At 42.7% G+C, this 136,554-nt stretch overlaps 6 protein-coding genes across 6 annotated transcripts; 4 read left to right on the forward strand and 2 right to left on the reverse strand.

Moving 5' to 3' along the window:
* Nucleotides 1–3,363: 3,363 nt before the first annotated feature.
* Nucleotides 3,364–14,144, forward strand: LOC139914185 (matrilin-2-like). Its single transcript, XM_071902426.2, has 12 exons — nucleotides 3,364–3,490; nucleotides 3,705–4,277; nucleotides 4,403–4,525; nucleotides 5,088–5,210; nucleotides 6,140–6,262; nucleotides 7,333–7,455; nucleotides 8,139–8,261; nucleotides 9,080–9,202; nucleotides 9,554–9,964; nucleotides 10,160–10,312; nucleotides 11,202–11,294; nucleotides 13,869–14,144. The coding sequence occupies exons 1-12, from the start codon at nucleotides 3,364–3,366 to the stop codon at nucleotides 13,922–13,924; spliced, it is 2,151 nt and encodes a 716-aa protein (XP_071758527.2). The 3' UTR covers nucleotides 13,925–14,144.
* Nucleotides 14,145–14,827: 683 nt separating this feature from the next.
* Nucleotides 14,828–25,331, forward strand: LOC139914226 (uncharacterized). The gene is made up of 4 exons (XM_078287432.1): nucleotides 14,828–15,132; nucleotides 19,164–20,393; nucleotides 23,570–23,644; nucleotides 23,889–25,331. The coding sequence occupies exons 1-3, from the start codon at nucleotides 15,045–15,047 to the stop codon at nucleotides 23,638–23,640; spliced, it is 1,389 nt and encodes a 462-aa protein (XP_078143558.1). The 5' UTR covers nucleotides 14,828–15,044; the 3' UTR covers nucleotides 23,641–23,644; nucleotides 23,889–25,331.
* A 1,826-nt stretch (nucleotides 25,332–27,157) lies between these two features.
* Nucleotides 27,158–31,339, reverse strand: LOC139914190 (2-iminobutanoate/2-iminopropanoate deaminase-like). The gene is made up of 6 exons (XM_071902437.2): nucleotides 31,266–31,339; nucleotides 30,319–30,424; nucleotides 29,781–29,835; nucleotides 29,606–29,674; nucleotides 28,027–28,082; nucleotides 27,158–27,859 (listed from the first exon to the last, which is right to left on the reverse strand). The coding sequence occupies exons 1-6, from the start codon at nucleotides 31,328–31,330 to the stop codon at nucleotides 27,800–27,802; spliced, it is 411 nt and encodes a 136-aa protein (XP_071758538.2). The 5' UTR covers nucleotides 31,331–31,339; the 3' UTR covers nucleotides 27,158–27,799.
* Nucleotides 31,340–31,677: 338 nt separating this feature from the next.
* pop1 (POP1 homolog, ribonuclease P/MRP subunit) lies at nucleotides 31,678–42,818 on the forward strand. The gene is made up of 16 exons (XM_078287222.1): nucleotides 31,678–31,761; nucleotides 32,002–32,138; nucleotides 32,877–33,016; nucleotides 33,326–33,501; nucleotides 33,720–33,980; nucleotides 34,190–34,277; nucleotides 34,632–34,810; nucleotides 35,043–35,317; nucleotides 35,452–35,545; nucleotides 35,634–35,742; nucleotides 35,886–36,005; nucleotides 37,663–37,784; nucleotides 38,374–38,565; nucleotides 39,324–39,478; nucleotides 40,363–40,599; nucleotides 41,314–42,818. Exons 2-16 carry the CDS (start codon nucleotides 32,005–32,007, stop codon nucleotides 42,077–42,079), a joined length of 3,048 nt encoding a protein of 1,015 aa, XP_078143348.1. The 5' UTR covers nucleotides 31,678–31,761; nucleotides 32,002–32,004; the 3' UTR covers nucleotides 42,080–42,818.
* Nucleotides 42,819–43,571: 753 nt separating this feature from the next.
* On the reverse strand, nucleotides 43,572–68,134 carry nipal2 (NIPA like domain containing 2). The gene is made up of 11 exons (XM_071902393.2): nucleotides 67,868–68,134; nucleotides 58,608–58,676; nucleotides 57,285–57,453; nucleotides 51,149–51,208; nucleotides 50,369–50,490; nucleotides 47,632–47,728; nucleotides 46,657–46,792; nucleotides 46,277–46,365; nucleotides 44,578–44,641; nucleotides 44,393–44,490; nucleotides 43,572–44,187 (listed from the first exon to the last, which is right to left on the reverse strand). Exons 1-11 carry the CDS (start codon nucleotides 67,949–67,951, stop codon nucleotides 44,081–44,083), a joined length of 1,095 nt encoding a protein of 364 aa, XP_071758494.1. The 5' UTR covers nucleotides 67,952–68,134; the 3' UTR covers nucleotides 43,572–44,080.
* An 8,656-nt stretch (nucleotides 68,135–76,790) lies between these two features.
* Nucleotides 76,791–78,230, forward strand: kcns2 (potassium voltage-gated channel modifier subfamily S member 2). The gene has a single exon (XM_071902480.1). The coding sequence runs from the start codon at nucleotides 76,791–76,793 to the stop codon at nucleotides 78,228–78,230; it is 1,440 nt and encodes a 479-aa protein (XP_071758581.1).
* The last annotated feature ends 58,324 nt before the right edge of the window (nucleotides 78,231–136,554 follow it).

The following is a 136,554-nucleotide window of genomic DNA, read 5'->3' on the forward strand; positions in this document are numbered from 1 at the left end:
TTAACACATGATACTGTGGCTAATTATCAATGACCCAGGGACTCAGGGAGAAAATGTCCCTGATTGTTTCTGCTGTTGGCGCTGACTCTGCCATCTCTGTGTCCTCAGCCTGAACGGCGGATATGCCCCTGGAAACTATTTGGTCACTGAGGTAAACGGGTTACTGTGTATAAACGTCTTCATTGTGCGGCAGGCAGGTACTTTGAGTCTGACTGGAGTTGTGATGGCTGCTTACGAGCTCTTTCCATAAACTGTTCCTTGACTGGGGATGTGGAGAGTTCATCCAACCATCACTCATAAAATTACAATACACCTCTTTCACAGTAGCTAAGACCCACTAGACTCATCTGAGATGATTGCAGGACAATACAGATGAACAGTATAGCTGTATATTTCTCTTTGAAATAAGACTATAGAAATGATGAAAGCCCATATGACATCTTAGGCTATGTGTAAGGAAAACATGGGTCATATCAGTTAGATTAGTGGTCACCTATTCTATAAAATTGGCAAATACACTGATATACATAATTCAGTATTATCACAAAGTTGCCTGTGGCTCAGTCAGTGAATGGATGTGGGTATAAATCCCTGAATGTGACTTAAAAAACACAGGAGGTTACTGTTTTACCAACAGACTGAGCTGAACAAGAGGCGTCTCCCAGGTTGGAGGGGAACAGGGGGAGTAAATAGAGAAACAGAGTGTGGATGGAGGAGTGAGGGGCAGAGCAATGCAAGTGCCTAGACAGAGAGCTGAGAGGTATCCGTGTTCACACTGAGAGGCTGTAGCTGCTTCATGGACTGATCTTTACAGCTGGAACTCCTGTGTTGACGCTCTGCTGGGATTTATTGAGATATTTTGTTTGCTTGAGTTGAAGAATTGCAATTTTTTGATAACAAGGTAAGTGATTTGTGAATTTTTTCCCCTAATAACCTGTGCCTTTTTACCCTGGATCACCACAGGTTCTACTTGGATTTAGTCTTCATTAAATTCATCAATAACTGAATAATGAATTGCTGTTATAGAACTAATAATCTTTCTTTAGCTTCTTTTTAAAAATGATAGAAAATGGGGAATCAACAGCCATCACCTGTTTTGTTTCCCAGTGTATTTACATCAGAGCAAGTTTTGGCATCGTCTTACAGTCTCCTTCATGTGCATCATGAAAAGCCATCAAAGATACAGAATGTGCAAAACAGAGATCAGACGCCATAAAACATTGTACAAGCTGTTTTTTTTTTGTTATGTGGTAAACACATAGCCCAGGTTTATACTCATGTCGATACGTGGGGGGGTTTGATGGAATCCCACCATCGCACACACACACACACACACACACACACACACACACACACACACACACACACACACAATTTAAGAAATACATCACTCTTATTAACTATATTTTAAGTAAACTGTGAGGGATAATAGCAAATTTTCCTGCCCACTTTGCCCTTGTTAAATTTGAACAAACCATTGTTCATCATAATCACTTTTCATCAGAGACTTAAGGTAAGAAAATGTATTTTCCAAGTGTTTTTTATATTACGTGAATCATCTGTTGACACATGCTGGTGAAGGAAGAAAGTGTGGAAATGCAGAGCAGAGGGGAAGATTTAGGCTGCTGTGTCCAGGTATTACAGCATGGACGTCTATGGCATTTAAATAGATTGCACAATTGTCGTGCTGATTAACAGTTGTTGTTGATGAGGAAAACACTGAGTCAGTCTTTGTAGAAGAGAGACATCAAACAGATGTGAGGGCAGAGGTCGACAAGGTTGTGTGGGATGCAACATGTGTGTGTGACCCCTGCAGGTCTCAGGTCAGCAGTAACTGTATGCATGTCTGTTCTGTACTGCTGCTGCTCCCAGACCTGCGAACACACTGAGCACTAACTCAGTGTCATCACCCAGAAAGAAAGACGCTCCAGACTCTGTTTAGAAACCCTGAGACTGTAGCAACTTGCAGGCTGCTTTAGAACTACGATTCCTCCTATATGACCGGAGCCACTTCAGGTCTATTTTTGCATACCAATATATTTGCTATGAATTTGGTTTCTACAGTTCTTCAGCCAGGTTTCAGACGGCTTTGGACCCCGCAGTCTGAATATGGCAGGTAATGAATGGCTCTCCCAGGGACTGGATAGGGAAACAGTCTGTGGTACATTTCAGCCGGCCCTAAATCACTTTAAACCACCTATGCAGCAAAACATCTAAAAACTCACTTCATATGGAGTTTTGCCGACTACATATAATGACATACAGCAAAACAGCTTGCCTGATTCTCCAGTATCGTCTGTACTCTTTCAGAAAGGTGAAATTCTGCCAAAAAATATGTTAAATCGTGTCTTTGCATTTTTGTTTTCCCCAAATCATGAACAGATCCTGTTGATATCTTAAATTTGATCTATCCTGTGGCTCTGCAAGTGCTATGCAATGCTGTGTATATTGTGGTATGACAACGATGCTGGGTTAAAAATGTGAAATCTGAAGCTGGGCAGGTCGAGTAGGCAGGAGGTGAAAGTGCTCCCTATTTATAATCCCCCTTTACTAGCAGGTATCACTTCACTAGTCGCCTCACTGACACTGACTCAGTATTTTTGTCTTTAATGTGATGCCCACCCAAGGGGACTTAGTGCTATCTGTGGTGGTATACTGCTGTTATTGGGTTTTTTTCTACCTCTTTATTATTATATACTGCAAAAAAATATCTGTCTTAACAAGTCACTCAGTCCAGCCTAAAAATCTGGTTTTCTTGAAAATCAGTGAAAGAATCTGTCAATGGGGTGAGATCATTTCACTTGTTTCCAATGTAATTTCACTTGTCAAGAATTTTCTTGAATCAAGTGACATATTTTGGAGTAATCTGCCTTATTTTAAGATATTGACACTTTCTAGAAAATTGTCAATATTTTTAAATAATGCATGATCACTCCATTATGTCACTTGATTGGAGAAACACGTTGATTTGTACTCAAGACTAGACTAAATGACTTGTTAAGGTGGATATTTTTTGCAGTGTGTCATGTATGCAATTTGAAATGTAGATTGGTTGATTTGTAGATTGTTTCTGTGAAACTTAAATGACACTGAGTTAATTTCTATTCTTTTTTGGATACTACAGTAACAGCCAAGATAAGAAGCCCTTTTTCTTCCCACTTTATCCAAATTTTGGCTTACTACAGAGACTTTGCCTTTGCCTTCCTGTCTCTCTGTGTCTGTCTAGTTCTCTCCCTCTCTCTGTCTCACACACACTCTTGTGCTCTGCTTGCATTGAACTGTAGGAGTGTTACCATCATCTCTTGTTCTTGTGGCTTGGTCTCCTCTCTGTATAAAGGCTTCCAGTAGTCATCTGTGGTCAGAATGAGGTCCCTGGCCCTCGGCCTCTTCTGCCTGTTGTGCTGTGACGCAGTTCTCATGGACCGCCGGCGTCCCAGGCCCATCGCATCCAGAGGGCGAAATGTGTCCACTGTCCAAACCAGCACAGTGGGTGAGTGTGTATGTCTGTTTTTCCATCTGACTGTCTCTCTTTCTGCCTGCACCAATATACATACAGATAAAGGACAGATGCAAATACACTTGAAGAAGCTCTGGGGTGAATTTCCTCCAGTACTTTAGACTACGTTCAGCTCTAAATTGAGCTCTAAATTTACACTCTTTGGCATTCAGATCACAAACTACCTTCATATTGTCTTTGATCATAGAAAACCCCTGCAAAGGCGTCCCGCTGGACTTCTTCTTCGTCATCGACAGCTCCCGCAGCATCCGCCCCAACGACTACGAGAAGGTCAAGACCTTCATCGTTAACCTGCTGCAGTTCCTGGAGGTGGGTCCTGATGCGACGCGGGTCGGCCTGCTGCAGTACGGCAGCGTGGTCCAGAGCGAGTTCTCCCTCAGCACCTACAGCACCAAGGCCGAGGTGGAGCAGGCGGTGAGGAACATGGAGCACCTGGCCACAGGGACCATGACCGGCCTGGCCATCGAGTACACCATGGAGACGGCCTTCACCGAGGCAGAGGGAGCGCGGCCGGCCAAGCTGCACATCCCGCGCATCGCTATGATCGTGACGGACGGCCGGCCTCAGGACACGGTGGAGGAGATCGCGGCTCAGGCGAGGCAGGCGGGCATCCAGATCTTCGCTATTGGAGTGGGCAGGGTGGATATGAACACGCTGAAGGCCATAGGGAGCGAGCCGCACTCTGAGCATGTGTACCTGGTGGCCAACTTCAGCCAGATAGAGACCCTCATCTCGGTGTTCCAGTCCAAACTGTGTGGAGGTGAGTGGAAGCAGTGAGAAGGAATGATGAATCTTTCCTTTGACATTATGCTGACCACATCTCTCTTTCCCATTTGCTCTTCTTTCTATTTCTATTCCAATACTGTGTGTGTGTGCATGCATTAGGTTCAGACATGTGCGAGGTGGCGGACCATCAGTGCCAGCATATCTGTGTGAGCACCCCGGCCTCCTACAGGTGCAAGTGTAGGAAAGGCTTCACCCTCAACCCTGATGGCAAGACATGTAAAGGTGAAGGAACTCCTTTTCTCTGATCCACTGTTTTTTGAAACATTTATTTATCCAGGGAAAGTTGACTCAGCAGCTCTTCACACACATTCACACTGGGAGCTGCCCAGTACAACCACAGTCTTCTACTGTCGGCCTACTGAGCAGCTCCACTCCACTCAAATATCAAAATCACTGAAAAATGTTGAGAATACAGAAGAAACATACAAAACTCCTGAATGAGATTTTAAAATATGTTTTTACTCCTTGCACCATTAATTCTCTGTGCTAAACTTCTTGCATCTGTTTTGCCACTGGCATCATTAGGTTGCAATGAGTATTAGTAAACCTCATAGACAAGCAGGCCTGGTCGTACAGATGGTGTGATGCGGGTGTAGCATCAGGGGCATTAGGGGGGTCTCAAACCCAGATTACACTAGATTTGTATCCCTGTTCTAAAGCAACAGAGTGCACCCTCTGTCATTCAGATCCCCTGCCAGTGATTTAATTCTGCAAAGTCCATTGTAGATAGCAACATTTTTAGATTGGATTTCTATGGTTAAACACTCTCCATGTTACTCTGTAGCTGAGGATATGTGTGCTGTGGTGGACCACGGCTGTGCCCACATCTGTGCCAACCTGCCTGATGGCTACGAGTGTCGCTGCCGCCCAGGGTACCAGCTCAACACAGACCTGCAGACATGCAGCAGTAATAACACCTCTCTTACTTCACTATGCCTTCGTCTCCCCCACATTTTTCCCTTCCCTCAACCCAACCTTCCTCTTCTCTCTTTAATTTTACTGCATTCTGTATTTCCACATATTTGACAGTCAAACACTAAACAAAAATATCAGTCACATACATGCATGGATATTTTCTTATACAGCTCCATCCTCTTTTAGTGTAAGATTGCTTCATGGATAAATTGGGATCTAATCCCCTGAACCAGTCCAAATGAGATACAGCATTTGGCCAATCTTGGCCAATCTTGTGACCAGTGATGCCCCTCCTGGAAAATGTGTCTCCTGCTCCTCTGGTGAATGTTAGCAGAGAGTAAAGTGGGGGAGATTTCCTGAAGGAAGTGTGCTTTTGCAATCATCCTAGCAGCTGTTGAAATGCGGAGGTGTATCCAGGGTGTCATAGTACCGCCGAATCAAAACAAGACTGAGGTGGTTTGATCTTTCCCGCCTTTGGTTCACAGCTCTGCACCTCTACACCACCGCTATTGGATTAAAGGAACAATATAAATCATTTTATTCTTTCTCAAATTACAGGAGTCTTTGCGAGATTTTGGCTGAATGATGCAGTCTATAAAGTCCATGAACAGAGATTTGTTTTATTTTCAACTCTTTGTTTCATTTTCAACTCTCAACTTTTCAAATAACCTTAGAATTATTACTCATTCCACTCTTGCACTCTTGGACTCTTGGACTCTTTTTGTCCAATACATTTTCTTTCTTTTTATTTTAAAGTATATGTGTTGTGGGATCCAGTCAGTGATCTTAGATTAGCTTCTTACAGGCCTTATGCATACAGACAACTGCAGTAGTAGTAGGAGTAGTAGTAGTAGCAGCAGTACTAGTAGTAGTACTAGTAGCAGCAGCAGTACTGCACTAATATGAAATTCACCCCCTCAGGAATAGACTACTGTGACCTGGGGAACCATGGCTGTGAGCATGACTGTGTCAGCACTCCACAGTCCTACATCTGCAGGTGTAAGAAGGGCTACGTTCTCAATCTGGATGGCAAGACCTGCAGCAGTAAGTTCTTTTATCCTTTTTAATCAGGTGAAATGACTGAAAAACACATTCTTTTATACCACAGCCAAGCAAAGAGTTGCAGGTTGAGGGAAGGTTACACGCATTTGCACGCACTCACAACCGGGAGCTACTGAGTACAGAAGAATATAAAATTAGACAAGGCAGACACTGAGAACAGCAAAATCTTTTGCTTAAGCAAACATGTTTTAAACCAGCACAGCACTGCATGTTCAGACCTTACGTCATCTTTAGAGGAGAGGTGTGAGCTACCCAATATGACTACATTTTTATTGTCTACTACACACTTGTTTCTGTACATCTCTTCACCTTATAATATCTGCTACACCTCTTCATGAACATGTAATGGAACAACAAATCCAAATCTAGCTATGTTCAGGATCTGTGACATTTAAAACAGTTTAATTGATTATAAAACCAAACATAGGCTTCAGCTAAACTTGGTTTTATGTTTGTTTGGCTGCTGGTTTATTGCAAACACTCTGTAATCTTGTTAAAATTACTATAATGCAGGTATAACCTAATGAGAAGGCTCAAATGTAAAGAGAATATATATCTCCATTTTATCCACTATCCATCAGTCATATAATTTACCTCCTGTTGACATCTGAATAGAGATAGAGATAGAGATATTATAGCCGTGTTTGTTAGCAGTTCTTTCATTGGTGATGTGTGATACATTAAGACTTTGATTGAGTCCTTTTGATCAATGAAGCATTGTCAAAAACTTAAGGGAAAAAATCTGTTTAAATTCTGTTCCTTGTTTATGAATTCAGCTAAATTTCAAATCATACTCAACATTCTCACACATATCAGTACTTTCCTTATGCACAATGACTAACATGGATACATACTTTAATCACATTCTTGATGTTTATGCTTGGAGTTGCTGTTCTATTTATGCTGAATAATACAGTTCTTGGCATCAAGATATTACCCTGAAATATCATTATGTAGCTCATACCCTGAAGTGTTTAAACTCAGTGTAAACTCTGTTTTTTTCTATATGTTTTGTCTGTACCCTGTACTCTTTTTCAACTAATGCCTTACAGAGGTTGACCACTGTGCTGATGGGAAACACGGCTGTGAGCAGGAGTTCATGAACACAGCAGACTCCTGTGTGTGTAAATGCAGAAAAGGTTACACACTCAGACCTGATGGGAAAACATGCAAGAGTAAGTCTCAACTGCTTTTGAATAATTTAATCAAGGTGCAAAAGCGATTCATTTATTTCACTATTGTTGGTGGTAAACCCTTCTATGGTTCAGAGTGGCCAGCAGTTAATAGTACTTTGATGGTTTCTTTGACAAGTTGCATTATGGTCTAAACATCATTTATTCGTCCAGGAGAGATTAAACATGTTACCAGGAAACTGGACTATTATAAGCAAATGATATAAGCTTGTTGACCAGCGTAAACTCATTGTTCAATGACTTTAACCAATTTCAACAAAGGCAGGGGAGCAGCTTATTATGTGTAACAGTAATCTTTTTAGAAAAAACAAGAGACTGAAATCCCATTACAATTATTGAAAAATAGCCCCCAGAGTCCATATTAAAGATATGATTACCTGGTGATAGATGATTACTCAGAAAACAATCACAGCTGTAGATAATGGAATTCAAATTACAGCTTGTAAATTAGAATACATCTGTTTAACTCCACATTTGACATGTTTTGGAGATGAGTTGATCCAAAAGGAAAGAACTGAAAAATTTGATTACATTACAGACTCAGGGTAATCCATTGGATTGCGTTACCGATCACAATTTTAAGCAATCAGTTATCTTTAACAGCTTATATTTCCAAGTAATGCTTACTGTAACTGCTCTGACTAACTGACTATTATTCCCTGCAGAGGTTGACCACTGTGCTGATGGGAAACACGGCTGTGAGCAGGAGTTTATGAACACAGCAAACTCCTGTGTGTGTAAATGCAGAAAAGGTTACACACTCAGACCTGATGGGAAAACATGCAAGAGTAAGTCTCAACTGATAAATCATGATAAATCTTTAGTAAAGTGCAATTGAAGGATATGATGTGGATATTCAACTGCTGAATGTTTTGAAGAGATAGAGTTTTGCTTCTTTTTGCTGTTGTCATTGATTCAATGTGGAGGCAAAAAAAAAACACATAATCAAAAGTTTGTTTTGATCTTATTTCTGATATTCATCTTTTAAAATCCATATTATACTGAAGAGGAGTGAAGAAACAAGATTAACAGCCACACTTTTGACGGCATAAAAATGTCAGATTTGCTATTCATATGAAGCAAAGTGACCTAAGTTCAGAGTATAATCTTTCATCAGCATGTTCTCAAATGTTTCTGTGACATCCTCGTATTTACATGTTACATAATTTTGAATGAATTTTGACCTTGTTATGAGGTCAGTGTTAATCCCAATGCTCACTAGAAATTCTATTTTTTTCCGCCAACAGGATTAAAGGGAATATTCTGTGTTTATATTCACCATGATAGTTATTTGGGTTTGTTCTGCACATGTATACCCTTTTCTCATTAAATAAGCAGCACTTGTTGTTTATAATGTTGATGAACATGACAGAGAACTGTTACAATAGCTTGCACTTGAGAATACAAATATCCATTATTTAAGATTGTCAAACAATTGTTTCAACCGGAACTGAACATATTCCCTGTTTATCCCTCTATGCCAAACAGGAATGTCATTTTGACATCTCTCTTTCATAAAACTCTCACCTCAAATAGGATAAATAAGCCATCTGAACACCATTTAACTACATAATACTCATCCTTGTCCCAACAACTAAACTCACAGGTCTGGATCTCTGCCAGACAGTGGACCATGGCTGTGAGCACCAGTGTGTCAGCACCGCTGACTCCTACATCTGCAGGTGTTTTGAAGGATTCATGCTGGATGAGGATGGCAAGAGATGCAAAAGTATGATCTCCACCTTCTTTTGATGTAGGCTCTTTCTCTGCTCTCTGCTCAACATCACTCAGCTGATCTGAACTGATATCAAGTCTTATTCTAGACTGAGAAGTATCAATCTGATTAAAAGAACAACTTTAATTTCAAAACTAACCGTAAAGTGTGTCAGCTCAGCTGTACCTGGGAACTTTTTTTTTTTAATTGTGCAGATGTAATACAGTATGCTCCATAGAAACAGTATACAGTAGAACACATAAAGACATAAAGACAAAACTTTTTTGATTGGAAATTGGGTTGTTGCAGCATCAAAAGTAATAGGATAGAATGGATTTCTGTATAATGTGTCCATGTTTGTGACAGAGCCAGAGTGTGGGGATGGAGTCATGGATCTGTTTTTTGTGATCGACGGCTCTAAGAGTCTCGGCTCTGCCAACTTTGAGCTGGTCAAGCAGTTTGTCAGCGGCATTGTGGACTCGCTGGACATCTCCAGAACAGGCACACACGTTGGACTCCTTCAGTACTCCACCAAAGTCCGCACGGAGTTCACCCTGGGCCAGTACACCACAGCTCAGCACATCAAGCAGGCTGTGGCCCGGATGCAGTACATGGGGAGAGGCTCCATGACCGGGTCGGCCCTCCGCCACATGTTTGAGTTCAGCTTTTCAGCCAAGGAAGGCGCCAGGGCAAACATCCCACGTGTGAGCATTGTGTTCACTGACGGACGATCGCAGGATGACGTTTCTGAATGGGCCAACAAGGCAAAGAATGCTGGTACAGTTGGTTCATTTCATATTTGGCACTGTCCAAACTCTCTTATCATGTGTTTCCTTTTTATTCCTAATCACAAGGTTGTTATTGTGTTGCTATCACATAGAAGGATGACAATTTGCTGTACAGAATTGAATCAAAGTCCGTTTACTTCTTTCTAATGATGGTTTCTCCTCATATGTTTTCCGTCACTTTCAGGAGTCACAATATACGCCTTGGGCGTTGGCAAAGCTATTGAACAGGAGCTGAGGGAAATAGCTTCGGAGCCTGATGATAAACACCTGTATTATGCTGAGGATTTTGAGAAAATGGGAGAAATTGCAAACAGGCTGAAGTCAAGGATATGTAGAGGTACTCCATGCATGACTGAATTAAGTTTGTCAAGCAAACACAAAGAAGCTCCAACACACCAATCAGTGACGTCTCCATTACATGACAATCTGAAACAAAATTGCACTAATTAATTACAAATATATGAATCTAACTATTCTATTAAAGGAAAATGTATCTGTTATTGTCACTGAACATAGTGCAGGCTGAAAGAAACACAGAGGAAAACACTCATCTTTCAACTGTTCTTCTCTGTGTGTCAGAATTATTTTCTCCTATGCCTGAATGTCAGCAAATGTCTCTTGATGGACCGCCTGGTAAGTATTTTAGTGATATAGTGATGAGAGGATGTTATGTATCAAGAGAAAATATCCACTGTTTCCCATAGAATTGTACTGCAAGAGGTTTAAAGTGCTCTCTTTCACTTGAACCCAAGGAGAATTTGATTACTGCTGATGAAACAGAAGGCATGTCACATTACTGATAGACCTGTTGGTGCTGTTCCTGGTAAAAGTCATTATCCTGCAGCACCACCCGGTTCATCTGTAATCACACTACAGGTCAAATCATCTCACCAATCACACTGCTCATACAGTTGAAGTGTACAGTGAAACACTCCAGTAAAGTGATGCATTACTGCCCCCTGCTGCTGCTGTGATGCACAGTGATCTGATCAGGACACTGGGATCTATTTGATGTTAGCAGTGATTGCTTCAGCTGCTCTGCAATCATGCCCACTTCTAACACAGGGACTGCATCTCAGTAATGTACATTAAATTACCTGCAGGGAGGGGTGGAAAGGAGAACCTATAGGGAAGGTCATCTCAATTCCTCTTCACTGAGAGGAGATGAGAAAGAAACAGATCCAAGGACAGGAAGGCATTTCATCTCATTCTTTCTCTCCCCACAGATAAGCCATCTGATGGAGAGATGTGCCAGTGCGAGAATGTGATCATGTTTCAGAACCAAGTCACAGACAAGCTGAAGAAATTGACACAGAATAATATCCTTTCATGAAGGGCCTAATCCACCCTAAAATTACATTATAATTCAAGATAAGATTCCAGTAATCTTGGGCAGATCAGTTTCTGCCAAAGCATTCTTCAAACATGATAACTTGCGTGACAAAAGACTGGAGCTGCTCCGTTGCAGCTCATTGACTAGCTGCATTAAACCAGATAATGTTTCTGATTTTTGCTCATGTTCCCAAGTATACTGTATATTTAGCTGTTCAAGATCAAAAGAAAAACATATGTGAAGATGTGATTACAGTTTCGGTGTGGATTTTTGCTTTTCCAGAGCAGGACTGCTGTGCTGTGCTTGTGAAGCTACCAGCAGTGCTGATAAGCCCAAAAATTATTCATGTGTTGACTGGCCTCTGTGTTGTCCTTTTTACCCTTGAACCACTCTGGAAAATAACACAGGATGTAACCATAAATGGATTATTAGGTCCTATAAAATGTAGAGAAATTTCAAGTGATATTTCACTTAAGAAACAACATTTTCATCTTTTAGAGTTCATCAGCAGGCAATTACTGATAATTCTGACTCTGGGCATCAGTAGTGATGTGACTCACTTGTTTTGATTTTGAATCAGAATCAGAATCAGAAACTTTTATTCGCCAAGTACAATGTACAAGGAATTTCTCTTGGTGCAGGTGTCAACATAAAGACAAATAAGAATAATAAAAGAAAAATAGAGAAATGTAAAAAATAGAAAAATGTACATTTTCATTATATGATCAGTGATGAAACAGTTAAAGTGCAAGAGGGCAACTGGACAGAGGGGGGAGGAAGGAGGGGTCTTTATTTGTAAGGATTATGGCCTGGGGGAAGAAGCTGTTCAGGTGACAGTTAGTCCGAGTCTTAAGAGATCTGAGTCTCGCTCTCTGCTGACAGGGGAAGCGCTGGAAGAGAGAGTGTCCGGGGTGTGAGGGGTCTGCCATGATTTTCCCTGTCCTCTTCCTCATCCTGGACTAGTACAGTTCTGTGAGGGGGGGGGGGGGGAATGGGCAGCCAATGATTTTCTCTGCACATCGCACAATGCGCTGTAGTTTTCGCTCAGAGTGCGATGATGCAGAGCCGAACCAGACTGAGATGGAGGATGTGATCACTGATTCTATTATGGCTGTGTAGAACTGGACCAGCAGCTCCAGGTTGTTGGCTCCACACCATGACACCAGTCGACTTGTTTCCTCCCTGTATGTGGACTTGTCACCCTCTGAGATGAGACCAATCAGGGTGGTGTCGTCCGCAAACTTAAGAAGTTTAACGGATTTGCTGTTGGAAGTGCAGCCATTGATGTAAAGTGAGTAGAGCAAGGGAGAGAGCACACAGCCCTGTGGAGCGCCAGTGCTGAGGAAGAGGGGGTCTGAGATGTGGTCTCCCACCCTGACATACTGTCTCCTGTTGGTGAGGAAGTCGTGGATCCGATGACAGACAAAGGGGGAGGGGGACATTGAGCTGCCTCAATTTATCCAGGAGTAGGTCAGGGAGAGCTAAAGTCTACAAACAAGATACAGGTGTAGGTGTGAGGGCCTTCCAGGTGCTGCAGTGTGTGGTGTAGAGCCAAGTTGATGTCATCACCTACAGACTTGTTAGCTCTATATGCAAACTGCAGGGGGTCCTGGAGGGCATCAGTCATGGTTTTGAGGTAGTGCAGGATGAGTCTCTCAAAGCACTTCATGACAACAGAGGTTAGGGCGACCGGTCTGTAGTCATTCAGGCAAGAGATCCTCTGTTTTTTGGGCACCTGGATGATGACAGATGTTTTGAGGCCAGCAGGCACAGCACACTGGACCAGGGACTGAAGAGATCAGCAGGGATGGGAGAAAGCTGCTCAGCACAGTGCCTGAGTGTTGCTGGTGAGATCCGATCTGGGCCTGCTGCCTTTCTGATCTTTTGTTTCCTGAGTATCCGGCTGACTTGATGGTTGGTGATGGTGATAGGAGGAGGTGGGGGGGAAGGGGTTGTAGGTGCAGTGGAGGTGAGAACTGTGAGGGGTGAGGGGGCAGGGGGGGGCAGGCAGAATGGCTGTGTCTGGGCTGGGGGAGGGGGGGGGGGGGGGTGGAGTGGAAGTCCTTTGTTTTTCAAATCTTGAGTAAAAGGTGTTAAGCCGGTTTGGAAGTATGGGGTCTGCTATAGCATCTGAGACCACGTGGGGCACGGATGGTTGCCTGGTATGCATCCTTGATGGTGCTGTAGCAGTGGTCCAGGATTTTGCCTTCTCTGGTGGGGCATTTAATCAGCTGTTTGTACTTTGGGAGTTCAAAACATATTCCAGAAAGAAAATATGAATTGGATGTGTGTAATGTGTGTAATGTGACCATGATAATACATTTTACTCTCTTTTGTTTGACTTACTTTTCAAGAAAGGGGAAAGCGCCTCCCATAGATAATAGTGTCAAAATTTGACTATTCATGAACTCATATCAAGGTGTGCCTGTTCAAAATGTAAATTCTCTACTAACATAAAATATCGCTTTAAGATAAGACAGGCCTTTGCAAAGAAATCCCAGTGCTTGGTGTGTTACGGTGTGTTTATTTGGATTTCTGAGACTTTCTTTAACATGCCTACTTGAAGCTATGTCCAAGAAGCTGGAGACACTCGAGAATCAACTCGTGCACAAATGAAGAACAGACTCGACCTTCTCTCTTCTGTGTCTCCTCTAACCTGCAGCTTAGCCTTCGAGGGCTTCCTCTAATCCAGCTACACTGAAACATATGCAATGCTTTCTACTGAAACTGCTGTTTATACAGTATTGTATACATCACATTGTCTTTTTGTATAAATGGAAAGAGATATTAAAATTGTATCTTTGCCAAATGGAGGTATTAAAACAGAACATTTATATGGCAGGTCACTGCAAAGCTACTTTGTTATGTAATGACAAATCAAAGTAATAACACTTTGTACATTGAAAAATAAAGTTTTCATACTTCCAGTTTACAGAATGGAATGTTTTTATTAGGCTTTATGATGATTGCAGCAAAGTTCATCTCCAAATGAAAACTGTTCAGTCAAAGAGCATACTCTACTCATACTTTTTATCTAAGTTATTAAGTTAAGTCCAACACTCTAAAGGGAAATGTACAATGTTGTGTTAGTAGTGCAAGGCTTTAATTTGTCAACATATCAAATCTGAGACCACATCAGCAAGTATGACACATCAATATCTGACACTTTTCACCTTTGAAAAACGTTCTTGCTCTGTTCAGACTAAAGTAACAACCAAAAGGTTTTCTGGGACTAGCAGCTGCTACAACACAAACAAGACTTATCATCAAAAATGATCCAGCATTTATTTGATCATTTTACCTCTCATTTTATGAAAACTAAATCATGGAAATGCATGATGATTACATGCACTACCCCACATATTACCACAAGGTGGTGGATCGTTTCCAGTGGGGGAGGAGGACACACACAGACACACTTGCCTCCTCCTCCTGAATGTGTAGAGTGAGTGGGAGGCGGTCAGAGAACATTCACCAGTAGTGCCTGCACTGCTTAGCTGCTCACAGCAGAGCGTTGTCTGGGGCAAGAGGGCAGCAGGCCATGCACAGACACATAGGCAGACAAGGGGAGATAATGGTGCCCAGCTACTCTTAGGAACCGAAGAGCTGTCCATGTTTTCACCACCAGCCAGTCTCTGTCTTTTCTAACAGAGAGCACCGGGACATTGATTCACTCCTATAATAGTTTCAAAGTTTTCCAACTATCTGCATCTTCTGAAATCAACTCTTTTTTAAAATGGGGTGCTCCTCATCCAGTGCACAGACTGTTGACCAGGAGAAAAGACCAGGTACAAAGCCAGAGGAGAGCAATGGAGAAACACTGGGTAAGTATTGATAGGGAAGTATGACCACCAGCTTAACATAACAGTTTAAAAGTTAAATAGTATCCTTTACCTCTCTGTCTCTGTTTGCTGTTAGTTACTGGTGAGCATGGAGTATGATCTATACATTTCCACTGGGTATAATTGCTTTAAGACTGTGCCATTTTCCTTCAGTCAAGTCTTGCAGAGGGAGGCGTGACTGCTGCCGGTCGTTCTGGTACACTGTGTGCTTTCTCACTGTGCTCTGCTGAACTGACTGCTACCTCCTGCAGAGTATTACAAAGTTTTTATCATGTTTATTCATTACTCACTGATCTCAATAACTGGGTGTCATTGATCTTTAGTCAGTCATTTCAAGCCTAATATCCACTGCCAGTGTTTGACAAAAACTGAAAACTGCACTGCATGACTTATTGATGAAATGAGACGTGAGAAGTGATCTGACTTGTATGATCATGTTTAATTCTCTACCTCTCCCCATTCCATAAAGCTAATTGGGCATTATAGTTGAACCTAAGTTGGCATACCTTAGCTAGGCCGGCATGCAGCTCATACAGCAGCACTCTGTGAAAGCCAGTAGGGAGTGTTTAGCTCTCCTTCTACAGCCTAAGGCAAGAGTTCTGACCCAACCTGTTTGCTGCGATTCAAGACGGCACAGCTTTGCTTTTACCATTTTCTTGTTTCTTGCTGTTCACTGAAATCTGAGCCAGGACTTTAAAGATTATTTTCACAGTCACAGAAGGGTTTCTTTTCTACAGTTGGTCAACTGGGATATTTAACCCAGAAGATGATACGATGAGCAATATGTTTCCAAAGTTTGTTTGCAAAGGGTTACGCAAAAAGTCTGTGTGAGTTAGACTTATGGCCTCTGCCAAGTACACATGCATGTGTGCCCCATAAACCACAGCACAAACGTGTTTTCAAATTGTTCTGGACATTTACGGCTCTCACAAACAATGGATGTAGGGTTGCAAAGGTGGATGAGGAGAGGCGAGAACAAGATTGATGCCCTCTTGGAAAGAACCCAAAGCCTCTAGCGCTACACCAGCATTCCACTGCATGGGACAGCAAAGCCTGGCTCTTTCCTTTGTGAAGCAGTTTTGCATGTAAATGTGTAGTCGTGTTCTGTTTGAAGGAGGGGAGCTGGAAAATTGCTTTGGTTTGTCTGGCTTTGCATATAGACTCTATGGTCTAAGCCTGTATAGCTGCCCAAGATGCCTGACACAGACCATGATTGTCCATTCATGAGTCAGTCTGACATGCCGCCACATGGCTGTTTCATGCCAGGCACAGCTGAGAGGGATTATGCAATTGCTTCATGTGCAGCGTGTGCTGCCCAGTGTGCTCACTGCGTTACTCTGTGCCTCACCACATACACAGTTTGTCTTAAGTTGGCTTTGAATACACTTGAGTAGGCGATTTTGAATAGACAATCAATGCCCTTGTTAGAAAGTATTCCTCTTTGAATGTGATATTTATGCTTAAGTGAAGGTGACACTTTGATTTGAATAGGGAAAGGATTTAGCCTGGAATTTTTGAGTGAGTGACCAAGACTTAACCAAGTATTGTTTAGTTATCCCCTCATCCCCCCATGTCATCAAAAACATACAGTACTGACAAGCAGCAGGATCATACTGTACTTCCTCTGTAACCATGTGTAGTGCTTCCAACTTTGCACTATGTCATTTTGCGTTGTTTGTGTCAGGGCATTGTGTCTCCAGCTCAGCCAGCCACGGTCACCTGGAGAAGCTCTGTCCCTTTCCAGGCTCTTACATCACTCTTAATAAGACCGCTTATTGTACTCTTTGCCCAGGCAGGATTCTGTAATGTTGGTGAATAGCTGGAGGTTTAAATTATACAGTATACAGCCTGTCTCTTCACCAGCTGTATGCCATCCAAGCCACCAGTGGTCCCATCCCCTGTTCGGGCCCCCTGCCCCCCCCCTGTCCTGCCCTCGCCAGCCATGCCACTGTTTTGACTGCGATCTCTGTCATCTTTGGCTGCTAAATCATGTTGACACACGAGTCATCCATGCCTAGAGAGGCTGTCTCTGTCTCGGCCCCAACACACACACACCCACACACACGCACACACACGCACACACACACACACACACACACACACACACACACACGCACACACACACACACACTTTTCACCACCAGCTCCAGCCAACCATGCAGACAACAGCTTTTCATTCTCTGTGATAGATGGGGAGAGATAGCAAATGTAGATTGTTGCTTGAAGAACCGGAGTAGGAAATGTCAGAAATCTTTACAAGGAGAGTGTGTTTTAAAATAGGAAATCATTGTAAGGTATTCCATGGTGTGGACTGTTGATTTGAACACAGAGGCAAAAAAACCTTTGGTAATAGTAATCTCAGCTTTTGCAGGACTACATGAGAGCAGTGTAACTTGATCCAGATGGGCCCTGTTAACTGTCACCCCTCACTCCACCCTTCTGCACCTCCTCCCATAAGTTACACCAAACCAGCATTTTTCGCTCTTTCTCCACAGGCCTATAAAATTACATAACAACCATAAGACTGAAATGCTGCAGAATAACATAATTTAAGAAAACACTCAACAATTCTACACTCTGGAGCTTGACTCAAATCTGGGCTGTTGAGAAATATTTCGCTGCACCTAATGCCTTTTCTTTGTTGGTTGTTCTTCCATTGGCTCAGTTTCATGCAGGGTGCCAGGCCGTCACATTCCCTTCCACCCATCACTCCCTGTGCTTTTTACCGCTTCTGACAGACAAATAAAATCAGGAAGCCGCAGCGTCCGAACTATCCACCCATTCAGCTAGCTGAATCCTCCTGGTTTGTCTCATTTGTGAACAATGTGCACCCAGTGTTTGTGTGAGGAAGTTAGCCGTGAAATACTATTGAGATAACAAAGAACATTGTGATATAAGGGACATCCAAAGCTTCTGTGAGGCTATTATGAGTCCTATAATGGATATCCCGAAGGTGTGCATTGCAGTACCTGACATTTGAGTTGAAGTATCCAAGTACACTATATTGTCCCTCATATGTTATGGTTTCATACCCAAGGGCCGATGGCTTATTCACACCTAGAATTATAGTGAGTGTAGGAATAGGGGTCTAAGAATAGGAATAAAGCAGGAGTTTCTGTCCAAACATGAGGAGCAGCGAAGTCATCCTCACATGTATTTTATTTCCTCTGTGTGAGCCTTGCTTGCCCTCAGGGCCTGAGACAAAATACAGCTTTCAATAAATCATATTTTCAACTGCGGAAATGAAAGGATGCTTTCTCTAGCATGCATTCTCGTGCGTGCCTTATTGGTTATCGTTTCTCCTGTTTTCCATGTTGAGTTAAACTTCATTTTTGCTGAACCAGTTTTATGTATTTAGTGCATCGGTAGTGTTAATGCCACATCTATATAATATTTTCCACAGTCACATGAGGGAAGAATGTATTATTTATGAAGACACTTATGTAATACTTCACTCTCTTGATCTATGACTGAAATAGATCAGTTTTCAATGGATTCATATTTGTAATCAGCCAAGTATACTGTAGAGAAATGTATGTAATGGTTTCACGTGCTCCATGATTCCCTTCATGAATTTTCGAGTATGCATGTTTTTTTATATTATTTATACGAATGGGTCATAGTTTAGGTGCATTGTGTGTATGTTGATAAAAGTGTTGTCATGACAAATTTCGTAACATATTAACAAAACCACTCGACTCATAGATTAGCTCAAAGACAGTTTCAGACCCCCCACCAAGTTTGAGGAGCCTTCCTGAATGTTTCTACCTGTTGCCCAGTGTTGTCTTGTAGTCAGTGTTACAGATTAACAGAACATCATTAGCTGAAGAGACTAATGGTAGATTTTCTACTGCCAATTAATCTTTAAATCATTTCTTCTTTTTGTCCATCATTCTCAGTGGTAAGCCAGATGGAGAAAAGACTCCTCTAATAATACTATAGGCTTGCTTAACCAGCTACAACTAGGTTATCTTTAATTAACCTTTTCTTCTTACTCCTCTCTCTAATAACAGCGGTCAGAAATGGCTTCATCGCCGAAGATGCAGAAACCATCGAAGACCAGATGCAGCTGCCTGTGCAGACCGCCTTACCAGACGACCTCCAGCCGGGAGCCGATGACGAGGCGGAGGCTGTGCTGGTGGCCCTAGAGGCCCAGGAGGATCTGGGCTCCGGGGAGGACCTCCTGGCTGCTCCTGAACCACAACCAGAGCCAGAGCCAGGGCCGGAACCTGTTGCCCCCAAAGAGCCAGCTCTAGAGGCTCCTGTTGCCCCAGCAGAAACCACTGCGACCGCTGTAGCAGTGGTGGAAGCGATGCCCACTGTGGAGGAAGTTGCTCCCATAGAAACTGTAGTGGCTGAGGCCCCTCCTGAGGTTGAAGCCGTTGTTGAGGCTGCTGTTGAACCTGTTGTAGCTGTGCAGGCAGAGGCCCCTGTTGTTGTGGGAGAGGCAGCCGCTGTGCCAGTTGAGGCCCCACCTGAAGTTGCTACCCCTGTCGTTGAACCTGTTACAGCAGCGCCGGCAGAACCCCCAACAGTTGTGGAAGAGGCAGCGGCTGTGGCAGCTGAGGCCCCTGCTGAAGTTGCTGCCCCCCCAGTTGAAAATGCTGCACCAGCTGAAGCACCAGTACCGACTGAAGCCTCAGTACTGGCTGAAGCACCAGTACCGACTGAAGCCTCAGTACCGGCTGAAGCACCAGTACCGACTGAAGCCACAGTAACGGCTGAAGCACCAGTACCTGAAGCACCAGTAGCAGCTGAAGCCTCAGTAGCAGCTGAAGCACCAGTAACAGCTGAAGCACCAGTACCGGCTGAAGCCTCAGTACCAGCTGAAGCACCAGTAACAGCTGAAGCACCAGTAACAGCTGAAGCACCAGTACCGGCTGAAGCACCAGTACCATCTGAAGCACCAGTACCAGCTGAAGCACCAGTACCAGCTGAAGCACCAGCACCAGCTGAAGCACCAGCACCAGTGGAGGCTGCTGCATCTGTAATAGATGCACAGATTGCTGCAGCGACCGTTCCAGTGATCCCACCTGTAGCTGCAGTCGCAGTAGAGACCCCAGCCGAGCCTCAGCCAGCTGTTGAAGAGACCAAAGAATCCCCTGTGGCCCCTGCTGAGACCGCCCCACCAGCAGAAGTACCCAGCACCACAGAGGCAGCTGCGGCTCCAGCTCCAGCTGACCCTGGAGCAGCCCCAGCACCGGCCCCTGCTGCCAACCCAGCCCCCGAACCCACACCTGAAGGTATGCAACAGCATGACTAACACCTCAATATTACTCCCACTCCTACCCTGTCAGGACTTTCACATTGTTTCTTTTCATATTATAATAAAGAAACAACTCCCTGCCCGTTTCTATTCATCTTTCTAGTAGAATTATAGCAGTAAAAAAGTAAAGTAAAAAAGATTCCCAGAACAGATACTATATTTAGCTATTTACAGCAATTAGTCATTTATATTCTACTTGTGACAAAGATGCACTGCAATGTGGTATGGTCACATTTCTTCCGTGTATTCATAAACTATTAACGGCTGCAGGGTGATGATGTTAGGGTTCCAGATGAGCAGCAGCTACCATTGTCAACGTGAGTCTCCAGAGAGTTTATGACAGGTTTTCTAGCTCAGTGATTTACCAGATTGAACTCATTGAATGGTTTCTTGAAAAACCTGTCATGCTAATTTTGACTTTAAATAGAGGCTCTACCCATGCTTGATGGTGCATGAAAGAATGAGAAAGAGCATGGCAGATCAATAGACAGCTTGGAAGACAGATCGTTTTTTGGGTGGGGGTCAGGCAGTCCAGCACTGCCACTGACTGAAATAGCTGAGACATCTATGCAAACATGCCTTAGGTGCATCAAGGAGGCACTGAGCATGTCCAAACAAGCAGAAAGAAGTGAACGATTGACGAGAACAGACTCAGCAATGTGCAAATAGATAAGATCTTGTTTACATTCTGGGGAGCAATAAATGATCATTCACAAGTCAGAACACCTAGAATCACCACCTTCTTGTCACTCAGATGGCTGAAGTAAGATATTTAGCTGGAGTCCTTTAGAAAGACAGCATTTCACAAGGTTGCCCCTGTCGTGGCTCCTGTGATCGGAAATGGAACCAAAGTCCCTCCTGCCGCTCCTGCCGTAAAGAGGCGGGGTTGAATCTCACGGAGAACAAATGGCTCTGCAGTGGGACTTATCCTTTAACTCAAAGGACAAGTTGATCAACAGAGGATTTATGGACCCTGAAATGGTCTAGGACAATCCTGCAGATTTTATGGCCCTTGGGTCTGTAACAGGATGCATTGGAGTTCATCCTAAGTTCGTCCTGACTTCTACCCTATGGAGGATGGACCAGTATAAAGTTTTGGGTATTCTGTAAAGAACATCAGCCTGGAGGTCCGAGAAGGGTTCAGCCTAGCCTCACCCCTGTGGGGGGTAAAACAGAATGGTTTACCCCCCACAGAAAACAGAACGGTTTACCCCCCACAGAGGGTAACCCTGTTAAGGACCCTGTTAAGAACATTATCAAGACAGAAGATGTTACCCTGTACCACCTTCCCATGGGGGCTGGGCAGTGAATTGCCCTCTTCAACAACTTAAGCAAATGTAAACAGCAAGAGGGATGTAGACAGCTGGTGTTGTGGTGTTGTGGGTGGGTTGGTTTGGCAGTGAGAATATAACTTGTAAGCGTTTGGTTAGGTTCATATTTACCAGCCGTAATGATGACCTCTCAAGAACAGTTAAACCGATGGGAGGAACCAGAGAGTGAAAAGGGCCTAAGTTTTCTCTGGTTTGTTAACGGTGTCTAATTCCATATTAGATATTCTCAATTCCGCACCACACCCCCTCAAAGGCATTGCCATTGGTTACTAAGGGAGTATCCAACACACGTGGCTAGCAACGACAAACTCTCAGTGAACCATTCAATTATTCTTATAATGAACAATCCTTCATATAGATTCCTCTCGCAAACTGCTGCTGTGATTGGTTCGAGTCGACAGGATGAACAGGATGGATATTGTTGGGCCGTGATGCTGAACAGATGATGCAGTGTGAGGGACAGTGAAAGCAGCCACACACACTCAAACTGAGAAGTGAAGGCTCTTCTTGAGTGTGTCGGTTATAGCTAGAGCATGTTGTCAGCACAACAGCCCCAGTCATGCAGCTCTCACTTATTGTGCTCTGTTGTGAATGGCCTAGATAATAATTATGCCCTGTTGTTTCGAATTACATAACACAATGTAACTTCTCTACAAGCCTGACTGGCCTCCACTCACCATGCAAATGCATGTGGTAAACTAAAATGCACATCATTGGTTATGTAGGATGCATGTCTGCATATCTGCATATCTTGCTATTCTGTCCTGTGGGATGCCTGCCAGATCCTCATACATTTTTACACTCACAGTAGCATCTATTCTATCTCATTCGTAACATGTTGTAACAATGCAATGTATGTATGCACTTTTCCCACAATACTGAAACCAGGCCTAATGTGAAAATATAGTAGTATTTTACATGTATGTCCACAATATGTGGAATTCTACAATTACAAAATACATTAGATCTCTTGTTCAGGGCTAAATTTGATGAGGTACCCGAAGTGTACACTGTGTATGTTTGACTGTTGACTTTACTGAGAGAGAAAACCTGCTCGAACCAAGGAACTCCCACTCTGCTGATTGCGCTCTATTGGATTATGGGAACAGTTTAATGATATATCAAACCCTTACAAGACAGTGAATTCTGCTCTAATCACAAATGCTCCAGTGTTGGTTTGAGAATGACACTTGTGAAACTTTATTCTTGAGAACAACTTTGATGTGCTCATTTTTATAATTGATCAGCCAGGTAATTAGACATCCAGCAGTCAGTTGCCTGCTGTAAGGCCAGAGACCATTAATTCCAATACAGTCTGCACCCCATTCCTGACATTCAAAGAACATGCTGTACTTTTAGGGCAGAGACGCCCCTCCAGGCAGCATGTGCATAATACTGGTCTGGTCAGGAAGAAGCATTGCATAACTCTCTTAGACTCTCTCGCTCTTTCTGGAGGCTATATGCTGTTTGCAGGGCAGACCGTATACTGTGTGTGTGTGTGTGTGTGTGTGTGTGCGTGTGTGTGTGTGTTCAGAGGTCTATTCACTAGTAAACTGTAAACCGGTTCAGCAGAACCAGATGTCCTGGTAGTTAAAAAGGAATGTTGACTCTTGACTTTCCCTCTGTGGGGCGTTGTGGCGGTTGTTGAAGTTTGGTGACGGTAAAGTCATCATTAACGTGTCACATGAGATCAGAGCCTCCTCAGCATGGATGACTAGAATATAACATGTTGTTTTGAATGGGAATGCCATGCATTGATTCCCTGTGTGTGTGTGTGTGTGTGTGTGTGTGTGTGTGTGTGTGTGTGTGTGTGCGTGCGCAGCAGAGACAGTGGTGTCAGCAGCAGAGGCCTCTCAGGAAGCGGAGAGTGAGCAAGCCAAAAAGGAGGATTGAACTGGTAAGAACAGAACAAGATGCCGGCTGGACACAATCACTCACCATACTCACTTTATTTGCTGCAGTCACGATTTTGTGATGGAAATTGAAAAAGGCTTTAAGGTCAATTATTTGATGTTTGCTAACTCTGACAAAGCTAATCTAATACTGATTAACAAGGTACCAAAAAAGATTTGACTAGTGTAATTTTATCACACATGTGGATTGTCTTATTCTGTTCTTCCTCTTTTGTTATTTTCTTTCAGAGAATGGATTTGCTGGGAATTTGGGACCTTTTGCAGAATCGATCTACCAAAATAATGAAAAAAACCCAAAGATGCAAGTGTGAAGGCTACTGGAGAACAACAAGACAAAGCAACAAAACAAACACCACACACACATTAATATGTCTGGCTAGTCTCACACACCATGGTGCCTTAATACCTTGTTATTCAGGAAAGATCATGATTTTTCCTACATTTGTAAATACATTTGCTCCTATTTCCTGATATAATTTTTTACTGAGAAATTAAGTGCCTGGAGACACATACATGTATGTACTGTATGTGCTATGAACACACTTAAGATAGGTTAGGTTAGGATGCAATACTGTGAATTGCAGAGATTGTATTGTCAATTCTCTCATCAATGAGCTTTGTGTAAAGAAGGCTGCCTGCAACAAATCCACAACTACTTATATTATGAGGAATTCAAGCCAAACACATAAAAACTGTGAATGAAATGATGCAAAGAGCTCGGTAATAGTAACACCCAACTGGAAGAGTAAAGAAGACGTTGGCTAAATTCACACCGCCAGCTAAAATCTGATGTTTTTCACCTAAATGCGACAGAAGAATATCACATTTTTCTGACATAGATGGAAATTTTAGATTTGTTGGAGTGTAAATTCTGTCATAATCCCACATTTTTGTTTTGTGTTTACACATGACATTTTAATTACAGCCTTGCTAATGAGGTTTATTTAATCAATAGGAATGACAGTACTAAGGGTTGAGTAATAGCGATGGAGTGTACAGTGCAATGTTGATAAGAGCTATTGTAAGTCGCATGCATGTTTTTTAAAAACTTCTTTCCTCTTTTTTTCCCTTATAACCTTGTTGCGCTACATGGAGGAACCATGAATAAAATAGATTTGTGTTTTGAAGATTTGTGTAAGGAAGAAGAAATGTACCATGTGTAGAAGGTTAATAATGACACATGTTGAACCTTTGAGAGGTTGAGGATGCAGGTTTATTTATTGACATGTCATCTTGCTGTTGAAGCCATTTTGCTGCAGCTGTAGCTGGCAGAATTTTACAAGATTTCTTTTTCCTGTTCATAAGGGAGTTTCCACCAGTGAACTCAAAGGCATCACAGAGCCTGGCAATGCTGATGTCATATGCACATTGGAAATGGTTTAAGTGCATTACATACAACATGCACAGCAGAATAGCAGAGAAAAAGTGAACATAATATTTAACTTACCATTCTACATTCTATGTTACAAAAGTGTAAAGTTCTTAGAAGATTTTAGCTTAACTGTGAGATGTGATGAAAGTTGTTGGGTCAAATGTCTGTTTTGATGTCTGATATCTCTTTTTATCTATGCAAGTCCTTGCAAGTGATTATTCTTCTGTAATATATTCATCCTCTGAGCTCTGTCTATGATGCCGCTAACCTTTTAGTGTACAGAATAAAGTTTTACCTATTAACACATGCACTGTTTTTGTGTTGTAAACTAATGTGGGGACCACACAGGGGTTCTGCAACCATTGTGTTGCAAAATTTGTGGTTAAAAGAAAACACCAATACCAATACACACATTTTTGGGAGATTGGCCCATGGTCAGCTTTCCTGTTACAGTATAGTACAGCATCATCCATGTGTGCCCGATAGATCTTTGGCTGTGGTGCGCCATGCTAACTCTTTAGCATACATTATGTTGAGGATCTCATAGCACACACAAGAACAGCCCTGTGCAAACAACCTACCCGTCAAGTCTTACACATGTGCACATAAACACACACACGAACGGATGGGCACACACTAGAGAGTGTTTTGCAATACATTACATGACAACAGAAGGTTTTGCACTACAAAACCCATATATAAATCAAACGCTGAATATTGTGGCAACTGAACAAGCCTATCATCATCTAAAATACCAGAAAAGAAAACAAAACCGACCATAACTTCAGTTCAACAGATAATAATTATCCGCACAATGAGTCGCATCGGTAGTTAGCTAGCTAACAGATATTCATCCACTGCACAGCCATTTACAGTGTCCTACCTCACCACCTTCACTTCCTATGGAAACAGGGGAAGTTCAAAATAGTAATGAGTAAGGTTAGCTAATGATATGCTAGCATTGGCTAATGTTAGTTAGCTACCAGGTAACTGAAAAACACCAACTGTATCTTTTTTTTTTTTTTATAGCTGATGCGATGCTCAGCTAGTGCAAAATCGGTCAAATAACCTCATTCCAGTAACGTTACTTAAATACCACAAGGTAATAACGTTACATACTGTTAAAATTTGTAGGGCAGCAGAAGATCTGGACGTTCGTAAATTACCAGCAGAGAGTGGGACTCAGTGTGGCATTTAGCCTATAGACTCAACATAGTTGAGCATGAGCGCCGGAGCCAATGATTTACCGGGGGCACATGTTACGAACACAGGAGGGACCCAAATGCAGGACACGGAGAGGGTGGTGTTGGTAAGAAAAAGGTTTTATTGTAAAGGAGGATCTGGATGAGGGGCTGATGGCAGGGAATGGGAATCCGGTGGCAACAGGGGTGAGTGATGGTAAGGAGGAGCGGGGCTTGGCGTGAGCGTGGGATGAGGGGAAGCGTGGCAGGCAGGGGTAGCTTGGAGGTTGCTAGCAGGCAGGCAGAGAGACAAGCAGGAAGACATGGAGGCGGGTGGTGATCCTGGGACACAAGAGAGGCTGGTTAGTAACATGAAACACGAAGAGACAAAATCACTAGGAGTTCAAACTAAATTGGCCTTGAAGCATATCTACCACTGAGGTTGAAACAACAATCTGGCCAAGAATGGTTGAAGAGCCGGGGTAGATATACTGCAGGCAGATGAGCTCATGAGTGGCAGGTGAGCAGACTGGGAGAGGTGATGAGCCGATTGCAGACAGGTGTGCAGGATGAGCAGAGCCGGGAGCCAGGAGAGCGAGGAAGGGAGACCACGCCCACGCCAATACACACACAAACAAAACATAGACAGAGAGAGACAGACAGGGGAGCACTGGGAACACAGGGGAGGGGAAACACAAGGAAACACTAGGGAATCTTCTGGGGGTACGGCCACAGCCGTAACAGCACATGGATGATTTTGGTTCTCATTACTTAACAGGCATACCGACACACGACAACCTCCCAAAAACTTTTGTTTGTTCCTTTAATGTAAAGATTTCATAAAACCTGGTACATCCAAGGTTTAGGTTACAAATGTTTTCTAGACAATGTTTTCTGTTGATTGTAATTTTTATACCAAATGATTGGAATAACATCTTTTATGAAATCGCTACGCTAATAGTAAATGTCAAAAAACATTAGAACTGTGGTTAGGGCAGGACCAGGATAATCCATTTAATTTTTTTATGATGGGAAACACATTCGAGAAGTGGGATCAAGTACAAATAAAAACAGCATTAAAGTGAATTAAAACATTTATTATTGATTTACTATTTACCATCTATTATCTCACATAATGAGAGTAGGACAGACTGCCACAGATATGATTGGTGACAACACAGGCTGGCAGTGTAACTCAATACAACAAACAAAGAGTAGGTACTTTTCAGCCATTGTATCTGAAATGTGAGCAGTGGGAATATAAAACGCAGTGTTGCAGTTCAGAGACGGGTTCCAAAACCTCCTCATCAATGTTAATGAGAGAGGAGAAAGTGAACTAGTCTGTTGTTAGAAAACTACAGCGAAGAAAGGTGAACCTCATCACATGAAGTTGACCCTCCAGGGTTAAATCACTTAAAGCCTTACAAAAGATAATACATCTGTGACAAAATCAATCAGTTCTATACAGGAAATTTGTTTATTCAATTTACACTAAATAACATGATCTATAGGGATACTGTAAAAAAGGCATGTATCCCAGTGGTTCTCCAATTTTTCTATCCTGTATCTTTTTATGGATGTTTTCATCAGGAGGCATCGGTGAGGTGGCCCAACACGGCAACTGCTTCAATCTCTACCAGTCCACCCTAGAGAGAGAGAGAGAGAGAGAGAGAGAGAGAGAGAGAGAGAGAGAGAGAGAGAGAGAGAGAGAGAGCAACACAGTAAGACATGGTGGTTACTTTGATTTGCCTGTAGCTGGTTCAAGTCACCAGAGAATCAACAGAGAAGGCCAAACGTCTTCTCAGGTACTCACTCTGGGAAGAGCAGCAACCTGGTAGGCAGCTCTGGCTGGGAAGTTGGAGCTGAAGACTAGAGAGGGCAGCACATTAAACAACATAAGGTCAACAACACACTCACACAAACATACACTGAAAGACACATACACACACACACAGATAAGCCACTGGCAAGTCAGACAAGTGGTCTGTCTACAAACACTCTCGGTGAAAAAACTACATTTTGACATAGCTAGAGACAGTGGCTGAGCTCATGATTTGTGATTAAGAAAGGTGCGTTGCAGTTAGTCCGATATATGGGGCCGATCATGGCCTTTTAATAAAAATTGGCCAGTCAGTGTCATCCACCTCCGATATGTTAGATAGGATGCACCTTAATAATCTGCAACATTTTCATATAAATAAATGTCTGTTTTGTTACTCACTATCTTCTCTTTATATTGATTGATATAACACAACAGCGATTCAACCTATACCCAGTACATGAAAGCTTTTACATTTACTGTTCTAAACAGTGCCTAGTAGGTCTTTACCAGGAAAAATCCTCTGGTGCACAGGAAGTGATGCGGTTTGTTTGGAATATATGAAGAAGAACTGGGTAGTTAGCATGAGCAGTGATAGCCACCATGACTGAACAGAAAGAAGAAAAGAGCTCCACCTACAGAAACTCAAACTTTATCAACAGAAAATCCAAGGAGAAAGACGTCACAGTACTGGACACACTAAACTGAATTACAAAGTCAAATCAAAACAAAAGTAGAAATAAAAACTAAATTGAAAACATGAATTTCTACCTTGGTGCACACTGCTCAATGTCACATTCTGTCCATATTTGATCTTTATGCGTTCCCATGAGGATTTAGACTTCTAATTAGAGAGTTATAGGATTTCCATGGCTTACACCTACAGCCTTTTCTCTGCATAGAGCCCATTAGACATCAGATGTGGCTTGTTTCCTGCTGTGGAGTTTAAGGCTCAATTCGTTGGCAGCAGCAGCTCAGGTTTCACCCTGCATAGTGACTCAGCACTTCCAACAGGGGTCTCTGTACCAGTATACTGACAAAGTCAATGGTTCTCTTTTGGAACAAAGTTTTTCATAATTCTGACTCTGTACTTGGCTTTGCACACTTACAATATGAAGCATCCTAAATATGGCAAATTCAAGTATGAGAATTATCTGAATGTAGGATGTATCCTGAAAAATAACGTGCGCATACTCTGATTTATACATCTATAAAATGTAAAGGTACATACGGCTGATGGAAAACGAAGTAGGTAGCCATAGATGAGCACACACAAACAAACAATCTGTGATTGTGCTCTGGTCAGCTTTGGGTAAGAATGAGGCCAGTTTTGATCAGACAGCTTCTATGTACATACAGGTGAAATGTCACCTATGCAACAACCAATATCTACCTTGTTAATGCAGGCTCTCTGGACTGTGCTGACATCCAATGGACAACATTTGTATTGCAGAATGGAAGTGATGAACCATTGACCAATCACAATTAAACCCATCACAATGAACACTTTATGTTGATTGAAAAGTGTTGAGATATCACTTAATCATTATATTAATAAGGCCACTGTACTTACATTGCTTGTAAACATCATTGACATTGGTGAAGTCATTCATGTCGGCCAACAGCACTGTGGTTTTGACAACTGCAGGAAACAACGACAAAATGCAGGATTAGGCCTGAAAGACGACAGTCGGCCATCATGTGAACTTGCAATGCAAATGCATTCATTTTCAGATAGTGTCTCTCACCGTTCTCATAACCGCACCCAGCAGCTTTAAGGATTTCACCCATATTCACAAGAGCCTGTTGGAGATTTTAGAAGAGTTTGGGAGCATAACACAGACAGGACCTGTTTTTATCTGTTCTTATTATTTTTTAATTTGCAATGTGTTGACAGAAACAGAAGACCAGATGAGGCTCTATCAAGCAGGGCTGAGGTCAATTCCCTTTCAATATAATCAATTAAAAATACAAATAGAAACTGCATTTCATTTGCTTAGGATGAAACATTCAATCTCAGTTCTTAATGAGTTGGATAATAGAAAAAAAAAATTGAAGATAATAGAAGATAATAGAGGATAATAGAGTGAACTGAAGGTGAACTGAAAACAGCCCTTCCATCAAGCAACTACATTCAACTTGTCATTGCAGGAAGAGACTCGATCAGAAACAACTCATAGCAGTTTCCTGTATTTTAGTAAGTGCAATTCCCCTGGTTTCATTTCTAATAATTCCGTTTCTAATTTCTTATTTGGAGTCCCAGAAGTGGGGTGTCTGAGGGGTCACCTGTCTGGTCTGGGCCTGAACCCCCCCGTCCACCAGCTGTCCGCTGGCAGGGTCCATCCCCAGCTGTCCTGAGACATACATGGTGCGATCGACCACCACCGCCTGGCTGGGAAAGACACAGACACAGAGACACAGGATCAGCTATGATGGATTAAAGATTGATTTTCTTCTTTAATGTAGGGTGGGAAGTCTGCTCATGTAGTTTTGTTTACTGATACAGAAGGAGGGCAGAGGGCTACAGAGTGAAAAATGAATGCAGAAAATAAAATGAGATGAAAAAGATGTGGAACAACACATTGTTAAAAAGTGGGCAAAATCAAAAACAATTGTATGAAAGCAAGTCTTATCTGATTTGTCTTTAGCACGTGTTTATATGTCTGTGTGTGTTTTAAGAAGTGATTTAGAATACAAATACATCATCATGACATTATCCTTTAAGGCTAACACCCTGAGGGCAAAATAAATGATCTACTGCCAACCAGTGGTCAAACAGTACAACAATACTAAGGCAAAACACATGGTCCAAAAGTTCAGTGTGAGATAAATGTCAAAATGTGGTATCCAGAACAGTTCAAATACAAAAAACTAAGCATATTTCCCTGCTGGATTTAATACGAGTTTAAAGTGCAATCCAAAATCCTGTACTTTGCCCCTTTTTTCGCTTCTCATTTACAGTGAATGTTGCTCCACCTCCAACCACAACTATTGGACAAAACGGTGCACACCCCAGTGCAATGGAAAAGTGTTATTAAACATGTAGGCTAAATGTGTTATTAAACATGTTCACATTGACAAAAATAGCAATATTGATTGTAGTAACTCTTTGAATTAGCCTACAGGATCTCTAACTGTGAATGTTATTTTGACTGCGTATAAAAAAAAAACCTAACTATATTACTTAACGTGAAGAAGTGAGGTTTCACTTCATGATGCAAATCTCCTCTCACCTGTACGGGCCGATAGCTGCAGGAGCTTTCGTCGTATTGATTATCCTCCTGATGATTGCAGCCATTATATTGAGACTTAATCAAAGTGTGAATGAAACAAGTGCTACAGTATGCTGCAAGGAGAGACCAGAAAAGGACTGGATAAATTAGATGGACCACCGCGTCAGAGCTGCTTTACCGTAAATGACCTTGTAGACGTACAGAACATGCTTTTTATGTTGCGTTATTCTCTCAATGCAGGTATATAGAACGGTTAAATAGCCTCATAAACAGGACATAATAACAAACGAAAAATATATTTCATAAAAGACGTTGGTAGTGTACTGGAAGTTTGCGTTGCGCCGATACACTACATATCCCATGAACACCGTATACCCGGAAGCAAACAACACGTCAATGTGCATGCGGAAAACTCACATGTTAGCTGGGAAATGTGAGTTCGCTTTAAATTTGGGGCATAGTTTCTGACCTACAGCCGTTATTGTGGAATCTTAAGGTGAATATACGACATGTAATTCTTTTGTGTTTATTATTTAGGAAGGTTTTGTATGTGTGTTTTTGTTAATCAAACTAGAACCCCAACTTTAGCGCTATGAACGTAGCTATGTGGCAAAGTGGCAATGCATGCCAAGGCATTGAAGTTGTTTGGGATGTCAGAGTCACAGGTCCAGTAAAACATTCAGCAAGCCTGGCAGCTGGAAGTAAAAAAAAAAATGTCTTTCTTTTTTTTCCTCAGAAAATGTCTGCAGCTAAACATAAGATGCGGGAGAAGAAGCTGAGAAATCAGCCGGCTAGTGTGCAGTATTCGTCTTCTCCCGTCAATGTGAAGAGCAGCCCACAGAATGGAGGAGACACCCCGGTCTCCGGTACCCCGCCTTCTTGTTTATCTGTTATGGTCTATTATTTATCTGCATCTGTTTCTCTTGTGCTCTTCTATCTGCCCCCACATCCTTGTATATGGCCTCTCTCCTCTCTCTCTCTCTGCATGCACAACGTTTCAGAGGGATCAGCACATTTCAACCTGTGCATCCTGCCCTTTGTCAGAGTCAGTGTCAGTTTTCCCTGTCTCTTTCCTCTGGACCCATATTGTGTGATTTGATTACATTTACCAGAGGGGTGTTTAAAAAGCTGAAAGCTAAAATTCTCCAAAATATCTACAGAAAACCATACCACACAGGTATTATAGGAAACTATACCCAAGTAGCACAGGAAAGCCAAAATTCCCATGGTGAATTCTCCTAAAAACACACAAAACAGCTCAAGTATCATAGAAATGCAATGATTGCAATGATTTCCTCTGGTAAAGTAGCAGAACCTGTGGTACCAGTTCTTCAGGAACATGTGGTGCTTTACACAGGATTGTTTTTGTTGTCTGGTTTCCCTACAATCCATTGTTAACAAGGCAAGTGCATATGAATATGATAACAACGACAATGCCAGCTTTTTTCATCTCCCCCTCTGAGAGTCGTTAGGTGGAATTGTGAGCTAGACAGCAGGGTGACCTCTGACCTCTCCACAGAAGGGGGGGAAAGCAAGAAGAGCATTTCCTTACAGGGAATAATATAGTACCACATTCTTATTATTAGACATGATGGGCCTGGAATGACAAAGTAATGATCTTCCTAAAGGTCGCAGTGGTGACGGTCCATCTACACCGAGGCAGAGGAACCCTCACCATCAGGGTGGATGGGTCCGCGGACACCAGAAAGACGGTGGAGGCTACGCCAAGGAGATGCCCAAGTACATCACTGGTAAAGGCACACTCTTACTCATACACATGCATACATCACTGTAGTTTAATGACTTTTGTATTGATTGATTACATAAATGAATGCACTACGCCCTGTGTGATTACCCAATAAGAAATCATGATAGCTTGGGATATTTGTTTCACCCTTCAAGTAAACAATCAGTGTAATTCAATTGAGGATGCAATAAGGCATGAGTGGAAGCAACCCATTATCAAATTGCTTATCAGAGACAAATGCAATGTCACTGTCAGATTAGACAATTAAAATTCAGTCCCACTACCTCCCTTCCCCACCCCCGACCCGACCCAGCCGGAGCGTTTGCCAGGGCCAGGGCAGCGGAGGTGAGTGCCATGCTGAAAGCCGTCACCAAGACCACGGGCAGCTGCCATGTGTTCGGAGCCCTGCCCAAACACATGAGGAGGAGGGCCATGAGCCACAACACCAAGAGGCTGCCCTGCAGGCTGAGGGACGTGGCCAACAGGATGGTAAACATCAGGATGCATGCATGAATGAATACACACTCGCACACCTTTTCTCTCACATGTGTCTTTCAGAAATGGTCTCCTCTTATATTTTTTATTATTTTTTTGTCACTTATTTCTCTTGTTCCATACACACACTCTACCTTCCTCTTCACATTATCTCCCATTACACCCCCAGTGACATTTCTGTTGTCCTCCTCTTCCTCCTCCTCCTCCTCCAGCGGGAGAAGAGCCTGAAGGCCGGCCAGAAGAAGAAGAAGGAACAGGCCAAGAACAAGAGCCGCAAGGCCCGCCGCCGGCATGGGAATCTGCTGCTGGAGTTCAACCGGCGCCAGAGGAAGAACATGTGGCTGGAGACGCACATTTGGCACGCCAAGCGCTTCCACATGCTGAAAAAGTGGGGCTACTGCCTCGGGGACAGACCCACCTACAAATGCTACCGCCCCTGTTACAGGGCCATGAGCAGCCACTGCCTGCTGCAGGTAAAGGATGGGACTGTATGGAAAGGGAGTGTATTTGTGTGTGTGTTTCATGAAGCATTGTATGCATTCAGTGGTGTAAACATTCATAAAGTTGCAGATGGGATATGTAAGTGACATTACATTATTACATTTACTTTATGAATTTAGGATTGTAATTTAAGCCATCTGCCATTGAAATCAGCTTAACCTTTTTGTTTGTCTCCATACAGGACCTTTCTTACTACTGCTGCATAGAGCTACAGGGGGAGGAAGACAAGCTGCTAGCTTCTCTGTCACAGCTGACCAGCAAGGAGGCGGGTGAGAAAATGCCCCAATCCAACCACAGATACTTGGGGTTCCTCTTTCTTTACTATCCCCTCAAAAATACTGGACCAGTATTTTACTATTTTAGAACTATTTTGTCCCTGATTCCCATGTATCCTATATTTTTAACTTTCAGAATTTGAGTGCTTAGGTGGGACTAGTTTTTATTTATCTGTTCAAAGTCATTCAACCGGACCAGACATCCTTAAATCAGCACATCCATTCTCAGAAACTTGACTCTATACTCTGAGAAAATACAGTCCAGGTTTAGTTTCAGTAGTAATAGTAATGGTTTATGAGTGTAGTTTGAATAGTAAGAGTCGTAAGCATAGCGGTGTGTATTTCCAGGTCCTACGTTTGCTGCAGCGCTGTCCCTGGCAGGGCGAAGGCAGGGCAGTGTGGTGGTGTACAGAGCAGGACAGTACCCCTCCCAGCCCCTGGGCCCTGTCACTTTCCTCTGGAGACCCCGCACACAGGCCTCAGCCCATAGACAGCTGTGGATCTGGGCTCATCCCACTCTCAAACAGGTACGGCACGTTTTTAAAGCTTCAGTCTGCAGCTGAAATTGAAAATGCTCGGAATGTAGTATTCTGCTTGACAATACTATGTTTTTTTGACTATCCAGAAGTTGATTGTAAATTAATTTTGGGGTGAAAGTTGAATTTTTAAAGTCATTTCAAGTTAGCACAGTTGATATTGATAATCATTAGAAACACAAGGTCAGCAGTACTCTAACTCCAGAAACTGTGCTTCTTCCAGGACCTTCTCCTTGAGTTGCAAAGTGTGTGCCAGTGTTGTGAGGCTGTTCTCCCACCAGTTGCTCCGGTGGCCACGCCTGCAGAGCTCGTTCCCTCTGTAGAGCCAGAACTAAAGCCTGAAAACCCCCCTGAGGCCAAACAGACGCCTGGGACCAAGAGGAAGCGGAGCTGTAAGGATGCCGATGGACCCCCAGCCAAGAAGATCCTGGGTGACGGAACCAGATCTCCCACCACCCCTGTTACCTGGAAGTCCAGCTCAACTGGAATAGTTATAAAGTTAGTCAAGTGTCTGAATTTGATTTGGATGCCAACTGAGCCAACTTTGGCCTGAGTTAATACTTTCCATTGCATATATTGCACTAAAAACTTTTATTTGCAAGTTGTGTATTTCGTTCCTGGTTCTTTTGCAGTGATCTCACGATGGAGATTGTACGCTATCGTCTGATTGGACCACAGTCCCATTCTGTTCTGACAGAAACTTTGGAAGCCGCCACAGACTGTGATGTAAGAATTACAGTTATCAACATGGAAAGCAGAGAGCCACTGAAAATATACATCTAACACTGACAGACTGTTTTCTGTGTGATATCAGGCAATGAGCAAATCCCAGCCATCCTCCCTTTGGTGGCCTGAGCACTGCAAAGACGAGAGCAAGATGAGCCTCCATCGACAACAAGCTGATGCTTTTCACATACTGAAAGGTTGGTTGCTTATTCTTTATTCCTCAGCTCGAGTCAAAGCATTATGATTTAAATTATTTTTTTGTCTCATAATGTTTCTTTTTTCCTGTATGCATGTACAGTACATGCTTGTCTATCTAACCATGACTGTGTCTTCTCTCCAGGCATCTATTCCACAGGAGAGGTGGCCTCAGGCACAGTGCTGGGTCTGACAGTAGATGATCCCAGGCTGACTCTACCAAAAAAGAAGGGCAAAGCGTTGCCCAACGTTAAGCAGGCACAAGGTAAAATCTGACCTAGCAGACAGTGGGGAGATATAAAGGGACAGAAAAATCATAGATCATCTTCTCAGAAGTTTGTCACTCAACAATTATCTTTTCATATCATATTTTCAATGTTTCCCAAAGTTTCATTCTGTGCTCTCCCCCTCAAGCACATCGGTCATCATAGTCATATAGTGTGCAATCTTAGCTAATTTAACATGCAGTGCTTGATATGTGTCTGGGGAAACCTGGCCATTAAATAAGAAAACAAATGTGTTTTAGTTGAACACAGAATCGGTGTGTTGTTTCTGGTCCTGAGGCTGTTTGAATGAGTACTCATCTGGTTCTGTGCTCCAGGGGAGCCTCTGCCTGGCCATGCAGATGTCCCAGGTTCGAATCCTGGTAGGACCCTGTACTCAAAACACACCTTCAGTGACGGACAACACTGCTGATTATGAGGAGGAGACGTTTAAAGATCATTCCAGTTATTTTCAACCTGGGCCTTGTTTTTCTAGATTTTGCCATCTGTATTTATGAATTTAAAATCAACCATGAACAAACTACAGCAGATTTTCCTTGCTTTTCATAAGTAGTTGGATCAGAATCGATCGGCATTATAGCAAAACCTAGGAAAATAAGGCCCAGGTTGAATTATCCTTATAAATTGTGTCTGAATTGGGATTACAACACATGCAGAGTCGGTGACATCTAATTCACAAGACACTGAATAACTCTCACTTGTACCACTTGGGTCATACTCCCAATGCTCTGACAAAGCTGTCTCCTCCTCACTCTTTCTCCGGGGATTTTCCTAAGTAGGAGAACAGAGGGAGGTGTCACTGGTTTCATGGGAAATATCCACAGTTGGATTTTTTTAAACTGAGCTGCTTAATGGTTGACCTACATAGGGTTAAAAGCATGTAGTTGCACAATTGTACCTCCAAGGTCTGAATCACTTTACAACCAGACACGGGCCGATAGTATTTGCAAAGTACTCATTGTGTTTATTTTAATTTTCTACACGGGTGGAGTTCAGGATGTCGTGGAGGGTAAACATACCTAAACTCTGTTTTCATTTTATTTGCAGAATCATGTTTACCCACCTTTCTAGGCTATAGTAAATAGTATCAACTGTAGCAGGTTATATGACAATAGAGTCTTTTTTTAAGGGAACAAAAATGCTTTATTGAAAATATAAATGATTTTTCTTTTGTTTATATTGGTGGCTGTTAGCTTTATAATGATGATAAACTCAGGTCATGGTGTATTCACCTTTTTATTTACCACTACATCACTGGTGGGCTTTACTGACAATTTGGATAGTGTCAGGTAAACTTTAAATCACAGAAAAGGATATAACAGTAAATTGACTCAAAAGTATAGTTAATTGATTTTCAAATACTTTCCTCAGATTGTCAAACCTCTCTGGCACTTATTGTATTATCCTATGTAGTGAACCCCACCCTCCAAGCTACTAAGTATGGTAAAACAAAACAGAAGGTATTTGAAAATACTCTCTGTTACACCAAGCAGTTCTCTAGTTTGCATTTTGCTTCTCCTCTCCTTCCCCTCTTCAAGCAGTAGTCTTCCTCCTCACTCGTACGTCTTAGTGGCTCAAGCCCGACACTGAGGCTAGTCATACAGGAGCGTGCCATGTGTGCTGTGTGTCTCTTTCCAGAGGTGGATGAGGAGAAGAGGAAGGAGTTGGTGTTGTACGGGGCGCCAGAACACTGTTGTCAGAGTTTCCTGTGGGAGCAGTCTGTCCGGGACAACGTCACCCACAACAAGATATCAGAGCAGGTGCCTCATCATGTCTTTACTACCAGAATGTCACACATTATCCATGATAATAACATCTGTCTAAGGATTAGATCGGTAGGGGTTTTTTAAAGGCTGATACTGATATTTTTGTACTGAAGCTGTCACTGGATGATATTTTGTGCTGATATTCAATATCTTAAAATTTCTCCATTTACACTGAAAATGGCACTGAAATACTCCACTGAAACCCAGAGTAATCAAATTGTTTGCAGCGCCTTACTGCAGGGTGACCCACCCCACCTATTCAGAGATACAGGAATCTCTTGAATACATTAGGGCTTTAAATAAAGAATGAATTCACCAACAAACTGTTACTGAACAAATAAATGAATAAATAAAATGTGCAAAGAAAATAACATTTCACTGCAGGTTTTACGGACTGTTTTCATGTAGCTGTGGTCAGGGAGGTGAACCATCATCATTTCATCGGTGAATGACACTGACACACCAATATCCAGTTTTTGATAAAAGGCCAATATCAACAACCCTATATATCAGTTTATCCCTAATCTATACCCTTGTATGTCTGAAAGCACAGTCGTCCTTAGATGTGGTCTTGCCTTTACAGGAGTTGAACCGTATGAGGAACGAGGTACTGGTGCCGGGCTCCAGGCTGAGCCCCACTCCTCTGCAGGGCCGAGTCCCCCTCCTGCTGGTTCACCAGCCTGGGAAGCAGGTGGGACAGGAGATGAGCTCCTGGGGCGCTGGATGGGACCTGCTGCTCCCCAAGGGCTGGGGCATGGCCTTCTGGGTCCCACTGGTAGGTAGCATGGACAGCCTGTTGTCTGGTGGCATTTTATTATCTTTTCATTTCCTCCAGGAATTAGCAATTTTGGAATCGCCACAATGTTTTGGGTTTTTCTTTGGCAAATTTCCCTGCAATAATCACAGAAACTTTTATAAAATTGCAAAGGGACTGTCTTTCAGGATTTCTCTGCTTGTCTGGAAATGTATGGAAAGTGAATTTGATCATTTACAGCTTTTCAAAAGTTGGGAATTCCACAAAAGTCTGGAAAACATACTGATGCTAAGGCCTAATACACATACTGTATAACTTCCCATTTCATGTAGTGGTGTCGCCATTATCATTTCCCACATTGTGATATTTGCTCTTATGGACAGTAATAATCAGCTTTAGAGTGATATGGCCTGGTATATATTGCCCAGTATACATCACACTGAACACCAAGCAAAATCTTGAAACCAGTCAGAAAATTAAGGTCTGGAGAAATTATGGCATTATAAAATGAAAAAAAATAGCTAGGAATCCTGGTCTTTTAGGTCTTTTAGCCATTTGTATTATTCAGCTGCATTGTCCACATTTTAGTGCAGTTCCATTTTGTTTGATCAAGCGTTGTGAAAATGCTAATTGTACCTAAAGGCAGAATCACTTGAAACTTGTAGGCGGACTGGATGCCCTCAGGTTTGCTTTAATTGTTATAGTCACTTGACTTCCAATGTGTTTTTATGTTTGATCCTCATGTTTACCCCTCTGTGCCTTATTTCTCCCTCTGCTAGGTATACAGAGGCGTTCGTATCGGTGGGCTGAAGATGAGTCTGAAACACTCCCAGAACAAAGGAGCCCCCAACTTCCCCCACGATTACCCAGACTGCCCTGCAGGCGTTCAGTTCCAGGAGGAGCAGGAGGCAGAACTCCTGGACAAGTTCAAAAGGTCAGCTGAACACTGAACGGGACCGGGGCCAAAACATGCTCGGAGCCTCCAAAGTGGTGATGTTGTGTGTGAATGTAAAAGCCCTGCTCACATTATTTCAGATATTAGAAATATATTTGACTACTCTTGTTAAGGACTGTTGACAGTGGGGCCATCCACTGCAGTCCTGAGTGTTTGCATGTCATGTTAGATTATTTGGGAATATGACTGGTATGTCATATGGAATTCATCTTGACTTGCTGATGGAAAATGGTCTCTTCAGATCCTGCTCAAAATATTGGTCCATTTTACTGATAGACCTGTTTCTAACAATACATTACAATACAAAACAAACCACTGGCAAACTTCAGAATACACTTTAAACTTAGGTTTTGCTGTTACGTGCTGTCAGTTTTTGTATCAACAGCCTTTTTCTGAGTGGGAAAAAAAGTCTTTAGTGAAATAAAGAAAGCTGATAATAGGACCATCTTGGCAATATAGGGGACGTTTTATTCAAGTTTCAGAATGGACTTTTAAGTGTTAACTTCATGGCTGGGTTCGATATGATCAGTGCCAAAATAACCCAATTGTTTGTGTTCCAAGTTACCCAAAAATAGCTGTATGACTGTACAGTCGTCTGCCTGGACTTTTTACTGCAAGATAGCTCACAGCCTAAACTGTAAGACTATCAGTGGATTAGGGGGTTTGATAGAGAGCACTCCACAGCTTTGACCCCAGTTAATTTCCATTATGAAGATCTTTGCCACCATGCAGATGAGATGGTAATAAGCTGCGTGCTGCTCATTCTCCATTACCCACTGTTCAGCAGTCATGATTTGTTACATAAATTGGCAGGGTTGCCCCAACAGTTTGACAAGGGTTTGACCCTCTGACCTCTTCTGTAGGCGTCCGCCCGCCAAAAGGACCAATTATATAAAACATGGCTGTCTGGCTCCATTCCGTTGCCCGTGGCAACAGCTGGCCGAGGAGTGGGAGCTTATCATGAGGGAAGGAGGAGAGGAGGGAAGAGGACACGACCAGACCCAAACCGCCATACAGACCAACACACTGACGGCAGAGGAAGTGACATCACATCGGGATGTCGCCATAACAACGCCACAGAGCAGCTTCACTGTGCTGAGGTACATGAATGTGTACTTTTGTTTTTTTTACATTCATGCTATGTTTGTGATTTATTGATTCAAACTGAAGATTTATGCTTTTTAGATCTCCCCCCTTGTCTGTCACTGTGAAAATCAAGGCAGATGAATTTGTGCATTTCTTAAAAAGCGCACCTTCTGCAGGTTTGTTCCAAGGTCCCTTCACACATTTGGTTAACATCCCGTGCACCTAAATCAAACTTCTAACAATATTAATGCAGTTGACTTTTAAAAGTCCCTTGAGCAGAAATGTGCACAGATTTTGGCCTTTGAGCAGTAATCATCACTTACCTTTTTCTTTTTTTTGTTATGAGACCCGAGTGCAGCATTTGACAGGCCTGATGCATGGCACTGCTCCAGTCTACCTCCCCTTTCATCATAATGTCCCTGATGAGAATACCCAAAGTACATCCAGCCTTAAATTGCTGTAATACATCACAGAGATTAGTAGAGGGGAAGAGTTGCGTCTATCCTCATAAAAACATCACACTAGCTTTGAGTAATGACTGGCTTTATGAGCAAAAAATTGGATTGATTTTACTGTCTATTGGCTGCCTTTTTATTTTCAGCATTAGGAATTGCAAAATGTTACATAACAATAATGTCCCATCTCTCAGGCCACTTAATGGGGTCAATGAAAAATGTAAAGTTTTTATTTTAAAAATTAATTAGATTGGTTGTTTCTGTGCTTGCCAGGAACAGAAAGTCTCTGAGGCTGCTCTCCGGTTGGTGCAGACCCACTTCCTCAAAAGGTCAGAGGTCGCGTCGTGCGGGGGAGGTCCCGCCTCTTGACCGGTCATCCGTGACATCGTTCCTCTCGGCCCATGGGAAGAGTCTGGTGTGGGTGCGTCTCTCGCTGCTGTCGAAGGGCAAGCCGGAGCTCCACGCCCTCGTGTGTGTGCCAACCCCGGAGGACCTGAAGCTGCAGCACAAAGAGCCCGGCTGCAGCGGGCCGCAGGAGCCCCCCCACAGAGACCACTTCAAAAGCAGAATCAAACGCCGCAGGAAGGGCTCCAACAAAGCTGCTACGTCCTCCTCCTCTTCTGTTAAGCCTGAGGGCAAAGGATCAGACCCTTCCTCTGCCTCTAACCCCATCCCAACCCAAACCTCTGATCCCATCTCTGCCACCTCCATCACCCCAGCCTGTCAGACCTCCACTTCAAGCCTCACTCCAGCTAAAGACCTCAAATCCTCCTCCCCGTCTTCCTCAGATCTCATCCTAGGACTGTGGCCCGATCCTCTGCCTAGCGTCAGCTCTCACTGCTCCCGGGTGACGCTAGGCTGGGTGACCCAGGGGGACTTCTCTCTGTCCGCTGGCTGTGGGGAGGCTCTGGGGTTTGTCAGCCTCGCCGGTCTCCTTAACACCCTCCTCAACCAGCCGGTGGAGCGTAGAGGTACGGTGCTGCTACGCAACCCCACCTCCCTCCAATACCGCTTGGCTAAAATCAACATAGAGGTCTGACTTCAACATCTGAGCCTACGCAGCGGGACTCCATTTCCCAAAAGAGTCAAGTTAATGGAGAAAGGTCATCTCAGTGCTGAGGCTGTTTTGGGAAACCTGGCCCAGGCCTGAAGTCACATCAAGAAGTGGTTGCATGATGTTTTATTTCACAAAGTGATCTGACAAAAACCTTGTGCCTTGAGCATTGCTTCCTTGCATTGTGCCATCATCTTCTATACAGTGTTGGCTGGGAGACTTACTGACTTGCATGGAACATTACTGTATCTACAGGCTAGCTGGTGGCATTATTGGAAAAGAGAATTTTTAGTTGTGCATATTACTCTGGGAAGAGACATCCTGAGTGTTTCAGTTGGATAAGGTTGGTTGTGTTTTTGTTTTCACATGAATGCCTTTCTGTCACAGAGAGGGAAGCTCCACAAAGTGGGGTTGAGATCAGTTGGCTACTGAATTAAAGCCTTGGTTTTCTGTTTTGATTACAAAAGATAAGCTCAAGCTTTTAGGGAATGCATTTTCTTTTGTTCAAAGTAAGCTGGTGTAATACTTATCCTGCACCCCTCTGTATTCAGGCTAATGATGCTGAGAGTATTTATGTTCATTCTTGGTTCTAACAAGGTAAATCAGTGGGTTTGAATTTCAGAAATATGTGTCAGATTCTGTTTGAAAAATTCTGTATTCCTTCCTGAGCCATTGCATTAAAGAGTTCTTGTTTGAATATAAGCCAATAAAATACCCATACTGCACTTCACAGAATACGCCATCTGTGGACATTAATAGTTTCACCTTTATCTGTGGTAAAGCATGAAACCATTACAACACACTTAATAATTTCACCTCTGACTTTGAAATTCACATAACGGCCTGGCCTATACACATAAATGCATGATCAGCTGATACTTTTACATTCATTGTCTACACCTGGCACGAACACTGGTTTCCCACACATCCCATAATGTGTAGGTGGAAGATAAGAGTCTTGTTGCTTGGCAACGCTAAACTTTCCTAGCACTTCAGTACGTTGTCTGTGGTTTATTTGAGGTAACGAGGTAAAGATGGGTGTGTAGGCTCTGCATCAGTGGTGGTGTTTCGACAGGTTATGAAAGATATTATGACCCCCTGAGAATGTGATTCTGGGTGATGCATGCATAGTCAGTTATTTAAAAAAAAACCACAATGAAGCTTGCCAAAGAAATGTGAGTAATGGTTAACTGGAGAAAAGGGGGAAGCATTATGTAAAATCATGTGTGGCTGATTTCATACAGTATCTTAAGGAGATTGCAAAGTAAAAAGTCAGCAAAGCTGTGCTGCATTTTGGTGCCATTCCCTCATCCACTGTATTTTCATTTTAAATTGACTGCATCCCTCTCACCCCAGATTACCACGACACATATACAAAGTTGCCTGGTCATTTTTGCAGTTCCCCTACCAGTAGAGGGCACTAGTGCACTGGCTTTGCTGTACGACTTTGAAGGTATCTTGAGACAACGTTGAAACATCACATTTGATCATTGTTTATTGACAGCTGACACCACATAGATCTAGTTATTCAAATTATATAAACATGGTTTGTATGTTATATAATTTGCCAGGATGGCCTCCTGGATTCAAATAAAATAAAATGGTATCGCTAGTATGGCATTTGATGTTGTGCTTTGATCCTGAGATGTTTCATCTCTTTAACAGAGTCCATTTTTCTCATCAGCAATTACTGATAACCCTGCTGGAAATCCTGTATCACAAGAGGAACCCAGAAATAATGTTTCTAAAATAAATAAAGCCATTCTAAGAGAGGTGCCTGCCATTTGACATGAAATCGAATACCAGTATGGCTGGCAACAGTGCCATTCAGCTGGCATTGGTTTGAATTGATGTCTACCATTATTTCTATAAATAGAGATATTATTGAAATATAGCTCTCATTCCTACTGCCTGTGACAGGCAAACCAGGGGAGAGGCACACACACACAAAGCCACATAAATACAGTCCAACAGATGGAGTTGGTCCTATGAATCGTCTGTTTGGCCGGCTCTGTTGCACATGAGTTTGGCTGCCAGCGATCCGTATGTCAGAGTCTTTGCCTCGGGCTGGACTTTGTCTGTGTGTCTTCTCCCTGTGAACACAGACAGCAGAGCTCATTAGCTGGACCCTGCTGCCAGGGCTGCAGACATTAGTGGACAGATAAATCCAGGGTCACTGCCTGCAGATTCACACTGTCGCTGCCCGCTAATAAATGGGCCAAACTCTGCACTAGTGGGTTAGCGGACAAAGCTTTTTAAAGGCAGAAACGGCTGATAAAAAGTTGATCCAAAGCTTACCAGGGATTTTATCCATTGCGATAAAGGTCCGGTCTTGATGCTTTATCTTTGGTCTGTTTCTGGCTATCAGGAAAACTCCCAGGAACGACAGAAGACAACTGAAGAAGAGATTTAGGGAGAGTACAGTAAATTCAGTGGCACATTTTTAATAGGCTGCAGTTACTGGCATCCTGATGAATGCTTACCCAAAAAGGAACATGAAAATGTTCAGTAAAGCCAGTCCTTCAAATTCCTGGTAGAACACTATCCCTGCATAATGAAAAAGTACATTAAAATACATTCACACAGAATAATAGCATTTGTAGTTATCTCTAATGCTTTGTTTGTGAAACGAAGCCCTGCAAATCCTGAGTAAACATGTTTCGATGACAGGATAGCTTTATATTAACTGATGAGTAGCAATACCAAAAAGGCTGCACAGGCTCTCTGATTCCCCCTTACAGTATCCAGTGGCACTCAACAGTCTCCTCCCATGACCTTCTATCCATCAAACATTCCCCTCAGTGACCAGACCGTTTCAATCAGCAGGCTGACAAAGAACACGATCTTAGCAACAGAGCAGTTTCAGTGAATCACACTTTCACACCTGGGTGCAGCTTTGCAGAAACAACCACTAGGCCACTGCTGTGACCACCACTGGTTTAGCACTAAAATAATCATTTTCATCCATCTCTTACAAAGGAACAAAACTAATCCTAAAGGAAAAATCCACCCTTGGATACTCTTACAGTTATATATCATCAGTCTGTGATTCCAGGATTCCAGGAGTTATTTTGTGATAAAGTGTTGTAATTTACTTTTTTGGTGTGCACACTTTCCCTCAACCTGCCTCGTCTAGTTCTACTTCAGTTACTGATGCCCTACATTTCCCAGCATGCCTTTCGACAACCCCCAGAATGGGCGCAAAGCAAGGGCGGAGCTTGCCTTTCATGCATAAAAAGGGCTAAAATAATAATTTATCAGCATAATGAGTTAAAGTTAAAATTCCCAGTGACTTGTCAAAACAACAACATGAGCGTTTAGCCAAAATTTTGTGTATTTATTTACCAATTCACACTGAGTCATGTCAGTACCTCAATATCACACCTATCACCTCAACAACATCAAACATTTTTTTTCCAAATCTGCCATATTGTACCAACCCTACAAATTCATTCAATTCATTTTCTAGATTTAATCTTTGCAAATTTGTCAATGACTGTGTGGATAAAGGTTATATAAGAGTGAATTAACTATAAAAAATAGTCAATGATTGTTCATAATATGCTTATTTACCTTATCAGTCAATTTTTACTGATATTACTACATTCTGGGGGATTCTCTACACTTTTGGCCATGGGTGCCAGGCACCCACAAGACCCATTCAAATTCTGCTTATTATTATATTATTATAATTACAAATTCTGTGTGAACTTATTGCTTTCAGCTGTAGATGTGTAGGTAGGTAGGAAGAGCAATAACAACAGCAATAGTGAAGTGAGAGTTTTTCTTAAAAAAATGAGAGTGGATTTTTTTCCTTTAACACTAAAATGCTTTTGGGAAACCCAGTCCAGACTGAACCAGGAACATTATTACTGATACAGGATGACAAAGGCCTGACCTGGCAGAGTCCACATGCTATAAATACGAGATAAATATAAGGGCTTTTGCTGAAAGTGGGACCCATAAATGGCTCAGAGATACAGAGGTGAATCACCATCTTGACTGTGCTTTCTGTTCCATTGTGTTGCATCATGAATCGATTTCAACAGTTGCAGTAAGTTTTGCAGCACGTCTTCATCAGGAAAGTCTCTATCATATTATCCTTCCTGCAATGCCAAAGTGGGAAAACAAAATGCAATCGGCACAGAATATCCCACAGTGAGTGACAGTATTGTGGCATACCTGCGACTATGGCACTTGCAGTGAAGAACACAAAGTTAATAGGAACCACCTCTGTGGCATCAAACATTTTCATTGCCTGATTGAGAAATCTGTGGAGAGAGAAGAGGGAAGCCATCCAGTTCTGATTTGAGGGGTATAGTGAATACAATGACCTTGGTTACAGAGACACTTTGCAGCAGCCTATTCATCCATCATAATAAATCCACTGCAGCTACAATGTCACCATGTCCAATATATTTTTTACACTCTACATTTTCTCCAGTTTGGTTCCGGAATTGGAAAACCCAAATTGGACCTAGCCTGTGGCGAACATGAGGCATTTTTAAAAAAAAAAAAAAAGGTAGGTACACAGAGGCAGAGAGAGAAAAACCTCGACTAACTTGATCTGGAAGGCGCAGGAGGCAACCATGACGACGAGCATGACGTAGAAGATGGGGTAGATGAGCTGCAGATGGCCTTTTAGAGACTCTGTGATCATCCCTGACACCGCTTTGACCGAGATGACTGTCAGAGAGGCTGCGGCAACACAGAGGCAGCAGATTACTTCCAAAAACATGATGTTGTATGAGCGGCAGCGACAAATCACTTCCTCACTGATTCATGCAGATTTGTGGGGTTGATTAAGGTGAACAAGACCGGGCTGGATGGAGTGGCAGAGGGATAGATTGGAGAGTGGCAGGTGGATTGCTATGAATGCATCACAACTTCTGGCTTTAAAGAAATAGTGGTAACACTTTAGATTAGGGAACACAAATTAACTATTAGTAAATTGCTTATTAACATGCATATTAGTAGTGTATTGGTTCATTATTAGTCATTACAAACCACTTATTAGCACCTTATTCTGCACTATTGTATTCTATAAGTATACTCCATTAACTATGGGTTTTCCCTCAATAGCCTCCTAATTAGTGCTTATAGCAGTCAGTAAGGATGTTGTTGCACATGAATTGGGCTTTTAGTCTGCTTTGCTCAGTATGGGGATTATAAGGTGCTAGTATCTCATATTATTGAGGGAAATTATTAAACTATTGAGGGAAAACCTATAGTTAACAGTTAATATGTGTTCCCTAATCTAAAGTGTTACCGAAAAAGCATAGGCCCATGGTATAATTACATCAGCACAATTATCACATTAGAATTGTTACTAAATGAGTTAAAGGGGGTTATTCCTATCTTCCATCATGCTTTACTCATCTTTTTCCGCCACCAACAACCGTCTTTTTATGGAAATCGTAACACAGCAGTGCATGGGTCCATTTTTGGTAGCCAGGCAACAAAGCGACCTCTGACTACCTAAAATGGTTTAATCCATAACCCCTGGCCTCAATCATGCAGTTCCTACTTGTCCATACCGAGCAGGGCCACCAGCAGCATCACAATGACAATGTGCTTCACATTCCTCCTCTTGTACAGATAGAGCAGGACGCAGAAGACTATGACCTCTATAAACTGGAGGAAGAGGGGGAGAGAGAGAAAAGGGTGGTTACACAAATCATTAATGCAGATTCCACTTCCTCAAAAATGCTCGCACAAAGTCAAAGCAATCCTATTTCCATTCCAAAACCCATTTATTTTACAGTGACACCCGTGCCATCTGTAACACCAGAACCTTGCACAAAAAAACAGAGGATCTGAAATTCCTCTCCAGTCCCTGTCCTCTTACAGACCGTCTTATCCGTATAACAAACTACACAGGCAGTGAGCAGGGTGCTTTAATTGAAACAAATGGCCGTGGCAGAGAAATGAAATGAATTGCTGGTCTTTAATGAGAAGGGCCCGGGGCTGTCCTTGTGAGTCCAATAGCACTCAGCTGTTCAAGGACCTCTGATATAATACCACACAGCTCTAAATGGATGGAGAACAAGAAAGGAGCACTAAAGTAGAATTGAGGAATAAAAAGGGCAAGCCGACCTTTGATTCTCTCTCAACGAAATTAATTTCAAAATAATCCCAGTGTCTCAACAGATATGTTAAATACGAACATTATTTCAAGATATTTGTAGTCTTTGGGTCCATAACCAAATATATTTAGGAAGATCGAGTCAATTCCGTCTTTATTATTTAACATTAAATAAATCCTAAAAAAGTGATAGCCAATACCATTAGCATTTTATAGTCGTGACACAGTAAATGAAACTAAAGTCGTTTAATGATAGTCCAAGTCTTAATAGTATGACCATAGGATATGGGAACACAGTGATGGATATTTCTATTTTCTTGGCAGCATTCCTCTGATTAATCACCATCTACAATTAATCAAATATCGGCTGAAGTTGTTCCTCCACAGCCTGATGAGTATTCACAATGCATGCCCTGGAATGGAAAAGAGCATCCCGTTTTAGACACCATCAATCAGCGCAGCCAGGCTGAGCAAGACTATCTCAACGTGAAAACATCTATCCGTCTATCCATCCATGCGTCCCTATATTCCTACTGTCTGTTTGAACATCTGTCTAGTCTTTTGTTTTCATGCGATGACTCCTATTTTTTTTTTGTCTCAGTGCGTTTGCATGGTTCAGCAAATAGAAGTAGATTCAGGAGTGGAATGTGAAATATGGCTGAGAGAGAGACGCTGTGCCCTGAATAATGATGGCAGTGCTACACAGGGCAGACATCCAGTGTTTACACCACTGGCTAGCACCCCCGATGAGCTGCTGGCTGGTGTCCTTTTAGGTTCAACTTGACTTGGTTTGACAGATTATGCATGGTGAATAGGTTCTTCAGATATCCACAGACAGTAAATGGAATATTCAGGTGTTGGGGTGAGATTTGGTGGGATAACTTTTATCAGATAAATTGTTGCCTGTCTGTGGGCCACCCATATAGATGTTGATTCACAACAGAAAAGCAATCTTTACAGACCCTGGGTGGCACAGTGTTTGAGCTTGCACTATTATTGTAATTTCATGCCGAAATGTTAGATGTCCTGACTTTGGGAGGACTTCCTAGGTGGCAATAACAGGGTGTTACAGGTGTCATTTATGCTAGAAAAGACTGTGGCTCTTGAATTAGACAAAGGATAGTATTTCTACCAGAGGCGTAAGTTTAACCTGACAGGAGGAAAACTCAGAGAGCTCTCTCTCTCTCTCTCTCTCTCTCTCTCTCTCTCTCTCTCTCTCTCTGCCCTTATTTGCAGGTAGCATAATCATAAGAGTCTGCTCTCAGTGTGTTGGCATTAATGGAATAGTAGTGAGATATGGCCTTCTGTTGCACATATCTTCCATTAAAGACATCTAAGTTGTATTTGGATGAAAAGTATTGTTAAGATCCAGAGCTAAAATGTACATTTTTGTGATGGTTTTGAGAAAAAACATTTAGTTTCAGTTCTGTTCAAGATCAGTTGCTATGGTAACAGCTATGTTTACACCATCTCTGCCCAGGGCAAAATTGGAGCAGGAGAGCGTATGGGTGAGTGTTAATGCATTTTCAGAGGGGGCAGTTTTTTACTATTGAGTGATTCATCCACTAAAACATGGACAATCTTCGGTTTAACCAAAGGCTAACCCCCCAATTACTGTAACTAATTCCATAAATGACAACAGCAGGAGCTCTGGGCTCGCTCATATGACCCAGAACAACAAGCACCAACGTTCCAGCGATCTTTTATGAAGGATTATGTACATCGTCCTCTTAGGTGGGGTGAGTTTCATCAACCTCTTCAACTCCAAAAATGTAACACTTCATTGATGCATATTTGGAAAGTCTCTTTTCTCTTTCCCTCCTCCACAGAGAAGTCAGAGGTCAGGGTCAGCTACAGAACAGCCCCACTGGAGCTGGTAGGGGTTCAGTGACTTGCTCAAGGACACTTCAGCAGGGTGGATGCTTGCCAACACGGGGCTTTAACCCAGGTTTTCTGGATGAAGGGCATTCTCTTTAACCACTAGGCCAACCTGCCACCCAAAGCATAGGATAACACATAAAGAAATACAGGCGATAGCATAAGGACCGGTTCACATGCGGCATCTTTTGAGCGCGCAAATCCATTATTTTCAATGTGGGCGCACTACAGACGCGCTCAAAGGCGAGGAAACAAGAACATGGTTAGACATATTACTGGTTTCAGGCAGGAGTGTTTTAGAGGTTACATACAAGATAAAGCAGGAAGTGCCAGCTGATGGCATAGTACTGGACCAGATGGGCTGTGATGTGTGTGGAAGTGTGGGGGGCAAAGGTCACCAGGAGGTATGTTCCTGCCACTGCCAGGGTGCCACCTATAGAAGACACATGAGACAGAGGCATAGGGAGGCAGTGAGAAGGTTTTTCAGAACAATGAGACAAGTATGATGCCACTGAATCATCAGTTTCCTGCAAAAACCTTGTGTTGTCCCGCTGATTTTTTCATTCATGCCTATGCATTACTGAAATTTTGGAGAGCATTTGTAATGGTTTGGATTGTTCCCAGGACAATGAAACATTTCCTACATGAGGCCGATAATGTCAGCCAGCAATTACAATCAAAAAACAAAACTGGCAAAATTGGAGATGATTCATGCAGGATCCAACAATATACATGGGTGTGTGTTACTGATTTGAATTTCTAAACTGTAGCCTGTTCATGCCATTTAGCATCAGACTCTAAATTGTTGCACTAAACAATAGTTTTTCATGAAAACAAATACAACAAGAAAGGTTTGTTGAATAGATTAGTGCCATTCTTTCCCTGCCAAAAACACAGTGCCGTTAGACTTGTTAAATAAGAATGATTAGAAGAGTCAATGTTTGATTTCCATCCCTTGCCAATCAAACCAGAAAATGTTTACTCTGCCACAGGGTCTTTGCCACACTGAGACAACCTGTGATGTATTGACATAATACTTCTGAACTCTAGGATGTTATTCCTCAAATCAAAGCAGCAGAGTGTTTGCTTACCAAGAATGTCAGAGGCGCGCAGCGTTTCCTTGAGGAAAACCACAGATATGACAGCGCTGGCTGGAAAGGGAAAATGTATTCATGTTAGTTCAACCTGCAATCAAGACATGTTGCAGCTAGCCTATAATCTGAACTCTAACACAGTAACACCTGCACAGTCTGAATCATTCAAAAGCCAGCAGGTACATTTAAAGACACCATATAATTTGATGCATGGATAGAAAATGATATGCACTGTGTCACAATAGCATAATGGTCAATGCTTGAGATTCATCCCTGAATAAAATAACATAACTGAATATATAGAGGGTTTATTGTTACTGCATTCTCCTGAATTGTTTTTTTTTTTTTTTTTTTTTTGATGCAGCAAGTCAGTTTAATCACAAGCAAGGTCAGATACTTGATTGAAAATTGACTTGAAACAATAACAATTACGTCAATAAAGCTTCAGACTATATTGCTACGGCTGTATATAATGAAGAGTAATCAACTTTTACAGTGCTGTGTGGAATGTGAATTTCATCTCACACACATACACTACACATACATGTGCACAGTCATAAACACACACAAGCAGCACATATGTACATGCGCACACATTCATAATGTATCATACGTGCATGTCCACACAAATAGATACGTGCATACACACACACACACACACACACACACACACACACACACACACAATGCTTGACATATTTGTATTGATCAGCAGACATAACTAATAATACCCAAACAAATTCAGCGTGATAAAATTGTCAAAGCGCTTTGATAAATGGAGCTTATTAGGACTTTGAAGCATCAGCATCAAATCACTGGAAGATGAAAACATCATGCTATTCCACGCCACATTTTTATGAACCCATTCATCAATATCATTGTCAAAAACTGCTACGCTGAAAAGCAATCAGTTTCACATGAGCTAAGCCTCAGATTAGTCTTCTTAATGTTTCCCCGGGAAATGCTAGGAACCGAGGCAAATGGATAAACACATAACATTTTTGACAGCGAGACAGACAAATACACATGCAGACAGACAGACAGACAGATAAACAGGCAGACAGACAGATGGATGGCAGACAAAAAGTAGGCTGCCTAACAGACAGACAGTCAGATAGATAGACAGGAAAACATATAGGCAGGTAACATATATATATATATATATATATATATATATATGTATATAGACTGACAATAGACTGACATTCATACAAGGGCTTTCAGGTTATGTAACGTACATCTGGCGGCCATATTGGAGGCCTTCAGCTCTTGGGCAACAGTGGCCATGAGGAGCTGATTGCATTTCTAGATGTACAACTTGTCAGTCTCAGCAGAATTGAATAGACATGGTTAATATGTGCTGTTTTTGACTGGGAACTGAACTGGGGACTCATCTTTAATCAATGTTTTGTCAGCTTGTTAGCTAGCTAATCTTAGTAAGGTCAGCTAACCATCACACTCTTGTTGTAAACATATCTCATTTGCACAGTAGTTAACATCCAGTAGAAGCTACCATTCAGAATCAGAATCAGAATCAGAATCAGAATTCTTCCTAGTGGATAGTAGTGGATACTGGCTAGTTAGCTTGTTAACAATGCCAGAAACCAACTTTGTTCAGCTGAACTGAGCTGGCTTTTTTCAAGCTACAAATTAGATTGTTTTGGAGTAGACACTAGAGCTAAAGACAAGACAAATCTACCTTATGAGATCATTCACTTTTTCAATAACACCCACAGCACAACAATCTTTTTCAGATCTCTTTTTGCATGGTTGTTCTATATTTTGCCGTTATTTGTGCACAGCCAGTTCTCCAATGGACCTCCATGATGGCAACAGCTGTGGTTGGTGGGAGATTTTGGACACAACTGCAACACTGACTGGCAGGTATGCAGGTATGACGTCAGTAAGACTGAGACAAAAAGTGAAAAAGTGCTGAAAAATGGAAAGACAGACAAGCAGACAGGTTAAGTGTTGTCTCCTTCATCATCAGAAGAGATTAGCTACAAATAGAGTCAGAATAACTCAATATGTCAGAGACAGAGAGTGTGTCATGGCATGACAGAGAGATTCTGATACACAGCATGCTTGTTAAACAGAGGCTGAACAGCATGTTGCTTACAGAGCACAGCTACAGTTTTGTTTACCAATAGATGTTTTAAACAGGGGCAATTAGAAGGGAATCCTTATGAACCCAAATCATGAAAAGCCTGAATATAGACAGAAAGGAAAAGCAAAGCAAAATTGGCATTTAAAATGTATCACGTATAATCTTGCCAGGTGAATTTCGCTGAAGTTCACCTGGTGGTTACAAATAAATCATGAAGAAAGCTTTCAGAGCAGGCTTGCAGAACAAGGCATGGATGTATGTGATGACATACTATTACAGTCAATATGGAGGATTTTGAGGACTATCATCGATATCCTGATGAACCACTCAGGTGTTTAATATTTCATACTGCGACCATGTTCAGATTCACATTTAGGACTCCTCCTTTGCCTCTGGGACCAGCTGGATCTAACAAGTAACCATAGCAACTCCATACAAAGTGAGATTCACAAGGATTACTAAAATGTGGCAACAGGAACCTCTGGGGTACAAAGAGTTCTGCCACCGTTACATGTTTTTACGTGTATGCGTGTGTGTGTGGGTGTGTGTGTGTGTGTGTGTGTGTGTGTGTGTGTGTGTGTGTGCATCAGATCTCTCCTGCCCCTCTATCTCAGATGTGTAGAAACGGGAAACTCCCTGGGGAAAACACACCATATCAAACACTCTTCCACCACATGGCTCTCTGACATGATGGGATGAAAGCAGAGAATATCTAGCTGTCATCTCCCAGCAAAGCTAAACTGTAAGATCTGTAGCCAAGTTGTACATATTGTATGTTCACAATGTCACCGATGACAAGAAGTTTCCAAATAATAGTACAGGCAGTACAGCCGTGCAGCTGTCTTGTCTTGTGAAGACGAGTATCAAAACAGTCTGGAGGAAAGTCACTTTTAGCCTTTACTGAAAATTCCAGTCTCACAGGCTGGATTTTTCAAAGTGTACTTACAAACAACTCTGCAAGAATTGTGTAATATAGACAATATACAAGAGTTGTGAAATGTTATGTTAGATTCTATAAAATGAATAGTTCATATAGACAATAGTTCAATAGTTCACATAGAGTCACATATCAAACCTTGTGAGATACCTCATGAATACACACCATAACAGTTCATTTAAATATTAATGACCAAAAATCGACACTCATTCTGGTACGTATGTGTCGCTTAGCAACCACGTCGTATAGCAACTGTTCAAGAACTATATTGCTTAGCGGAAGAATTCCATTTAATTGTTATCTATTAAAAATAAAGATTTATTGAAAATGATAACAGCTAACCACTTCACATCGTGTCAAACATCGTGTTCTAAAATCTTGTTGTTTAGTGCTTAATCATAGGTCTCTCCATCAATATCAATGGGTGCTGTACAAGCAACTCTGATACAGTTTCTGAATCAGGTTTCTGTTTCTTTTCAACATGCCATCCTCCCTCCTCTTTTGCATGTGATGACATGATATCTAACAGAGAGAGCCAATTCTCTGCTCCATGCCACAGTGCTGGAGACGGCGCTGTCATTCCTAATAGAGACTGTTGGGCTCTGTGGATGGAGACGGTAGTAATTGCTCTCTATGGAGCGTCAATGTGTCAGTCAATGGGACATGCAGGGACAGGCGTGTGACAGCAGCATCAGCAACTCTCCTGTCCTCTTCCCCTCCTTCTCCTCCTCTCCTCGGCTTTCCCCTCTGTCCAGTTCTGCCTGTTGTCTCCATCAATCATCCCCTCCTTCTCCTCTCTCCTCTCCTGCATTTTCCTTCTCCTCTCCTCTCTTCTGCTTTCTTTCTTCTTCCCTTCTCTCCTTTTCATTCTTCTACTTCCCCAACTGTCCCGTTCATTCCTCTCATCTTGTGCCCCTCCCCTTTCTGTGTCTCAGCTCCTTTCTCTCCCCCCCCCCCCCCCCTCCCCTCTTCCTTTCTTCTTGTCTCCTCACCTAAGGCCTCCTGCTGTCTGTCCCCCCTGTGAGTCTTCACACCGCTCCTGGAAGACAGGCACAACAGCACCACAGGAGGGTGTGTGAGGAGTGTGGGTGTGTTTGTGTGTTCGCCTAAGGAGCATTGCTGGTCGGCAAAATCCGCTAGACCTGTGTGTTTACACATGACTACAGTTATGCACATATCTCTGTGTGTGTGTGTGTGTGTGTGTGCTTTCCTGTGTGTGTGAGGGTGTGTGTGTGTGTGCCGGAGTCAGCCTTCAATAGAGGTAGAGTCAAAGTGACAGATGGCAACCTGCACAGCCTCCCTCTGCTCCACTTGTTAGCAAGGACAGACCATGTCACGGCTGCAGATATCTTCCTCTCCTTTCCCTCCTTCCCTTCACGTCTTCATCTCTAGCTTCTCATTAATTCTTCCCGAGACACTTTTAAGAGACACTTCAGCTGCAGATGTAAATTTTTCATGCGCACTTCAGTGCGCCACATTGCAAGAGGGTTGGAGCATAACAATCAATGTTTTTAATGAGGATAACAACAGTGGTAACTCGGAACTAAGCCTGGGAACTGGTAATACCAGTGAGCTTTACAAGCACTTACAAAGCATTGCCAGATAATTGTTCTTAATGCTGATATGGTAAAATGTTCTTGGTATGGCAATCAGTGCTTTTAATAGGGATAATGATCCTGGCAACTCAGAACTAAGTTGGATGATTGTTATCAAGTGTGACTTTAAATAAAATCATATGAGCTATTTAAATACTCAAAACCATTGGCAAATGATAGCTCTTCATATTGTAATATGGTGAAATGTTCTTGGTATAGCAATCAGTGGTTTTAATAAGAATAATGATCCAGCTAACTTAGAACTAAATCAGGTGATTTTTAATAACAGTGTAGGCTTCAAATAAAGTCATTGCTATATAAGCTATACAAACACTGTAATCCGGTAAATTGTTCATTGTTTGGTAAAAGCTCAGGAAGTAATTGCTCATTGAAGGAAGTACAACACTGTTCCACACAAAAATAAAATGAAGAGGTGCAGTCTGGCTAACAAGATTTGTGGTTTCATTCAGTGTTTTATTCAAACCATTCATCCACTCGGTAGACGTGGCTCTAGGAAAATCATTGGAACCGTCGCGTAATAGCTGCCATTAATATCCATGACTCACCGCCACCTCCAGCACAGTGAGTGATGGGTGGCGGGAGGTGGGAACTTAAACTGTTCAATATTTAACCTGTCTTTAGAGTGTTTGCACTGAGCAGCTGCCAGCTGCACCGACCAGGCATGCTTCGTTTTGATTGGCTGATGAGCATAACGTGCTTGACAGCTTAGTTCACACTAGGGGCTGTAAAGACGATAATTTCTGCAGTGGTTGTTGGATTTTGTTTACCTACTTTAGTGCCAAATAATTGAATAAGTAACAGAACTTCCTGCCTTGAGAAGGAGAATAGTGGAAATGCACATATCCATCTTCTGAGTTCAAGTGCTGGATATAAACTAGGTCACAAGGTCACAAGGTCTTGGTCCGGTGTTATTTATTTTTTATGTATTTATTCTCAAAGCCACAGCATCTTTGAACTGTTGGATGTTTCTTTTTAGTGCTTTTCTGTTACTCTGAGTTCATTAAATAGCTGAAGTTTGAGAGACTATTCATGGAATGAGGTGAATGCTTACAGCCTTGCCAATACAGACCATGCAAAAACAAACATGTCAGATTCCTTATTAGAACGAGGTCCTAATTCACCAAAAGTATTCAAGTACTATTAAGATTATTTTTGTCCATCTACAAAATATTTAGGGAATGTTAGCCCCATCTCCTGAGGCCATATTTCGAAGCTTGGCCCTTGAACTTATGAATAAAATACCAGAGATGCTTACACACTAAAATATAGCTCTCATGCTTTATTGATAACGTATGTGACTAGACAGTTTTTCCATATATTTTTTTCAAATGGTACGATGCAGTCTGTTTATGACAGGAGTAGAAGAGCAAGAGCAGACTTCAAATGACAACACTTGCTGTTGTGCCCTGAGGAAGCGACCTTTTCTTCCACCTTCATGAATGGATAATGTAGGAGGAAAAAGGTCGCACTTACCTATGACAGACACGCAGCCCAGTGGGGCTATGAGTGATGCCGGGGCAAAGCCGTAGGCGGCAAAGTTCCCCAGTTCCCCGACACCCATGAGAACCACACCGCACCACCACAGCATGGAGGTGTAGTAGGGCTTGGAGCCACGCTGAGACTGGCGAACATGGGCGTATTTCTGTCAGGAAGAGAGGAGAGAGGGCAGATTAGCCTTTCATCTCCGCTAGAGGCATCATTCAGATTGAACAGATCCAGTAAGACGCAGAGGAGGAACTCAAATGTATACATCATAGATATTAATAACTTTGCCTTTACAGCCTTACACAGCCAAATAAACAATAGTTGAAATATCAGGTGTGATAGAAGAGGTAATACAGTAAGACAAACACCCCAAACAGCCCATAATGCTCCCTCAGCCAGAGGCATGAGACAGATTAAGCAAATCCAGGAAGTGGAAAGCTACAAGACAAACTCAAACGTATACGTCATAATCATTAATAACTTTATAGCCTTACACAGTCTATAAAACAATACTCGGTTATGATGGAAGAGATAATACAGTAAGACACTGGTTGTCATCCTTTTTCCACACTTTTTCACACCCCAGTGAAGCATAAAATGCCAAAACAAAAGCTGTCATGGCCTCTCAGCCGGTCTTCCACACCCTCCATGCCACCCACACAAACACACCCATTACCTACATCTGAAGACTGAAGTTTGCGCACTTGCTGTATAGAAAAGTAATTAAGAAAAATACATTGTTCTGACATTGATTAAATCCTGATTATGAATCATCTGCTTTAAATTTTCAGTCAAGCAATATTTTAAACGTCATTATCTAAAACCTCTCAGGTTGACAATTATCCATAGTAATAAACAGCAACAGTTCTGTATTTAAAAAAAATATATCACTTCACTCGAATTTGTGCTCATAAGCCAATATAAGGATTCATGAGCACATTACAAGCACACTGTGAGTGCATGACAATTATTATAATTAGATCATCATGATATAATAGACACAATGTGGAAAAAATTAAGACGAAGAATATTTTATGGAGCAACTGTATTGTTAATGACATGAGATTATTTTGTAAGAAAAGCTTATGCTTCTGAGGGGCTTATCATCTCAACACACTTCAAGTCTTATCAAAATGGCAAATTCAACACATATTCTTTATCTGAAGGCTTCACACACTCTGTACCTAACTATATGTTCAGTACAGTGCTATTGAAAGGAAGAAGCAGTGTGGAAAGATCTCTCTTTACAGGCCTAAAGCGCCTGCCGTGTGTTGAGTGTCTGCTGTACAGCTGGATTCCACCGCTCCCTACCTGTATGTTGAGTGAAATGCTGATGAGGACGTTCCCACATATTGAGATGATGATTCCCAGGAGATAGGTCTGTGGAAACAAACAACAGTAAACAGGCACGAGATGAGGCAACGCTCCAGTTGTCACACAGCAGCTCCACACACCCCATAATACTCCCTGAAAGTCTTCCCTCCAGCTGTCAGATATGTCATTACCATGACAACCACAGAGAACGTTGTTGTATCGGTGTGCTGTACTGTTTAGAGGGCACGAGGGTGTGTGTGCGTGCGTGTGCGTAAGACACAGTATGATGTTTATAGCATCTTCAAAAATTCCCACGAGACAGAAGCTTCTGAGGTTTGCTGATCTCACTCTCTCTCACACACGCACCGATAAAGCAACAGACACAACCACAGACACACACACACACACACACACATACACACATACACAGATAAACCTTGCTTCATGCTCTAACTGTCCCATAATATACAACATGTCACACAGGTGTGGGATGCAGCTCACCACACTGGTACACACCATTAGACACACAAACACTCAGGTCATGGCACATGGGCAACTCTTTTGGGTAATGGAGTTGGGCAATGTTGCCTGCATCAGTGGTAGAAATCGGTAACTAGGGCAAGATCGATGCAGAGCTCCAAGCTTTAAGGAACAAATTCATGAAAAACATCCATGCTGGCCATTGTTCTTGACAAATTTTCCTCTCACTGTCGGCTAAAAAAATGGCCACGTATCATAATGTGTAGCATGTGTAGCATCACACAGCGACATGAGGCCCCTCTGATGCCAGGGAGAAATAATATGCACATCATTTTGCAGGCAACTTTCAGCAGCAGTGCATAATTGCTGTATAATTGATGAAAGGCAAACAAGATCATCTGAGAACCCATTCTCTCACAGTGTTTCAAGGATTCGCCAGGCTGCTTTTCCCCCTTGCTTGGAAAATTATTGCCAAGAGGAAATTCAATTTTAGGTCATAAACATACCGGTGGCGGTGGGCGGACGAAGTTTACAAAGAAATGAAAGCATAAGGTGGGGGTGGAATGTGAATTATGAAAACCAAAGAAACTCAATCACTGTAAAAGAAGTGAAAGCAGCCAAGCACATCCAAGTATTTATCCCTTGAAAGAGCATTAAGAGTGAGGTAGAGGGTGGGAGAAAGAAGGAGAGAGAGGGAGAGAGAGAGAGAGAGAGAGAGAGGATGCGCAATAATGGGAGTTTAAAGATGAAAAAAGAAAGAAAGAGGGACAAGAGATGAAGCAATTACAGTAAGAGAGAGAAGAGTGAGTGGGAGAGAGTGAGAGCGAGGGAGAAGGACATAAAGAGAGTGTGAAGGGGAAGATGGAAAAGGGGACACAGAAAGGAATAGACTAAGAAACCGAAAGAGAGAGAGAGAGAGGTTAGTTATGAATCTGTCTTCCTAATCCTGAGCTTCTCCGTCAATGTGAGATAAGAATGGTAGTGGGTTATTGCCACTAATATCCATCTGAGCTACAATCCAGATAACAGTATTGCGGTCAAATGATACAAGAATGAAATAAACATTCATTCTCCTCGTCTCTATGAGCAGACACGGGCAATCGCACAATACAGCTATCGTCCATCGCTTTGTCAAAGTACATTATCAAGCATCCTCAGTGCTTTCTCTTCACCTTTACAGTAAAATGACACATTATCTCTTCACAAGGCTGAGGGGATTGGGCGGGGGGGCTGTCATGATAGGTTACTTTTAGAGTCACTTAGCAAAGAGCAAATCTCTCTCTCTGGGCAAAGGAAATAGCGCTGACCCTCTGGCCTTTCTGTCTGTCTGCCTCCTCTGCATGACAGAGGCAACACAGCAGCAGACACAGTGATGACGGCTATGGGTCCATTATATTTTAATGACAGTAGCAGTCAAACAGCCAGGCTCTCATCCACACATAAAGCATAAAGTAACACTCAAAGATCATGAATATGTGGATAACTCAATTTCAATAAAAAAAAAAAAAAGAAAGTCAGATAGAAACTTCTAACTACAAGCTCACCAAACATCAATGCTATACAATAATAGCCTACATAAGATAAGTAATTTGCAATTTAGAAATTAGAATCAATATTGATTTTCATAGGCTACATGCCACAACGCATTTCTTCACTATAGATCCCACAGGTTATAAATTCATCTTGCATCTCATTTTTGGAGTCAATTACAGTCAGTAGCCATGTCCCAGTTTCATTTTATTGCTTTTCCACTCAATAACAAATCGACAAAACGTCAAACCATCACAAAGCTGAGAAAGTAGTTTTATGGAATACAAGAGGAAGCCATGGCTTATTTAAAATCCAAATGCAAATTATTATAAATCCAAACTGATTGAAATCACTCAATACATGCCTCCCTCCCGCTAGAGAACAGAGGAGTTCATCTGTCAGCCTTTCACTCCTCAGCATAATAGCACAGGAATTACCTATAGATCCCACAGGTAATTGTTAATACGATGACAGATGGAGCTGACATCCACTGTCATGGTTTCTACATGCACCAAAGAAAAACCCTCCTCATTTCCAGGTGCACAATCCCCCTTTCATTTAAACTCAAAGCACATTTTTCAATTACTTTTTTACTTCTCTCATCATCACACAACATAACTTCATCCAATAGCCCGCTTTGAAAGTGGAACCACTAGAGTTTCACCGTCTTGAGAACATAATACAATTCATCATCTCCTCGCAACCCCGACAAAGAATTTAGGCGGTGTGGTTTAATGGGTTATTTCAAATTCCAATTCCTTAGTTTAAGAAATCGTCAAATATAACCCCACACCTCTCCTTCACTGGGGAAAAAAACATAGTGTAGTGCAGTCTGGCTCTATCTTCTCTTCACCCTCTGCTCCACATTCACCTTGACACTGGGTCTGATGAGTCCGCTGACCCAGAACACACCTGCAGCAAGGATGATACCACACCAGAGGTAAACAAGATTTAGAGCTCGGTGTATGTGTGTGTGTGTGTGTGTGTGTGTGTGTGTGTGTGATGAGTGCAGTGTATCAGCGGTAAACAGGATTTAGAAAGGGGGTGGTGGGGGAGCAGATGTGGGCGGCTGAATGATGAGATTCCTGGAGGACCGCTACCACTGCAACCTGCAAAGATGAGTGTGTGTGTGAGTTTGTGTATATGTATATGTGTGTGTGCGTGTGTGGTGCATGTCAGAATGCCAGACCCTTTTCTCAAATCCTGTTGAAAGGCAGGCAGACAGGAACAGAGAGAGAGTGTGTGTGCTGGGTATATAAACCAACAGAGAGAGAGAGAGAGAGAGAGAGAGAGAGATCACTGCTGCTGCCTGTAGCTGTACTGTGCTAATTCATGATCACATAGACAGCGTCATCCATCAGGCTCTGTTCACTAAACCAAGATCAATAACCCTGTCCGGCTTTATGGGACACAGTGTAAGTGGCCTGCTGCTTTGGTGTTACTGAGTCCATGAGGACACTGCTGGTTAACAGTGAAGGGTGCCAGGGGGCAGATAATACTAGATCTAGGTGTTTGTCTTTGTGTGAGAGTGTGTGTGAGAGAAAGGAAGAGAAAGATGGGGTGTTAAGAGGGCGAGGCAGAGGACACGCCTGAGGATAGTCGACTGCACCGACTTCACACAGGAGATGTAGCATTTTGATCTCTTAAGAGATTCATCTCAGCTATTATAGCACTCATTTACCTCAGATCAAGCTCGGCTAGGCTGCACTTTGAACCTGCCGCAGCTGCTACAATAAATTATTCTTGTTTTTTTTTCTCTGTTCCGGGAACTTCTGATGATTTTTGAGTCTCAGTGTGTGTGTGAGAGAGAAAGACAGAGAGAAAGAGAGTGCATATATTTTTAGTATGCGAATCAAATGCCTCACCCAGGCAGCATTAGCGTAATGCTCTACCTACTGAGCAGCACAAAACTGAAGGAGAGAGAGATAAATGAAGTGAGAGAGAGAGAGAGAGAGAGAGAGAGAAAGAGAGGAGAGGGGAGAGTTTTGCTGCCACAGGAAGAGCAAACAAAGCAGCAGAGGCAGGCTGGTACACTGGGAGGGCCCTCGGCTGGCCGGTTTACTTGGCAAACATTACACACTTTACCAAGAAAGCAGGGTGCCTTCAGGTTACAAAGCTCCTCATGCTGTACAGTACCTGCTGTGTACCGGTGTGTGTCCTACTTCAGAAGTACATGCCGTCATAAACTTTTGAATTTTGCTTGTTTTGTCACATGTAACGTTATGTTCAGTACACATGTGGCCACTGCAAAAGCCCTAGTTTTAACACAATTGCTGCACTTCTGCTGCACTGTTGCTTCACCCACAAGAGGAATTGTTTGGAAAATTGTGTATACTATATTACGGATATATATACATATATATATATATATATATATATATATATATATATATATACATATATTACACTTTCCTGCAGCCTAGGAAATGTTGAGCTGATATAATATAAAGTTCATCTGGATGTAAAAGTTCAGACAAAATAAGTCTCCCATTCATTGTCTATGGGACAGGTCAAGTTTTTTTTCTCCATAAGAAACTTTTTTGTGGTTGTAGCTTTTTTCTCTGGCCACTAGGTGGCTTTTATCAGGCTTTTATCCTCCATGACCCTTTCCTTCTCTCTCTGCAAACTTTGTTCTTCTTTTGAACCAAGCATAACTTTAAACTGTGTAGTAAAAATGTCATTGAACATAAGACTTTACCTCTTCAACATCACACCTGTATACTATTTGTACAAAATAGCCAATACTGCCAATCTTACTACTGTAATAGGCTAGCTAGCTAGACAGTGTCATAACATGTAGATCAATTTAGTATTTGTTCACAAATCTGCTACCAAGGCATACAGAAGCATTTATTATCTGATATGCAAGTGTATACCTTACTCAAAACTTAACATGTCTTGTGGCTGCATTGCATTCTGGTCTATTGAGGCTACTGTCAGTGGAGAAATTGGTCTCTCTGCCTCTTCTACGATGGATTTCTCCCTGTATGATTGTTGAACATCAGTGCAAAATAGTGAGTCTAGAAAGAAGCTCTTGCTCTTTGATTCTGAGGGACTGACACCAAAACCTGACGTTTACCGTTGATGTTTTAGATAGTTGACAAATGTTTTGCTATTCAACTTCATTGGCCGCACTGGAAATAGCTCAACGTGACCTCAGTCTTGTGCGTTTAGCCAATTATCCAAATTGTTTTAGAGTGGATTTCTCCTGTAAGATTTCGGTTCATGCATTGAACTCAATACCTTATTTAAGTCGGGCTTTTCCAGGCCATCCACAAGGGAAAGGTGATTGTACTGTAGCACTTTTTTACTTTGTCAAAATGTAATTAATTTGTCACAGAGGAGTGATTCTTCTGCACAACATGTCACAGGAACAAGGGACCAATTTTAAATTTAATTTACATCTTAACAACTGACAGCTTCAACTGTTCCCCTTGAAGTGGCATCATATCAGTTAGTTACACAACAAAGACCAACTGGCAAACATTAACAGTGGATACAGTGATATAGATACAGAATTAGCACTACAAATAATATTATCTATCAGTTTATTCAGTCCTGCAGACTTAAGACGAACTACTTGTAATTCTGCATACACTGTGGGAACCACAGAAGGTAATCGGATACGTTTACCTGAATGCTGATTGAAACGATCTAGGCTACAGATCAGATAAGGATCCTGTTTTTCGCTTGGTCAACAGACACTCAAAAGTCATGACACACACCCAAACAGTAGTCCGACTCCAGTAGTCGTGAGAGTTTGAATATCAGTATGAACAAAAGCAAGGGCTGAGTGTGGCGTAGGGAACTGAGCACATTCATCATCACTGAGACACAATACGTCAAGTTATGTTCATCACTATTTTTCTAAGTTTACTGTGTGGTAATGAAATTAATATCTTTGAAATAGAAATGAAATTAAAATCCCTGAACTGTGGAAATCTATTACATAAATGTCACAGATACTTTTTGTTTGAGTTGCTGGTAATTTCTAGTTTTTCACCCTCAGTCATGCACAAATGAAAACACTGCTTAGAGTAGTATAGGACGGGAGTGAGCATAGTATATAGTATAACTATACTTGTGAAACTAAAAAAGAAAGTAGAAAAACATAACTGCAACCCATCTGCAAAGCATGTTTAGCTGCCTGAGTCTGAATCTCCTCCCTGGATCTAAACTCGAGCTGAAGTGATGGAAACAGAACGGGCCTGAAGGCTGATGGAGGGACTGACAGCACTGGTCCTCCTCCTCCTCCTGCCCTCTCCCCGCTCTATAGGACATTGACCGACAGACAGACAGACAGGCAGACAGACAGCGTGGCCCTTTGTGTCCACTGACAATGGGGATCTGTCCCTCCCTGGGATGGGCTGATCTCTGGATGAGGCCCTTCAGTTTCTGGTCGGAGGTGGTGGGTACAGAGGGAGCGTGGGCGAGAGAAGTGTGGAGTCCAGAGACAAAGATGGAGGGGGGAAGAGAGAGAGAGAGAGACAGACACTAAAATATCAAGACTGATTATCTTGACATCCCAACTTTATCTAATGTCTATGATAGTTTTTATTATGTGACGTGACGTTATGTTAATTATTGGCCCATTAGTAAACTTCCATGTTAATGGGCACCAAAATCATCCATGTGTCCCCAGTAGATCATCGGCTCTTGTGCTCCATGCTAACACTTTAGCATTCACTATGATGAGTGTATACTAAAAGAAGACTGACCTTTAATAAAAATGTGTTTGTGGTTTTTGTTATATGGCTTGTAGATTCATACATTTTAAAAATGAAATATCATTAACTCGATATAGCAGATGTGGCCAAGTTTGTTTTTAGAACTATTTTAGGTGAGCGACCACGTATTCATCCGCTGCGCAGTGATTTTTAGCTGCACACAGTTTCCCATCGCCCACCGCCTTCACGTCCTGTGGAAACAGAATAAGTAATCCCTGCTAGTTTAAAAGAGTACCTTATTTTTATATCATATTTCACGTTACGCTAGTTGCCTACTATCACAAAACACAGTGTTTGCAGAAGTGTTAGCATGGAGCACCAGAGCCAAAGATCTACCGGTGACACGTGGATGATTTTTGGTGTCTATGTTCTCTTCACTTAACAGGTAAGTTGACCAAGGGGACAATCTCCCAAAAACTTGGTGTATTCCTTTAAAACCCAAATTTACACTCAAGCCAATACAAACATGTTGAACAAGTTGAGAGGAAGGGAAAGGAGAGGAGAGAGGAGAGAGAGGAGAGAGAGAGAGAGAGAGAGTTAGAGACTGTGTCTGGGACGTTCCCTGGGATGATGGGTAGCTTTGGACTGGGTATGGGGGGGGAGCAGCCAGCTGTTCAGGACTCTTACAGTAGATCTATTCTCTCACAGCCCACCCATGGGCCATTACTCACACCTCTCATTCCTCCTCTGTCTGTCTCTCTATCTCTCTCTCTCTCTCTCTCTCTCTCTCTCTCTCTGACCCCCTCCCCCCCCCCTCTCATTTGTAATGTCGCATAGCAGAAACGTGGCAAAAAGAAAGAAGCACACTGACAAGATGAGCATGAGGAGAATGTGTGTGTCTGCATGAGAGTAGGAGGACAGAGGACAGAAACACACACAGAAACACACACAGAAACACACACATTTACACACACTGAAACAACAGGATGGTACAGGCCATAACAGGACATGAACACACACACACACGGACAAACACAATGAGACAGAGAGAGAGAGCAAGTGGACTCATTTGCATGCACATCACACATGACGGATACGCACACACACACACACACACACACAGAACATCCACTAATATACACAGAAAGTCTCTCTCTCTCTCTCTCTCTCTCTCTCTCTCTCTCTCTCTCTCTCTCTCTCACACACACACACACACACACACACACACATACATACAAAGAAACAACAGGGAGGTACAGGCTTTAACAGGACACACACACACACACACACACACACACACATATTCACTATTATTCATCCATTATATTTCATTATTCATTATTTACTTCATTATTTCTATTACGTTTCTTTCATACTTCTGTTGTTATTTTTGTTGTGAAGCACTTTGGTTTCAAAAGATGCTATATAAGTAAAGATTTACTTACTTTTTTACACACACACACACACACACACACAAAACGTACTTGCATGAGCATGCATTATCATACACAGAAAGTCATACACACAGACACACACAGACATACTTTATATATACACACACACATACACAAACACACACACACACACACCTGCACACACACACACACACACACACACAACTCTTTGCTTGCACATGCACAGAAAGTCACAGAAAGAGAGAGAGTCCACATCCCTAGAAGTTTTAAAAAGTAAAAAGTTCAAGAAACAAAAAGGCCTTTCAGCATGATGATTTAGTTATGATCACTTTAGAAAATAGTTCTGACAGGTGCCAACACCGATAGATCTCAGCACTGTCAGCCATCCTCATCCACACTGAGTGCTCATTACCCAAAAAGCTTTAGGGGTCGAGGTTATGGTTTGACTTCCAAGATATTCCAGAGACTACTTTACTTTAATCTCCGCTCTGGCATTGGTGTGTAACTTCCTGCTCCAAATGGAGTTTAGGGAGGGAAGTTCCTGAAAGTTTAAAAAAACAAAACACTTTCCTCTTATCTCTGCAGTCTCAGCTGATAACTTGTTGCAGGGAAGTTGAACAGTTGAAACCAGTTCAGCATGATTTAAATTACACATGTGGCTCTGGGCAAGGAAATAATTTCACTTACAGTACTAATGGGCAATCAGTTTGCATTGGTCTTATCCAGTGATGTAGTGGTAAATAAAGAGGTGGGTAAACTAGGAAGTAGATGATTATTATAATGCAAACAACCACCAATATAAGTAAAAATCAATTATATTCCCAGAAAAGTATTAATTTATGTTTTTCCTTTAAAGACACTTACTTAATTTAACTTACATCAGTTTGATACTACTTACTATGATGTGTACTATCAATTTACATCAAAAATATCTCTGTCAGCCTAAAAAGTGGGTCAACTGTGTTTAAGTGTTGTGTTTATCCTCCTCTACATCCCTGGTCTTCTTCATCAATATTAATCATTATTTGCCACCATAATCTGTGGAATGATCCTTTTGAAATATAAACACACACCATGCTGTAGCCAAATAATTGTTTCAAAGCATTCATGTTTCACTCCCTATAAACCTTGTCCTTTTACTTATTTGAAACTGAATTAAACCTACCCGGAGTGGATTTTCCCGGATGTCAGTGAGGTGAGAGGAGGAGGTGACAGGAGGAGTCGCATTTGGAGAACTGGAATTCGCCATGTTTTCCTTATCATGTAATAAGGGAAGAATATTCTTGCAGATCACAACTCCCGCTCTCTTCACATCTTTGTCCGCTTTTCAACTGTGTCATCCCATACAGTAAATTGGTCCCGTGCCACTCCAGTGGCAGTCTGAGAGAAAACTTCCTCAGAGTCGCGGAGGGAGTCAGGAGTTTATGCTGCCTTCAAGTGCTGTCGGAAATAGCACAATTTCGACGAGCCAACAAAGTGGTGGCCTAAATATGACTGGGACAGTGGTGATTTTCCATGACACCTGAGTTGCTGAAGGGTGACGTTTAGGGAGCGGAGAGTATGGAAGCTGGGCCTACAGCTAGTGACAAAAAAATTTTATTTAATTATTATAGGCTTATGTTATTGTTAGACATTCTTTGCAAATAATTCAGTTTATTTCTATTTTCACTCTTTATTTAACTTTCAGTCATCATGGATTTTTCTTTTTTAATAAATTGATTAAAACATAAATTACATGCCTGATGTGAATTTTCTCCTCTGCCCCAGCACTACAAACTAGCTATGTGCTACTGGATCTCTAAGATAAAATAACAGCCACCATTTACAAAGCCCATTATCGCCGACCAAAAGCACTTGAATTGTGCGGCGCGTCTTATATACGAGCTTACGAGGTGCTCTTGAAGGCAGCGTGTGCAAACAGGTGCGGTTCTCTACAGTGGCGCAGAGCGTTGCACTTGGCGCAGAGACTGGCACTGCTCGAATAAATTAAAAAATGACTCGTATGATGGAACGCTCGTGAGGGTGTTTAACAGATGAGTTAGTCAATAGAATAGAATAATAGAATAGAATAGAATAGAATAGAATAGAATTTATTTGGGTTAACATGTCGGAGTCATTCCTTAAGGATTAGATAACAGGAGTTAGGCAGCGTTTCAGTGCTTGGAAATGGTTTCACAAGGTCAGAAGAAAATATCCACACCGCCGGATGATTTATAGTGTTTTTGTTGGTGACCAAATTTCATTTTCTCCTTGGCAGCAGTGTTGAACCTCCTAGGTCTGCTATAGGGAGAAACAATTTGATACAGTAGCTAATGTAAGCCTTCGCAAGTGATGTTCATTTGGTGAGTGCAAACAGTAATGTGTTTCCCTCCAGCATTTTGTAGTTTGCTATGATTTAGTTTGATTTAGTACAGAATTGCATAGCTATCTGTCCTGTCTCTGGGGTGATAGCAACGGGGAGAGTGAAACCTATCATCAAAACAGTCACCCTAGGCATCATGCTAATTTATAGGGCGATTAAATAATAGACTATTAGACTATTGCTCATTTTTATGGGGACCCCCAGGAAACGTTCTTAGGGAGCCCTGGAGGTCCCCGGACCCCACTTTGCTCCATCAGATTTCATCATAAATATGTTGCCACCTGGTGGCCACATGGAGGACGGCGCGGCAGCAGAGAAACCAACAGCCTCCAGTTGTAAATCACCCAGATGGCTGGACAATACATCTGATTGTAAGGAGGCGTATGATGGCATACTGTTGTTGGGCTGATAATAACGTTCCCAGCTAGACAACAGGTGTTTCATCATGAATGATTCTGCAAAATTATACCCGTCCACTCATCATGATCCCTTTCGGAGACCTCATCAGCAGCTGAAAGGGAGATGAAAAAAGGATCATCACAACAAGCGAACATCCAAACAAGGCCGGCTTCATCAGGAGGACGGCAGTATCTGATCTCCATTTGGTGCGGGTCCAGCTGTGTGTGCGTCCTGGGTAAAGGGATGAACTGAGCTGCATCGCTGTGTTGTCTTTTGTGGCGTCGCCCTGATCCAGCTTCCTTTCTGTCAATAGACGGATGATGAACGGCTGTTTGTTCTGGTGTGCTCAGAATAAACAAAATTATCTTGTGCAGATGGGGCTGCTGCTTTCTTTCAAATGCAAGTGGCCTCTTCTGACACACACACACACACACACACACACACACACACACACACACACACATAGACAACCATAAGACCATAAGTACAGTTGATATCCCAAAGAAATTAGCATAAGGATCTACCTGTAACACACATTTTAAACTGTAATTTCACAAGACTTTAAAATCTGAGGGTTTAAGTCTCACCAGTTGTTTTACATGATCAATGATAGGGACTCAATCTTCAGGTCACACACCCACTTCTCTAAGCTTTAGGTATAGTGGCATTTCCATGACAAAACTTGTGAGAATAAGTGTGAATCCTTATTGAGCACAAGGACTGCCCACACAGGTGCTTCCAGCGAGCGCAGCGACAGCTCTCATACCAGAGGGAACTTTGTCTCTGTGAGCAACGTTGCAGCTTGCCAGCAGAAACCCACACTTGAACGTGCACACAACCTGAAGGAGCGAGCAGAGTTCATTCCCCACGCACAATTACTCCGTGTGCTTTCCAAACCTTTTTTCTGCGCTCACGTTTCGTTCTGTTTTGGCAGTCGGAGGCGGGCTCAGCACTGGGCCGCTGTGTTCAGGAATTTGCAGGTTACTGTAAAGGCCCCGTCCTTATTTCAAACTGTGTTGTGGTTGGATTGTATCCTGTGTAACAGCATTGATGCAGATTAAAAAGAAGAGAACAAAAAGAGCGGTAGAAGTTTTTTTAAATTTTTTGTCTGTGCTAGAAGTTTTCTACTTCAGAGGGTAACAGACAGCCAATCACATCACAGTTTTGGCAGTGCCATTTCCTTACGTGGGCAGTCCTCTTGCTCAGGTGCAAGGTCACTTATTCTTCTGAATTTTGTGATGGAAATGCCACCATATTTAGGCTACCTTGGTTATTGCCACCCTTACACATTTGTTGCTTGACATCAGAGCAGATTAGCTCTCATCATGTCAAGCACCAGACTCCAATCAGTTGGATATGGGCCAAATAATGAGTAATAATGTTATTAATATGTTTAATTATGTATAATCAGAGCCATTAAAACTGTGGACTTAAGTGCTGATACTCATGCTCCCTTAAGGCAGTTTCTTCAGTTTCTTTAACCTACAGAACTGGAAGGGGGAGAATAAGTGTCGCCATTTTATATCTACATCCGTCACTGGTTTGTTGTCACATCACACTAGACGTGATACTACTGGTTATACTGAAGGGTTAGAAAGACATTACCATGATGAGCCAAGAAGGGTTGATTCTTCTCGCTCTGTTTCTACGCTCTACCCTGAGCCTCAGCCAGCCATCTCTGCCATAATAATCAAGACCCATTTGATGTGATTACCTTGCCGTGAAGGGGAAGAGGGGAGACGAATGAAAGCACATTTTATTTCACATATGCCTGAATAACATGACTAAACAGATTCTTCTCTTTTTTTACAGTTTCTATAAATCTCTCACGAGACTCCGGGCCGATCCATCAGCGCTGGCAGGGGTTCAGGGTGAAACATGTGGCAACTTTTACTGACAGCATTTGTCATGGACAGAGGGCCGTGACACCCCCCCCCCCCCCCCCCCCCCAATGCTGCAGAGGGACCGATATGAATCCTGAGACGACAGCCTCATGGTTTCTGTCAAGGATGAGGTCAGCATAATGTCGAACTTTGACCTCTAATGGGCGGTTGAAGGGATCGGGGGAAGATGTAGGAGCGTCAGGCTGCAGGAGGGGTGAAGTGAGGAAATACGAACGAAGGATAGGAGAGAGAGGAAAAAAAAGAGGATAAAAGACAGCGAAAAAGAGTCGTGAGAGAGAGAGAGAGATAAAAACAGAGAGAGAGAGAGGGAAAGAGAGGAGAGAGAGAGAGATAAATGCAGCCGAGCAGAAGATAGGGAGCAGCAGATTTAGTCCACATAAAAACTCCTACACACTCTCACTCAAGCCTGCACCTCGGGCTTTGAAGGAGAGAGGAGATGGAGAGATAACCTCTTCCACCTCTCTATTTCTTTCTCTCTTTCTCCCTCTTTTCTGTCTCTCCTGTCTTAACCCTCCGAAAGGGGAAATGGGTTGATTGATTGCCTTCTCTTGAGCGAGAGGGTATGATTATAAAATACGAGAGTTCATGTGAAAATGGGGGCTTTAAACTGGTAGAAGAATGATATTTTAAAAAACTGTCATTTATTGCTCCCCGCAGAGCACAGACGATATGTATAAAGTTTCTCATTTTGAAGCCTTAATTCTAGACACAGTCTTTTCAAGACACTTGCATTGTCTTAGGAAATCAACTTCTAAGAGATTATTGACACTGAGGCTTCAGTCTATTAATTTCTGTCCATGTATACTGTTTTGTGATCTAACTCACACACTGTTCAATTTGAAAACTACGCTGTTCGAATGTAAATGGAAAGTTGGAATTATATCCTGAGGGCAAAGACGATATGCATATGTAGTTTATTTTTTATGATTAGGGGTCAGACATTGAAATTTGAATCACAGATCATTTTCATACTGAGCACATTTATTTCCTTTCTCTATTGTTCAGCTGTCAGGGCTGAGACAAAACAATAAAGCTGTCTTTTATTTTATGATTGAATTTATAATGTCGTCTCACAAAAGTCTCCCACAAAAGATATGAGATGCGAGAGAGAATGAAGCGTGATGGAAAGGCTGCCAACAGAGTGCGGCATCTAAATGATAGTGATTTAAAACGCAGGAGTCCTTTTATGATCACCAAAAGTTTCTGAAGACTGTGCATTTTCCCTGTCACAGTTTGGGCTTTTGAACACCAGCCAGGAGTGCAAAGGCCTGCTCCATCATTCAAGTTTAGTAGCTCATTGAATTACCAGACTATCAGGCTGTTTTCTATTTGAGTACAGCAGAGACAAGTTCAAATCACTGAACGCTTAGTATTGTTCTGAACATTACAGTGTTTCCTGGAGTAGGTGAACATTGTGGAATTCCCATGATATAATAGGACAGAATGATAAAATAAGACAGAATGATTTCTTTGAAAAGCAATAGCTGCCATCAATAAGTAAGCAGATCTAAGGAGACTTGTTGAGGAATAAGCTGTGAGTAGCAGTTCCACCTCCACGGAGCAGCACATTAAACTCAACCGAACGGGAGTGAGAAGAATCAAAAACACCCTGGTTCAATGGAAAACAGATGTGAATAATCTGCTGATGATAGCCTGTTTTCCACAGATAATTCAGAATGAGCAACCTCGGTAATCCTCAACAAAGTTATGAAGTCGCTAATGACATTCATTATTATGAACATCAAGCCTCTCCACCCACGCTAATGAAATCTGAGGAGGTGTGTGTGCCATCAGAGATACTATTCAGACCTGTTGGAGCTTGCAGAGCGAGGAGAGCGGGGATCGTTATTTCCACAAGGCCTAAATCAAATATCCCACACAGAACGAGAACAGTTCTCAGCAGGGTAAAGAATAAACACTCATGTAATATCCTAACAATGTAATCTTAATAACAGTGGCTGGCAATGCAGTATTGCATCATGACACCTTCCAAAAGTGCAGTGCATGGTTGTCGCCTAAATAGGATTATAAGGCATTCCCACACAGCAACAATGATGACAGGTGGAATAACTGGAATAATAGAGATCATAAACATCAAGGAATCGCAGAGAGCAGAGGATGCTACCCAGGCATTCATTAAGACCCTCTGAGCCTGCTGGATGAGGATACAGATAGAGTCTGAAAGGGATTATAATCACAGCACAACAGTCCCACACGGCCACGAGAAGGATCACACAAGTAGGAGCATTAATAGGCAAAAGTCTGTAATTTTAGAATAATGTAATCAGCAGAGAGGAGCTGTGTGTGCTTTCAAGGCTCTTGTTAAGCTTCCGTAATCCTACAAATCTGCCATATGAGGGTGTAGAAGATCTGCAGAGGCCTGTAAGATGATCTGTGATATCTTAATACTGGGAGAACCTTAACAGCATGCGTTGTAGCTTTCATTAAAACCATAACAACACACAGAATGAGGATAGGGGGGGTTTGAATATGACTGTAAAGACCCAAACTGTACAGGCAACCTCATGGGCTTACATGCTTATGGTAAGCTCCAATTATTGGAAGAAAAATGTTATGAAATATTAATGGACTGGCTGCCTAGGAGTAAAACTGTAGGACTGAGAACATCCCATTTAGGAGTAAACTGCAGTTTAATGAGCATGTCAACAAACAGGTTTTGAGTGCTGCCATGCTGCACAGCATCCTGGCAGGTATGAAACAGCTTATGAATGAGGAGCATTTCTGCAGCTAGAGCCCACAATTAGCTCAGAACTGGCTGAGGCAGACTTAAACAGAAAGGATAGACAAGTAAATGGTATGGGAAACGAGAGACCGAAATTATCAGAACATTGGAAGGACCTAGGGGAACAATAACTCCAATCAAAACCTTCAGTTTAGGTCTTCTCAGCCTACAGAATGAAGATAAAGAGTTGTATGGAGTGCCGTAATCTATATCATGGTTTCTTATTATGGGTTGGGACCCAAAATGGGCCACAAGTTTATTTTTCATAGGCTTAAATAGCCCAAAACAAGATAGCTCTAATGTTTTTTTCAAGGCATACAGAGTGTAGACATTTCTGGCCTAATTGCCACTGACTCATAGCATTTTGGATGGTAGGGTCTCAATATACAATCTCTAAGTGTACTGGCATTATTAAATAAGTGGAACCAACAATTTACCTGCGTCATACCCTTTCTAAGTGTGTGCAAATTGCCCACTAACAAAGAGCTAACTGTATATAAACAAGCATACACCAATGAAAATCAGTATGACACACTGTTTTTGCCTGCAGCTGCTGTCACCTTCATTAGACACATCGGGACGTGTAACAAAACCTTCAGCACTTAATCAATAAAAGGAAGGCTGTTGTGCAAGGCCACAGCTCTTAACTGGGTTTATGTTCTGTCAGACAAGGCCATTAATGATGTCAGCACTGACTTGATAAAAGGATATTCAGTGGTGATTTAGTGTCGTAAACTCATACAGTTTTATTCTTGGATTATACAGTATCATGATTCCCTCCCCCATATTACAGTCTGTAGTGGGGTTAATAAACAGCAACTCAAAGATACTCACAGAATAAAGAGACATATTGGCTAAATGTCACAATTCTATTGATCTACACTGCATGCCAGTGAGTGCATTTGATTAATAACTCATCAATCAATTCTAACCTTTACCATAAAGACATCAGTCCTCATATGCCACAACACCAAAGTGCACCCATGTCAAGAAATCGCTATAATATTCCCATAACATTCTTATAGAAACTTATAGTGTGTTTGTGGTGAGTTTATAGTGACCTTAAAATACTTTATGGTGTTTTTATCTTCTATGGTATCACTATCATATTGCTACAATATTCTTATAGGAATTTATAGTGTGTCTGTGGTATACGCTGACCTTATTATACCATTTTTATATTTTTTATTTTTTATTTCTTTTATTATTATACCTCCTATGGTGTCACTGTAATGTTTCAATAACATTCCTTCTTAAAGTGCCTTTTTGGTACTCAGTAGTGAGTATATGGTGACCTTATTATGCCTATGGTGTTTTTTGCCTAACTGTAGCCTAATATTCCTATAATAGCCTATTACTATATGGACTTAAAGTATGTCTATGGTACTCAATAGTGAGTTTATAGTGACCTTATCTTACTCACTATAATAATAATACTCACTATCTCTATAATATTCCTACAATATTCCTCTCAGTGTATCTGGATTGCTTTCTGCGTGTTCGTTCGTTGGTGACTCCCTCTCCTCCAGGACCTGCGCCTCGCCTCTCAGCACCACGGAGATGCTGAGATCACTCCGGGAGGGCGGTGCAGGGAGAGAAAGAGAGAGAGAGAGAGAGAGAGAGAGAGAGAGAGAGAGAGAGAGAGAGAGAGAGAGAGAGAGAGAGAGAGAGCGAGCTACGTGTTGCTGCGCAGCAACAGATAGACAGAGAGAGAGAGAGAGAGAGAGAGAGAGAGAGAGAGAGAGAGAGAGAGAGAGAGAGAGAGAGAGAGAGAGAGGAATTCCCTCGCACAAACAAAAGAGGCTGCCGGGGCGTGTGTTAGTTCGTGCGGCGCGGGGAAGATGTAGCCTACTGTTATAACTGTACTATCATAGCTGAGGGAGGCATAGCGACCAGTTGATGCAGGATGTAATGGTAACCTACAACAAGCCTTCGGGTGTATCTGAGGAAGGAGCGTCTTAAATCTGTCTGTCTGGAGGAAACATCATATTTGACATCGCGCCGACTGCCTTTGGGAAAGCCTCTTCTTCTGCCCGAGCTGTGAGGATCAACCTGACAGAGGGGCGTCTGTCTGACTCTGTGTTTATTATAGGGCCACAACTTGCCCATAAATAACCTGCAATATACCGTCAGTTGAGTTGACATGCGGAGTCTTCTTGTAGGAGTATTCGGTGAACTGGGCGCGCTTTAAAGTAAGTTTATTTTCCCTGGATCTTGGAGTTCTTAGAACATTTTTTTCTTAACAGAGGCAGAAGTTGAATATCATACAGGTTGCTCTTCAGGTAATTGTATGGCACTTTAATTTGGGGGGAAAATAACTAGGTATAACAAGTGGGAGCCACTTTGGGCTTTACTTCCAAAGCAGGTGCCGCATTAATTCAGATAGCAGCTTTCTAGTGTTGGTTTCATTGTTTGTTTCATTGTTTCATTTCAGTGTGACTCAAATAATATAATGCTCACTGACTCTCTCTCTGTCTCTCTCTCTCTCTCTCTCTCTCTGTGTGTGTGTGTGTGTGTGTGTCTGTCTGTCTGTTTGTGCGTGCGTGTGGTGTTGTCTTCCTGTTTCTGTATGTGTGGAGTTTATCTCTCTCTCTTTCTCTGTATGTGTGCGTGTGTGTGTGTGTGTGTGTGTGTGTGTGTGTGTGTGTGTGTGTGCGTGCGTGTGTCCCTCTCTCCAGACATGACAGGTCAGGTCCTGGGGGAACCGGGCGGCGGGGCTCACATGGAGGACAACGCCGCGATCCGCATCAACGTGGGCGGCTTCAAGAAGCGACTCCCGTCCGACACTCTCTCGCGGTTCCCCGAGACGAGGCTGGCGCGTCTGCTCCACTGTCGCTCCAAAGAGTCCATACTGGAGCTCTGCGACGACTACGACGACACGGAGAAAGAGTTTTACTTCGACAGGAACCCGGCCCTGTTCCCCTACGTGTTGAATTTCTACAACACGGGGCGGCTGCACGTCATGGCCGAGCTGTGCATCTTCTCCTTCAGCCAGGAGATTGAGTACTGGGGCATCAACGAGTTCTTCATCGACTCCTGCTGCAGCAGCGCCTACCATTGCAGGAAAATGGACCCGGACCGGGAGGACTGGGATGACCGCAGCGAAGAAGGGAGCACCACTTCATCTTTTGACGAGCTGCTGGAGTTTTACAACGACGCCACCAAGTTTGACAAGCAGCTGCTGGGGAGCGCACGGAGGCGCGTCTGGCTCATGCTGGACAACCCCGGCTACTCCGTGGCCAGCCGCATCATCAGCATCCTCTCTATCCTGGTGGTGCTGGGCTCTATCGCCACTATGTGTATGAACAGCATGAGCGAGTTCAGCTTGTTGGACCACGAGGGGCGACCCACGGAGGACCCCCGCTTCGAGACGGTGGAGCACTTCGGCATCGGCTGGTTCACGCTGGAGCTGGTCGCCAGGTTCGTCGTGGCGCCGGACCTCCTGCATTTCTTCGAGCACCCGTTAAACATGATAGACCTGGTGTCCATCCTCCCGTTTTACCTGACGCTCGTTATCAATCTGGTGGCGGAGAGCAGCCCCGCGCTGGCCAACCTGGGACGCGTTGCGCAAGTGCTGAGGCTGATGAGGATTTTCCGCATCCTGAAGCTGGCGCGTCACTCCACGGGGCTGCGCTCGCTGGGAGCGACCCTCAGGAACAGCTACAAAGAGGTGGGCCTCCTGCTTCTCTACCTCGCCGTCGGGGTGTCGTTTTTCTCCGTGATGGCCTACACCGTGGAGAAAGAGGACAGCGAGGATCTCTCCACCATCCCGGCGTGCTGGTGGTGGGCCACCGTCAGCATGACCACCGTCGGGTACGGAGACGTGGTGCCGGTGTCCATAGCGGGCAAGCTGACCGCCTCGGCGTGCATCCTGGCCGGGATCTTAGTGGTTGTGCTTCCGATTACGCTCATTTTCAATAAATTCTCCCTCTTCTACAAGAGACAAAAACAGCTGGAAATCGCCATGAGAAGCTGTGATTTCGACGAGGGGATAAAAGAGGTGCCCTCGGTCAACCTGAGGAACTATTACGCGCACAAAGTCAAATCCCTCATGGCGAGCTTGTCAAACATGAGCCGGAGTTCACCAAGTGAACACAGTCTAAACGAATCAATACACTGAAAGAGTTTTACCAAGGACACCTAGTAAGGAAGGATGAGAGCATTCATTCATTGTGGCATGTGGCTGCATGAGGAGCTGTCCATGGTGCTGAACCGTCCGGATCAAAAGCCCACTTCCCTTCCACTGATGTCTGACCGTCTGCCTCTCTGTAGCTCAGTGCAATAACGTGTTAATCTATGTGTCAGTCACAATGAGAAAGCAAGCAAATGTATTGGACAGCCTGAATATAATATTTCACTGTGCATTATTATGGCCATTTCACCAGATAGGCCAACTGTTCAGACAAATTTGATGATTTAGGATTAAAAGACAGAGAATCCAGTAGTTGTTTACAATCGTATTGACGGTGTCACGAGTCGTTATAATGAAAGTGTAGTCTACCCTTCAACTATACTTGTTGTGATAAAATATGTCTGAAGTAACTTTAATTGTACCTCTTATGAAAGAGTGTTGATGTGTTATTGTGGTGTTGCAACAAGATTACTTCAGATGTGTGGTTGAAGCAAACTATATTAAACAAGAAATACATAACACTGTTTCTCATTTGCCATTTTCACATACACTGTGTTGCTCTACTTGACATTTGCTACATTTCAGTGGTAAGAGTATTAGTGTCGGCCTAAGCTATAGTTATATTGATTGAGATAATAACACATGCACTCCTAAGCTTGAAGGGAAAAAGGATTTAAAGGGATTTAAAGTAGTGAGTGACACAACATCTAATGCTGTTTGACAGGCATGGCGACAACCACTCATAGCTGACATGTTGAATAAATTTACATTCACAGTATTTGATTTTTTTTTAGCTACATAACCATCTCAGCAGGCAAACAGCAGTTGTTTGTTATCAATCAATAAGTGTTACTAATGAACTGGCAGGTGTTTCGCAATTAAATGCCAGCCACAGACATGGCAATGTGTCATATTAGTCGGGAATGTATTAAATGTCAGACAAATAGTGTGTATAGCACCATCATTAGATTGAGAATTTAACAAGAATAACAGCATGAATCTTGACTAATCAATGAAAGCAGACTAGAGATCTATCACCATTACAGAAGTGACGTATTTTCATGCTCTCTGCACTGTTGCTCCAACCTCCAGAGGGGACTGATTGGAAAATACTGAGGTAGGGGTCTACAAGGGCTGCCACTGCATAGAGACAATACAGTAGAGAGACATACATTATTATTTTCTCACTGTTGCACATCACTTTTGACAGAATGAATCTCCCACTCTCCAAGAAGTTTGTCTCCATGACAGCCTGTGACTTAGTCGATGAATGGCTAAAACAACCGGCGTATTCTCTTGGTTTTCCATCAAGTCTCAAGGTGCCTGGATTGAATGAGTTTTGTTCTCCTGCTGAGACAGAGTGAAGCCTATCTGCTCCTCTCCCTGCTCCTGGTCAACATTGCAATAAAAGTCCCACTCACTGGCTGCAGTAGCAGGAATTCAACTGAGAACACTCACTTAGTGGCATTGATTTCAGTTTAAAGGATAAAGCAACATTTGATACAAGTAGCCTACAGCTCTCAAAAATCAATCCTTTTGTCATCTCATATTTCTATACACTTAAGTACATTGATTCTAACAGTTTGTTATGAAGCCACATTTCAAAACGATTTCTATGTATGGAAAATGACTAGAGAATAAATCTCCAAGACCTGTGTTGCAGTTATCACAGTTGCAGTTCAAAATAGCAATTCTGTGTAGCCAAATCTTTTCATCAAGACAGTTGTGATTGAAAACAGCTTTGCAGTGCCTTCACCACTTGAGCATACTTGAGTATTTTGTTTTTCCCAAGTTACAGATAATTCATACATTTATGCACATTTCAATGACTTGAGAAATCAAACTAATTTGCTCCAACAGTTGAGGGATGATTTGAAATTCATCGTCTGCAGAATAATGTGTGTAGACAGGCAGAAGAATCAGAAGGCAGATATTGGTCCCCATAACAAAAAGGTTTGAGCACACAAAAATCACTGGGACTATAAACCCAGTGGTTCCCCCCCGGGGGTCACTGAGGGGGTTCCAATGGTCCCAGTGAAGACTAGTTAAGCTTTGCTATTTTTTCATTGACTAGAAGTTAGAACTAGGAAACTCTTCTCCAAGTTTACCAAATGGGGGTCTGTGTCATTTCTACTTGGGGGTCCTTGATGTGAAAATGCTTGGAAACCCCTGCTATATAGCCTTTTCAGATGAGAGGGAAAACATAACTGAATGAGAAACTTGCTGCAAAGAACACAGGGAGTTAACTATATTGCTCTAGATTCTCTGTGAGTACTTATTAAAGATCATGAAAGTAATAGGACACAGAGTCTCGCTTCGTTCGAGGGACGACAGGAGAGAAGCCGAGCAGCACAGAGGTAATTTTAATGCAGATCAGCAACAAGTTCACGCTCACTTGAAACTCCTAATGAGAGATTCACATATTGTTGCTTGTTTCCCAACTATTTCTGCAGCGCTCACTTGAAATAATCTTTACCCTCAGAGGCCAATTATATCAGTCTCCTTTTGTTTACTTGTAAACCGTTAAAGGCATTTCCACGGGGAGCCAGTCCAAAACACCATTGTTCCAAACTAGCACAGAAAATAGCAAATGAATTCAATGTGACAGCGGGTGACATTTTAACATGCCGACAAGGGCATAACAAAAAACAGCAGTCAGTCTTTTCCGTCTAAGAGAGAGGAAATTAACTACAGAAAATGCAAGTAGGGAGAAGACGGTTGGGATGTACTGTAGGCGTAGGGCATACTGTAACAAGATTACAAGATTTAGCCAATGTCATCCAAAACTCAGAAACTCGGGGCTTGTAAGACAGACCATCTTCGCATTCGTGTGTGTGTGCGTGTGTGTGTGTGTGCGTAGGTCACCGTGACTCCTGAGGAGGAAGATGGAGATGTCTGGCCCCTCCGCTGCCTCCCCATGGCTCACCTGTATCATTACCCTCTGACTGTGGTGATAGATGTAAGGAAAGGCCTGGGCATTCCTGGCACACGGCTGAACACAGATGGCACTTAGTCTATCAAGACGTTAGAAGAAGTGCAATGGCAAACGTCTGTTTTCCTCTTTCTCACCAGTAAGCAGCACAGCTTAAATCCCCAGTCTAGCCATTTCCCTTGATCCTAAAAAGTCTGGGTACATCAAAAAGATTCTTAAAGAGTTTGATAGTTTCATATTTGTGACCCAGCATGGAGAAACAAGCACATTGTTTCACGCAGATTACTGGTCTTTGCATTCACAGCTTTAAAAGGGTGTATTTGATAATCAGGGTTAATTAATTATTTCATTTGAATTATTAATTATTGAATCAAAACAGCGTGTTTTGATCAAACATTTTCTGATGTAAAATGGGTCTCCTAAATGAGCCTGGGTTTATTCAGTTAATTTGGGTTTGGTCACATTTAATGTGAACAGAAATAAGAGGGAGAGAGAAGTGAAAAGAAATAGAAAAGGGGGGAGGAAAATACTGAGCTTATTAATACGGTGGCAACAGAGAATAGGAACTAAATGTTCCCATGGTGTATGTACATATGTGTGTACATGTGTGTGTGTGTGTGTGTGTGTGTGTGTGTGTGTGTGTGTGTGTGTGTGTGTGTGTGTGTGTGTGTGTGTGTGTGCGTGCAGAAACGTACCAGACAGTGTGTCTAATGGGGAACCTATTCAAGCTTGCAGCAGCAGCATCATCTCCAGTCTGCTCTGTGTTGGTGATATAAAACTCTGTTACTAAGCAGGCGTTCCGTGTTGTTGCACATTACCATCTGCTACTATCCCTCTGCTTTAAACAGTGTGGGAAGATTGGATCTTTTCAGCGCGTGCTTTTCTTTCTCTCCCCCTTTCTGCCTCTTCCAACCACGTCTGAACTGTGAACATTTACAAAAATAATCCCTCTCTCATTACATGGATCGTGGCATAACTAATTATCACCTACAGATCCTATGCAAATGAAGACACAGGTAAAACTGAATGAGGTTAAATGTTCCTATTCCTTAATGTCGCCTTTAGAAAATCTAGAACAAAGCCATGTTGGATTTCTCTGGTTTGGCTTGAAGGAGAAGAACAGCAGGGGAGATTTGTTTTTAAAGGATAATAACTCTGTTTTTGACTTGTGGGTTTTGGGTGGAATTGATTCTGATGTGCATCTTGTTCCATTATAGAGATACATGGCAGCCTTTTTGTGCTGATTTTCCACAGCTAAAATGGCTAGGAATTTTATGGTAATGGTAAAAGATGCCAAACATCAGTCTGACTTTTTACTCGCTCTCAAAATTTCAAAGACTGTCAAAGATAGTGCTCTTATTCTATAAATACCGTGGGTGCTACCATACTTTAGGTTGGTTCAAGAGGCTGTTTTGATTTCAAATGTGTTAGAATCACAACATATCAAACGATTCAGAATGAAACCGCAGCATAAAACCTGTCAGCTAGTACAAAACCACTAAAAGGGGAAGTTGGTGATAGGACCTCTCACAGAAAACATCCAGAGGCATTTGAACATCAAAGAACTTTTGAAGGACAATCATACTACACAAATGGGACCATTAATGTGCCTTCTTTTTATGCAGCCCTCGATCTGGTACCATTAAGTGACTCATCGAGAGAGATAGATGCTTTGGGACCTAAAATTACCATAGCGCTCACACAGAATTCTAATGGATGGTACAAAATGGCCCAATGCAACACTTAGCGGGAGCTTTTTTACCTTTTACCAATAACTTTGATGAATATTAATTCCCAGATTTACCTTAAAACTCCACATCCAATCCTGTTTAAATGGAGTAAAAGGTTGAGAATGTATTTCATTCTCAATAGCCAAGAAGCCTAATGGTACTTTGGAGGTTTTATTATTGTTTGGATGGCACAGAAGCTGCAGTAAACGCGAACCCTTTAATTATACAAGCCTGTATATATCAGGCCTTTCTCACTGTGAGAGAGTTACTGATCTGACGCTACTGGCAAGACGCATCCCTCGATGATCTCATTCATCCTTAGATATGAGAAGGGTTTTTTAACTCTTACCTGACCTGGTGAGTTGACTGAGACCATATTATTTACTACAATGGCCTAGGGGGGTAGTTGCAGGGAGAATGAAGGTTTCACAGATACCTATACTTACACCCTGGGAGTTGGTCCAGTATAATTACAGTGTTTGCCACTGAGCAGCTTCAATGGAACAGTTCAGGGTTCAGTGCCGTGCTCAAGGGCAGCTTAACGATTACGGTCGAGAGAGGGGAAATCAATTTTTGTTCATTTCCTCTGACCGGATATTCTCAGCTGGTCCAGGGATTTACACAACTATCCAGCCACGACCTTGCTTCCCTAACCATTAGACCAGGGATTCTCAAACAATTTCATGTCAGAGACCCCTGAATCACACAGACCCCCAGATTTATCCCCAGGATCTCCCATATAGGAAGATTTTGTGCAATTGCCTACACTGTACATGGGGAGATAATAGCAGTGGGAGTGAAAAAGATGTTGAGAATAGCCATTCCTTTAAATTCTCTGAGTGATATAATTTCTAGTGATTTAAATCGTAGTGAAATTAAACTATTCCACATTTTGCTGGGCTCCCCTGGACCTCTTTAATTGCATTGCATTAGGCTGCACCCACAGACACACACACACACACACACACACACACACACACACCGAGATCATTATTCTTATTCTGTCATGAATGAAATAACCCAGGTCTGAGAAATGTTCTGAAAAAGACCACACACATAGACAGTGCCCTCTTTACCACGCTGAGATGTTTTTACTCATAATTCACACTTCTGTCATCTTACTCTTCTGAAACCCGGAGCCTGACTCACACCGATTCAGTAGCAGCGGTGCCTGCAGCCAAGGCACCGGCCCTGCTGGAAACATAACAAGGCATCGGTTGCCTCATGAGGGCCAAGAACGAGACAGCCTCTCTGTATGTAGCGACCCTATGACCCCGGCTAGCTACCCAGAGGAGAGGGAAGGCACTGTGTATTCTGATCAAGCAGAGGGTCAGGAGCCCCCATGTCAATTAACAGTGAGGGAAAGTCTCCTATAAAGTCCTGGCCGGTGTGTTGAAGGAACACACACACACACACACACACACACACACACATAGGCATTGCTCAGACACCCCTACTCCCACTGGTGATACAGCGAGTCAGACAGACTGAGATTGCATCCATTATTAGGCTTAGTGGGAGGGGGTGGGGGGTGGTGGGGTGGGGGTGGGGTGGCTGGGGTTTTCGAGTCCAGAGCAAAGTCTAAATAGACAGCTGACTTGACTTGAACTTGCCCGGGGACAGACACAATCAGACTTTTCCAAACTTCAAAGAGGAGAGGAGAAGATGTTGATAGACATTCACAGATCTCTGTCTGTCAGGGTGTGTAATGTGTTTGTGTGTCTGTGTGTTTGCATGTGTGTATACAGAGAGTGTGTGTGTGTGTGTGTGTGTGTGTGTGTGTGTGTGTGGTTATTTCTCTCAGGAGTCAATTTCCTCTAGGGTCTGCCAAGGACAGCGGTGCAGACAGATTGATCTGTGGTCTTTGGCTCTGTGCCACCTGAGTCCGATCGCATGACGTCACTGACAACAAAAGGTAGAACCTCAGAAAACCCCTGCTACCTTGAGATGTGTACCTTTAGAAAAACAATTATTTGGAGGATCCTGCAGTATTAGTACAAGAAATATGAGGGCAGGTGGGGGAACATTCGACTGTCTTCAAATACTCCTGACACTGTGAAGCATGATGGAAAATATCAGCAAAATGCACGTGCACACAAATAAACATAAAATACACAAAAGAGAAAAAAAAGTCTTAAAATCAAATCTAATCACACAACTTTAGTGCTTACAGAAGACTAAAAGTAGGCTAAGAAACAAACAGAATACAAAGTGAAGACAAAATATAGAACCAGGGCATTGATAATAGAACTGTTATATAAGACCGGTAGGAAACACTTTATTTTACAGCCCGCTAATTACATTGTAACTAGTTTGTAATTATGGGGTACTAATAAAATAACAATACTGTAGTTACAGGGTAAGAAAACAAGAAGTCCGTGAATTAAGGGGTAATAATTTTGTAATTATGAGAGATTTATAAGGTAGTTATGGTGTAACTATTTTTGTGATTACTGCATACTTAAAAGATAATTACAGGGTACAGTAACGTAATTAGGGGGGACGAAACAAATGTTATCGGTGCTTGTTCCCTGTAGTTATGGAGTAAGTATAATGTGTACTGTAATTACAAACTAGTTACACCGTAATTAGCTGGCTGTAAAATAAAGCGTTACCATAATAATAATAACTTGTTTGGGTTTTTTTTTTTTGCAAAAACAAGTGGTTTATTAAGAGCAAAATGAAACTCTCAGCGAAAAAACAGCCACATTTAGAATAAATATTGATTATATTGTTAGTAATAGAGGTATAGAAAATGTTAATGGCCAACATATATTTACTAATTCCATTACACTTTCACTGCTTCAGGCTACAGGTTACCCGTAACTGCAGGAATAAAGGTGTGTTTTGAAGAAATGCACAAAGACACTATAACAGTAGGGTGCAAATAAATGTATTGAACTAAAATGATTCAGTTGTTCAATAGTGTAAAGTGGATAGGAAGATGACAGGAGTTCAGAAGTGGACTGCAGGTGAGAGGGCAGTCAAGCAGGGCTTTGGCTCATCTGCTTCTGTCTGGCAGGTCTGTTGGAGCGGCGTCTCTGCTGTTGCCGCCATGTTGTCTGCAGATTTCTTGTTCTTCCTCCGGAATATGCGGGATAGCCAAGAAAAGAAGCCACGCTTCTTCTTCTTTGGTTTTGTCGACAGGCTGTCTTTGGCACTGGAACTCTGAGGTCCTGCAGGTTTGACCAGTTGGGCGGGTGAAAGTGTTTTTTCCAGGGTCAGACCGGACAGATCCTTGGTGTCCTTTACAGTTTCAACCACAAGGCTTGGTGGAGCTTTGACCTCAACCTGGATGGCTGGAGCCTGGGACTCCTGAAGCAGGTCGGTTGATCCTTCCTTAAGCAGGTGAATCAGGGTGTTTTCAGCAAGAGAGACGGGGAGAACCTCCTCTGAGGTGGAGATATTGTCAGGTCCAGCAGAGAGGACAGTGACTTTTGTTCCCTCACAACATTCAGGTTGATGCAGGACGAGGACAGAGCTTTCAGCAGCGGCCTCAATCTGTGCACAAGAGTCGACCGTTTCCCTCTTGATAAAAGGACATTGTTCTTCCTCCTCCTCCAAGTCCTGGAGGAACAGCATCAGTTTAGAATCATCTTTGACGATTGGCTCCCACTCATCAAAATGATCTTGAGTAGGGGCATGGTGTGCAGCGCAGGCAGCCATAAATGTAGAACTCACTGTTGAGGAAGCAGAGATGTGCTTTTCACCAAGTTCCTCCTCCTCCAGGAGGACTGAGAGGAACTGCATCATGTGAGAGTCAGTGCTGCTGACAACAGGTTCCCATTTGTCAAGCTGGTCCAGAGTCGGCCCATGCTGTGGGGAGCAGTCAACTACAAATCTAGAGAGATGTGATGAAGCGTAGAGGAGCTCCTCACCAAATCCCTCCTTCTCCAAGTCAAAGTGGGATTTGACCAGTGGCTCCCACTCATCCAGGCAGCCCAGAGTGGATCCACAGGGTGAGCAGCAGTCAGCCACAAATCCAGATGTGTCACATGGAGGGGCATAGAGGTATCTCTTTCCAACTGCCTCCAGGTGGTAGTTATCATCAAAACCATTGGGGGAGTGCTGAAGCAGCCTCAACCTCTCAATGAGTTTGATGTCATCAGTCACTGGAGCCTCAACAAGGCGGAGCAGGTTGGATTGAGCCTCAACATGCTGAGCTGGGTGGATGGATGCTCCAGCATTACCTAACACTGTGTCTTCAGTCATGAGAGGAGACTCTTTCTCTGTGGGAGGAAGGTCTCCTTTGTCCATGTCCAAGAGAAGTTTGTATGCTGATGAAGCTGTGCTGACTATCGGTTCCCATATATTGAGGCTCTCAAATCCACCAGCAGGTTTGGAGCCGAGACCAACAGCAGACTGAGGTGAAAGGTCACAGTCCAGCTCAGCAGGAACTCCAGAGAAACTAGAGGCTTCAGCATAAAGATAATGCTCCTTCTTCAGGACTTTCGCAAACATGCAGTTATTCAAGGTCAACATGCTTCATCACAGCTTCATCTTATGCCTTTCATCATAGTTTTGTTTCAACAACAAATGTGAATTTACAATGTAAATCAAACTAAGGAAGAACTGGACACAAATGCAAATCCTTCAACACAAACAACTACTCTATCCTGACCTAGTCTGTCTCTTGTTTGTCTGTTCAGCAAAATCCTCTGTACTAATCTTTTCCTGCTACATAATAAAATTATAAATATGTGGCTTACCAAGATGGGAATCACTCTCCATGGTTTCCTTTCTAAAAGGTAGATATTGTTGTTGGTGTTTCTCCAAATGAATGCAACGTGAGTTTTCTGTCTTAATGTGCAGGTGAACACCGATCAGAGATGAAACTGTGAGTCTGAGTCTGTGTTCAGGTCAATCGCTCCTTTATGACACTGACATTCTACATTCTGTGAACTCTGCTGCATTCTGTCCAGCTGCATTATGATTCATCAGATGAAGTTCAGGCTCCAGTAAACTTTGATGAAAGAGATGTCCTGCTTCGTCATGGTTTATAAACTACACATGATTAAAAAATACATAACTGAATATTTGGAATTTGTATTAAGATACCGTATTTTCTATGAGGAAAACATCTATTTAATTGCTAATTCCTATTGCACTTTCACTGTTTTAATTCACAAGTTAGCTCACTACTACTATTACTACTATATATTACTATTACCTATATTACTACTACCTAGTATCATATCTGAGGGGATACTTATGGAAAATAAAAAGAAAAGTTATTCATCTTCAATTCAGCTTTTCAGGTGTAGAATTTCTTTTTTCCAGAACAACCTGTGCATCAACCCACGTAGTTAATAGAAACATGGGTAGCACTTTACAATGGCCTTTTTCCAGTACATGAACCTTTAAGCACCGATAACATTTGTCCTCCCTAATTACGTTACTGTACCAGCGGCGAAACTACCATATATGCAGGTAATGCAGCTGCATTGGGGCCCGCAACAGTTTAGGGCCCGCACGCACGGGCCCCTCTTTATCTCACCACTATCATATCATAAGAGCTCGAGCACTGAGTCTACAATATACACGCAGCCGCTAAACTTTAATGGTAAGCGGTATGTATTTATAGGACTCAATGAGCCAAATCATCTGCTAGGTGTCACATACTTGATGTCATTCATTCACCAAATAAATAACAATACAATAACATAAAACAGTTTTACATATAGTTTATTGACTCCTCTATGTTACATTTCTAAATTAAGTTTAAATAAGGATTAATGGGCGATTTGATGTTCAAAAATGTGCAAAATGTGCCCCGCCCCGCGGAATTCTGGGTTATGGTGATTATGGACACATGCGTACTACTGCGTTAGAAGAGTTAGAAGTTAGAAGAGTTAAGAGAACAAGTAAGTGAGATGGAGTACAAACACAAAAGCGGGTTTCAGAAGCGAAAACTGAAAGAAGCAGCCGAGAAAGAAAAAGCAAAGTTTCCAAAAATAGCCAGTTTCTTTAAAAAGAAAGACGAGATAGCAAGCAGCACTAGTTGTTCCACTGAGCAAGAGCCAACGACACCTGCTCGCACCAGCGCGTCATCCAACACTAATGGAGATGGTGAGATTTTGACATTACGTTATGTTACCGTAACATAACATCTTATATATAACAAATCTTATACGAGAACCTGATCACAATAAATTATGGTGAGGTCGTAACGGAACAATCCGTACCGAAGGGAGAGGGGAGGAGGAGAGGCAGGAGGAAGGCAGGCCGCAGACTGAATAGCAAGCGGAACATTATGATGCATTGTGATGGGCAGGGCCCGCTTTGACCATCTTGCATTGGGGCCCGGCGCTGACTCGTTACGCTACTGTACTGTACCCTGTAATTATTTTTTAAGTATGCAGTAATTACACCATAACTACCTTATAAATCTTTCATAATTACAAAATTGTTTCCCCTTAATTCCTGGACTTCTTGTTTGGTACTCTATAACTACAGCATTGTTATTTTGTTAGTACCCCATAATTACAAACTAGTTACAACGTAATTAGCGGGCTGTAAAATAAAGCGTTACCCACCGTTATATCATAACACTATTATACTATTAGAAACAATTTCAAAATGGTTGGTCATAAAGTTGGTTGTCATCCAATTCTATTTTTTATGTATACTGTAAATCAGCAGTTCTTTTCCAACCCAGGACCCAAACTGGGTCTCACCCTGTGACGCAGGCTTATTGGAACATCCAGTGAGGCAGTAACATGTCATCTGTGCAGTTTTGGGTAGACAAAACAGAACATGTCAGAAACCGTGGATGAAAAATAAATTCCTGAATGTTAGATTTTGTCTCAGGGTAGCAGCTTTGTCAACATAATATGGGACATAATATCAGCATAATAACGTAATGAGTCTATTCTGTTTCCCAGCACAGCAACCCCGCTCCCTCTTCTCTCTTCCACTCTCCCCCTTTTACTCTCTCTCTCATCGATCTTCCTGGATCATCAACTCGCTAAATACTAAAGGCTACATTCATCCCCCACTGGCATTGGGGAATGGTGATAATTGCCTGATTTGTTATAATTGCAGTGCTGTACCTTGTCTGGTGTGGGTAATTGCCTTTGAAATCCACCTGGTGTTTGCATTGTACTGCACAGACAAAGTGCTGCAGCCTCTCCAGAGGGGCTGCACTGTCAAAATGAAACAGTGATTATGGAAACAAACTAAGCTTCGGCTTGGCTCTCTGCACTCAGAGTGGCCCTGTGTTTTTTAGGTTTAGCTAATCTCAGGTTATCTTCCGGTGGAGGCTGTTACTGTGCTGAGGTAAAAGAGGGTGTGACTGATATTCCTCCTAATGAATAATGCTTTTGTTGTTATAACATGTTATTGTTTTGACGGACTGTCTGGGTGTGTCTCTGCTAGGTTAAAACAGGAAGGGAAGGCGAAAGAATCAGGGATAGACACAGAGAGAGAGTGAGAGAGTGATGATGTTGATGTTGATGAAGGGTGAAAAACAATTCCTCAACTCAACTAATAGGATTCACTTTCTCCCAGAGCGTTTCTGAAGGGAATGTGGGTGATTCAGCAGCCCCAGATGAAAGAGGAACCAGCAGGGAGATGCTGCCTCTTGTTCATCATTATCCCACTGGAGGCAACAGGGGTTTGGATCAGAGAAAACAACAGAAGAATACAGATGGATATTTTCCCATTAAGGATCATTACAGATTCCCGCGGCCAAGTATCTGCTAATGTGAGTGGTGAAGAGTGCTGTGTATTTTTATTGTGCTTATTATACTTTTTATAGGGGCTGTAACAATTTAAAACTTGAGTTAAGGTGGTTTTATGTGGTCGTTCACGGACATTATGTCTGTTTAACATCAAGATAAATATATACTATAAATTCTGATCAATTACTCTGTCAGTGTGAATGTGCAACAGGATCACAGCAGCTACAATCATATTATTTTACTGCAATAGTTTCCTTGCCAGTGAAGAGACGGTCACTGTTAAGTTTGGAATCCCAACTCCCAAGCTCTGTCACATCAAATAGATTCGCTGGTGAGGAAGAAAAGGAGGAAGGGAGCGATAGAGGGAAAGAGGGAGAGAAATTTGCTCACCCCAGACAGTTCTAATCTATTAGTCTAGACTGCATGTCAACTCCAATTGGGCAAAAACACCTAAGCAAGACTCTAGCGTCCCACAGAGGCTTGCGCTGCACGAGTGCTGTGTGTAGGTGTGTGTATGTGTGTGTGCGCGCATCTGAATGTGCGTGTTCTGCGTTTCAATGAGGTGTCTCCCATAACAACTTATCTGAATTCCAGTCACATCTGTGTGTGCAGCGATGCACCCGGGTGGACACCTATACCCCAGGCTTTGCCGAGGCTTATGGAGAGAGCAGTGGAGTGGAGACACAACAACGGGACCTTTGCGCTCCTTTGAGCAAGCCACCTTCCGGGGACTCCCACAATGCCGTGCGTGGGGGGACCATCACGCTCTCGCACACACACTCTTGGGAGCGCAGGAGGAAGCGGCACTCAGAAGCAGATGGTGGCTATTGCTTTCTGGTGAAATGTCACACCAATATCACTTGCAAAAATGATTGGATTCCCATATATCTCTCAGAGCCTCCGGGGACAGATGCATCATTTGGAAGAGCTCATTACTTTTTCATGGAGGGTTCTCTGCACTCACACACACACACCTTTCCCCAATGCCGTGGTGCAAGGGAGCACTCTCATGCATTAACTCATAAGGTCACCATTAATTAGGCTTCAAACAGTTGTGGAGATGGTGATGGATGGTAGATATTTCCTTGGAAACCACACTCTGTTGTGGACTCTGGGAAAAGGCTTTGCTCCATCAGTCATGAATCTGATTTTCTTTTTTTTTTTCCAGAGGCAGGAATCTATTTGCTCCTGTCTGGTGGACAGAGTGGGTTTTAACCACAAGAAAGAGACGGCGTCTGAAAGGGTGTGGAGTTAATGACATTCTGTCACTGTTGATAAGGCATACGCCGCGCCAAAGGCTCATCTTCCCCTGCGGACCTGATAGGGAAGGAGCGAAGACGGGAAGAATACGAGGCACTGTGACCCTCTTTCTTCCCTTCAATCGCTGTCCTCCTCTCTGTCTCCCTCATATACACAGAAATGCATACAGCTTCTCTCTGTCCTCTCTGTCTTTATCTCTCTTCCTCTTCTTTGTCATCTCTGTCTGTCTCTCCAATTCTCTCCTTTGTCCTGTTTCATAAAAATATTTTATTTCCAAAGTTATCGGCAACACACTCTCAAACAAATTGTGAAACGCTGATTATGTGTGATTAGGTTAAGGTTTTGGTCATGGTTAATTTAGAAAAACTTTTGCGAAAAACACTCACAGCAGAAAACTTTTTGCCGTGAGTTGGGAATTTAATCCGGGTCGTCGGCATTGAAGGCAAATGTATCCGCCCATCCATCAGCCCGACCACAACACCTTTACTTTCCACTGTGCTATTTCAGTGTCAAACTACTACCTGATTCAAGTCTCCTTCACCTAAATAGTCTTTAGTGGCCTTTAGTGGCATTGTGCTGATTTCACAAAGAGAGACCAGGCTCCTCTTTGATTTACGACCTTAAATTTACTGACCATGCCATTACTCATTAAGACCATAAAACTGCTCATGAAAGCTCAATACAAATGTTTAATATGTACTGTATTTAGTTTCCCATCAGTTGGGTTAGGGTTTGTGCTCCAATTAGTTGAAAAACAAGAACAGGTACACTGCAGCTGCAGCCAAAAAACATTCTGTAATGCTGAAAACATCGTCTCTCAGTGGCGATAGGAGCTCGGACAAACAAAACAAAGGCTTGTACAAGCCAAACTAATACAGTGACAGTAATTAAGTCCATTCTATTCCTTACTTCCAATTCCTCATTGCTATCAAAATAGAGTTGTAATTAAACTCTAGAGGTCCTGATGAGTTTTAAAGGTGCTGTGTAGCATTTTTAAACATCAATATATCATTGTTAAATTAATTGTGATACCTCAGTATAATTACTGTAAACAAATGAGACCATGGTTGAGGCAATTAGCAGCCTCAATCAATACCAGTTGTATTGTTAGTGCTACTGTTTCTCAAAAAAAAAAAATAGCCCATAAACACTGCTGCTTCCTGTCACAAAGAGGATATTGCTTCTTAGCTTTACTGAAGAGGATAATCGTGTTGGAAGTGATGTTTCCACTGGCTTTCTCCTTCCACCATCTGCCATTGTTTTAAAATCTGAAAGCTCTGTTTGCACTGGAAGAACAGCGCACTCTTCCTGTTTTGTGCCATAAAGCAATATCCCTTTGTGCAGTAGAGGCTGCCAATCTCAGCAATGGTCTGCTTGGTTTATGTTAATTATACTAATGTCTCAAAATTGATGTGGTAATGGTTTATTGATGCTAAATGCTACACAGCGCCTTTAAAATGTTTTAAATACATGCACCTTTAAACAGAAAGGAAAAAAAAAATCACATCCAAAGTTGCAGTGGCTGTATAGTAGTCTACCTTATCTGGAGCCTTAGTTATAGAGGTTCTCACAGTGGGACTGCTAGTCTAGGATCAATGATTAAAGAGGCTCTTGTCTGTGATTAATTAATGATAATTAGTCACATAGCCAAATTGGATGCTCGAGAGGCTTGGAGAAGAATTTGCCCTGGAGTCCTAACACAGAGTTGGAAAGGGTATTCCTTCCTCGGAAATCAGTGTTGACAGTTACTGAATGAGTGTGAGTCAGGGTGTTGCTGGAAAAAAGCAAGCGTCCTCAGTCAACCCAGCCTGGGTAGATAAATAGGGAAATAAATAAATAAACAGTCTATTGTACAGTCCCGCTAGAGTACAGAATCGTCAGCTGGGGTTACAGGGGGTCAAACTGTCAATGCTAATATTCAACAGAAGGGCTTTGGGAATAATTGGATTCCTATTGTGTGGGACGGAAAGAATATTCGCACTCCACAATCAATATTGACAGTTATAGACTATTCCACATGCTCTTTAGATGGTGGGCTAAGGATAGATCCAGGTCAGCCAGGGTCAAAACACTGATGCACAACAGAGAGGCTTGGATGAGTATAATGGCACCTTGATTCCTGTCACTGAGTCAAAAAGAGTCATAGAAAAAAATATTATGATGGACTCACATTCCTCAGAGTGGCAACGGTTGTAGGGCTCATACTGGCAACACTGATGCTCAACACATAGGCTTTGATGAAAATTATAGGCCCTGGATTCTCTGGTAACCTATGAAGTCTGTGTTTTTTCATTTTGGTGACATCTTTGGTGCTAAGCTCTCATTGCTGTGGTGTTTCTGCACTGCACTTCCCAGAGATCACCTGTCAATCAAACAGTGAGTCCAGTACTGTGACCTTGGATTTTCTGTTGATGAAGTTTGACTTTCTGTAGGTGGCGCTCTTTTCTGACATTTATTTATATGAAATGATGATTACTTTAAATTTCGGGAGACTGCTACAGAAAGACACTATCATGGAGTGTCAATCCCCCAGAAAACAATGTTTACAGTGATAAACTATTCCACAGTTTATAAAGGCTGTAGAATGTGGACAGGAATTCAGATTAACAGTGGTTGTAAGGGTCAGTTTTGAGGAGGGTGTGTGTCTACTCAATAGACACAGTCATCTGACCCCAATGCTGGAAAACCTACACACTTGTAAAGACACAAAAGAACACACACAGTCACACACACTCTGGCATACAGGCACACACACACACACACACACATACGCCTGCACACAGACAAACAGGCAGACATCACACTCACTCACAGAGAGAGAGACAGACAGACACAAACAGACAGACAACATCACACACACACAGACGTTCACACAGACTCTGGCTCATTAAGGGAGAAATGTGGAGCTGTTGATCACAGGGAGTCCATGCAGATCTAAAGCATTATCGACCTAAAAATGGCACAGTCTGTCGCTGCTCTGCCACGGGGATCGACACGCTGTCTGCGGCTGGATGGATGCCTGCTCCCTCTCTCTAATGGGCTGCTCTGATATCCAGAGAAAAGGCTCTCGGAGATTGATTGGTGGCTTCGGCCGTCTGCCTGCTCTGCCATTCACAGTGTACAGATGAATCACACAGTAGGGAACGGGATCAGACGCTCGTTGTCCAATACCTTCTCCGCAAACTGCCGCTGATCAGAGGAAGCCACCGTATGCTGGCGAAAGCTCCTCCACTTGACTTTTTCCACAGCGATCAAAGGAGGATTAACTGCTTCTGCTGCTGTGCTTTTTTAGTTTTTACTCAGACTGAAAGTTTACGTGTTTATTTGTGGAACAAGTAATGACCCTAGCATTTAATAAACCTGTTCAAAACTCATATTTTTTCAAATACAGTGAGCTCCATAAGTATTTGGACAGCAACACACATTGCATTGGTTTGGTTTTCATATGCTTCTTACATAGTCTGTGATCCATCTTGGAGGGACGGCTTGTCTCTGCATGCTTGTCTCCACACACTCACGTACAGCTGTGGAACAAAGAAACCTTCTATGAAATCCTGGATTCATTTGTCGTGTTAGAATCACTTCAGTTGGCTTCAGGTGAAGGCATATTAGCTTTGTGCATGCTTTGGAATATGATTAGCTTATATATTAACATAATGACATCTCCCAATTATAAAAGGTGCACACACTTATGCAACCAAGCTGTTCTAGTTTTCCCTTTTTTCATTGTCAGAAGTGGTAAAATCACTTTTGTTTTCACCTTGATCACTTACAATATCAAAATGAAAGAGAGACAAAGTCAGATTTAATGGGTTTTCATTTCAGGCCTCAAGGCAATTGGCAAAATTTTGAAAAAAAAAAAGAAAAGAAAAAAAAGAATAAGATTTCAAAGGATAATGTAGATACTTGATATTCACTGTAGTACATTGGGTCAAATGCTGCAATTATGGATTGACCTCTGGTAGAGCTGCAGTAGTAACCACTAATTGGGATCCACACAAGTCAGTGAACCTGCGACAAGTCAAAGTTATCTTACACAAAATAGAAAATGTTTTCTTATATGCAACATTATAATTTCCACATCAAATTGTACTGCAATTAATGCTTTTCACTATTTCCTTCTCCTTCTTCTTAGTATTGCCAGTACTACAACTGATACTAATAGTATATATATATATATATATAAACCATACATCTGCCCGATATTTGAAAATTGAAAACTTAAATTTTAGCTCATTCAGGGCTTAAGGGTGTTGAGGCCTGATAGATAGATAGATAGATAGATAGATAGATAGATAGATAGATAGATAGATAGATAGATAGATAGATAGATAGATAGATAGATCATCCCTCCTTGTTATATTTGAGTTATAAGTATAACCTGTTTGTTCTGATGTTTTATCATGTGGATTATGTGTAAACCTCTGGTGTGTGTGAGACCTCCAGACAGTGAAATCTGTTTCAGGGCATCAGACAGGAACAAAACCTTGTCTCCTTGTTAGTTGAGGCATCGTGCTGAAAACTGTTTATCTTGATGGAACCACAGAAGGCCGTAATAGCATTAAATGATACTGTATCTAGAATGGGCAACCAAGGATGAGGCTGCGAACTGACCGCACCAATGATGTGTTCAATGACTTGAACTTTCAGGAGCACAACATCCACTGACACTGACATCGGCACTGCAGGTTTAGATGTCATCAACGTCAGTCGCTGTCCGAGTCAGATGAGGCGTCACTGATGTCGTCTCACTACCTGAATCGCTTGGAGTCACTGTGCTCTTCCTCCTCCTCCTCGTCTTCCTCCTCCTCCCTCTTTCTTTTCTTTGACACTTCATCTTCATCAGAGTTGCAGCTATAGCCACAGCAGCAGGGGCATCATCATCATCGTCATCATCATCAGCATCATCTTCCTCGGACAGAAAGGACAGGGCATTTTCAGCCATACTGGATCAACAGATAAATAATTACTTCATGGCCTCCTCATTTGAAAGGTATATGGACAGATCGAGGATAGACTCATGAAATTATTAGTAATATATTAATTATTAGAAATATTTTTAGTGTGTAGTCAAAGATTCTTGCAGAGTAATGACTGCAACCTATAAACTTGCCTCTAAATGAATTATGCCTGCCTCTAAATGAATCAGTATGCAATATACGTTTAGCTAAATGAGTAAAAGGTCTGAGTTATCAAACCAGACTTGAATCATCAAGCTGCTGCAGAGCTTTAAGACTGACATGAATAACTTAAATGGATGTTTCTGCCTACTCAGGAAATCAGGAATGGAGATCAAATGAGCAGATTAAGCATAGGATTTAAACACATAAATTAGGCAAACAAGTGGGCATGCCCATTTCTCATTGAAGTGCCTCCATTTCAAATAGCTTTTTATTTCCCATTAGCATTTATGCCCTCACTCAGCAAGCCCCTTTTGCTTGCTTTGAGCTTCAAAAATGAAATAAAAAGGCAGGGAGCATGAAAAACAATGACTTATTGCCATTCCCAACCCATCTCAAAGCCGGGTAAAACCAAGCCTCCAGTGACTGAGAGCTCTGTGGGTTGACAAAAAAAACAGCAAAGTCAATGAAGAGATGCATGATTTACCATAGAGAGAGCTCCCCATTGTTCACAGAGTCTCTTGTATGAGGGGAGGAACAGTCAATTTCGATGGGGAGGCGAGGGAGGTGCTATAGAAATTCCAGTGTGACTCTTGAGGGAATAAAGCAGACATAATAAGGGTGTTAAAACCTGACATCAAAGAGGAGGAAACGCCTTGGGTAGATGAAGGGAAAAAGCCGTCACAAGCGCAGCATGGTCATGAATCTGAGAGAGCTGCATGTGTGTGTGTGTCTGTGTACCTCATTGCGCGCGTGTGCATGCATATATGTGAGTCCATATGCATGTGTGTGTGTGCATATTTGCTTGTATGTGTAGGTGCTTAATTCTGTGGGTGTGCTGAACTCTGAATCTATCTGAGAGTGTGTGTTTGCTTCTGTTTTTGTATGCATAGACATGTATCTAAGCATGGTGTAACTGTTTCATTGTGTGTGTGTGTGTGTGTGTGTGTGTGTGTGTGTGTGCGTGCGTGTGTCGTGCTGTAGGTGTACTGGGGGCACAGAGGCAGTTAATCAGCTACCTCTCTCCTCTCCGACAGACACAGTTCCTCCAAAGGGACCTGCAGGAGGCAACCGCTGAGTGAGAGACAGTATCTTGATTACATTTTTCATCAAAACAATAGGCTCTCCCCGAGACTAGCAGCCCGCAGCACCCCAATCATATAATTGAGAAGATTTAATATCGCCAGGTATCCAACCCCCTCTTTCCAAGGGGGTTGGAAAAGGATGCAGATAACAGGAATATGAGCCTGAAAGGACAATTTTCAGGCACAAAGGGGGTAATCATGGAGGGTGTTTAGTCTTATTATGAAAAAATAGGTCTTTTTTAGCGGTCACACAAAATTGAGACAGACTGAGACAAATAAGTAGATGTGCAGAGAATTGTAGATGGACTACTCCATCTCAGCCCACTCATCCAATTACTCTGCCACTGAAAATGCATCTTCGTCTACTCATGAATAAAAGATCCCTCAAGTTTTAAAGGGGGGAAAAGTTCACGAATTGGGGTAAGAGAATGCTTAAAATCTCAAACTATTGACAAGAGTCAATAGTTTGAGGGCGTGGGAGGAAGAGTGTGGGTTGAAGGGGTGAATTGAAGAATGGAAGGATTGACGATATTTACGGGGGTGGCAACATAAGCTCTCAGACAGAAAAGAAAAAGTTCATTAAGGGTTAAATCTTTAGTAATAATTCGGACTACATAGCCAGTCTGAGCCTGTGGGAGGAGAGGACAGATGGATGGAGGGATGAAGAGAGAGTAAGGCGAAAAGAATGGAGGGATGGACGAGAGCAAGAGACAGAAGTGAGTAAACTGTTTCGTTTCTAATGACAGACACGCCACACAGTGACAGACAGAGTCTTAGGAGGGGATGACTGGATGGAGGGATGACTGGAGGGATGGAGAAATTAATGGAAAAATAATGGGGGGGACTGAGGGGGTGGCGGCACTCTGCTCCCAGACGGTAAGAGTTGTCTGTCTGGATGAGTCACTCGTTGATACCCTCATTTCCACACAAATTAAAATGAAAACAAGCACCGGAGGAGAGCAGCTTGACGAGGTCTGAGGAATCAATATGCTATTAAAACCTGGGGCGTCCTGTCTGTGCCCGCCTCTGCCCATCTGTGCCCCCTGCTCGACCTAACACCGACTGGCACAACCCACTGTTTCCTGGCCAGTGTTGGATCGCTTAGTGTTGCTGGCTCACTGAATGGCTGGCAGGGCCTGCTGTGGCTGACTGGCTGACTGACTGGCTGAAAAGCTGGCTGGCTCACCGGCCGTCATTGTCTGCTGTCGCTGTCTGTTTGGTCGACTCACACGCCACCCTGCGCCGCATCTGGCTGGCTGGCCGGTAGGCTGGTATACAACGACCCAGATACTGCATCTGCTACTGTTAGACGAGGAAAAAGTGCCTGGTTTTCCTGGATCTCCGTGCCATGGCACAAACTGAATGCATAAATGATTATATAAAGTTTAATTCATTCTCTCTACACACTTATTCCTTGGTGGGCTGGAGTCTATCCCAGACAGACACTCCCATTCATAGCTATTAGCAAGTTAGACTCTCCAATCCACCTGACTTGCGTGTCGTCTATGGAAGAAAACCCAGGCAAACACAAGCAGAACATGTTAACTCCACACAGAATGGTCAATATCAATACATCTTTTTTTTGGGGGGGGGGGACATTTTCACCTTAATAGTTGCTGGGTTCGAAATGAGTCCCAAGTCTTGGGGGTCCCACCCAGAAAGGGTGGAGGAGGAGTGGCGGTTTCCTGTCATGAAGCACTCAATTTAATGACTTGTGAAGGAGATTATCTGAGGCTACAGCTGCAACAATAATGGTATTAATTTATGGTACTTATTGATGGGTATTTGTTTATGCTAACTTGGAACTAACTTAACCCACAGCACAGAGCATTGTACAGGGGCAATGTGGCAGCTGACCCTGTCACCTACAGTCATAAAAGTTGTATTTATGTGCTGCTGCTGCTGGGCTGGAAGTGTCTGGCCTGGTCTGAGTTGTACTGAGCTTCTGGCCCTGACTGTGCTGCTCTGTCTGTTCTGCCCTGAGGCTGAAGAGTGTTGGGTTGACCTGGGCTGACCTGAGGTGCTGCCGCTCCTCATTCACTCTACAAGATGCAAGTTAAATATGTTCTAAAGAGTGTGTTGGTTTAGATTTGTTTTATATAAAAACACTAGCTTACATTCATAACCTAATTGAAGTATAAATAAAAACAATTATGACACATCGTGCTAGAACACACTTTTCAACATGGTTGAACAAACAAGTTGACCATTTACCATTTAAAAAAGTCTTTCCTTTCCCTCCATCTACTTTTGAAGTTGTGTTTTCTGGTCAATATTCCACCAGCAACAGTGTTTTCAAGTCATGCAGACATGTCTTATGTTTAGCCTTTCAAATTCAGCCTATGGTAGTTAGCTAGCTAGCTAGCTACCTAGTAAACGCTGGTAAGTGTAACCCAGTTGGTGTATAACAGTTAGGTTAGGTAACTGTTAGAAGTGCTCTAAAAAATTTTAATCATTGAAGAAAGTGGAAATTGTTATGCTAAAAATACTTACTAAAGTTATTCACGCACACCAAATGGGGAGTTCCACTGGTCACCTTGTGCAGAGAAGTAGCTGCCACACAAGAATCCTGCACTTGTTCATCATGTAACCAGCGTGGGAGATTTATGCTGCAATCAGGAAAACTGAAATTTGGAACACTTCCGGATGTTTATACAGTATGCTTCATTCTCTCAGAAACATCTGATAATGTGACATTGGACCCCCCAAGTTTATATTTCTCTTTCTTATGGAGAGGGCCACCCCAGCCCCCTCTCTATTTGAACCCTGGATAGTTGACAGTAGCAATGGACAGGAAAGTTTGACATCCAACAGAGATTCAGATCCAAACCCAGGATGTCGCTGTTATGTGGAACCAAGACATCCAAACCCAGGTCTTGTGAGATAATCACTGAGCCACAGTGCCTCCCTTGCAAAATTTCACTTTCAAGATTTTCATGTAGCAGCAGTGTATAGCAGGTTGACTGACTGATTGGCTTGCATTGCCTCCTTTTCCTGACTGGCTGCTGGCTTAACAGCAGTAGCTCTGGATTCTACGTGCATGTCTTATCTGACTCTGGCAGGGCTCTGCTGGCTGAACACCAACAGCAGCTCTCCCTCTCTCTCCAGGCAGGAACACTGCTACAATAGTCACTGTATTACAGTTTTTATCAATTGATTTGACACATTTCTCCAAAATCAGGTCCATGCTCTTAAAACAGCTAAGACAGCTATCTAAATCTGTGATAATTTTGCAAAACTAACTGTGATTTATCATGTTCATCAATCCTTCTACCTCCTTGCTGTATCACACATAGACAAATGTCAGATATGAAATGGCAAAATACATGTGAAACTGTAAAATATTACAAATGATAGTATTTCCAGAATAGAAAAACATTTCATCAACAAATAATGTATAAAATTACATCAAACCAGATTATGGAAAATGATTGTGGAACTTCTTGATAAACATGTTTTATTGTTAGTATTCCTGTGTGTATCTGAATATAGATGACATGTAGTTTTTCTATGAAGATGCGATGTGAAAAAGAAAGCAGCACATCATTTTGCAAAGGAACTGGGCTGTTTCCAAATACATGTAATGGAGTAGCTGAGATGCATTTGGTGTAAGTTCTTGATGGTTGTGTCAGTGGCTTTATTTCTTACTCTGATGCATTACAGTAGGAATCATACTGCAGTAGAAGTCTTGTCTGTGTTCACTGTGCTTGGCCTATCTGTAAAAATTAATGAAATACTGCATGAAGGTGAACTGTCCACTGTGCATAAAAATGAGACAACTTTCTTTTGTGGTGACAGCTATCTCATCTCAAAGACGGCTGGCTCTGGCTCTGGCTCTCAACCTTGAATTTGATGTTCATACGTCATACAATGACCCAGATACTGAGGCCTTAAGCAGAGGAAGAAATATTAGTTCCAGATATTACAACTTTCAAAGTTTCACAGTGTAAGCTATCAAGATACACCTTATGTATCTATCTCTGGGGAATGCAGCCTTAAAATTTTGCTGAGTGGTGTAACTTGGCCCGTTTCAAGCGTCTATCCCCGCTCCACAAAACACTGACATTTCATCACGACAAACAGTTTCTGTTCATTTCGCGACAAGAACTCTTTACCACCACCGCAGATAGTGGCTAAAATGGATCCGTCACATTCCAGCAAATTAAGCAAAGTAGGAAATCGCACGCACATATTCTGGTCCTGTCCTAAGCTAAGACCACTTTGGGATGAGGCATATCAAGCCCTAAAAGAGAGGTTTCATCTTGACATCCTGCAAGATCCAAGGGTTGCCCTACTAGGAGTGTTACCAGAAAGTTTAGAGGAAAGGAGTAGAAATTACTGACTACAGATTCTGCTCACAGTAGCCATGAAATGTATCACTAACAACTGGCTGAAACCCTCCCTCGTTTAATTTATGGATACAAAGAGTTTTGGACCTATATGCAGTGGAGTGAATAACACACTCACTCAGACCGCAAAAACTTAAATTTATTAAAAGCACGGAGCCCTGCAATGGGTTTGTCAATGCCACAAGAACTTTTAATTTGTTTTATGCCTCACCTCACTGGTTTTTCTTTAAACTATTCTCTCTCTTTCCCTTTTTTCAAATGATTTCTTTCATCATATCAAACCCCTTCAGAGTCTACATGCTCTTTCTCTCTTTCTTTTTTATTCTCTCTCTTTCCCTTTGTCTCTGTCTTTCCCTCTCCTCCTCCTCTTTTGTTTTTATTACCCAGCCTTTTTTAATTACTTATTTATTTTTCCTCTGTATTATAGGAAAAGGCATTGTGAAAGTCTGTATTGCATATGGTACAACTGAGAATAAAAATTAAGTAAAAAAAAAAAAAGAACTCCTTGACACTATGCAGTCACTAATATGTAACCTTCTCTGTTATTAATGAAAATACAGAAAATACAACTTAGTCACTGAACAATTCAAATACTTCATTGGTCTTTATGGGGCTCACTGCTGGATGGGTTCCTTATCAATTGACCTGTAAGCTAATCAAAGACCTTATTTGCCTCATAGTTGGTGTATTCACTTTAATATAGCTGGTGTACACAGTAGAAATGATAGAAGGTCTCATTGATTTTGTCTCTATCATCAAGGTGAGTGGCGAGACTGGCAACATCTGTTTCTGTCTGAGAATTTGGCCAGTTGCATTATCTTGCACCACTCTATATAATTTCCCAAAGTCCCAGTTGTCACCTACATGCAAATACAATAATATAATAAATTCATAAAAAAAGACTTTGCCTCAGCCTTTCTAGCCCTATCCTTCAACAGGGATTATCCATAGGCAGATGATGGTACATTATGCTCCGAAAGGCCCCAGAGGAAATAATAAAAAGAACATTTCAATGGTCATTCATTCCATCAAACATGGACATGAAGGAGAATATCATTAGGAGGGCCTCTTTCAATTTATAAGATACAGTCAGTCCATCAGTGCTGCCGTATATGTGCCACACAGTCAGCCATCCCACAATACCCAGGAGGAGAAGTCATTACAATCTGATGCGTTCCCTAGGAAACAGCTTCCCATTCCAATGCTGCGCTGGGATGATTTTTTTTAGCTTCATCTCTTCTTTTCTTACTGTATAAAAAAGAAATAAAGGTCAAGTCAGTCATCTTCTATTGCGCTCTATGTCACATATCATATAACATACAAAAACTCCATTTGGGGGAGATGGAGTGAGTGACAAAGAGACAAAAGAAAGAGAGAGAGAGATTTTCCATGCTTCAAAGGCTCATACAGACCATATCCAAAATGATTTAAATCACATTTCTCTTGAGCATTCATCTCTATTCTGTGAACTCTCGGTTGGTTGACTTCCAATTTAGCGTGATTCAACACTCAAATGAAGGATGGCAAGGATGGCTTTGGTTTTTACACCACATGAAAGGATGTGGGGAGATTCTCAGAGAGAGACAGGAGAACGCTGTGGACAAGACAGCTCATTAAGGTAACATTAGTCTGAATATGACATGTTATTTTATACTTAAGCTCTTTAGAATAAAACATATAGCCTGAGGGAAATCCTTGCAACACTGCCTATCAACCCACTTGGAAATACACACAGTGTACAATATACAGTAACACCCGCTGCCAGTGTGAGGGATGCAAGGAAGGCACCTGATTGGCTGTGATGTTCACATATCCTGTGGCCTTTCTCAACTTTTGGAAAGGGGGCTAATGTCTGCCAATGAAACACACTTTACACAATACACAACACGAGTACCAGCAGCCTGTACTGACACACAGCGTTTATGTATACACTGGTGGTTTTCTAGTGTTTGCATTCTGTGAGATGGTCAGCTGCAATGGGCCATTCCTGTCGAGGCACTAAAAGTTGTGAATGCTTTTATAGGTATTTCAGCATCAATGTCAATTGACTAATGAGCTCTGTCTGTTGCTCTACACAATGCATGCAAGCCTCCTCTTTGATCAATGAACTGTTGGCCGGATGTCCTTTGTGTGGTGGACCATGCTTCATCCACACAGCAATCTGTTGAGCACGAAAACCCTCTGACTGGCGTACATGCACAATACAAGTTTCAGTTGGCTTAGAAAAGGCTTAAAGGCTTAAAAATCCTTATTTACAGTAACATGTCTCCACTCATTTATACTGACTGAAGTGTGAACAGGTGAAATTAATATGGGATCAATGTTTTCACATGGTCCTTTGCAGAAGCGTTCTAAATGCCATAACCCCAAATTTGCCCTAAAAATTTGCCTGTGTACCATCACCTTTAGAATGCTTCTGCAAAGCCTCTATTTCATGAAAGAGCGGGTGTTCCTGATATTTAGAACACTCATATATTTGCATAATGATATACTATATATTTGCTTTTCTCAATGTTGCAGTATTGACCTCCCTCTCTACAGAACTGTACAAAAGAAAAAACAATAATTAATTTGCTGAACATCTTGTAGTGTTGATCAGACTCCCTGTTGAGCTCCTCGGGAACAAAATGATTATGTAAACCAAGTAATTGAGAGCTTGTTAATCAAAGAATTGTTCTCGCTTTCTCACTTTTTCTTGCTTTATTCATTGTTTTGTTCTCTCAAAGTCTGTGATTCTCTCTGTTACCCGGAGGGAGAGCCTGAGGAAGTTGTTTTAACATCCTATCCACTGAGTGTGAATAAACTGGTGAATGGAGTTTAACTCAGCTAATGATACAATAGAATAGTATGTAACTGTATAACTCTAGTATTAACAAAGACAGGTACAGGTGTTACAGCTGTAGCACTTGTGATGTTTAGCATTTTGCCTAACTGGGCTCCAAAAATACATAAAAGTCTAAGCACCAGTCTAAGTATTCTTGAAATATGCTGGTTTGCTCCATAATAGTTGCGGATTTGATTGCAACATTATTTCACCATTATTCCAACCAAGTCCAACCAATTGCCACTGTCTAATCTTCTGCACCTCTTTTTTAGGGTCCAGTACAATGAGAATTGTATTTTTCAGTGGTATAATTTAACAAAGTAAAGTTACCCAAATTATTATAACTGTCAGCATTGTGGAAATTTGACACCCTTTGAAAAACTTTCCCTCTGGTTGTCAGCAGAATCAAACAGATTTAGAATTTCAATCTACTTCCTGGTGTAAATGATGTCACCTACACTCAGGTTTTAACTGGTTTTTAACTGTGCATACTGATTGGATATGTGTATACTGATTGGTCGACAGCATGCACAGTTAATCGCGTGTCCCATAGTCTGTCAGACAATAGCTAGCCAGCCACTTGCCAAACTAGCCAAAATCTCTGCGCCTCCATTGTTGCTGGGTGCCAAAGTTCCAACACTGGATATTTGTTCCCCAAAGACAGAAATATTGGCAAGCAGTGGAGGCACAATCATAGGGAAGATTAGGCTCACTCTGTCCTACCAGCTTTGTACCATCCAACATTCAAAAACTGAAAAGAAATTATGCCCATTGTGTTAGAAATCAACATCAAAGTATTCCTGACTGAGCAGTAGTTTAATAGAAATGTGAGAAGGCGAGGGAAGAGAGGGACAAAGAGAGAATGGGTAAAAATCAGTCTTCAATTCAGAGCTAGTGGGCTGACTCAGTACAGCCAGTTGTTACTGGCCTGTAGCATTACCACCTCTAGTCAATTATACGCCTTCCTCTGCTACAAAATGAAGCGCCTCAAATCTACAATGCATTCAGAATGATTGTATACTTAAATGCAACTCCCTGATTGCCTCAAATGTCATCAGAAATTCAATTTTGTGAAATGCTAAAATCCAATAACGCTACAAAAGGCCTCGGGCCAGTGCCGACTATCAGCCTTTAGAGTGTCTAGCCTAGCCAACCCAGGGGACACTTGGTGGCTGAGATGGGTAGAGGAGGATTTTTCAGAGTAAAATCCCCTTAATGCCACAAGAGCGCTCTGTGATGCAGCTCAGCGCAGCCTGGCCCTGCCTGTCCACCCACAGAGCTGTTTTATAACACCTAAGAGTGAACTGTGGGTCACCCACATCACAGTCTCACACTTCTCAAAAACATTTTGAAAGTAGCAATAATATCCTCTATGTGTTGAATAGAACGAGAAAGATCACAGTGTTAAGATGCTCTTGGTTCAGTGCAGAAAGCGGGTATAAAGAGGGTTGATTACAGGAACTTCAAGCTGAGAGTCCAGGAGGTGCAATGGGCCTAATTCAACAAAATAACCATAATGGGAAGTATGATCATCATGACATACCCACACTCAACAACTTTCATCGAACATTCGTGCAGGGTTTCTACATATGAGATTATGGCAAAGGGGTAGTTACTTCAACTGCTGTGTATACTATACTATTATGTATTGTTCGCTATATATCCCTATATCCCCAAGAATCAGTGATGACTTTTAAGGTGAACAATGTGACAAGTTCCAGCTTTCCTGCTTGGCTATAAAGTACTGTAGCAGCCACAGCATAGGGCTTGCATTTATCCTCCACTGGCTGTTACACAATGGTATCTCTCTACTGCATGCCTCATTTAGTTCAGTCATTTCTAATTTCATAGAGGATGAATAGATCATGTTTGTGCGTTTTCCATTTTCATCTATTCATCCGTCTTCATTTGGGAACGCACAGGTGGGAGTCACGTCTTGTGTCTTGCTCTCAGCACCTTTACTTGGTAATGACTGACCCTATCCATGCTCAGAGTTTATAGCCTTCGTGTGGGCTTTTAGTGACTGTGGCTGCGACTCCTTGTCCAATGACAGGAGAATGAGAAGCACTCTGTGTGACAATTAGTTTGCCATGGAAAGCAGTAGAGTGCTGCTAAATTCAGTTCTCAGAAGTGTGTGTGTGCGCGCGTGTCTATAGCGTGCCTCTATGGTATAAATCAGAGGGATGCAGTAAAGCTACAGTATCTTGAAACACCCAGTCGTGCAGATTGGATGGTGGGTGGCAGAGCAAATAGATGACAGCATCAATTGTCTGTTGCTTCATGAACTGTCTCTTGTCTCTGACATTCCCTTTCATTTATTTCTCCTTTCAAGGAATTCCTTTGTTTGAAGTACTGCATGTCTCGGCCCATTCCTCTTTCTCGCTCCCTCACTCACTCACTCCTCTCACTTTCTCCTCATCTTCTCTCTTTCGCCAAGTGCCCCTATCCTCTCTCGATCCCTCTTCACGTCCTCTTCCTCGCCATCGTTTCTCTCCGCCTCTCTCCTGAAGATGAGATGATAGCGCTGGTAATTAGTGTATGAGAGGTGTGAGGGGCTCCATGTGGGCTGAAGGAGCGAGAGCGTGTGCTTGACAGCAGGCCAAAGATAATGAAGAGATCCGGGGTGAAAGCACTGGGCACCAGTCCTCTGCTCTAAAGTCACTGGAACCGGTGTGAGGATGATCGACCGACTGCAGAGAGGAGAGGAGAGGAGAGGAGAGGAGAGGAGAGGAGAGGAGAGGAGAGGAGGATTAGGGGACTCCTTTAAAAAGACACCAATTACCTGCCAGTACTTGTCCACAGTCTAAGCAGATGCAGAAGCGGACGCGCACACACACACACACATACACACACACACACACACACACACACACACTGTTCCTCCTCATTTGCCAAGTAATCAAGCAGCTTTTCAACCACAGCACGCACAACCAAGTCACACATGCTCTCATTTGTTCCATTTGGCTGCCAAAGCAAAAGCTTGTGACTGCCCACTCACAACTTCCTGAAATTCATTGCTAAAGCTCAGCCTCTAGAAAGAGAAAAATATGTTGAGGGGAATGACCCTGAAAAAAAAATCATCATCTTCTCTGTAGTCTGATCGGTGAAAACACCAGATGTCTTGTCGATGCTGCAAAACCTTAATTGGCGGACGAAAGGTTTGAATCAAGTTATTCAGTTTTTAGCAAGATACGGACCAGACCTACTATGCAGACCAGAGATATGGGTTTTGCCCCATGACAGGTAATCATGTAGACGTGCACTGAATCCAAGAGTCCTTGTACATATTGGAATACTGATTCTAGTCTTAATCCTAAACCCAAGTCCTAACCCTAAAATAGCTTCCTTAAGAAGTGAGGACCATAAAAATGTCCTGACTTTGGAGGATCTTTCTATCCCTGACTTTCTATCCCTGTGGGGACATTTGGTCCTCTTAAGTATAGAAATGCAAGAACACACACATACACGCGCACACACACACACACACACACACACACACACACACACAAGCACACACACACACAAAGACTAGGATAAAATGGGATAATCCAGGCAACAGGTGCTGTGTCTAAATGCCTCTAAACATGCACATCTCCACCAGAGCAGAAAGGGCTAATGTGCTGAAAAGGAATCTATTATCATTTGGCTTTGATGTTTAATTAGGTTGCTGATTGGTATCCACAAACAATAAAAAAAAACATTCTAATAAATTATAGATAGAAAAATACATGAATCTTTTTCTCTGTGTTGCCAGGGAAACTTTCCAGAGATCAAAGGATCAGGCACTGTCTCTTACAATTTGTTAGGTTTGTTTCAAAGAATACTTTCAATAGCATCAGGTGGGTGATTTATCATTTATCACTGCAGCAGAGGACGTCGCTTTGTTTGTACGACTCTGCATTGGCATAATAAATCTTCACACAAAAGAGAGGAATTAGAGTTAGGCAGCCACCATGTTCTTTATCAACAAGCTGGAGAGTGTTTCTTTAGTTGTTGGACAAATGAGCCTTTAGAGGATGGAGAGGAAAACAACTAAGGCCAGGTGTTCAATTTAATCAGTCTGTGATTCCAGTTAAGTAAATTTAACCTCAGCCTGGGATCCAGGAAAATTTAAAAAAATGTTAGAATTTCTTGTCCTTTCCTCAATTAGAGGCTGTACACAATAGTTAGACCAAAACCTTGGAAACAGAACAAAATACAGCACATAACACACCACCCTCTTGCCTATTTCATTTCCCTTGGGACTTCATATTCCAACAAAAGTGCATGTGAATACAATGCTTGCATTGGTCTTCCAAGGCAGCCGACTTGGAAGACTTTTTCCCTGGACTCAATACTAGACTAAAAGACTTGTTAAGATGAACATTTTTGCAGTGTATGTATGTGTCAACCACTTCAGACCCTAGCTCAATATTCACCACTGAGAAGGCCATGACCTCTGTCTGCCTCCCTGAGATGATGGACATCAGACCAAAGTCCTGGCAGAGCTTTAGCTCTTCCACTCGTTCTTCCACTCTTTGTCTCTGTCTAGGAGGGACAGAGAGGGACAGAGGCCAACAGGCAATGGACTTATACATTGAGACATACGCACACACACACACACACACACCTATAATTACCTATAATTTCAGCAATTTTACAGAGAGGTATATTTCATTTCATAGATGCGTTATAATAATGTAATTACCATCATTAAAATCTTACAATAAACGCTGGTTAGCATGATGTTCTACAGCATACTCTATGATAGCTGAGCAGCCATGACAATAAAAAAAACTGACAAGGTAAAAGTAAATCGACCTCCACTCCACTGCCTTTTTCTTAGAGTCTTCAACAAACCATGCAATGACATTTTTAATACAATGTAATCTTTTTTTAAGATAAAATTCCTCCAAAAGGAGACCATTATTAAAAACAAAAAAGTGAAATGACCTCTGCAACGCTTGGGCTACTTCTAGGTGCTGGCAAAATACACACAGAAGATTAGGTGTGTCTAAAAACTAAAAACTTGCCTATGCGCCTATCGCCTATGGGAGAACCTGCTGAAGTGGAGATGCTAAATGAGTCGTTCACTCCATTGTTTTTACTTGCTGAAATGAGTATATAATAACTGAGTTAAGACAAACCAGTCTATGAGTTTTTAATGTGCAGCAAACCTAATCTCCTATGGACTATGATTATGAAAAGATCATGATGAGAGGCCATCATGCTCAACAATAGCGATGGAGGAGGTTGTTTTATTAAGCCTTCAATCGGCCTACATATAGTATCTACAGAGCGTTTGCTGCCCACCTAAACCCACACACACTCCCTGCCTGCATACTGCCCACTCACTACAAAACAACACGATGGAGAGCATGCAGGACACTGGAAGAGGAGCCAAGGCCACTGAGAGAAATTGCAGTGGAGGTATTGTGTGTGTGTGTGTGTGTGTGTGTGTGTGTGTGTGTGTTATGAGGAGGTCACCAAGTATTGTCGAGCTGTAGGAGAGACCGCATGATGGAATAAATGAGTTTGAATAGACATCACCTGAATACCTCAAGTGTGTAACTTTCTTATAAGCTATCATGCAATTAACCTCACTAATAATGTGATATGTGATAGAGAAATTTCTCTGGCTTCCCTCCACAGGATGATCAAAGTGGAGGGTCGGCTACTGAACAACACCCGACTACTAATAGGTGCACATCCCTTTATATGCAAACAGTTCGCTCCTCCAGACAGTGAGTCACATATAAATAAAGCAGCAAGCAAGTATAAAGCATGCAGACAAGGTCAAGAGGTTTAGCTGCTGTTTGACTAAACGTTAGAATGGGTAAGATGTGTGATTTAAACTAATTTGAACATGATATGATCGTTGGTATCGGTTCCAGCATCTTAGAAATGGCCACCCTCCATGGCTTTTTATACACAACAGTGTCTAGCGTTTTACCGATAATGGTGCGTTAAATAAAAAACATCCAGTCAGCGGCAGAGCTGTGGGTGAAAATGGTTCTTTGATGAGAGAGATCAGAGGAAAATGACAAGACTCGTTCAAGCTAACAGGTGGGCCACAAGTCTGCAAATAACAGCTCAATACAACAGCGGTGTGCGGAAAGGCATCTCAGATCCCACGACTCGTCAAACCTTGAAGCAGATGGGTTACAGCAGCAGAAGACCATGCTGGGTTCCACTCCTGTCAGCTAACAACGAGAAGACGAGACTACAGTGGAAATATGATCACCAAAACAACGTTGCCTGGTCCACTGAATCCTAGTTTCTGTTGCAACATGCTGATGGCAGTCAGACTTTGGTGTAAACAGCATGAATACCTAAACCTAAACCTAAACCTAACCCATCCTGCCTGCTGTCAACAGCACAGGCTGCTGCTGCTGGTGTAAAGGTGTTGGGAATGGTTTATTGTCACACACTAGGCCCCTTGGTACCAATTGAGCGTTGTGTAAATGTCGCACAGCATACCTAAATATTGTTGTCGACCAGGTGCGTCCCCACAGTCGACCCTGTTTCAAATGGATGCTTCCATCACAGCGACTTTTGTTTGCTCCAATAGCCTGCACAGTCCCCAGATCTCAACCTAATAGAGTGCCTGTGGGATGAGGTTCGCTGCATGAATGTGCCGCTAAAAAGTCTGCAGTAATGGACCAGGATCCCTGCGGAAGGTTTCCAGCACCTTGTTAAATTCATGCCTCAAAGAATTCTGGAGGCAAAAGGGAGTCCTGCCCAGTAGTAGCAAGGTGTATCTAATAATGTGGACACTGAGTGCATATCTAGAGACCAAGGAGAAATTCAAATTTGCAAAGAGCTCGGGGGCAGTGAGAAGAACTATTTGGGTTATCTATATCTGTCCAATTACAAAATGGCCTTTTGCCAGTACCCGTGCTTTGGAGCGTGGCTTCATATCATTTAAGGAGCGGTTTCAGATTTATTCAAGGGAATATACATAATTTATATAAGTCTCCTACTCCCTTCCCACAGCCCACCTGCTGTTTGACCTAATTTTAAAGTCTAGTTGTTTTTGTTTGTGTGAAACAAGTTGGTCTTCAGTGAGTTGGTCGCCGTCCCAGAGGCATCAGTGAGGGGATTTGCCTTTTTTTTTTCCAGTGGAGGTTATTTGAGGTGATGAAGTGAAGGAGGCAAGAGGAGGGATGCAGTGATTCGCTTGGGCATACTGTACCTTCCCTATACCCTGTTTCCCAAACATCACCTCTGATGTCCTTCTCACCCTCTCTCCCACCTCTTCTACCTCAGTCTCTAAGCTCCATCCGCTGCTCTTTCGCTCCCTAACTCCCTCGCTCCTCACCTCCCCTCTCCCCCATCACTCCCCCTCCTCATCCCTCCTCTCCCTCACCTAACCTCCCTTCTCCTCTCTCTCTCTCCCGCAAACCTCCACCACTCCGGCTTCGCTTGAGCTGATTTATCTGCAGTCTTGTTTTCTTCCAGTCGGAAACCTTTAGTCTCCCTCGCCACAACGCCTCCCCAGGGACCTCGAGGGAAGCCGTTGATCTTAGTGAATAGTGAAGTCTGTGTATGTGTGAAACAGAGATAGGAAGGATAGGTTTATGTATTCGTCGTTGTCAACCTCATAACTCCAGTTTTGGTGATTTTCATGTTTTCACTTCAATTGAAGGATTACATGTTCCTCTATGGGTTGAGAAAATTCCACGACCCTCAGGCTTATGAAAAACATTCAAAACCCATTGGATAAACTGAAAAATGCATGGACGTCAAGCTGAAAACAAGACTGTTCTTCTTAGTTCCTGAAAAGTTGACATTTTGGAGATACAAGGTTTCCACCCGACATCAGCGATATGCGTGTGTGTGGCTGAGGGGGAATAAACCTGAGTTGAATGTCACACTTTCTAAGAATCTCCCTGACCGTAACTCTGTTGTTTGGGTGTATTGTACCATATTCTAAGTACACACTCAACAGGGAGAGCTTCTTCTTTTATTCATTCGGATGGGTGCCTCTGCAACAGCTACAGCTACAGCCACTATTCCTTACCCATGACTATGTAGTGCAGGGAAGGGCAAATGTGATGGTTATAGGACCAAATAGCCTCTGTAGTCTCTGCAAGGGAGCTGGAACTGCTCACATAGAAATCCACATACAAAGTCAAATCATGCGGTTTAATAATCATTAGGGCAAAATGCATAAACCTTGTGTGAAAGGATTCCTCAGGGTTTTCATGAGATTTTCTGACGCCAGAGTTTCTAGATGCTAGTTTTCTGGCACCAAAAGTCTGCTCTGCTTCACAATAAATCAGTCGTCATTGTCTCTCTTTCATGCCCAGCAGCATAAAAAGCCATTCATCATCCAGAATGTTTCAGTCTGACCTTGGCTTTTATATCAGTGCTGTGAGCAACTTATAAAGTGCTTGTCCCAAAGCACATTTGGCAATTTTATTGACATCATACTCTTTGATAAGAGATGGTGTGTGTATAAAAATTGATTCTGTTTACCGTTACGCTGACTTTCTCCATTGAGGTCTGACAGCTCATTGCTCTTCAAACAGAATCTATACAGCTGGTGCGTCATAGAATAAAAGAAATGGTACAACCATTACAATATGCCAGCTAGAGTGAGTGTGCAAAAGAGGGGGGGAGGGGAGGGTATATAATATGCAAGACAAGGTGAACCTCCATTTATTTTATCTGTGTGTGCATGCACTGTGCCAGAGGGATATGGAGCTCCGAAAGCTTGCCAGTATGAATACTGGTATAATTTCACTCCTGCACTTCCCTCTCCTCCCCCTTTCTCTCTTTCCTTCCTTGCGTTTCTTGCTCCCATCATCCCTCTCCGCCCCTCATTTCCTTCCTTTTCATCGTTCACCCTTCCACTCCCTATCCATGCATCCATCCATCCATCCATCCAACCCTATTTCTCTGAGTCATGCTCCTGGGCCCATGCCAACCCAATGGAGGTAACATGACTGCGAGTTAAAGCGCTGCTGATTGCCCTGTAATGGTGGCGGCCTGGTTGTGTGGGAGTTGCCGCAGGCTGTAGTTCAGCTCCATGCAGAAAGTGTTCGTTCGGCGGGCCACCAAATCGCTCTGGGAGGAACGTCAACATCGTTTCCTCAGCCGTTTGGCACGAGCTCCTCAAACGGTGACTCACGGGGGAAGAGGCACCGCAGGGCTGATGATGCTGCAGCCACAGCGCAAATGAACACACAGCTGTACACACACACAAAAGAAAACACGCATGCATAAATACATACAGCACAAACACATACACGCACACACAGAAGTATAAAGTACAAATCCACAAATCTCTCTCTCTCTCTCTCTCTCTCTCTCTCTCTCTCTGAATGTTGTGGTTGGCAACATGATCGCTGACAAAGTCATTTTGCTCCCTCAGTTTAACAGGTGCAATTTAATTTTACCCTCTCTAAATAAACCATCTCTTCCAGTAACTCGCCAACCACACTCCCAAAATGCACTTTAAGTTGTTGCAACATAAACGCAACCACCAGAAATAAAACAAACTGACGCAACACAAATTAAACAACTTCGATATAGCCCATACTATCTGCAATAAAACAGGATCTTCATTCTCATCGCTGCCTGTGTGTGAAAAACCCATAACCATAAACAGTCCAGCTGGTAATCCATTCAGACGTCCTGGAGCTTTAGTATGTGTAGCCCCGGTGCAGAGCTGAGTGGCTTTAACAGGTCCTGGGATGCTCATGAAGGCCTGAGAGTCCCTCACCTGGATGTAATAAGGCCCAGATCTGCGAGGCATTCCCAGGCTTTGTCCTCTCCCTCCTTTCCCCAAGGCTGCGCCCCATCCCGGCACAGGGACGGACTGGGCAGATTCGACCAGACATGTGCTGGGCAGATGTACCTGACTGAAGTGACTAGGGAGCACAGTAGACCCGCTGGTCTCCACTGATGATGTGTTACTCATGAATGATTCATTCACTCTCAGCAACTATTTTTAGTGAATCTGGAGTGATGACGATTTGCAGTATCATCTTTTAAATCGTTTTTTAGAACTTGTTTTTATAGACTTGTTTTGATGTGATGACTTATATCCTGTCTTGTTTTTTCAAATAAGTGCAACACACAGAGGATGAGGTCAGAAGTACAGCAAACCAAACAAACCAGGCAGGAGAAAAGTCTGAAAAATACACAAAACAATAAACAATAAATAAACAAACAAATTAATAAATAAGTGGGGATAGACAATATTGACATCTGGACACTGAGTATCAATAAATAAACACTTAAGAAAGATTTAAATTACATGTTGAGGGGTTTTGTCAATAGGTAAATGTTAAGGGCCTGCGATGAGTTTAATATATCTTTCCCACTTGGCCTGATACTCTTCCACACGGTTCATGAGCCTGAAAGAGGTTTTCACAATACCCATCTTCTTGTTTTTATTTTTTATTTGTTTTATGAGTAAGGCTATGAGGTTTGTTTTCACCTGATTGTTAAATCACCTTGTAAAATCTGTTTTCAATAAGTGCTATACAAATAAAGTTTATTATTATTTATATTATTATTTTGGCACATTGTGAAGACACATAAACAGCCTCGCTGCCACAAAGCGAGCAGGCTCTTTGTAGCCTGTGATTAATTAACATTGCCCTGCTGCTCCTGTGCATTAGGGAAGAATGGGGTGAAATGAGAAAAATGTTTGCATGTTGTGCTACTGCAGTTAACACTATCTGCAGTCACTACTCTGAGTAGTGAATGCATGGGCTTTTAACAGTTGACTAAAACAGTAGTGAAATAATTTCCGACTCAGAAGTCATATTTCTGAGTCGGAAATTATTTCACTACTGTTTTAGTCAACTGTTAAAAGCCCAACTCATGTATTCATGGATCTGATGCATTCACTACTCTGACTGACGTCTGAGGCGTTTATTAATCCATTTTAGGAATGACCACATACAGAGTATGACATCAGTGTTTGCTAAAGGAATATTCTTTCCAGTCTAGAGCCTAAGCTAAAGTAATTCAATAAGTGTTTCAAAGTGAATACTGTGACACATCAATTTACACTGTATGTACTGTGTCTATACATGTCTTTGTATTGCAGAGGTGGATGGAGACCGACAAGAGCAGCTGAGTGTGGATGAGGATCATTGTGGAGCAGATTGTTGAGGACCATGAGGGAAAGGACGTGGGGGAAGAAGACCGGCTGGATGCAGAGCTACGATGAGATGAGCCCACAGAACTTGAGCATTCCTGGATGGTCAGAGCAGCAGACATTTTTATGTGTACCGTTGGGCTAGCTTCTGTATAAACCGACTTATGGCAAGAAGTTTTTCAGCAAGGATCAAAGCAGTCGAAACCTGGTGGAGGCTACTTACAGCTGAAATAAGTTGTCACTCATGCCACAACTAGGTGTTGGTCTTTTACCAGTTGCTGCTGTCTTTTAAGTAGGTCATTTTGACATCTGTGTATCTACTACAGACATTTTAACTCTGGAACTGTTCTGCTTTATGACAGTTCAGTGTTTTGCAAGTTTATGGCTGTTTTTACATTTGAATGATGGCACATGTGTACATGTTGTCGTGTTTGTGTTTAAAAAGGCTAAGACTCAGTACACTTTGTTAGTATTTTTTTTTTTATCTCTGATGTCTGTAAAATGGGTGTTATTTTGTTTTTTAAATTCGTGTAGGTGATTGTTGTTAATACGATTGTTATTACATTTGATATTACATTGCATAAAAATGTTAATCTATATAATGTGTATTAGTCATGTACTTGTCTGTTCTTAATTATACTTGACAATTGCTATTATAAAGTAATGACTTAGTAACCAAATAGTTCAAAATTTAGCCAGCTCACAATTTATAGCATTAAACTGCATTATTTTGGTGAGGACCAGTTGGTGCTTTATTCTGTTAATAAGGTGATGCTCAACTTTACTTGAGGACACAAAAATGGTAACTAATGGTAAGATAATCATGAAGTAATGATGCATACCCATGAACAACTCTAGTAGTTATTTGTTAGTTAGGTAGGGTGATGCTCTACTTTACTTGAGGGGACACAAAAATGGTAACTAATGGTAAGATAATCATTAAGTAATGATGCATACCCGTGAACAAATCAGTAGTTATTTGTCGGTTAGGAAGGGTGATGCTCTACTTTACTTGAGGGGACACAAAAACAGTAACTAATGGTAATATAATCAGAAAATAATGATGCATTCTTAGTAGCAACTCAGTATGATGCACAACTTTACTTGAGGGGACACAAAAATAGTAACTAATATGGGGGTAATAAGGAAGTAATGATTTGTTATTGTTTACATGTCATTTAGTACCTTATTCAGAGCTAATCAGGAACGATACATTAAGTAAGTGATCATTATGTGCATTCACAGATATCCAGGAACTAATCATTAGATACTGGTTCACTAACATGGTATCTAATAGTCTGTTCTTAAGTAACTTGATTCAGAGTCATTCAGGAACTCCCTGTTAACTATTCGTGAACTAGCAGTTCATTCCTGATTTGTTCCTTACTCGTTCCTTGGTAACTACACACGTTTTTGTGTACCTTATTGTAAAGTGTTACTGCTGCTACTGCTGCCGCTGCCACTGGTTTGCATTGATCTCTCCCTGCTCTTGCTTTTGTTGGCTTTAAATTACACTTCGTAGGGAGTAATACGAAACAGAGCCTTTATGCCAAAAGAAAATCTCTATAAAAACTAAGACTGTACCTTATAAAGCCGAAAACGAATCCATAATAAAGCTTAAACGTAACTACTTCCAGTTAAATACAAGAATCATGACATGTTTACCATGAAATAAAATCACTTGGCATAGCAAAAATCATCTATTTTGACCTGGCTCTCTTACCACTTTCTCCATGGGCTCTCCTCCATCACAGATTAAACTAAATTAACTATTCTTCCTAAATCTATGATTACGTGTTTTAATTTTTTTGTAAGGTTGCCTAGACACAAGGGGTGGATCATCTTACCCAAAGGATCAACTTACCCCTTTCTCCCCTACTGAGTCAAAGAAAATAAATATCAATGAATGTACTTGAAAGAGTTGATTCCCAATGAACAACGTAGGTTTTCATCATGACAGAGCACAGTGGGTGAAACTATGATCATAAATCTATGACCTTATAAAGGATTATAAAGTCAGATGGATTATTGATGTCTGGCTGTAAACTGTAATACTAGGATGAGATTCGTGTGTGCTTCTCCTTTACACCAGATGTTAAGGTGGCTGGTTCCTTATATTTAGAAATTAGGTATGTGGATTTCAGAGTGGGAGGGTATTGATGCCTGTAAACTGGTGATAATAGAATAAAATTTAATTTGTGCAGCTTCACTTTTCTAGTAGATGGTCAAAATGCATTTTGTGCCAGAAAACTCACCATACATCGACTGTCACTGCAAAGGTCAAGCAGCAGCAGTGAAGCATTTTTCATATAAAAGAGCCGGCAGCCTGTTGGATAAAAATACAGCTTCCTATACAGTAATTGAATGATCTGTCTCACTTGACCTTGATCATTCTAGGTGAATAGTTATTGTGCCTATGGAAACTACAAAATAAAAAAAAATTATTTGGTGAGAAAAAAAAAAAGCAGTAAGCAGCAAGGCTTCCCTGTAAAGGTGGCAGACAGGGAGGAAGAGAGCATAACTCCGGAGAAGACAATCACTCTGTCAAGGTAAGCCTCCAGCAGTTTGTCACTGTCCATTTCTCCCAGACTGATAAAGCTGCTGTCCAGAGGGCAGCTTCTTATCAGAGTGACTTGAGCTTGGTTGGATAAATAAGACTTTCAGCTGCAGATCCGCTCCTTGACAGACCCGAGGCTTTCAGACAACCCTCAAATATAAAAATACAGTTGCATCTTCTTCTGGTGCTTTTCATGCAGTCTGTCATAACATTAGTTCTTTCCCACCAATCAAGCAGGACAATTAAGCCATTGTTCTCCAAACTATACAGTTCCATTATGTGGGCTAATGTACTTGACAGCACGGATGTGGGTGGCATTTTCTACAAGTGAGGTAACTTTTGTTTTCTTAAATGAGAGGTGGTGGGTGAAGTTACCATATTCTAGTGGTTATGCAACACTTCTGAGGATACACTAATTGCGCAAATGGGACAATTAGACCTGGCGCAAACAAACATGCTTCACATCACATTTATCATATGATGGAAACTCTTTACAAATGGCTGTCAAGAAACGCCTACGGTGCCAGCTGCTAGATGAGCCAATAGCCAAGAACAAAGGAGAAGTAACATGATGGTTTGAAGTAATTTTTCCCTCCCTTACCCCTTCTCCCCCTCTCTCCCTCTCTCTCCCTCTCTTTGTCTCTCTCTCTCTTTGTCTCATACCCGACTTCTCTCATCATCATCATCACTTACTTTCCCGTAGTCCACCCTTTCTCTCCCTCGTCACACTTGTCTAAATTTCTCCCTCTCTCTCCCCCCCCCCCCCCCCCCCTTCTCTCCCACTCGCCCTCCCTTCTGCTCCCTATCTCTCTCTCGCTCTCTTTTCATTTGTCAGCAGTATGGTTGTTTTAGTCACAACACCCACTTCACAATCTGCTGCGTCTCACAGACACCCTGTGCCAGGCCGACACTGTTAGTTCGGCCAATCACAGTCAATTTCGAAGAGTTACGACTCACTCCACCTCAAATGCCAGGGGCAGACGGAAAGTGAGAGAGGGGAAACAGGGAAACAATTGGTGCAACACTCACATCTAGTGGCGGAGAGTCAAACTGCAGTTCACCTATGTGAAGTCACAGCACAGATTGAGAGACCCAGCTGACCTTGCATGCACTCTCTAGAACCATCAGCAAGAAATGACCGCGCTGCCCTGTCTTGTCTCCACTGTCCTCTGACAAATGTCTGAGCTGCTAAGCACCCATCTGCGCAGAACATGATGATTACATCCACAGGAATAAAGCAGCTATTTAGAATCACTTCATCACAAGTCTAATGGGCCGTGGAAACGCAGCAGTGACTTTTCCATGACTCTCTGTAACTGTAACTGTGTCGGCCTGTCCTGACCCCTGGCTCTCCTACCGCGGGATATTCCAAAACAAGTTCATAACACGGCCGTTCCCTCTCAGTATCTATGCTGACTCGTAAAGTCCTTTAAGGTTCATTTTCCTCTAAGTCATCATCTCCAACCGCCGTCTCCGACTCCCTCTCATCCAAGTGACAACTGCTTCTCCATTATCTGTGTCTCTCTGCTGTTTGATCCAACTCTACAGCGCCTGGCTTTCTGAAGCTCCTTTCCAGAATGTGTGTGTGTGTGTATGTGTGTGTGTGCGTGTGTGTGTGTGTGTGTGTGTGAGCCATGCAAAAGAGTCTTCTCCATGCAAAAGAGGATTTCGACCTCATTTCTCACATGCAAAGTGCTGTTAGGGAGTTCCTCTCTATCCTCCGTCAATAATGTGCTTTGTTACCTCTGTCTTTTCCTCTCCTCGTCTGTTTTCCCCTGTAACTCAATGAGCGTTCCCTCTGTCCCTTCAGCATCAGTCATGCTGGTGGGCAATGGATTGATGACAGTCCCCTTCTCTCTTTCTTGCCGTCTATCTGTCTTTCCCTTTCTCTTGCTTTTCTCTCTGCCTCTTTCCCTCCATTTTCCTCTCACAACAACAACGACCCTTTAATGTAGCACAGATTTGAGGCCCAGACAGGGCATGCCTGCTGCGGTCAGACGTGAGCATCACTCTCTGTGCTAACCAGAGGATAAAGGCAGGATGGCTACATCAACAACTGTCCTCCTAATTTCTCCCCCCTATCTCCTACAGCAGCCACAAGTCTCAATCAAAATGTCCTCTCTGGGTAGGGGGCTTATTAGTCTCCTGGCTACGCGCATCAACAATGTTCCGCCAACGGCTGTTTGAAGTAGCTCAGAGGCAAGGACTACTGCTGCTGTGTTTAGGAAAAAACATTTAAAGGACATTAGGCGGCTTGGATCTGACTTCAAATGGAAATTCAATCAGGGTGTGAAAAGACCCTGACTGTGCTGCGGCTCTCACCATTCGCTGATGCCTGGAGTCTGGCTCTATTTGAGAGTGACGGACACAGTAAAAGACAGTCAAGTTGTGACAATCACCCTTGTAAACATAATTTGTGGTAGCGGGAAGTGGTGGGAGCTGGTTTGAGGTTGGCTGGGTTTGTTATGCTTGCTGTGCCAGGCTAAAAGATGGTGAACTGACCTAAGCTGGGATGATTTGGACTAAGCAAGGCTGAGTTGAGCTGAACTGGTATGAACCAAGCTCAGCTGAAACAGGATGGGTTGTCCCGGGTCAGTGAGTGGGTATTTCTTGTTGGGCTGAATGAGTTAGGCTGAGTGAGTTTGTTTTGGGCTGAGCTGACCTGAGCTGAGATAATTTGGCCGGAGCTGTGCTGAGTCGGGAAGAACGGGCCTGACTAAAAAGGGCTGAGTTGAGCTGAGCTGGTGTGAGCTGAGCTGGTCTGGTCTGGGGTGGAGTGGGTAATGCTGGCTGGGCTGCACAGCGCCGGGTTGATGAAATTTACAAAGTAGAGCTCTTTTCACCTCTTCCTCAGGGATGAAAGCACAGGCCTGATGATGTCATCGTCATGGTAACATTGTCAGTTGTTGAGGTTCCAGATTAAAACCTTTCTCTGGTTACAGGAAGCTGCAGCAATCCATCAAAACTCTAAACTCTTATTATGATACCTCTGGGGGTGCTAAAACCCTACACCTCCCATGCATTCATTCCCCATTAAACCAAGGGCTAAGGCTACTCCACAGGCCTCTGATGTGTGTGTGTGTGTGTGTGTGTGCGTGTGTGTGTGTGTGTGTATGAGCATATACAGTACACACATGCTTGTGCGTGTGTGCAACCGTGCATGCATCAGTGTGCGTGCCATGACTGTGTGTGTGTAACTGAAAGAGAAAGGAAGGAGGAAGACGGAGGGGGGAGATTCGCCTCATTGCCTTCGCCACCAGGCTGATTCCCCCAGCGCTGAGCCGGGGGCCGGGGTCCTGACTGAACGGCTGTCTGAACAGATGCCTGACACGTTCATAAGGACCTGTGTGGCAGGCCGCCCTGAGCAAGAGACCAAAGCATAGAACCGCATCTCTCCTGCCACCCCCCTGCCTCACACACACACACATATACATGTACATATACATGTAAGTGCCCCCACAAAGTCAAACATAGACACTCACAAACACACCCAGACATGTGATGCAGTTATAATGAAGAACAAGTCGGTTAAATAGTAATGTTACTGGTAAATAGTCCTGGTAACATATACTTTGTTACAGAAACACCATTTAAACCCATCTAATTACTTCTGAAAGATGCAAATCTGCTGCGGTGTACTGTACTTTTCTGTTATGAACCTGTGAATTGAATTGTATCATTTTGCTTTGCCACTTCCAATTCCTTTAACAATGGACTTGGGTTGGGTAGACATTTGCAAATCAAATAATATGCATTTTACTTTATTTGGACAACAGGGTCATAGCATCTGCTGCATTGTAGTTGAACTGAAGGAGGAATGTTCTTGAAAAAGAAACATAGGGACTGAAATTACATCCTAGGCAGATCAACGATGCCTAAACTGGCCGTGCGGTCACTAAAGATTTGTTCAGACACACAATCCGCTGCCAATGGCCAAGGGGGAGCAGTAATCAATTAGGCTCACATGGTATTGCAGCAATTATGTACTCCAATTTACTCCTGGAGGGTGGAGAGGGAGAGAGAGAGAGAGAGAGAGAGGAAGGGAGGGAGGGCAGGGGAGCCATTTCATGCTACTCCAAACCACTTCCATCCATGTATCTCTCAGATCGTATCACATTATAGCGCCAGCACACCGATTCAAACTGGCACGGAGGAAACCAGGTCCATATTACCCCCTAATTGGTCATTTCCAGAGGAAGCCTTGGTTTGCAAAACCCACTTCCAGGACAGGGCTTTCTTAAACAAGCAGGGTCTTAAGACAGCGGCTACATCTGGGCGGCAGGCAGGCCGACAGGCAGTCAGGCAGGCATTGATTGGGTCCGTCCCACAAGTAAGTGGGCTGATTGCAGGGTAGGCCACTCGTTACATCAGCTTTTAGTTTCCTATTTACCTCATGTCAGAGGAAAAAGGTATATAGAAGCTTCAAAGTGAATGGGGAGGCAGGCAGGCTGAACGCATTTCAATTACAGTGTCCTTGACTGTGAAACTACACAATTCACTGATGCTACTGATTATAGGGGTAGGGCCCCCTAATGTAAAGTCTACATGCTGGACTGAATAGCTCTACATATAGCAATGCATTTTGTAATGGGAAAAACTCTGCAGAACTTCAGGCTTACCACAGTTTACTTGTCTGTATAATCATCTGTTGATTGCAGGCATATACAGCAGGTATACAAAAAGCTATGCATTCCCTCATACATACAAATACAATGGAGGAAATTGGAAGAGGGCTAACTATACACACAGTACATGATGATTGTGGAAGTTTAACCTTAAATTTGATCCCCAAGTGTCATCATTTTACACTTCTGGAAGGCTTGATTAAAAACACACCTTTGTATTTTGCACCTTTTTTCTCGGCCTGGCCTGAGGACATTTTATGCACAGGACATTGATATATAGTAATATTAAACACAGATATACCATATGGCACACATGCAAAGACAGACATACACACACACACACCTGCACACATATACACACTGCTCTGATGGGCAGCTAGGGACCAGGCTGCTAAGCACTACCAGATTACAATCATATGAGTGGCTATTGGATTTCTAGCTGCAGGTTACGGGTGATGAGCCGATCCATATCTAATAGATGTTAATGTGTGATTCCTGTGTGTGTGTGTGTGTGTGTGTGTGTGTGTGTGTGTGTGTACGTGAGTGTTTCTGTGCATACTTGCACCTTCATGTGAATCTGTGTCTACCTCTGCAAGTGCACAGGCATACAGTATGTGAGTGTGCATGTTTACGTGACTGTGTGCTTATGTGCTTGGTTGCGTGTGTGTGTGTGTGTGTGTGTGTAAATGACTGAAGGGAATGTAAGGTAGCAGCAGTGATTGTCAAACAGTCGGTGAATCAGTGAACAGTAGGTGATAGGTGGATCTGATTTTGGCTCTACTTTACTGGCATAGGGAAGCGCTGAGCACTTGGGGGCAGTGTACTGTAGGGTTGAACTGGCCCACACACCCCATCACACTCCACATGGGTGAGCAGGTCTAACAATAGCCTGACTGTTACAGTGCTGCAGCCAGAACTCTCCTCACCTCCACCAGAGGAAATCACTGACAGAATTTCTACAACTGGCAGAGTGCTGAGTGAGGCAGCCTCAGTGCGCCGTAACAGTAAAATCCATCCATTTCACAGACTTATAGCACTATATGAAGAATTAAAAGGTTATCCAAACATGTGTGAGCTCGTATAGCCTGTTTGCACAAGTTACAAACCACACAGAACTTAATGAATACGGTATCTAAAATTAGCTACGTAATCATACGGTGTGCGCGTGTGAGTACACCCAGATACGCATAAGCATGCACACACAAGCACACATCAAAGGTCATGTTAGTCATAGAGTGCTGTGATAATTGATCAGAACCATAGAGACAGGAATATGGCGAGCTGTCGGTCCGTCCAAGGCGGTCTGAGTGTGTGTATGTGTGTGCTTACGGTATATGCATGCTAATGTGTGTGTATGAGTGTGTGCGCGTTTGTCTGGGCGCCGCTCTACTGTAATAACACCGGCAGGTGGCCCGACTAGCCCTCTACCCCTCTACCCCATCCCCTCCACCCCCCCCACCCTCCCTCTCCACCTCAATGGAAAGCAGGTGTCCGACCCTGGTCTGGGGACAGAATTGAATTAATGTGCAAAAACAAATGACTCCATCAGCAGCGTCTAGAGGGGCCGCTGTGACAGGCCTGCAGTCTCGTACAGCCCAAAGCTCAACACACTGTCACCCGACACTGGGCCGAGCGGGCTAATATCCACACCTATTACACAAGGATTCATGGGAAAACAACAGCCGGGGCCAAAGGTGAGGATGAGAGAGGAGGGAGTAGGAGAAAGGAGGGAGTGAGGAGGTTAGGGAGGACAAAGCCATTTTCTTAGAATTACCTAGAGATCTCATTTAGCTGGTAACGGCCTGTCTGCGGTGGACATCCAAAAAGTAGTGCGCTAGTCCCCGTGATCTGCAAGGCTTTGAGGAAATGTTTTGTCTAATTGGAAGCGACGGTAGTCAATACACAGGCGGGATCCCGCCCTTGAATGACATGCCCAACTCTAATACTGTCTCCAATTTCAGGATTACCCCGATAATAACTAAGGCAGCCATTTCCAACATACACACTCGCACACATAGACACACTCGCAATACACACAGGCAGTTCTGGCATTGACATTGCAGCAGGGCACAGAGAGCAAATGTCTGAAACCATTAACTGCAGTGCCTCCAATGAGGCTCTTTTGGCACGGTGCTCATGAGAACCATCTAGAGGAGCTGTAAAAATGACAAAGTCAATATCGAAAATGACCGCAATTTCAGCCTTCTAGGGGACCAAGGAGTCATTGGTCTTCCTGGGAAGTGTGTCTGCGTGTTTGTGTGTGTGCTGTGTGTGCGTGCTGCTGTGAACTTTTCTAACAGGGGTCACCTCACACCTTATGGTTGAATTAAAATCTACATTACCTTATCTAAGTATTTTTAATCAGTCCACCTCTAAATGAAAAGTCCGATGTCACTATTTGGCAAAGGAATGTCTTTCCCGTCTTCAAGTCCAGTCATCCTGCGTTCACGCGGTCGATGTTCGTGCTCTCCACACCGAATACCATTCACATAAATAGGCTGCTATCAACGGCAGGATCTAGAATGCAGGACGGCTATATTTACAAATGTTTCCCGCCGGTAACCAGGCAACTAAGGGCTTTCCCTCACAACTAACGCCAAGCTTCCAGATGCCCCCCCCCTCACCACCCCGCCTCGCTCCTCTTCACCCCCACCACCACCACAGCTACCACTAACCCCTGGTAATCTTATCATCTCCTATCATTATACCCCCCCCCTCCAAAAAAATAAACAGCCAGCTCTGACATCCCAGAGACTCCCTTACTCTCAATCCCCCCCACCCAAATCTCTTTCCTATCATTCTATGATTTGTAGTCCCCCCCCACCCCCATCGCCCCTACACCCCCAAAAGCCACCCGACCTCAGACTCAACTTTCTGTCACTTCAAATACCAGCCGGGGGGGCGGACGGGTTCGGACGGAGGCCATCGTATCCCATAATGCTCAAGCCAACAGCCAAACTTTGATATTGGGGATTAAGCTCCCGTCGGGCCGCCGTGGCGAGGCGAGGCAAAGCGAGGCGAGGCGGCCCCGTAATTTCAGACCCCTAATTTGTGAAAAAATGTGTGGAATGATATCAGCAGCTATCCAAACAAGAAGGGGGGGGGGGTTGGAGGGTGTCCTGGGGATTCTCGCTCGCCGACAGTGGCTGATTGAGTCGGGTGTGGCGATGAGCTTTAATGTTGCGGTCTATCTGCGCTCCAGTCTGGCCTGCTCAGACAGACAGGGGGGGTCAGGGGAAGGGGATGGATGGGGGCTCTCTCTCCTTCGCCCCCCGCTAAATCCCACCCGATTCTGGAAAACCGGTGGCCCGGCATGTGGGGGATGCCAGGGGGGTTGAGGTGCGGAGGGGGCCGGGGACAGTTATCAGCTCTGATAGCATTATCTGGGAGCAAACAGGGAAGGCGCTGGGTTATGATGTATGGAGCCGGGATAGGAGGGACTGTGGCGTGGAGCAGACCTGCCACTGTGTTACGTACAGTATAGGCCTGTCTGCATTTTCAGACTCTCACACCATCCATTCACAGATATAGACTCTCACTCTCACACACACACACACACACACACACAGAGGACTTCCAATTATTACTAATGCACACTTGGCCTGTGAAGCTTATCTGTCGAGTTCAGCCTTGGATCAGTCTGTGTGGATCGGTGGAAAGGACATCATCAAGCTAATAAGGTTTGAAGGTGCCCTTCCTTTCTAGTCATTAACAGGTAACACACAGCCAACTTTTTCTATTTTGGTCTATTAATACTTTAGTCTATTAATTCAGGCCCAGCTGTATTCATTAAAACAAGAATGTACGCATCAAAGTTGTAATCATGTTATCAGAATGTGCTCGAAATAGAAGAAAATGGTCACCGTACAAAAAAAATGATGGAAAAAAAATTGATCAAAACAAGTTGATGTGGAGCTGCCAACACAATTTTATTTAAATGAATCCAGATTATTTTTGGATTTGTAAATGGACAGGTTTTAAGGGAATTGGCAGCTTGGAATTGTTTCTGTACATGACCAAGGTTTTTGCACCACGGGGTATCTCATGGATCACCAAGCTCCAATCCTTTCATTTCCGTCTCTGTGTGGAGCTCCTATCTCTCAGCGTTGGCCCTCATGACCTCCCTCAGAGGTCACCAGGAGGGCTACACGTTTTGCATTCCCAGCAGTGAAGGAGAAGGAGAAGAAAGGAGAAATGGGGGAGTGAGAAAAAGAGTGAAGGGAAAGAAAAGGGGTGGAGAAAGATAGGGGAGCGAGGGAGAATGAGGCAGCAGAAGAGAGAGAGAGAAAGAAAGAGAGATAACAAGTGGGAGAGAAGTGTTGATGGCCGTAGGTCAAATACCTGAAAACAGCGGCCAATAAAATGGAGGCCTACCTTTAAACTGTGATAAGAAATTGGTCTGCTAAGTGGTTGCTATACATCACTTCACTAACATAGCTTGAACTATATGTTCTGACCATTGATGGAAATTTTCCTAGCACATGGCAAGTGTTTTTCAGACCGGGCAACTGTCTTCATTCCCAACAATTTGATGAATGTCCCAGCCCTGCTTTTGACTTAAACTAAGGATCTTGAGAGGTTGAACTCATAATTATTTATACAAATTCCTTGCTATCCTATATAAAAAGAAGCCTGTGACTAAAGTGAGTATGATGATGATGACCATAACTATGTGGAGAGAAAAATGGCAGGCAGCAATGAAATTTAAAAATGCAATGCAATCAAAAGGACAATCCACTTTTAAGAGTGAGATTTATAGTCTTTGCGGGCCATGCTGAACTAATGCACAAAATGCTGCCATTCAGCTGTGAAATGTACCTTTACTAAAACAAATCCCAAGTTCCACACATAACTACAAAAGGGAACAGGGGCACAACTGTTTGGCTTCGATTTCAAAACCCTCTCAAAGCCCTCTAATCACTGACTTACATCAAAACATTCAGGAGTCTGGCTTAATTAGCTAAAATCAACTGGGCCTAAACTACATCTCTCCGCCGAACACACTGGAATTCACATTCCAGATAGGGGCAAAGAACTTAAAACATCAACAACGCATCATACAAACTGTCAAACCAAATCAGCTTCCTCGCTCAGTCTTTGTTTGGGTTTGTTCCATTATTTCATGTTCATCAAAAACACCACCATTAATTTATTCAGCTTAATCATCCTCATCAGCAAATACTCAGAGCTGGATTGTGTTGGCGTGGCTGTTCCCACAGTATAAACAAAGGCATTACAGCAGGGGAAACAGCACTGCGCTTATCACTACCGTGACTTACACAAACCCCATGGTTGGTGCCTTCAGCACACCAAATTTGCATTTGATTTCATTAAAAAAATCTTTCCTCCAACAATGGCCAAATTCAACATTGGCTTTATTTTCAGCTCCTGGCTCTGGGCAGGGTAAGCTGTGGAGTGTGTCGGCCCTTAACTTGAAACCTCAGACTTAATTCAGATTGAGAGAGAGGACCCCAGGGGGGTAATGGATATCTCAATGTGGTATCAGTTATTATTATGTGGCCAAATACATCACAAGTTGACAGATGCTGGTTGCTCAGTTAGCTGTTGTTATGTAGGATGTGTTGGGTTGTTACCGAGCACATGGGGTCCTGGAGGTATGTCAGCCAAGCACATTATCAATAAATGTGATTGATGATGCAGTCAACAGGCCCTAAAGTGAATGGATTTATTACTGTCATCTCACTCAACCACTCACCCCTCACCCGAACCACCCACACAGCCAGCCCCCACACACATACCCATACACACCCTCCCACACACACATACACACACACAAACACACACACACACAAAGACAGACAAATTACAACTCTCTCACTCACACTCATCCATACACACCCTCCCATACAGACACACGTGTATGCCCCTCCCCCCATCAACACACACACACACACACACACACACACACACACATACTGACACTACAACTCTATCACACCTCTCTGTCTCGCACACACACACACACCTGTAAAAACTGTGCGGCAACGTGTTCTTCACCATGTCACCAAATTCGTCAGCCTGCAGCTTGCAGCTTCCAGCTTCCGGAAGGTCGACCGTCGGGTTCGTGGGAATCCTGCAAACAGGCTGCCAAAAGAAGAAAAATAGACAAGACAGGGAGGGCATGACAGACACACACATGGGTAAAAGCAACAGAGAGAGAGAGAGAGAGAGAGAGAGAGAGAGAGAGAGAGAGGGAGAACACAGAAAAAAAAAAGTGCAGCAAAATATGAACCCTTGGTGCCTCAGGTCCCAGGCAAATAAACACTTCCCTGTTCTATCCCTGCATCTCTATCATACTGTAAATCTGGTGAACAAATTTTAAGGGGGTGGGGTGTGTGTATATGTGTGTGTGTGTGTGTGTTTGTGTGTGTGTGTGTGTGCGGGGCAGTCTACGATTTCTACCGTGACTGAGATCCAGGAAACTGCTCCATCTGCTACCAATGTAGCCACTTCCATTAAATTTCCTCCCACAAAAGGGCATCACAGAGAGCCCATCACTTCTGAGTCTTTATCTTTGGGCTGCTTAAAGCCTCTCTCTGGAGGCGGGCCCCCTCCACCCCGCTGCACTCGCCAGCACGTACCCTGCATCCATCAGATAAAGACCTATTTGTTCTGCTCAGCAACGCCGCCGCTACAGCGGTCTCGGCAGAGCACTATGTCAGAGAACACACTCGTGGGCAGGCAGCGCACTCGAGCACAAGTGCACACACACAGTTCAGAGACTTGCCCTGCTCAAAACACAAAAATAACACAACTGCTACGACCTGGGAGCAACCGAAGAGATAAGGTTCTCTGCTACTTGTAATGCTGAAAACTTGATTGGTGGTTGGTGCGTATTGGATTCATCAGATTTAGTGCTCTTTCCACTGAATACTGTACACTTATAGAGACTTTGAGGATGCTAGATATTTCTAAAATTCTGCACTAGATCTACTCAGAGGCAGTTGGAGGGTGACAGCATCAAAGCAGGATCCATTTGTCAAGACATGGGTGAACAGCAGCTCACTCTTTTCAAAAATAGATTTTCATCCCAAGGAGCTGAGACCAGTCCCCGCCCACTCAAGGTCACTAACATTTTTGGTTCCGCCGGGTTGAAGGGAGAGACGGGGCGAACGCTGACAAATAAACACCACTCAGCATCACAGACCCAGACTGGAAGGCCAAGACGGGCCCGTTCCCTGCCCTGGTGACATTCATTTACCTCCCCACTGGAAAGAATAACAGGGTGAGGTCCAGCCGGCGTAGGTGGTTTCAGGAGGAGGGCGAAGCAGCATGGTGACTGTAGAGCCCCAACGCCACCTCCTCACATCTGTAGACTGTTAGAACATGAGGGGGGAAAGTGGGAGAAATAGAGGGAGAGACAGACAGAAGACATGAAGACAAACTGAGAAAGAAAGTGAAAGAGATGGCAGAGAGTAATACTATTTTATGAGTTAAACTGGTAATCTGTCAAATTTGTCTTTTTCCTTGGATTTTCTGTTGATGGAGTTTGAGTTTCTGTAGGTGTCGCTCTTTTCTTTGTCTGTTCCGCCATAGTGGCTATCGCTGCTCATGCGAATGACCCAGTTCTTCTTCTATTTATTCTAAACAAACTGCTTCAAATGTAAAATGCATCACTTTCTGTGTGCCAGATGATTTTTCCCAGGAAAGACCTATCAGATGCCGGGTGTGAAAATGTTGCAGATTTGTACTTTAAACACAAGTTTCCATTTACCATACAAAAAATAAGCTGTATGAATTCGAACTTGAACCCCGTGACTGCAGCCTCCCAGCTCCCTTTGGCCCAGTAGTCGCCTCTCACTCAGCCCAGACACCTCTGAAGAATGTCACCCATGTGGGAGGGTGGCGAGGGCGGCGGAGCTGGGCCTAGATGGATGGATGAGCGGCGGAGACTGAAATAGCAGAGGCATTTAAACAAGTTAACTAATCAGCGCTCATTATAGACGATGTCTAGCCAGAACACAAACAGAGGCTCAACGAAGGCTCAGGGTGAACTGACACTCTGCGACAACTGAGCGATCAAGGTTGTTAGCTGGGCGGGCACGAGCCCAGCTCGAGCTTCACCCTGTAAAAAGTTAAATGTTAGCCGCTATTAAAAATACTGCATGATGCTGAATGATTTGAGCCCATGCCCCGTGCTATAAAAAGTAAAGTCAGCTCCTTAAAATGTAACGGCTGCATAAAAATATTGAATTGAAAATATAGCATCTGATTTTTTAAGTAAAACCATTATGATTCATAGTCTAAAACTAACAATAGTTTCGCTATAATATCTGGTACACAATAGTGAGTCTATGGTGACCTTATCATACTTTATGGCATTTTAACATTCCTATACTTTTCCTATAAGGACTTACAGTTTTGCTGTGATAGTATCCTTCGAAAATGTATTAGAGGATTACTATGGTTATTTTTCATAAGTGAAAGCATGTGCTATGTATTTGAATGGTCATTACAAAATATATGCTTAGAGTAAAGACTAGAGTTTTTTATTGTGCCTGATAGATAAAGTTAATTTTGCTGTATACAATAATACAATAATATATTCAGACCATTGCTGTCATGGTAGGCCTGTAGCCCAGACCTGCTCCCACCAAAGCCACATAGACTAACTGCCAGGAAAAAGAGGAACATCAAGTCATATATCAAGATGCCTTGGAAGACATGCTTGGAAGTCTTAAATCAAACATTACCACCATAAAATGAAAGTTTACTTTCTGTTTTCTAAGAAAACATTTTTAAGGTGACAGTCAGTAACAAAGAGTCTGTGATGAGACTAGTGGATATCACTCACACATATACATATATACGATACCAGTGATACCAATGAATACAATATATGATTGAAATTATTATATTCATGAATATTCATGAATATAATAATTTCAATGATTCAAGAATTACTGTTGCTCAATGCAGTGAGTAAGACAGTGAGGTTTTTTGATTGATGGACAGTCAGTGAGCTCTGCTCCTAATACCCTTTGAGCCCCACAGCTCTCGCCTCCTTATCTCAACAGATAATAAGATATTTCCAAACAAGGTTGGTAGCCAGCTATCTGGATCCTGAGATGAAAAAAGAAAAAAAAAAAGACACAAGTAATGTCTTCATCATGCAGCACTCCGTGGCTTCCAGAAGATGGAGAATGGTGCCAATAAACAGTTTACCTTTGTACTGGGCAGTGAGGGTGGGTGTTGGTGATGGCACAGGCAGATGAGAGAAGGATAGGGAGGAGATATGAGAGATAGCACCTGTTTATGGATGTCATTTGTGTCTTATTGGCAGTACACATTTTTAAAGAGCCATGAGGTAAACAAAGCAGCACAACATCCATTTTGAAAGCGGAGTAGTTAATAGAAAAACAGTTTATATAAAAGCTCGATTCTGGGGTGGGAATAAATGAAGAAAGGATGTGAAAGTGCACAGTAAAAGGAAACACACAAGAGAGCAACTGTTTATCAACACAGCAGCAGCCTGTTCTTATCACATCACAGTCGATATTATACAGCTTTAATCCACATCTCGGAGTAGTTAAGCAGATGTACTTTATATTCCACCCGCTCTCTGTCCACCACTCCGCCTCTTTGCCTCATTGCTCTAATGGGCCTGTTAGCTGTTCTGTCATCAGCATCGGACCATCGGCCACAGAGGACACATAGATGGTGGCGATGATACGCTGCAGTCAACACATGACAACCCTATTGATGTGGAGGCCAGATAGCAGCCTTATCACTATCTTATCACAGGCATCTGCCCCGAGAGAGGACCTGCTGCGCTGCTCTGATAATCGCCCTTTTTTTATGCTCCCAACCGGCGCTCTTTGAAAGGTTGTAATGACAGCCATCGCACCATAAGCTGAGGAGGTGAACATCCAATCATCTGAGTGCAAATGTACATATCCATTTCACACACACACACACACACACACACACACACACACATAGGAGAAAAAACACATACACCCACATACATGCACACATGCACTCACATAGACAAGCAGATGTATGTACATACACATATGGACAAACACACACAAGCACATAAACTCTCTCTCTCTCACACACACACACACACACACACACACACACACAGTGTCTGGTGACAGTAGAGAGGTATAGAACAGGAAGAGTCAACAGACTGCAGACAGCGTAGGTAAACGATTGGCTCCAGTCTGGAAAAAAAACTTGTTTGGATGTTATAAAGTCGACCATCATGACCGTATACATATAGAGCAAACCTCTAGCAGGCAGCTACAGACATATGTACATTATATGTCTGTTGACACAATTGAAAGACTGGATAGGTGTTTCTTAAAATACAGGTCCAAACCCAAAACAGGTCAGTTGTTTTTGGCAGGCTGGATCATCTTGTGAGGTTTAAGAACTCTTGGTTTGGAGAGAGATATTGATCAGAGTTCTACACATTGTGTTTGACTCTGCACTGTATGATATTGAGTTCCTTTTGCACAATCTCAGTTGTCTCAGAGCTTAAAAATCCTTCTCTAAGTCGTCTGCTTCTCTTTATCTGCATCTCCTCCTTTGTGATTGGTATTGATTTAATGATGGATAATGGCTTTTACCCGGATTCGCTTCACTGTAGTTTATGAGAACAGTGTCCCTAATATTTTTCACATTCTCAGTGTATGGACTCCTGCAAAGACAATATTCCTCCCAAAAAATTATAACAATTATATAATTTTGGAAGGAAATACCGTAAGGTACAATAAGGTCATTTTAAACTCACTAGTACCACAGACACACTTTATAGTCCCTATAGGAGTATTATAGGGATATATTAGTGTTTTGTCATTAGAGTCAATCTATTGAGACTACAAAAGCAACAGACTGAAGTGAAATAGATAAAGGCTCTGTTTTGAAGATATGGACCATGCATGAGTCTTCGTAGCAGGAAGCAAAAGAGTGAAAAAGAAGTTCAAAGTCGCTCCAAGAAATCAATAGACAGTAGCTCTGATAACAGCTCACTGGCTCATGTTTATTTGTTCTTTGGCTATTCACCATTAGAGGGCACCACTGGTATTGTTTCCCCCCTAGCATGTCAACAATAAAGACTGATAGGCAGCAGACATCCATGGGCACATGGGACAAAGTCTGTCTGAGCAGCAGGGCAGCTGTTCAAGTCACTTGCAATTCAGCCAATTCAGGAAGCGCATTTTCCTCAAAATTCAAATATCTATTCAAAAATCTGCTGGCATGAGAAGCTTGTCATATCATATTGCTAAGTAACTGAGAATGAATGCTCCATCCTTGGCGAAATAACATTCCTTTCCATTGACTCCAGCTCTTTTGTGTACATCCATGTACCAACTCTCTGGGCAGGCCGAGCTGCACAGCTGATAAGAATGACAACACCGACACCCATATATTGCCTCATATTGCTTCTGAACTTGCAGATACATCCAATTATTATCTGGATGAACTCTGGATGAGGATAACTAAAGATGGTGTGTGATAACATTGTAAGATATGGTCATGCAATAGTGATTAGACACTTGTGTTTATTTGACTACATTAAAGATGCACAGGAATGGCAAATAAGGAGTTAAGATTTTGACGAGGAAGTATTATTTTTTTTGTTCGCTGTTTAAATCAACCGAGCAGACCGAGTTAAGCTGAAAGAGGTCTTTAGTTAATACAGTGCCACTATCTTTTTCCTTTCTGCGCATCTGCTGCACGACGTGCTTCCAAACTGTTTGTGCAGCCACAGAAATTCCAGGGTTGCTTGAGGTTACTAAAACTTTTTTGGGACGGCTTTCACATATTGTAACAATTTTGACTGCAAAGCCCAGATGGCGTTCTATTTTATTAAACAAGATTAATTTTCCACTCATGAGCTGACTGGCGAGGAGGCCATTCTTGGTCCAACTATGACAGGTTGTAGTGTGTTCAGCTGGATTAGCCCTGGCATCTCATCACGCTGATTTATGCATTACATAAAGAGACACTGACACAGTTTCACACAGACTAATGTGTGTGTGTAAAACAGACAATAAAGAAATATTCAGAATACGGGCCAGCTTTATGTCGAAACCCGTAACAAGATTTCCTGTTTCATCAAACTTCAAATCAGGTGAAGGTCAGCTTGTGTACTGTGTACTGTTTACATTCATGGTAAATAATTTATACAATGTGCATAAAAGGTAACGCAGCAGAGTTGAATTATGTAGCATGTCTTTCCTTTGAATCCTCTCTAATATATTGGTGGTCAGCTTGTGTATACACTGTGCAAATCATCTCACATATGACTCACAAAATCCCTGGCAGTAAAGAATACAGCAGAACGCGTGCGAGGGAGACGCTGGCTTACAGAATAAGACCCCTGAACTGGCAAACAGAGGAGTGCTGACAGCTCTTCCTCCTGACCTATAACGCAGAAAAACCCCGTGTTCCTCACCCTGAAAACATCATAAACTCAGGGCTGGAGCCCACTGCCACCGGCCCTGTGTGGGCTCTCCCTCCCTCGGAAGAAAACAAAAAACCTTGAGTGAGGAAAAAAGAAAAAATTCCCAGTATTTTGAGATAACGGGCGGCATTGAAGCGCTGAGCCAAGAGATCCCTATCTCTCTCTCTCTCTCTCTCCCCCCCTCTCTCCCTCTCTCTCTCTCTCTCTCCTTGTGATGGTGTCCTGCTCTTCTGAGCCGAACCCTTCCTATCAATAGAGCTCCAGGATGAGCTCCAAATAAAACAATCTTCCCCCTGCCTGGAACGCATCTTACACTTTATTGTGAGCAAAGGTCTGCAGCAGCTGGCACTGAGAGGTCCGAGGCTGAAATAATCTTATCTGCCATCAGCTATAAATATTTGACAGAGAAGGGAGAGAGAGACGAGGAGAGAGGAAGAGGCGAGGAGGAGGACAGGCAGAGGGAGATAGAGAGAGAGAGAGAGAGAGAGAGAGAGAGAGAGAGAGAGGAGGGGTAGGTGTGAGGGACCTTCTTAAAACTCAATGACAACTGTGCCTTGGAGATTTCCAGCAAATTAAAAGTCAGACAGAGCTGAGGATTTGCTGGTCTCTTC

Source organism: Centroberyx gerrardi, chromosome 12 (genome assembly GCF_048128805.1).
Source record: "Centroberyx gerrardi isolate f3 chromosome 12, fCenGer3.hap1.cur.20231027, whole genome shotgun sequence".
NCBI lineage: Eukaryota > Metazoa > Chordata > Actinopteri > Beryciformes > Berycidae > Centroberyx > Centroberyx gerrardi.

Coding starts and splice junctions, on each gene's coding strand:
- LOC139914185 (XM_071902426.2), top strand. CDS start 3,364: ATGAGGTCCCTGGCCCTCGGCCTCTTCTGCCTGTTGTGCTGTGACGCA. Junction 4,526..5,087: donor TGATGGCAAGACATGTAAAG/GTGAAGGAACTC, acceptor GTTACTCTGTAG/CTGAGGATATGTGTGCTGTG. Junction 5,211..6,139: donor AGACCTGCAGACATGCAGCA/GTAATAACACCT, acceptor TCACCCCCTCAG/GAATAGACTACTGTGACCTG.
- LOC139914226 (XM_078287432.1), top strand. CDS start 15,045: ATGGGGTGCTCCTCATCCAGTGCACAGACTGTTGACCAGGAGAAAAGA. Junction 15,133..19,163: donor GAGCAATGGAGAAACACTGG/GTAAGTATTGAT, acceptor CTCTAATAACAG/CGGTCAGAAATGGCTTCATC. Junction 20,394..23,569: donor CCCCGAACCCACACCTGAAG/GTATGCAACAGC, acceptor GTGCGTGCGCAG/CAGAGACAGTGGTGTCAGCA.
- LOC139914190 (XM_071902437.2), bottom strand. CDS start 31,330: ATGGCTGCAATCATCAGGAGGATAATCAATACGACGAAAGCTCCTGCA. Junction 30,425..31,265: donor GCAGCTATCGGCCCGTACAG/GTGAGAGGAGAT, acceptor TGTCTTTCCCAG/CCAGGCGGTGGTGGTCGATC. Junction 27,860..28,026: donor AGGTTGCTGCTCTTCCCAGA/GTGAGTACCTGA, acceptor CTCTCTCTCTAG/GGTGGACTGGTAGAGATTGA.
- pop1 (XM_078287222.1), top strand. CDS start 32,005: ATGTCTGCAGCTAAACATAAGATGCGGGAGAAGAAGCTGAGAAATCAG. Junction 33,017..33,325: donor GATGCCCAAGTACATCACTG/GTAAAGGCACAC, acceptor GACCCGACCCAG/CCGGAGCGTTTGCCAGGGCC. Junction 35,318..35,451: donor TCAACTGGAATAGTTATAAA/GTTAGTCAAGTG, acceptor GTTCTTTTGCAG/TGATCTCACGATGGAGATTG.
- nipal2 (XM_071902393.2), bottom strand. CDS start 67,951: ATGGCGAATTCCAGTTCTCCAAATGCGACTCCTCCTGTCACCTCCTCC. Junction 47,729..50,368: donor GGCACTTCCTGCTTTATCTT/GTATGTAACCTC, acceptor CTCTTCCTCCAG/TTTATAGAGGTCATAGTCTT. Junction 44,642..46,276: donor TGCAAGTGCCATAGTCGCAG/GTATGCCACAAT, acceptor TTCATTATGCAG/GGATAGTGTTCTACCAGGAA.
- kcns2 (XM_071902480.1), top strand. CDS start 76,791: ATGACAGGTCAGGTCCTGGGGGAACCGGGCGGCGGGGCTCACATGGAG.